The sequence below is a fragment of the Corylus avellana genome, chromosome 7 (genome assembly GCF_965113065.1).
Source record: "Corylus avellana chromosome 7, dhCorAvel1.hap1.2, whole genome shotgun sequence".
NCBI classification, from domain to species: Eukaryota; Viridiplantae; Streptophyta; class Magnoliopsida; order Fagales; family Betulaceae; genus Corylus; species Corylus avellana.
In genome coordinates, this window is record NC_142496.1 from 4879445 (window position 1) to 5023623 (window position 144179).

The 144179-nt window shown below is 35.0% G+C and overlaps 7 protein-coding genes across 7 annotated transcripts; 3 read left to right on the forward strand and 4 right to left on the reverse strand.

Annotated features, from left to right (window-relative positions):
- Window positions 1-1425: 1425 nt before the first annotated feature.
- On the reverse strand, window positions 1426-18888 carry LOC132185413 (potassium channel SKOR). The gene is made up of 13 exons (XM_059599190.2): window positions 18683-18888; window positions 15322-15546; window positions 15166-15229; window positions 14271-14610; window positions 13567-13862; window positions 11567-11647; window positions 8695-8793; window positions 7710-7934; window positions 7341-7529; window positions 4766-4841; window positions 3610-3904; window positions 2720-2841; window positions 1426-1783 (listed from the first exon to the last, which is right to left on the reverse strand). Exons 1-13 carry the CDS (start codon window positions 18886-18888, stop codon window positions 1536-1538), a joined length of 2466 nt encoding a protein of 821 aa, XP_059455173.2. The 3' UTR covers window positions 1426-1535.
- A 6016-nt stretch (window positions 18889-24904) lies between these two features.
- Window positions 24905-42380, reverse strand: LOC132185412 (potassium channel SKOR-like). Its single transcript, XM_088518679.1, has 13 exons — window positions 42181-42380; window positions 39275-39499; window positions 39119-39182; window positions 38260-38599; window positions 37587-37882; window positions 35586-35666; window positions 32433-32531; window positions 31471-31695; window positions 31100-31288; window positions 28387-28462; window positions 27077-27371; window positions 26229-26350; window positions 24905-25295 (listed from the first exon to the last, which is right to left on the reverse strand). Exons 1-13 carry the CDS (start codon window positions 42378-42380, stop codon window positions 25048-25050), a joined length of 2460 nt encoding a protein of 819 aa, XP_088374805.1. The 3' UTR covers window positions 24905-25047.
- A 9154-nt stretch (window positions 42381-51534) lies between these two features.
- Window positions 51535-68060, reverse strand: LOC132185785 (potassium channel SKOR). Its single transcript, XM_059599572.2, has 13 exons — window positions 67460-68060; window positions 65209-65433; window positions 65053-65116; window positions 64140-64479; window positions 63486-63781; window positions 62471-62551; window positions 59139-59237; window positions 58123-58347; window positions 57751-57939; window positions 54854-54929; window positions 53763-54057; window positions 52913-53034; window positions 51535-51949 (listed from the first exon to the last, which is right to left on the reverse strand). The coding sequence occupies exons 1-13, from the start codon at window positions 67687-67689 to the stop codon at window positions 51702-51704; spliced, it is 2490 nt and encodes an 829-aa protein (XP_059455555.2). The 5' UTR covers window positions 67690-68060; the 3' UTR covers window positions 51535-51701.
- An 8553-nt stretch (window positions 68061-76613) lies between these two features.
- Window positions 76614-77752, forward strand: MKK9 (MAP kinase kinase 9). The gene has a single exon (XM_059598031.2). It carries the CDS (start codon window positions 76748-76750, stop codon window positions 77705-77707), a length of 960 nt encoding a protein of 319 aa, XP_059454014.1. The 5' UTR covers window positions 76614-76747; the 3' UTR covers window positions 77708-77752.
- Window positions 77753-100893: 23141 nt separating this feature from the next.
- On the forward strand, window positions 100894-108090 carry PYD1 (pyrimidine 1). The gene is made up of 7 exons (XM_059597632.2): window positions 100894-101358; window positions 104160-104423; window positions 104518-104688; window positions 106154-106266; window positions 106359-106545; window positions 107506-107615; window positions 107718-108090. The coding sequence occupies exons 1-7, from the start codon at window positions 101086-101088 to the stop codon at window positions 107872-107874; spliced, it is 1275 nt and encodes a 424-aa protein (XP_059453615.2). The 5' UTR covers window positions 100894-101085; the 3' UTR covers window positions 107875-108090.
- A 2188-nt stretch (window positions 108091-110278) lies between these two features.
- Window positions 110279-114057, reverse strand: KNATM (KNOX meinox protein). The gene is made up of 4 exons (XM_059599435.2): window positions 113993-114057; window positions 113690-113867; window positions 113255-113368; window positions 110279-110794 (listed from the first exon to the last, which is right to left on the reverse strand). Exons 1-4 carry the CDS (start codon window positions 114049-114051, stop codon window positions 110633-110635), a joined length of 513 nt encoding a protein of 170 aa, XP_059455418.2. The 5' UTR covers window positions 114052-114057; the 3' UTR covers window positions 110279-110632.
- Window positions 114058-141882: 27825 nt separating this feature from the next.
- On the forward strand, window positions 141883-142970 carry LOC148584367 (uncharacterized). The gene is made up of 5 exons (XM_088518415.1): window positions 141883-141999; window positions 142100-142333; window positions 142429-142521; window positions 142585-142686; window positions 142773-142970. Exons 1-5 carry the CDS (start codon window positions 141883-141885, stop codon window positions 142968-142970), a joined length of 744 nt encoding a protein of 247 aa, XP_088374541.1.
- The last annotated feature ends 1209 nt before the right edge of the window (window positions 142971-144179 follow it).

The window sequence follows — 144179 nt, forward strand, 5'->3', positions numbered from 1 at the left end:
AATTAATTGCTCATTTTCCATGTTTATTATATATTAGCATTATTGATCTTTTTATTTATTTCTCTCTTATTTTTTTGTTCGATTATATATGTATATATAATGATTATGCTTCACAAGATACGTACATATACATTGATAGCTACCTGAGTCCCCAGTTGAAGCCATTTATGTGAAGGTCGGCTGCAGTTAAACTTTGTAGGATTCAAATCCAACATTAATGTACAACTCCATCATTCTACTCTCAATTATTATGAACTCCATTATTAGACTCTACATAATCCAATCGGGATTCTCACTCTCTTCAATCATATTGAATGACCTCGGACAAAAAATAAAATTCAATATTGACAGTGGAATGCTATTAGCAAAGTTAGTTGTAACGGCCCATAGTGAACGTTGTGAGTATCAATAAAAAAAAGTCATTTTAACTTAACTTAGTAGTTGTACAGTGGTAGATGAGACACCATTATGGGACAGTGGGGTAGAGAACCATCAAGATCGGATATTGTTGTTGAGGTTCAGATTTGAATCTAAAATTTTTGCTTAACCAAAATAACTCTACAGAAGGAAAGCAAAAGGTGAAGTGATGAATCTGCTACAAGAGAACAAAAGGAGCGGCGGTACATGTAGCCTACGCGTGTCATAACGGTGCGTGGGGTACACGCGTGAGGGAGGGGGCCAATGGATTGTTGAGTGGTGGCCGATGATGGAGGAGGAGGTGCACGTGAATAGTGGAAGTTGCAACATGACAAACTAGCCAATCACTTGTAAGGTGACAATTAGGGAAAAATTCTTTTACATTGTCATAAATAAAAATTAGGAGGGAATTAAATTTTGTCTTAAAGTAGAATTTTATCTAGTAAGAATTATTAGTTATCAATTAGAATTAAGATTAGTTTTATTTTAAGATTAGATTTATCATTAGTTTGAACATTACTTCCCTTATTAGTTTATACAAAGACTACTTAATGTTAATAAAAATAATCAAATAAGTTTATGTCTTTTTTTCTGTTGATCCTTTTAAAAAAAAAAAAATTATGTGATGCAGGGGTATTATTGTCATTTTCAGTCAAGTGTATCAAATGTGACCCGTGACCCATTTTCCATCAGATTCAACCAAAAAAATCCTAACAAAGGACAGAGGACCAAAAGAAACCAAAAGAAAGCAATCTATTTTATAAAAATTATAGGGCAGAATTATTAGGGAAACCAAAAGAAAGTAAGCATATTTAGAGTTTTTTTTTTTTTTTTTGACATGTCTACACAAGGGAAGGAGAAGGGAGATTCGAACTAGTAACCTCAACTTCATGATGCGTGGTTCACAGCCAATTGAGCTACCCTTGGGGATATTTAGAGTGTTTCTTATAATAATGTGCTTACATACATGTGTTTGTTTGAGTGTGTAAACTATAGACATGCTTAGCATTTAGAAAGGGGGAAAATTGCTTAGTGGTACATATAACTAACGTGTAGGTCCCCCTGTAGGATAATTATTCCCAGTTTTGCTAAACATTAAATCACTCTAGGCACCCTAGTTACCTGCTTTGTGCTTCACCAACCAGATATAACTTCTGATTATTGGTAACCATGTTTATGTCAAAAATTTTACCCCCATTTTCTGACAAGATACAAGTGCCACTTGAACATTTCAACTGCTCCTTTGCTGCTTTGATGAGCTCTTGAATGCTTTGTGGAACCCACAACACAACTCCCTCTATTCTCTCCTCCTGGGGATCCCATGGATGAAAGGGGAACACTGTGCATGTCTTCTCACGCGTTTCATCTGTAGTTGCCAATAGAAATGTTGTAAACACACTGAGAGTAGTAGGGTAAACCTCTGACAAATCACTTGATGCAAGAAATTACTCAGGCCAAGGAAAAGGGCAAAACAAACAAAAAGAGATAACACAAAAACGATTCCCTCATTGGGTAAAATATGATCATGATGACTGTAGAGTTAAGTTATGTAGGAAATAAATTAACAGTTCTTCAATTTTAATGAATCAACAAAATGCAACGGATAAGAAAGATTTGATTTTTCGCCACGATATTATATTTGATTGGTATCCAACTTCCTTGATTGCCTCCCTTGACGAGCTCCTTTCCCATATGTGCTTGACATTCTAAGAATTTCCATATTTTCTTATTCTCAACAAGTGTATGGATCTATTTCCTCAATAAAAGTGATTGCTAATTGCCTCCAGTTGTTTGCAATTATATCCTCCTTAGCTCCCTCTTTCTGAGAAACTAGCTCTTCCTCTGGATTTTCTTCATATCACTCGCTGCCTTCATCACCCTATAGATCCATTCTTTGGTATGTTCAATTGTTGTTTTCCATAAAATCCTATTTTACAATAATGCTTGGGAAGTTTGTGACAAGGAATTGTATGTGTCACTGGTAGTGTACATAAGCTTGAATCACATTGTTCGGCCCATCTCCTAAAAGATTAAGCTTTTTGGGATAATCAGTTCTTCAACATAGTATCAAATCCTTATTTTTGGGCAGGCCTTTCGTTCAAAGAAAAACAATATAATAATTTCTATTATATTGTCAGTAAGCCAAAGAAAAACTATTTTCAAATTTAATCAAGTAACAAGTATTTTTTTCAGCAACAAATTTTTTGTACAGTAAAATCCCATCAAGAAATTGACAGCTTATTGCTAACCAGATAATTGAGGATGGTAATGCTATATGTAAGAACTACAATTTTGTTCGTACCTCGAATTCCTTGAGAGCAATCAGATAACTCAGACAACTGAGAAGTTCTCGCCACTTCTAGCAGCTTCATCAAATTCTTATGTCCACCTATACACGCATCATCAAGTGGAGTATTTCCCCATCTGCATGTAGAATACAGGCTGAAAGGTTACTCTAGCTCGCAAAGTTCTAACAGCAAAAAGCACATAAAGGTTTGCCTAGGTCATTGAGCATTATTGATTTCCTACGTGCTTTTTTTCGTTCACCCTACTGGCAGTGCAGACTAGTTGTCTCCTTTCGTCCTCTTAATGTCTTCTAACTACAATAGAAATTTGACGACACCGACTGGCAGTGCAGACTAGTTGTCTCCTTTCGTCTTTTTAATGTCTTCTAACTATGATAGAAATTTGATGACCGAGAGACTGAAATTTCTTTCAAAGTAATTTTTTTGAAGCTTAATGAAATATCAACCAGAATTTTATTTCATCATGAGGGAAAAGTATACACCATGCTAGCCCTTTTCCTAGTTTATATCTACATCTTCAAAGAACAGAAAGTAAAGAATGAAACAATTACTGAGCCACATTCTTTCTTTACAAGACCATCTAAACCATTTAGGTCAAACTAACATATCTAGTTGAATGTTATGTAACATGTATATTACTCATCGAAAGATCAATAGTGTAAACAACCATGAAACCCATATCTTGTTGAACATGATGATAAAATCTGGATGATGCACACGCAAAAACATATTTAACCCATACATCAAGCAGAGCATAACATGTAATCGGTCAAAACAACTTCCTCACTGTACAATCTTATATTCTGCACTTGCAAAGCTGCTAGAGGCTCAAAAAGGATCATGCTTCATCCTTGTCTTAAAAAGCATATAATTATTCAACTTATACCTGTCCTTTGACAAAACACTTGCTCCTGCTTCTAGAAGTAATTCTGCCACTGTATATAACCCCTCTGAGGCAGCTAGGTGAAGTGGTGTTCGGAGATCATAATTTTTGGCATTTGGATGAATGCCATTAGCCAAAATTCTTTTTAGTAGATCCAAATCCCTCCTTGCAATAGTCATACAAAGAAAATCACCAGCATTATCAATATTAAGTGCTGCCCCTGCCTTAACAAGCGAAGAAGCTACTTGATCGTGCCCATTCTTGATGGCTTCAAGCAAAGGAGTGTTTCCAAACTTATCTGGTACACATGGTTAAACAACAGTTATTACTAGATTTCTTTTGATATTCTGTTAAATATATACTAAAAACTGTTGATTTATTCCCTTGATTTAGGCCCAGTATTATTTTGATTTTATGTGATTTGATTTGAAAGTAATATTCAATTATTTCTTTCCATATTAGGTTCTAGGTTTTTTCTATTTAAACCTATGTAACCAACCGTATGGAGAAATATATCGAATACAAGAATTCTTCTTCTCCCTTACTTTCTCTTTTTTCAACTTAGTATCAGAGCCAAAGGTCTTAAGTTCGAACCCTAATTCCGTCAATTCACCCTCCATTTAAATTAAATATTCTATATGTTGGATCTCACCTATTAAAATGGAGTTTAAGCCCACAAGTGAAGGGGACTGTAAAGTATTGATTAAATAATTAAATTTACCCATTCTTACCAGCTTAAGGTTTTAGGATATCGAAAAGTAATTTTAGAAGCCTTTTATACATTTTATGGTGAATAGATCTTTAATTAGATAAAATCCATTTCATCCAAACCGCTTTTATTTCTGTCAGACCACCATTATAACTTCAATTTTTCCATGATTTACATTTTAGTCAAATACTCTAATTTGTAGTTTTCAAAATATAGCAATATCCTGTTTTTTCCTTAAGTTTGTTGAATTTGTTTGCTATTACTTTTATGCTGGCAAACAAAGGCGAAACTTAGACAAGGGAAAACATTTCAGAGTTTTGATAGTGTTGGACTGAAGGGGCAATGTGTTGGGGAGCCCACCAAACCATGGACAGGATGACAAAATGCAGGAAGTGGGCACATCTGACCACCCTTGATGATAATCAAAGTACAGGTAGTTGAAAAGCCTACCTGAAATGTTGATGCCCACTCCTAGCCCAATAAGGAAAAGAGCAATATCTTCATATCCTTTGGATGCAGCAATATGCTGTTAACCAAAAAAAAAAAAAAAAAAAAAAACAACAACTAAATATGAGTATAGGCCATGCCAGACTTTGTTGAATTTGTTTCATTTGTAGTAATTGAGAGGGGGGGGGGGGGGGGGGGGGACCATAATTAAGATGGCAAACTTCATAATCTTAAACAAAAACATATCATGTTTAAATCCCTTTATACATGGATAGTGGTGTTTAATAGTTTATAGTTTGCAATGTTCTAGCTTTACTGATTTTTTGGACTTTTGTTCTTTTTTCTCTCTTCTACTTGCTGTCTTTTTTTTTTTTCCTCAAGCAGTTTCTCTTGTACTTCCAGTCTATTAGGGTTGCACCACTCTACGCCTTTCTAATGAAATTGAATTACTAACTAAAAATAAATAAATGACAGAATAGACATGGGGCACAAAATCAGTACCAGCTTACACTAAAGTAGACTTCATAGTTAAAAGCTCATTACAGAAAAGTCTATAAGCCCTAGTTTTGTCATAATACCATAATTTTAAAAAATGGAGTTTAAAATTATCACATATTAAATATCATTTTAGAGTGAACATGTTAACACAACTGGCAAAGCCATATAAATGCATCAATTAAAATTCACCATCACACTAAGGTTCTTGGAACGAATAAGTACAAGTCACCAATTGCAAGAGAACATAAACCACATGCCTACATAAGAGATATTGACTTGATGCTCCACTTTCATAACTAGGGTTTAAAAGAGTGATGTGTGAGAATGACAACTGCCCAAAATGACATGTAAGCCTGATCTATTCAAAAAAGGCTGTAGAGAAGTTGTATCTCCAAATGAATGCGTAACTCGTCCACTGTGTTACCCTCAACCTTAGGTAGTAAGTCAAGACCTTCAAACATGCCCAATGTGGCTTGACAAGCTCGTAGGATTTAGGGAAGTGAAGAAGGTCCTATACATCCTCGTAAACAGTTAACCAACCTCCTCACAACCCCATACCACAAGTGATCCCTAAGTTCAACTACCGAGTGAAAGAGACAGAAAGTATGCCAAGCATTAATATAACATTTAAAGAACTCGCATACAGATTTACCAACGCAACTCGAATCACCAGGAACTCATGCTACAACGTTTTTTCTTGTTCCCCTATCAAATCCCATTATCCTTACTCTTCGGTCATGCTACTCGCATGTCAACGCAATGCACTCCCCACACCGACTCCTTTGCATTCCACTCTAAACCTCAGTCCACAACACTTCTCAAAATCCTCCAAGATTTGCATCTCTAAGCGAAAATGATGGCATTATGTGTGTGTGATTCCTATATCAACATCTAGAAGGATTATTTAAAGAATCAAGATGTCAGTGGCCAGAAATAGTCTCAAAGACGAAAGGTCTATTGCTCTCTCAAAAGCTCTCTCCTTTTGTGTCGTCTACTCTCTAGTTGCACCCACATCTATAGGCCCGAATGAAGTTGTACAGATTGTCCGCCTCCAACACATCCTTGATATCCAACATCAAGGAGCTGAACGGTTTGGCATACTCCCGCACTGAGGTTGTATGCTTCAGCTTCTTTAGTGCATCTGTAGCAACTCCACCCATGTCTCGATTGTTGGCCTTCCTGGATTGGCACCATAATCCAACAGGGTCTGCCACCACAACTTAGCATCACCTGTGAGGTACATTGAAATTACTAGGTTTTACAAGAGTGATGTGTGAGAGTAGCAATTGACCAAAATGACATGTAAGCCTGATCTCCTCAAAAAAGGCTGTAGAGAGGTTGTACCTCCCAAGGAACAGGTAAGTCATCCACTGTGTTACCCTCAATCTTTGCTAGTAAGTCAAGACCTTCAAACATGCCTAATGTGGTTTGACAAGCCTATAGAACTTAGGGAAACGAAGAAGGTCCAATGCATCCTTGTAGAGAGTTAGCAACCTCCTCAAAAACTCATACCTCAAATGATCCCTAGGTTTTACTACCGAGTGAATGAGACAGAAAGTGTGCCAGGCATTAATACAACATTAAAAGAACTTGCTTACAGATTTACTAACACAACTCAAATCACCACGAACTCATGCTACAATGTTCTTTCATGTTCCCCTATTGAATCCCATTATCCTTGCTCTTCAGCCATGCTACTCACATATCAACACAATGTGATCCCACACTAACTCCTCGGCACTCCACTCTAAACCTCAGTCCACAACACTTCTCGAAATCCTCCAAGATTCACATCTCTAAGTGGAAATGATGTCATTATGTGTGTGATTCCTATATCAACATCTAGAAGGATTATTCTGAAGAATCAAGATGTCAGTGGCATTTAAAAATTTAGATAGATTAGATGATTCACAAAACTCTCCCTCATTTAAAAATTTTGTAGAACCAAAGTTGTCAAATTTTGTCATATAGTGAGGAGAAATAGTACTACATTGTTAAAAGTAATTAAAAAGGTCAGTAAGGTATTCTAGTGCACTGTTATCAAAAAATTAAAATGTAGCTTAGACTTTATATTCCATACCAAAGGTGATCTTCCATTATAATCCGTATTATTGGGATCAACTCCTGCTCTAATCAAACGTTTCACTCGATAAGAATCTCCATCATAAGCAGCACAATTAATTTTCATAGCCAGCTCTGATTCACGATGTTCAATATACAATGTAATATCTGATTCCAAAATCTTGCCCCGAACATTGGAGTCCTTTCCCTGTCAATGACAAAAATTGTTAGAATACTAATAACTGACTCATGAATTCAAATTCCTAACTAGATAAAACTAGAGTTCTGTCTTTTATGTAAATAGAGAGCAATTTTCCGCAACTGACACAACTAATCTCAATTCAAATGGAAGGAGGAAAAAGAATTTGATATTTCCAAGCTCAGTTACCTCAAGGAGGTTGTTCACAATTATCCGTCCATCAGAAAAACATATCTCTAAGACTTCTTTAAAACATTGTTTATCAAGTCGCAAGACTCTAGATAGTTCACGAACTTGAACTGTATAAGTCTGAGGAGTGTTACAAAGAAAAGAAACCTCGCCAAATGAGCTATGTGCTTGCAAACGCATAACATATTCTTCTGTTTCATCATCTTCCACCTTTCCTATCTCATCCTGTAGATAATATCATATCCATCAAGCCTACAATTCAAGAATATATAGATACAAATACCCACAAAGACAGACACATACGTCTAGATATACTAATACTTAAAACTTAAACATGCAAATAAGAAAAAAAAAAATCCAATATATAAATATATTTTTAGATATTCTTAAGATTAATGGTCAAGTATATATTTTTTTGGTTTTACATTCTAGGTTTCTTAAAATTGATAATCGATTATACTTAGAGATATTTCTGCTTGGTTATATGCAGAAGTAAATATGTAGATTCTTGAGATAAATATGTAATAAAAATGTAAAATATAATCAACACCCGCAGCGCTTAAACGTATTTCTGTTCACACTTCCAACGGTATTCATCCCACCCCAAGGCCACTAATTCTTCTTCCCTTGGAAAAAGCTTTGTTCTTCCTTTGGAAAAAGCTTTGGGATCCCTAGGGAGAATAGGGAGAGAGATAGGTGTTAAGGGTTATCAAAAAACTTGAATTAATGGCCAGTATGGATATGCCAGACATTATTCTTCAATCTTGTTACTCTATAAATAGGCTTCAGTCAAGTTGAGATCTCTTTACTTTTAAAAAGGAATACCGTTTATAGAATAAAAATTGCTAAATTATTTTGCGGTGGTCATATCATCTAATACCATATATAGAAAATAAAAATGCTGCGTTGCAAGTACACAAACAAATAAAAAGATAGACATATTGGTGTTTGAAGTCATTTTAAAAACAAAAGGAAAAAGTCATACCACTTCGCCATGACATATGATATAAAGTTGATCTATTATGTTTCCCTGTTCTATAATCACTTCCCCTGGGAGGAAAAACTCTTCTTGGACTTTGATTGCCTGATAAACCATGGAATGAATAAGAGCCATTTACACTAAAAGAAGCTAAGCTTCTAATGATATCACTTCTGTTTTATATGATTGAAAATTATGAAGAGATATCAGATAATGACATTATAGAGAGAGCAAACAAAATAAGGAAAAAATATAAGAGGGGGTCACATAATAGAAACCATTTATTCATAAAATCAGATCCAAACACTAAACAAGGCAATCTAACAGTCTACCTCAACACATTCAGCTTAAACTAAAAGGTGCCCCAAGTAAAATAAATGCATTGAACAAAATTCCTAGACGCTGATGCTATCATAGCCACCAGAAAGCATGGAGAATGCAACCTCATTTAACGTACCTGCCATTTGGGTATGTACCCACAGTTTTATAATGCAATACTATCCCTTTTAAGTATAAACATAATAAATAAATAAGCCATATAGAGTGCCCATTACAGCAAATTAATTGATTATTGCTCAACTCTTGGAATTTAGATGTTGATGGACATTTTACAGTGCCATTTTATTTTAAGAGCAGTATACTTGTTGCCAACATTCAGATCTTCACTGGCTAGCAAATTTTTCTTTTGGTAACCAGTCTTATGAAACTCTATTGAGCTTTGATCTGTAATGCGATGCTAATGCAATGGAAATATGAATCTTTGAACAGTAAACTATAAAATAATTTATAATTTCAATGATATATGGTGTGTGAGTGAGAAAGACACATTGTTAAGGAATAATTTCAATTAAATTTGATGTGTGAGTGAGAAATACACTTTCTACTATCTTTTTTTTTTTTTCAATCTTTTGCAACTAAATTCAGCTTACCATTAGATTCAAATTCCTCTTATGCCCTTTCTTTTCAGTAAGTAATTTATAAAGGAAAACATTGAAAAAGGGGGTACCTCTATAGCACAGAGTAAGCATACAAGAGAAGCACCCAAAAAAAAACAGATCAAGGTCTAAAACTTATATCGTCCAAAAAAAAAACCACCAGTGAAGAAGGAAGAGGAGATAGAATACCAAGAGGACAGTGTCCTCAGCAAACTTATCTCCTGCGTCCAAGCTCAACAAGTTGAAAGACCCAACTACTCGTCTCCCTCCATATGGACCGCATCTAGACTTTTCCTGCTTCTGTCAGTGGCTTCCAAACCACAACATCTCTAAAAATGTCTCTGGCTCAATTCATCTACACCCAAAAGAAGAAGACAACATCCAAAGAGACCTACTAATCAAACAATTTAAAAGAAAATATCAAATGTCTCTCCCCATCCCATTCGCACTAGCATAGACAAAAGAACACTTCCATTGGGGTGCAAGCTCGGTAAGTGCTCTTCCACGAGAATTTCATGCTTCTAATGCCTGTAATTTTACTAATCGCCAGCTATAGCATCCTCAACAGTACCAAAAGCATGACCACCATGTAACAGTTGAAACAATGCATCCATAGATTTCAATTCTAGGTCTTGCACTGGTGAAGCTAACCTCATTCTCAGAGTAGCTTACTAACCATAGTCGCTCTTCTATCCACAGGAATAGAGAATGTGTCAGCAGATACAACCTTCAAAAATACATCCCCACACCAAACATCCTGCCACAAAAGTACTCGCCTCCTATACCCTTCCATTAAACATCTGATCTGCATATAATCCACTTGTTTTTATAAAGAAACTCTGTTGATCTCCGACCATTACAAGAAAACCCTCTCCATCCTTCCCTATGTTTCAAACCCACTCGCTTTTTATAATATTTCTCTGTTTATATATATATATATATTTCAAACCCTCTACTCTTCGTCAAAGGCTAGCCACCTCAGTCCTCCGACAATTAACTTTTAAGATCCTCAGCTTCCTCACTCCCACACTGCCAACTTGTAACTAAAATGTTATCCCATTGAAACAAATGATATTTAAACTCATCATGTTTCAAGCTATAAAGACCTTCTTCAAGTCGCTCAGCCACCTATACCAGTATATGGAACCACATAAAGTAGGTACGAAAACCTTCTTTCTTTCTTTTTTCTTTTTTTTTTTTTTTTTTTTTCTAAATAAGTAAAAAAGCGGGTTGGAAGCCTCTACAAAGTACTCTTAATCAGTGTGATCTTCCCTCTGCTTTTCACAATTACTGCCTTCTAAACTCAGAAACCTCTTCTCACAGCTCAATAATAAAATCAGGTACTGGAATAGTCCGAAAAGAAGAATCCGGTGGGAGCCCTAGGTAAGGCATAGGCATGGCACCATCACATGTAAATAGACTATCGACATTTTAAAACCAAATGCAGCATGCCTTTCTATACTAAAAATTGTGTTGACCAATTGGAGATAACAATGGATAGCATTCCTCTGAAATAAATCCACCTAACCATTGAAAACAAAAGCAGCATATGATTCAAGACAAATTTGTGCATATAGCTAATCATGCAGGAAAACCATTAATGTTCAAGTTCCAAAATTTAAATCTTAAGTAAGAAATCAAAAACTAATCTAGAAGAATAGACTGAGTTGTTATGGTAATGCTTGCAATGAATAAACAATTCCTAATAATAGTAACAATGAATTTTGCAAGTAAAGAGTCAAACTAGGGCTGTCAGTTGTCTGCCGTTGAAATGGAATCCTTGGCAGTAAGGAAAACTGAGACTTCTAAAGTCAATGGATGTGATCAAGTTCGTACATATCATGTGACTTTCAACTTTTGAAACAGAAAAAGTAAACTGAATTTATAGGTGCTCAAACTTTGGAATTCACATTCTACTTTACATATAGAACAAGATGGCTTACAATCTGCTTGATGAATCCCAAAGAGCACCCCTTGAATATAGAAGCTTCTCTAATATATGGCTCATATAAGTTCTGTGAAATCTGCACAGAAGAAAAGACAAATTGTAGTACAGACATAATATTCAAAAACTTCCACAACTTCATAAAGCATCAAAAGAAAACAGGTACATGCGATGGACAATATAAAATCAACATCTAAAAAGTTGCAGCATGAATTCTACCCTAACTATTGGGTCAGGAACTCTTCTTCTAACTTATCCACTCACAAATCTAGGTAATTGCAGTGATTCTGAGAAACATCTTACACAATTATTGCAATCAGTTTGTACTTTCCCAATTCTGAATTATTTCCTTAAAGAAAACCGATACATTTAGTAAAACTTATAAGATCACACTGATGAGGATAAGTGATACTTCTATAAAGACACAATTGTGAAAGATTAAATTTCATTAATAAAGTAAGTTGAGGGAGGAGTCATCCAATGGGGAAAAGAGGAAGACAGAGCGGGAGAAATGGTCCCTCAAAGTGTAATTAATATGCGGAGAATTCGGATATCAGCATTCAACTCTAGTCTTCACACCAAATTGGATTTAAAGTAATGCTTCCATTCAAAAAAGAGGTGGGATTTTGCATTCAAATTCAGGGGTCTACAGTTTTAGTCCAACATATTGTGAAACTGAAAGAAAATGTCATCATTTAGATGGAAAAATAGGCAATATTCAATGCTGAACCTTTTACACAAGATGGTGGCAATTTTATATTAATGGAAGAAACAAACTTATCCCTTTTTATTATTGTAAATTACACAACACACACAACAAATTGGTCTCGAGCCGATGACCTTACTCTCGACCATATTTTCATAAGGAGAGGAGATGCCATATGCGCTAGAGGTAATGATATGCCATTTGCACTAGGGATAATTCGCACTTTCTCAGTTATTTATAAGTAATAATGAGCTAAAACTTTATAAACAGGAAACTAATTTTCCTATTCAACCCAAAGTCACTAGTATTCTAACAAATTCCTCCAAAGTTAAGATTATTGCATGTTTCAATAGCTTCCATAGTCCATATATTTGAATTTCAATTGAACTCTAAGAAAATAAAAGCTTGACAATTCACTCGCACCCCCACTTCCTAAGATTAGAAATTGATAGAATCTCAAATATTCAAAAAACACTTGCATATGAAGAATAGAGACCTTTCTGCATGATAGCTTTTCATTCTAATGAAATTACAGGAAATCTCAGACCATCATCACCACTCAGAAACTTTTATCTCCTTATTTCATTGTCAGAGACGTTCAATCTCTTAGTTGGTCTAATCCTTCTCACCACCCGCCATTCAAAAAATTGCAACTGAAGGTATGGGTGAAAAAGAAAATCATTCAAAATCAGTGGGAATCATTGATGTATGTGTTCCTTCTACATCTACATGGGGAAAAAACTGATATAACCACTCAGTGATAAGAATACACAAATGCATATTTCTGTAAGTGGGCATATCAAACCGAAATAAGATCTCAGGTTGACATCTTGATACACTGAGTTACCATAATAATTGACAGATGAATAAAACAATTTTTAAAACCATACTTATCGAGTAAAGCAATATGGAATTTTGAGGGAACTATCTGTCACAAAAGCTTATAATATCAAGCAAGGAATTGTTAGGAAGTTGGCCAACAATTTATATCATGTATGCCACAAGCTATCCCCACCCCTCCCCACCCCTTTCTTTTTGCAGGCTCCAATAATTATGCACTAAATATGGACCCTGCACATGCAGAACAGAAGAATTACCAGAAACGGGGGATAACAAGACTTGACTCAAAACCACATAGACAAAAGCCAGCCTCTTATATCATGTTGGAAAAACATCAATCCCAAAATCTTAAGCTAATAGGTAGTGAGCCAAAGATTTCTATCAAGCATACAACATGCTAAGAATAATGAGCTAAACCGATGGTGTATAGGCAAATGAAAAATTTTCAACACCTTAGTCCGAATAGAGGCCGGAACATCCTGAAGTAAAGCAACTTCGGTGTTGCTACGCTCATATTGTAATCGTAGATGGCCTTTGATCTCCTTAGTTGTCTGTCTATCAAGCTTGTGCTTATTCATATATTTGATAAGGTCGGCCATTTTATCCCTAAACTTTTCTGTCTTTGATCCTTTTACTATCAATGCTGCCATGTTACCAAGCAGATAAGCACCAAGAATCATGTCACTTGATACATAAATCATAATGAATATCATTTCCCTGACATTGACTGCATGTATTTCTCCATAACCTGCAAATAGAGCATAGTATCAGCACATACAGTGAAGCATCCCAAATCTGATATGAGAAACTCAGAATGAAAAAAGCACTAATTCATACGGTAATGAGAATGGACCATTGTCAAATTTTTTAAAATACATGTACTGTGTTAGACTTAATCAGAGAAAACCTTTACAACATAGCACTGCTTCATATAAAAATGATAAGGAGTCATTATCAACACTTTTTGAAAATAGACGTATTATTTTAGATGTTCATGAGGAACAACCATTATGGCGTACGTCAGAAGAGATGAGCTCTAAAATAGAGCATTAATTCGCACACACGCATAGAAATCTTGAGTGTCACTTGTACAAATAATCAATAACTTATTAGTTATATCTGTTTTTCTTCAAGAGAGAATCATAGACAAGCATACCAAGAGTCGCCATGGTAACAATGGCAAAATAGAGAGATGTTACATAACGCTTCCAAAGATCAATCTCTCTGAAGTGTGAATAGCTGTAGTCACCCATCTTCAAACTTCCTATCCATGTGTAACCTTCCTCAGAGGGAGGCAAAGTGGTAGCAAGATAGTAAAAGATGCAGGCAGCCGTATGTGTGCAATAGAGTTCAACAACAAAAAGTTTCACAATTCTTGTTGCGAGATAATTTAGCCGGATATCTTTCTCCAACTTCTCAAAAAACTCAGTTACTCTGAGTGCTCGACTTAGCCTAATCCACAATAGGTACCTGACTGGCTCTTTTCTACCCGAAGCCTGATCAGAGCAGTTGTGTTCAAATCATCATATATAGAGTTACTGAGCTAAGTTCGCTGTATCAAACTCACAATAATGCAATCAAATATGAAGCAACAATGTAATAACAATAAATTTTTTTTAAAAAAAAAAATTAAAAAAAAAAAAAGATGAATAGAGACACCCAATAAGCACCTTGCGTAGTCACTCCAGAATAAAACAACTTGTGACACAGTAATTGATCACAAATGGTAAGGAAAAATATAATGTTGTTGATGATAAAAGAAAGAGTCCTGAATTGACCATATTATTTGTAACATATCATCCAACAAACCTTTTCACTTTTTCATTTTCCTTTCCTTTTTTCACTTTTATGGGTTTAGGAATTGTAAGCACTAAATGCCTCCCTTCAAGATAATGCATGCCAGAGCTCTTACTGTGGAATAAACTTATAATGTATGCAAATGCCATAGATAATCCCAGAAAGTGTCTGTCCTTATTGGAGCTCATTAGAACTCCAGATAGAATAAAAGAAACGGAAAACCAAACCAAAAGGTGAAAATCAGTGTACGGTACCTTGTAGATAGCATCCCAGGGGAAACAACCCAGTAAATCAACAAAGAACCGAGACTTCAAGTACCTATAGTCAAGAAAATCACGAAGCATGAAAAACCCAATTGTGTTTTGCAAAGTTACAACAGATTAAAAGCAGGAAAAGAAGAAAACAGGTACCGAATGGCGATGAGATTGCGGTCGTAGACCATGCGGTAGGAGTGGGTGTCGCGATAGGCGACGAAGAAGCGGACAACGATGTCGATGAGGAATGCAAACTGGCCGGCGACGTCGAGGAGGAAGAGGTTCTCCGGGAGTCCCCGGAAGAATCCGAACTCCAGGGGCGTGAAGAAGGAGGAGTACACCGCCCATAGCAGAATGAGGTGCGTCCACGCCACGTACCACCTGCGTTGCTCCCCCCATCGTATTCAAATCAATTTGCATTCTCGATATATATTTGTTTTTCCTTAACTCTTTTATAATTTTCTTACAATTTATTATTTATATGATACGAGAATATTAAAAATAAAAAATAAAAATCTTAGGGATTGGTGTGCCTTTAATCTTGTCAGCAAATTATTATTAAATAAAAATAAAAAAAGTTATAGTTATACGCCATTACTATACAAAAATCTATTAATCTATTAATATATCCAAAAGTATACACAAAAATCTATATATATATATATATATATATAAACAATAAAATTAACGAAAGTATTGCAAATGAGGATTCTGGCTTCTATGCTGTAGTTAAAACTATAGCATCTATGCTGTTAAAAAATTGAAGGGTGAGAATTTAACTAAAGTAATTAAAGGGCACAGATTTGTCATAATAAAGACTAATTTTCTCTTTCATCAATCACTTCATCTATTTATTGGTATTTATTATGAGAGATCTGAACTCTTCAATTACTTTAATTAAATCATCACCCTTCAATTTTTTAACAGCTTGTATGCTGTGATTAAAAAACTACAACATACAAGCCGAATTCTTAGTTTAGTACAACTTAAAAAAAGGAAACAAGTACATTTTATGTCACAAACTCACATATGTAAGGTGAGCTTTTTTAATTTTTAGTAGATTTGGATATGATCTAATGTGTTTGTCTTTTAAAAAAAAAAAAAAAAAAAAAAAAAAAAAAAAACTGTACTAAATTGAGGTGTCAATTTCTCATTGGAAGGCACAAAAAAATAAATTTGTGCCACAATCACATAAAAGTTATTCTCATTTAGAAGATAATGATTGTGTAGTGGATAGTTAAGATTTATTCAAATATTTTATATCTAACATGTTGACTTGGTAACACTAAAAATTATATTTTGATCTCACAATTATCATAAAGAAATGCTATGGGTCAATATTTTCCTTATATATGGCATATCTCATTTTACAAATTAACCATTAGATTTGTGAACTTAGGTGGATTCCACATAAGTCAATGGTAGACCCTACAAATTTAATGGTTGATCTATTGAATTTGTAAATAAAATATGGGTTAAATATGAAAAATTTATTGACCTTTAACATTTCTCATTATTCTACAATGTTAACTTTGATCGTATTCACCAACCTTTGAATTTTCTTTTTTAACATCTAATAATTGATTATGTCTATCACTTTAACATTGTCTAATAATTAGTCTCCGAAGAGTAGTTCAATCAGCTAGAAACCATACCTCATGAAACGGAGGTTATTGATTCGAATCTCAACTCCCCCTCATGTCAAAATATATAATAATAATAATAATAATTATTATTATTATTATTATAAGGTAAAAAAATGTGATATATAATTAATTTACTGCTATCTCAAATACATGATTTCATCAGGATTAATTTACCTTAGAATTTTTCCTCAAGATAGACAAAAAAAAATGGCTAGTCCACATGGGTGGGGTGTAGTGAATGTCCCACCTCCTAGAACCCAACTTATCATTGCCATGTGGTAGGTTGATTTATTGGTACTAGATTCTATTTGGTCGGTTGATTTTTTGATGCACTCAATACTGTTTTTTTTTTTTTGGGGGGAGGGGGGGAACATAATATATATATATATATATATTTTCGAAGAATTGATGCATCAAATCAATCATTCTGTCACTTTTTCCGTCTAAATTTTTAATAAAAATATAAAATTAGTTCATAAGATTTCAGAATCAAATAATTCCTTAGGGTATTAGATGCAAATAATTGGTTAGGGTATAAAAAGTAACCCAAAAGGTGACCAATATATATATATATATATATATATATATATATATATATAGGTTTTTGAATGCGTATTGTATTTAAAATTTGACGAAATTCGTCGTCAACACCAATAATATTGTGCCATGTGTCCCTATAATAATAATTATAATATAAGAACAAAAACAAACATAATTTAAAAAATAATAATAAGGAGTGGCCAAATCACTCTCCAATTAGGAAAATTAGTCCAAGGCTATAAAATATAATGGGTAAAGTCAACATACCCTCATCAAACTACCATCCAATTGACAATGTTCTCCACAAACTTTTAATTGTGATAATATCCCCCCAAACTACCAAAATATTGTCAATTTACCCTTCAAGACTAGCAAAAAGATAAAAATATCCTTATAAATTTCTTAATAAGACAAAAATATACCTATAAATAAAAAAATTAAAAAATTAAAAAAATTTAAAAAAAAAGAATTTTTTTTTAAAAAACGAAAATTTTTAATTTAAAAATAATATATGTTTTTATTTTTTCTAAAACGAAACTTTTAATTTTTTTTTATTTAAACAGAAATTTTTATTTCAAAAAATGATTTTTTTTTTTTAATTTTGTTTTGAAGAAACGAAAATTTTTATATTTTTTAAACGAAAATTTTATTTTTTTTAGAAGGAAATTTTTATTTAAAAAAATATATAAAACAAAAAATTAAAAAAAAAAAAAAAAACGAAAAATTTCAATTTTTATAAAAAAAAAATCGAATTTTTTAAATATTTTTTCTTATAAAAATGATTTTTAAAATTAAAAAAAAATAAATAAAAAAATCTACCACTTAGATTTTTTTTTTTTTTTTATTAGCTTTAAGTTTTTTCTAGAAGTTTTATTATTATTATTTTTTTAGTTTTACTAAGGGTAATTTAGTCATAAAGAGGACCATTGACAATTTTTTATAGTTTGAAAGGGAACATTGTCACAATTGAAAATTTGAAGAAATATTGTCAATTAAGTGGTAGTTTGACGGGAGTATGTAGATTTTTTCCAAATATAATTTAGCAATTTTAGCCAATTTAAAAGTGGCCTGACCACCTTTATATATATATATATATATATATATATATATATATATATAATAATAATAATAAAAAGCATGTATTTTAATATTAGTGATGTTGATACTCATGATTAATAAGTTGACTGGCTTTTTTATTAATCTATTTGTATTCTTTCCCCCCCACCCCCCCCCCAAAAAAAAAAAAAAAAAAAATCTATTTGTATTTTTTATTTATTTCAAAAAAAAAAAAAAAAAAATCAGAGGCCGGAGAGAAGATGGTCCATACGCACCAGTTATCGGGATGAATGATTAATCTTTCCCATCTATTTCCGGCGGGAGCGGCGTCTCTTCCAAGTCCACCTCCAAAACTCAACTCTCTTCCCAACACCGCCGCCAAATTCCTCTTCCACGACCCCTTGCCGGCGTCTTCTTCAACCTCACATCCTTCATCTTCCGACTCATCTCCTCCTCCTCCTCTCCTTCCTCCGCTACTCATGATTGCTCGATCTATTTCTTGTTTTCTTGACAGAGTGAAGATATAAAGGATTGAAAACTACGTTTATATAGTATTGTTATCTTCTATTATTCCACTAACTTTGTTAGGTGCATGCATTATATGTCGGAATTTACAGCAGTAAGATTACGACGACCAAGAGAATCAGTGGACTTCAACGTCAAATCAGTAAAAGCCTCTCGAATAGGATGCTGCTTTCCATTTGTAGTAAAATACAGATAAAAACTATTTTTTTTATGCATCCTCGGATAGTGTAAAATCTAATTTAGACATCTCTTTGTTTGATTAATGAAGATGATCTTGTCTTGTTTTGTTTTTACTGTTACAGTTACTAGTAAATCACTGGAATAAAGAGAAATGCACAAGAATATTTTGCAATAGTTTCTATCATCTAGTCAAATTAATTATCCAATTTTCTCATCAACCAAACATTGGACAATCCTCCAATTTCTCTCTCTCTCCGTTAATTTACCATCTAAAACGTAAATGAAAATTTAGTTCCATGTATAAAAAAAGTCATATAAGATAATAAAATATTATCACTTGTGCACATAAAAAAATTTAAAGGAAAAAACTCATAAAAGATGGTCGAGGGGTGGCTCTCCCCTCTCCGCCACCAAAGAATGGCTAGACTACTCCTTCACTTGGGGGTGGGGAGTCCAGCCGCCCCTAAATGAGGTTTTGGGGTAGTTGGACTATCTTTAGCATAAAAGAGTGGTCCGACCTTCCCTTTGAAGGGTTTTCGGAGTGGCTCGGGCTACCTTTTCACCTAATGGTCGATTTGAATATCCTTGAAAGAGAATTCAGAGGTCACTAAATCACTCTCTAACTTGGAGGCGACCGGGAGTACTCCTCAAGGTTGTCTGACCACCCCCTAAAGGGTTTTTTAGGGGAGCCTAATGTAACGCCAATAAACTAATTAGCTAATAATTAACTAAGAGTGTTACTACTAATACCTTAAACTTAAAATAAGTAGTGAAAGTTGGGTATAGATATATTTGTAAAACTACCAACATAATTAGTTACCACTACCAAAGCATCTACTAAGTAACCATCACATAATACCGTAATCATTACATAATGTTCATCACCATTATAATTTAAGTTTGATTCATAACTCTATTCACAAGCACCACATAGTAATTAAGTCTAATACATCCCCGAAAGGAATACTAGGTACCGAAAATCGTTTAGAAAACTATATAGTATGTCCTCAAAAAAATATGAACGATGAAATCAAGCTGAGACAACTGCATCTACCTTCGAATCTTCTTGCTCGACTCTTAGGGTCTGTAATTGTTTTACAAGTGAAAATAAATACAAGTCTACGACTTAGTGAATGAAAGATACATGATAACATGCTCACGAAGTAAACCCCCTTTTATAAACATGCAAGTAAAGTGTTACATGCATAATGCAATGATGTTTTGAAAGTAGTAAGTTTATATATATATATATCTCAATTGATACTTTATAACTTGAGCACTAGTAGTCTTCCCTATAACCTCTTCTCTTCTCTAAAGATAGGGAAAATCTAAAAAAATTACAAAAAGTCACATGTAACAGCTTCCTTATTGCTTCCATAAACATTGGAAATGCTACCGTGCTAGCAGCTTCGGAGCTTCCCTATAATTTCTCTATCCATTAAAGTGCTTGTATTTAGAGCACTAGCAACAATTTCTCTTTAATTTTCCTTAAATTATTTTGAAAGTAGTATAAAGAAAAGGCTCGTATCCACAATTTATGATAAAATATCAATATTGTTATAGGTAAGCAAATTATGGGAAACTTCACACCAACCCCCCTGAACTTATACGTGTATAGAAATTACTCTCTTAAAGTTCAAAAACTCTCAATTTTGAGTATTGAACTTTCAATTTTTTGCAATGTCCCTCATCCAGTAAAATTTTATGTTAAATCCTAACAAAAGCCTTGGAAATTATCAAAATACCCTTAATTTTTTTTTTTTTTTTTTTTAAGATTGGTGGGTTTGCTAACCCGTGGGTGACAAGAGGTGACCTAGCCGTGGGTCACCTTTTGACCCACTGTAATGGGTCTAGTCATGACCCTGTGTGGGTCACTCGAGACCCACAGCCGGTCACAAGGTGATGACCCAACCGTGGGTCACCTATTGACCCACTAACCCAATGTGGGTCACTTTTTTTTTTTTTTGGTTACTAATGGTAAATTTGGAATTTTATAAAATTTTCAAGGATATAAAGGTCATGTCACCCCCTTTTGTAGTCTAAATTAACACCAAAACTTAACAAATGGGGGACATTGCAAAAAATTAGAAGTTTAATAGCCTAAATTGAGAGAATTTTTTTTTAACTTTTAGGTGTAATTTCAAAACGCTTGAAAGCTAAAGGGGGATTTTGTGAAGTTTTTCCACAATCTTACTTACAATGCATATAAAAATACATTTAACATTTCATTAGGTAAGAAGATTTACTTACCAATACATCATAAAATATTTCATGTAAAACATACGCAATATCACTACAATTAAATAGATTTACTTATTATGTATATAAAAATAATCCATTTGATAATCATATTTACTTACTATGCATGCAAAAGTATCATTATTGGTAAAGATATTTACTTACAATATATATACAAATATTAAATTCATTAAATATTGAAATGATTTACAAATTGGTTGTGCTTAAATCATTGCAAACATTTATACCGTATTGCGTGCCCGTCTGCAATACATTAAACTCATTAGTTAAATAGGATTCTCCTTCTTTAAAAACCCTAACACTTCATTTAGGCTTTAAACATCTTTTATCCAAAATAAGGTTAATTTATTGGCTTTCGCTTCTCAAAGTTTTAAATGGGTCCAAAATAATGGACTCAAAAAAAAAAAAAAGATTATCTCCGGGGATCTGGTTTACATGCTGTTATTAAAATAATAGCATGTATTATGTAGTTTAATCAATGGTCAAGATTAAATTTCAAAGTTGACTTAATTTTATAAGCTTTTAATAAGAGAGAAAATGAAGAGAAATTTTGAAAGATTCAATCTTGACCATTAATAAACTACAACATAAAATAACAGCATGTAAGCTGGATCCATCCCCTGGTAGGCAAAAAACAGAAACGCATACCAAATGGGGCTATACTGCAAACAACTAATAGTTTTGAGAGCTTTTTTATATTTTTCCCAAAAAGAAGCCACATTGTTTTGACCACCAAAAATTCAATAAATGGTAATAAGATAAACTATTTAGAAGTTTTTAGAATGATTGAAAAAGAGAAATTTTAAAAGTGGTTCCATTATTTTTGAACACATATAGAAGAAGTTATGATTTTTATAAGGCGCAAAGGTCAAAACAAACTTTTCAGCCAAGAAAGAAAAATAGAAATTTCAAGGGATATTTTAGGTATCAAACATTTTCTTTTAGATGAAATTTTTTGTAATGTTGTGCGTCTTTGAATGAAGACAAATTTCATGTCAATTAGAGTTAAATTGAGGGAGGTATAATTTTTATAAGCTCAATATGTCAAACTACCAAAATAGTTTAGTAAATCCGAAATTCAAGGAATTTTCTTATAGGGTGTTAATGAACTTATTTTGTAATGAATTTTGGATATGTTATAGCTATGTATTAGAATTAGGATGGTATAGCCTTGCATGAGAAGATCTTGCATTAAAAACCCCAAGAAACATAGTAATTGTACGAGCTGTTTTTTTTTTTTTAAACAAAAAAAAAAAGAAAAAGAAAAAGAAAAAATTGAAGAGAATTGGTTTTGAGCTTTAAAGAATCGTTTAGGGCCCAATGAATTGAAGACTTGTTTTTGGATTTAAAAAATGATTAAATGGTTAGTATTTAGGCTGGGGTATGATGAATCTTGGGCTGATTGATTTATAATAAGCATTGGAAAATTAATTTTTGAAGCAATAGGCTAGAGAAACTAGTTTTTGGCCCAAAAGGGTTACTTTTTTTAGTTCAATTGGTTTGGAAGTTTAAATCTGGAGCTAAAATGTGTTGAAATATAATTATGGGCCAAATGATTTATGGTTTAAAGAGATTAGGTCAAAAGGCATAGTAATTGGCTTATTTTGGCAAATGAGTGAAATTGGACCCTATAGGCGCAATTAAGGTTCATAAGCCCAATGATAATTTTAGATGCTTGAAGAGTCTTTAGAGAAGGTGATATGACTGTATAGGATTGGACCAACATAGCAACCAATAGGAAGGAAACAAGTGGACTAAAACCATGGGTGCCACCGATTTATTGGTTTTGGAGCCAATATGACAAACTAAGTTTGACAGAAATCCCTAAAGGGTAATTCAATCGGCTGTAAACCACGCCTCATGAAGCGAAGATCACTAGTTTGAATCACTCTCCCCCTTCCCTTGTGTGGAAATGTTAAAAAAAAAAAAAAAAAAAAAAAAAAAAGTTTGACAGAAAATGGGACTCATTTATGTGAAAATACAATTATGTATATATATATATATATATATATATATATAAACCTTCCTGGCCATGGAAATCGACAGTTGTAGGTCTTTGGGCCTGAAGAAGACCCACTGCCAGGCCATGGGTCTCTGGTTGTGGAGAGCCACAACCAAACTGTGGGTCTCTAGTTCTAGGATTGTGTGTCTCTTTCAACAATAGTTTTTATTTTTGCATCTTTTTCTTGAATTTTTTATCCGATGTCGGGGTATTATTGTCATTTTAAGTCATGTATCGCGGGTGATTCATTTTTCATTAGATTTAACTAAAAATTCTAATGGATAGGGTAAGTAAAATGGTTAAATATTTTAAGGATCAATTGTAAGTTTCTAAAGTTTGATGGGATATTGCATATTGAGTTCATGATGATTCAAAACATTTTCTTGTTTTGTCAAATAGTAGATAACTGTTTCACTTAAGGGAAAATTACAATTTATCCCCCAAAGTTGATAGCGTTTTTCAATTCAAACATCAAAGTTTTAATTTTTACAATCCACTCTCACAAAGTTTCAATTTTTTTTTCAATTCGACCAATATTATCCCAAAATTTCCATATTGCCCTTGATTTTTATTAAAATTTATTTGGGGTGCAAAAATAACCAGATGGCCAAAGTAGCCACCCTTAATTTTTTTTTAAAAAAAAATTTTTTATAAAAAAAATTAAAAAAATAAAAATTATGGGCAATATAGGAAGTTTTGAATACAATTGGTCAAATTACAAAAAATTGGAATTTTAGGGGGGTTGGATTGCAAAAATTGAAACTTTGATGTTCGAATGGAAAAACGCAGTCAACTTTGAGGGGGTAAACTGTAATTCTCCCTTCACTTAATAACTCCGACGCTCAAGACAACTATTACCTAGAAATTTGCTCCAAAGGAAGAGATTTACCATGAGTTTAAATATGTTTTAAATATATAACAATGTACATGTATATATGAATTATGATTCCCTACAATTTCAAATTACAGAATTTAGGTAATTTCTAAATATTAAAATGCTTGAAAAATGTCGCAATTAAAAAGTTCGCATGTTATAGCTGATAATTTAGTATATTTTCGTTAAGTTCTTACTTTTTATGTTATAAAAAAGCTTTAAGTCAAAAGTTGTCTTTTGAATTTTCAAAGTATTTCTATAAAAGTGAAGAAAGCCTTTTGGGAGAGAAATATTTTCTGGCTACTTCAATAAAATGCCACATTTTTAAATTTAATAGGTGGCATTTTCCAAATGTTTTAATACCTAAAGGCAACCTAAATTGTGTAATTTAAGATTTTACAATTTCTTTGAAATTTTAAGGGATCCTAATCTAAGAAGAATAAATGCCCGTTTGGTTTGCAGAATAAACCCCTAGAATGAAATGACTATTCCTATAAAATAGTCATTCTTTTGTTTGGTAAGAGTCTATTACTATGAATAATTATTCTCGTAAGAATCACTACTGCCTTACACATAGGACTCTTCCACTAAAAAATGAGAGAAATAGCTATTCCTTAAGAAATTGAATACATTTTACACAAACACACTTTTTTTTTTTTTTTTTAACTTGAAAAAAAAAAGTAAAGTATGAAAATTAAATTATAGACATGCTTAGCGTTTATATAGGGGGAAAATTACTTACTGGTACATATAGGTTATTCCCAGTTTTGCTAAACATCAAATCACTCTAGGCACTCTAGTTACCTGCTTTGTGCATCACAAACCAGATATAACTTCTGATCATTGGAGACCATGTTTATGTCAAGAATTTTATCCCCATTTTCTGACAAGATACAAGTGCCACTTGAACATTTCAACTGCTCCTTTGCTGCTTTGATGAGCTCTTGAATGCTTTGCGGAACCCACAACACCACTCCCTCTCTTCTCTCCTCCTGGGGATCCCATGGATGAAAGGGGAACACTGTGCATGTCTTCTCATGCATTTCATCTGTTGTTGCCAATAGAAATGTTGTCAACTCACTGAAGTAGTAGGGTAAACCTCTGACAAATCACTTGATGCAAGAAATTACTCAGGCCAAGGAAAAGGGCAAAAGAAACAAAAAGAGACGACACAAAAACGATTCCCTTATTGGGTAAAATATGATCATGATGACTGTAGAGTTAAGTTATGTAGGAAATAAATTCACAGTTCAATTTTAATGAATCAACAAAATGCAACGGATAAGAAAGATTTGATTTTTCGCCACGATATTTTATTTGATTGGTATCGAACTTCCTTGATTGCCTCCCTTGACGAGCTCCTTTCCCATAATGTGCTTGACATTCTAAGAATGTCCATATTTTCTTATTCTCAACAAGTGTACGGATCTATTTCCTCAATAAAAGTGATTGCTAATTGCCACCAGTTGTTTGCAATTATATCCTCCTTAGCTCCCTCTTTCTGAGAAACTAGCTCTTCCTCTGGATTTTCTTCATATCACTCAGTTGCCTTCATCACCCTTTGGATCCATTCTTTAGTATGTTCAATTGTAGTTTTCCATAAAATCCTATTTTACAGTAATGCTTGGAGTTTGTGACAAGGAATTGTACGCATCACTGGTAGTGTACATAAGCTTGAATCACATTGTTCGGGCCATCTCCTAAAAGACTAAGCTTTTTGGGACAATCAGTTCTTCAACATAGTATCAAATCCTTATTTTTGGGCAGGCCTTTCGTTCAAAGAAAAACAATATAATAATTTCTATTATATTGTCAGTAAGCCAAAGAAAAACAAGTTTCAAATTTAATGAAGTAACAAGTATTTTTTTTCAGCAACAAATTTTTTGTGCAGTAAAATCCCATCCAGAAATTGACAGTTTATTGCTAACCAGTTAATTGAGGATGGTAATGCTATATGTAAGAACTACAATTTTGTTCGTACCTCGAATTCCTTGAGAGCAATTCGATAACTCAGACAATTGAGAAGTTCTCGCCACTTCTAGCAGCTTCATCAAATTCTTATTTCCACCTATACAGGCATCATCAAGTGGAGTATTTCCCCATCTGCATGTAGAATACAGGCTGACAAAGGTTAGTCAAGCTGGCAAAGTTCTAACAGCAAAAAGCACTTAAAGGTTTGCCAAGGTCATTGTTCATTATTGATTTCCTACGTGTTTTTTTCGTTCACCCTACTGGCAGTGCAGACTAGTTGTCTCCTTTCGTCCTCTTAATGTCTTCTAACTACAATAGAAATTTGATGACACCTACTGGCAGTGCAGACTAGTTGTCTCCTTTCGTCTTTTTAATGTTTTCTAACTACAATAGAAATTTGATGACTGCGAGACTGAAATTTCTTTCAAAGTAATTTTTTGAAGCTTAATGAAATATCAACCAGAATTTTATTTCATCAAGAGGGAAAAGTATACACCATGCTAGCCCTTTTCCTAGTTTATATCTACATCTTCAAAGAACAGGAAGTGAAGAATGAAACAATTACTGAGCCACATTCTTTCTTTACAAGACCATCTAAACCATTTAGATCAAACTAACATGCCTAGTTAAATGTTAAGTAACATGTATATTACTCATCCAAAGATCAATAGCGTAAACAACCATGAAACCAATATCTCGTTGAACATGATGATAAAATCTGGATGATGCACACGCAAAAACATATTTAACCCATAACACAGTACAATCTTATATTCTGCACTTGCAAAGCTGCTAGAGGCTCAAAAAGGATCATGCTTCATCCTCGTCTTAAAAAGCACATAATTATTCAACTTATACCTGTCCTTTGACAAAACACTTGCTCCTGCTTCTAGAAGTAATTCTACCACTGTATATAACCCTTCCGAGGCAGCTAGGTGAAGTGGTGTTCGGAGATCATAATTTTTGGCATTTGGATGAATGCCATTAGCCAAAATCCTTTTTAGAAGATCCAAATCCCTCCTTGCAATAGTCATACAAAGAAAATCACCAGCATTATCAATATTAAGTGCTGCCCCTGCCTTAACAAGCGAAGAAGCTACTTGATCGTGCCCATTCTTGATGGCTTCAAGCAAAGGAGTGTTTCCAAACTTATCTAGTACACATGGTTAAACAACAGTTATTACTAGATTTATTTTGATATTCTGTTAAATATATACTAAAAACTGTTGATTTGATTCCCTTGATTTAGGCCCAGTATTATTCCGATTTTATGTGATTTGATTTGAAAGTAAAATTCCATTGTTTCTTTCCATATTAGGTTCTAGGTTTTTTCTATTTAAACCTATGTAACCAACCGTATGGAGAAATATATCGAATACAAGAATTCTTCTTCTCTCTTGCTTTCTCTCTTTTCTACTTGGTATCAAAGCCAAAGGTCTTAAGTTCGAACATTAACTCCGTCAACTCACCCTCCATTTAAATTAAGTATTCCATATGTTGGACCTCACCTATTAAAATGGAGTTTAAGCCCACATATAAATGAGACTGTAAAGTATTAATTAAATGATTAAATTTACCCATTCTTATCAGCTTAAGCTTTTAAAATATTGAAAAGTAATTTTAAAAGCCTTTTATACATTTTATGGTGAATAGATCTTTAATTAGATAATATCTATTTCATCCAAACCCCTTTTATTTCTGTCAGACCACCATTATAACTTCAATTTTTCCATGATTTACATTTTAGTCAAATACTCTAATTTGTAGTTTTCAAAATATAGCAATGTCTTGTAATTTCCTTAAGTTTGTTGAATTTGTTTGCTATTACCTTTATGCTGGCAAACAAAGGCGAAACTTAGACAAGGGAAAATATTTCAGAGTTTTGACAGTTTTGGACTTTGAATTGGAACTAATTAAACTAAATCCAGTTATTCACCATGAACAGTGTGTGACTCATACAGGTGTCAATTTTGAAGGGATATATAATCTAGTAAAAATTTAGCCCCAAGGATTTCAACGCCATGTGCCCTTGAAATTATGTTTTATCTTGGAAGGGGCAATGTGTTGGGGAGCCCACCAAACTATGGACAGAATGACAAAGTACAGGAGGTTGGGCACACCTGACTACCCTCGATGATAATCAAAGTACAGGTAGTCGAAAAGCCTACCTGAAATGTTGATGCCCACTCCTTGCCCAATAAGGAAAAGAGCAATATCTTCATATCCTTTGGATGCAGCAATATGCTGTTAACAAAAAAGACAACTAAATATGAGTATCGGCCATACCAGAATTTGTTTCATTCGTAGTAATTGAGAAGGGGGGGGGGGGGGGGGGGGGTGGGGCGGACACCATAATTAAGATGGTTCAGCACAAACTTCATAATCTTAAACAAAAATATATCATGTTTAAATCCCTTTATACAAGGATAGTGGTGTTTAATAGTTTGCAATGTTCTAGCTTTACTGATTTTTTGGACTTTTGTTCTTTTTTTCTCTTGTACTTGCTGTCTTTTTTTTTTTTTTTTCCCAAAAGGAGTTTCTCTTGTACTTCCAGTCTACCTAGGGTTGCACCACTCTACGCCTTTCTAATGAAATTGAATTACTTACTAAAAAAAATAAATGACAGAATAGACATGGGGCACAAAATCAGTACCAGCTTACACTAAAGTAGACTTCATAGTTAAAAGCTCATTACAGAAAAGTCTATAAGCCCTAGTTTTGTCATAATACCATAATTTAAAAAAATGGAGTTTAAAATTTTTTTTTTGATAAGTAAAGATATATAGAAAAAGCGCAGAGGGGCGCAACCCTAGTACACCGGGAGTATACAAGAGAGCGACTAAGAGGAAGAGAAAGAAGAAGAGAACATCAAAAGAAAATCTTGGAAGCTGTTAACATATTAAGTTATCACATAATATGTTAACACATATTAAGTATCATTTTAGAGCGAACATGTTAACACAACTCGCAAAGCCATATAAATGCATCAATTAAAATTCACCATCACAGTAATGTTCTTGGAATGAATAAGTACAAGTCACCAATTGCAAGAGAACATAAACCACATGCCTACATAAGAGATATTGACTTGATGCTCCACTTTCATAACTAGGGTTTAAAAGAGTGATGTGTGAGAGTGACAACTGCCCAAAATGACATGTAAGCCTGATCTACTCAAAAAAGGCTGTAGGGAGGTTGTATCTCCAAAGGAATGCATAACTCGTTCACTGTGTTACCCTCAACCTTAGCTAGTAAGTCAAGACCTTTAAACATGCCCAATGTGGATTGACAAGCTCGTAGGATTTAGGGAAGTGAAGAAGGTCCTATACATCGTCGTAAACAATTACCAACCTCCTCACAACCACATACCACAAATGATCCCTAAGTTTAACTACCGAGTGAAAGAGACAAAAAGTCTGCCAGGCATTAATATAACATTTAAAGAACTCGCATACAGATTTACTAACGCAACTCGAATCACCAGGAACTCATGCTACAACGTTTTTTCTTGTTCCCCTATCGAATCCCATTATTGTTACTCTTGGTCATGCTACTCACATGTCAACACAATGCACTCCCCACACTGACTCCTTTGCATTCCACTCTAAACCTCAATCCACAACACTTCTCAAAATCCTCCAAGATTCGCATCTCTAAGCGAAAATGATGTCATTATGTGTGTGTGATTCCTATATCAACTTCTAGAAGGATTATTTAAAGAATCAAGATGTTAGTGGCCAGAAACAGTCTCAAAGACCAAAGGTCTATTGCTCTCTCAAAAGCTCTCCCCTTTTGTGTCGTCTACTCTCTAGTTGCACCCACATATGTAGGCCTGAATGAAGTTGTACAGCTTGTCCGCCTCCGACACATCATTGATATCCAAGATCAAGGAGCTGAACTGTTTGGCATTCTCCCGCACTGAGGTTGTATGCTTCAGCTTCTTGAGTGCATCTCTAGCAACTCCACCCATGTCTCGATTGTTGGTCTTCCTGCATTGGCACCATAATCCAACCGGGTCCGCCACCACAGCTTAGCATCACCCATGAGGTACATTGAAATTACTAGGTTTTACAAGAGTGATGTGTGAGAGTAGCAATTGCCCAGAATGACATGTAAGCCTGATCTCCTCAAAAAAGGCTATAGAGAGGAAGGAATAGGTAAGTCATCCATTGTGTTACCCTCAACCTTAGCTAGTAAGTCAAGACCTTCAAGCATGCCCAATGTGGCTTGACAAGCTTGTAGAACTTAGGGAAACGAAGAAGGTCCAATGCATCCTTGTAGAGAGTTAGCAACCTCCTCAAAAACCCATACCTCAAATGATCCCTAGGTTTTACTATCGAGTGAAAGAGACAAAAAGTGTGCCAGGCATTAATACAACATTAAAAGAACTTGCTTACAGATTTACTAACACAACTCAAATCACCACGAACTCATGCTACAATGTTCTTTCTTCTTTCCCTATTGAATCCCATTATCCTTACTCTTCAGCCATGCTACTCACATATCAACACAATGTGATCCCCACACTAACTCCTCGGCACTCCACTGTAAACCTCAGTCCACAACACTTCTCGAAATCCTCCAAGATTCACATCTCTAAGCGGAAATGATGTCATTGTGTGTGTGATTCCTATATCAACATCTAGAAGGATTATTCTGAAGAATCAAGATGTCAGTGGCATTTAAAAATTTAGATAGATTAGATGATTCACAAAACTCTCCCTCATTTTAAAATTTTGAAGAACCAAACTTGTCAAATTTTGTCATAAAGTGAGGAGAAATAGTACTACATTGTTAAAAGTAATTAAAAAGGTCAGTATGGTATTCCAGTGCATAGTTATCAAAAAAGTAAAATGTAGCTTAGACTTCTATATTCCATACCAAAGGTGATCGTCCATTATAATCCGTATTATTGGGATCAACTCCTGCTCTAATCAAACGTTTCACTCGATAAGAATCTCCATCATAAGCAGCACAATTAATTTTCATAGCCTGCTCTGATTCACGATGTTCAATATACAATGTAATATCTGATTCCAAAATCTTGCCCTGAACATTGGAGTCCTTTCCCTGTCAATGCTAAAATTGTTAGAATACTAATAACTGACTCATGAATTCAAATTCCTAACTAGATAAAACTAGAGTTCTGAGTCTTTTATGTAAATAGAGAGCAATTTTCCGCAACTGACACAACTAATCTCAATTCAAATGGAAGGAGGAAAAAGAATATTGATATTTCCAAGCTCAGTTACCTCAAGGAGGTTGTTCACAATTATCCGTCCATCAAAAAAACATATCTCTAAGACTTCTTTAAAACATTGTTTATCAAGTCGCAAGACTCTAGATAGCTCACGAACTTGAACTGTATAAGTCTGAGGAGTGTTACAAAGAAAAGAAACCTCGCCAAATGAGCTATGTGCTTGCAGACGCATAACATATTCTTCTGTTTCATCATCTTCCACCTTTCCTATCTCATCCTGTAGATAATATCATATCCATCAAGCCTACAATTCAAGAATATATAGATACAAATACCCACAAAAACAGACACATACGTCTAGATATACTAATACTTAAAACTTAAACATGCAAATAAGAAAAAAAAGATATCCAATATATAAATATATTTTTAGATATTCTTAAGATTAATGGTCAAGTATATATTTTTTTGGTTTTACATTCTAGGTTTCTTAAAATTGATAATTGATTATACTTAGAGATATTTCTGCTCGGTTATATGCAGAAGTAACTATGTAGATTCTTGAGATAAATATGTAATAAAAAAGTAAAATATAATCAACACCCCCGCACTTAAACATACTTCTGTTCACACTTCCTATGGTATTCATCCCATCCCAACGCCACTAATTCTTCTTCCTTTGGAAAAAGCTTTGGGATCTCTAGGGAGAATAGGGAGAGAGATAGGTGTTAAGGGTTATCAAAAAACTTGAATTAATGGCCAGTATGGATATTCAAGACATTATTCTTCCATCTTGTTACTCTATAAATAGGCTTCAGTCAAGTTGAGATCTCTTTACTTTTAAAAAGTAATACTGTTTATAGAATAAAAATTGCTAAATTATTTTGCGGTGGTCATATCATCTAATACCATATATAGAAAATAAAGATGCTGCATTGCAAGTACACAAACAAATAAAAAGATAGACATATTGGAGTTTGAAGTCATTTTGAAAACAAAAAGAAAAAGTCATACCACTTCGCCATGACATATGATATAAAGTTGATCTATTACGTTTCCCTGTTCTATAATCACTTCCCCTGGGAGGAAAAACTCTTCTTGGACTTTGATTGCCTGATAAACAATGGAATGAATAAGAGCCATTTACACTGAAAGAAGCTAAGCTTCTAATGTTATCACTTCTGTTTTATATGATTGAACATTATGAAGAGATATCAGATAATGACATTATAGAGAGAGAAAACAAAATAAGGAAAAAATATGAGAGGGGGTCACATAATAGAAACCATTTATTCATAAAATCAGATCCAAACACTAAACAAGGCAATTAGCATGCTTTCAACTAACAGTCTACCTCAACGACATTCAGCTTAAACTAAAAGGCGCCTGAAGTAAAATAAATGCATTGAACAAAATTCCTATATGCTAGCCACTAGAAAGCATGGAGAATGCAACCTCATTTAACGTACCTGCCATTTGGGTACCCACAGTTTTATAATGCGATACTATCCCTTTTAAGTACAAACATTATAAATAAACAAGGCATATAGAGTGCCCATTACAGCAAATTAATTGATTATTGCTCAACTCTTGGAATTTAGATGTTGATGGACATTTTAGAGTGCAATTTTATTTTAAGAGCAGTAGACTTGTTGCCAACATTCAGATCTTCACTGGTTAGCAATTTTTCTTTTGGTAACCAGTCTTATGAAACTCTATTGAGCTTTGATCTGAAATGTGATGCTAATGCAATGGAAATATGAATCTTTGAACAGTAAACTATAAAATAATTTATAATTTCAATGATATATGGTGTGTGAGTGAGAAAGACGCATTGTTAAAGAATAATTTCAATTAAATTTGATGTGTGAGTGAGAAATACATTTTCTATTATCTTTTTTTTTTTTTTTTAATCTTTTGCAACTAAATTCAGCTTACCATTGGATTCAAATTCCTCTTATGCCCTTTCTTTTCACTAAGTAATTTATAAAGGAAAACATTGAAAAAGGGGGTACCTCTATAGCACGGAGTAAGCATACAAGAGAAGCTCCAAAAAAAAATTAAAAAAAAAAAAAAAAGATCAAGGTGTAAAACATCGTCCAAAACAAAAACACCAGTGAAGAAGGAAGAGGAGATAGAATACCAAGAGGGCAGTGTCCTCAGCAAACTTATCTCCTGCGTCCAAGCTCAACAGGTTGAAAGACCCAACTACTCGTCTCCCTCCATATGACCGCATCTAGGGGGTGTTTGGCAAATGGGATGGCCGAAACACTGTAGTTGATGTAGATTGATGTGAAAAAAAAGTAAGAATGTTTGGTATAAAAAAAATGAAAAAGTGGTATGAAAAAGTGAAAAGGTTTTGTTTTGTAGTGATTTTTTTATTTGAATAATAATAAAAAGTGAATGATTTGATATTAAAAGTGAAAAAGTTAGAATGTTTTGATGTTGATTTTTTTGGGAAATGGTGATGAACAGTGTTTGGGCCAACCCCATCCCCATTACCAAACAAAGCCCTAGACTATTCCTGCTTTTGTCAGTGGCTTCCAAACCACAACATCTCTACAAATGTCTCTGGCTCAATTCATTTACACCCAAAAGAAGAAGACAACATCCAAAGAGACCAACCGATCAAACAATTTAAAAGTAAATATCAAATGTCTCTCCCCATCCCATTCGCACTAGCATAGACAAAAGCCATTGGTGTGCAAGCTTAGTAAGTACTCTTCCACGAGAATTTCATGCTTCAAATGTCTGTAATTTTACTAATCGCCAGCTATAGCATCCTCAACAATACCAAAAGCATGACCACCATGTAACAGTTGAAACAATGCATCCATAGATTTCAATTTCGGGTCTTGCACTGGTGAAGCTAACCTCATTCTCAGAGTAGCTTACTAACTAGTCGCTCTTCTATCCACAGGAATAGAGAATGTGTCGGCAGATACAACCTTCTAAAATGCATCCCCACACCAAACATCCTAACACAAACGTACTCGCCTCCTATACCCTTCCGTTAAACATCTGATCTGCATATAATCCACTTGTTTTCATAAAGAAACTCTGTTGATCTCCTACCATTACAAGATAACCCTCTCCATCCTTCCCCATGTTTCAAACCCACTCGCTTTTTATAATATTTATCTGTTTACCTATAATAATATATATATATATATATATATATATATATTTCAAACCCTCTACTCTCCGTCAAAGGCTAGCCATCTCAGTCCTCCGACAATTACCTTTTAAGATCCTCAACTTCCTCACTCCCAAACTGCCAACTTGTAACTAAAATGTTATCCCATTGAAGCAAATGATATTTAAACTCATCATGTTTCAAGCTATTAAGATCTCCTTCTTCAAGTCGCTCAGTCACCCATACCAGTATATGGAACCACATAAAGTAGGTCCGAAAACCTTCTTCTTCTTTTTTCTAAATAAGTAAAAAAGCGGGTTGGAAGCCTCAACTAGGTACTCTTAATCGGTGTGATCTTCCCTATGCTTTTTACAATTACTGCCTTCTAAACTCAGAAACCTCTTCTCACAGCTCAATAATAAAATCAGGTACTGGAATAGTCCTAAAAGAAGAATCCGGTGGAAGCCCTAGGTAAGGCATAGGCATGGCACCATCACATGTAAATAGACTATCTACATTTTAAAACCAAATGCAGCATGCCTTTCTATACTAAAAATTGTGTTGACCAACTGGATATAACAATGGATAGCATTCCTCTGAAATAAATCCACCTAACCATTGAAAACAGAAGCAGCATATGATTCAAGACAAATTTGTGCATATAGCTAATCATGCAGGAAAACCATTAATGTTCAAGTTCCAAAATTTAAATCTTAAGTAAGAAATCAAAAACTAATCTAAAAGAATAGACTGAGTGGTTATGGTAATGCTTGCAATGAATAAACAATTCCTAATAACAGTTCCAATGAATTTTGCATGTAGAGAGTCAAACTGGGGCTGTCAGCTGTCTGCCGTTGAAATGGAATCCTTGGCAGTAAGGAAAACTGAGACTTCCAGAGTCAATGGATGTGATCAAGTTCATACATAGCATGTGACTTTCAACTTTTGAAACAGAAAAAGTAAACTGAATTTATAGGTGATCAAACTTTGGAATTCACATTCTACTTTACATATAGAACAAGATGGCTTACAATCTGCTTGATGAATCCCGAAGAGCACCCCTTGAATATAGAAGCTTCTCTAATATATGGCTCATATAAGTTCTGTGAAATCTGCATAGAAGAAAAGACAAATTGTAGTACAGACATAATATTCGAAAACTTCCACAACTTCATAAAGCATCAAAATAAAACAGGTACATGCAATGAACAATATAAAATCAACATCTAAAAAGTTGCTGCATGAATTCTACCCTAACTATTGGGTCAGGAACTCTTCTTCTAACTTATCCCAACTCACAAATCTAGGTAATTGCAGTGGTTCTGAGAAACATCTTGCACAATTATTGCAATCAGTTTGTACTTTCCCAATTCTGAATTATTTCCATAAAGGAAACCGATACATTTAGTAAAACTAATAAGATCACACTGATGAGGACAAGTGATACTTCTATAAAGACACAATTGTGAAAGATTAAATTTCATTAACAAAGTAAGTTGAGGGAGGAGTCATCCAATGGGGGAAAAAGGAAGACAGAGCAGGAGAAATGGTCCCTCAAAGTGTAATTCATATGCGGAGAATTTGGATATCAGCATTCAACTCTAGTCTTCACACCAAATTGGATTTAAAGTAATGCTTCCATTCAAAAAAGAGGTGGGATTTTGCATTCAAATTCAGGGGTCTACAGTTTTAGTCCTACATATTGTGAAACTGAAAGAAAATATCATCATTTAGATGGAAAAATAGGCAATATTCAATGCCGAAGCTTTTACACAAGATGGTGGCAATTTTATATTAATGGAAGAAACAAACTTATCCCTTTTTTATTATTGTAAATTACACAACACACAACAAATTGGTCTCGAGCCCATGACCTTACCCTCGACCATATTTTCATAAGGAGAGGAGATGCCATATGAGCTAGAGGTAATGATATGCCATTTGCGCTAGAGATAATTAGCACTTTCTCAGTTATTTATAAGCAATAATGAGCTAAGACTTTATAAACAGGAAACAAATTTTCCTATTCAACCCAAAGTCACTAGTATTCTAACAAATTCCTCCAAAGTTAAGATTATTGCATGTTTCAATAGCTTCCATAGTCCATATATTTGAATTACAATTGAACTCTAAGAAAATAAAAGCTTGGCAATTCACTCGCACCCCCACTTCCTAAGATTAGAAATTGATGGAATCTCAAATATTCGAAAAACACTTGCATATGAAGAACAGAGACCTTTCTGCATGATAACTTTTCATTCTAAGGAAATTACAGGAAATCTCAGACCATCATCGCCACTCAGAAACTTTTATCTCCTTATTTCACTGTTAGAGACGTTCAATCTCTTAGCTGGTCTAATCCTTCTCACCACCCGCCATTCAAAAATTGCAACTGAAGGTATGGGTCAAAAAGAAAATCATTCAAAATCAGTGGGAATCATTGATGTATGTGTTCCTTCTACATCTACACAGGGAAAACAACTGATATAACCACTCAGTGATACGAATACACAAATGCATATTTCTGTAGGTGGGCATATCGAACCGAAATAAGATCTCAGATTGACATCTTGATACATTGAGTTACCATAATAATTGACAGATGAATAAAACAATTTTGAAAACCATACTTATCGAGTAAAGCAATATGGAATTTTGAGGTAATTATCTGTCACAAAAGCTTATAATATCAAGCAAGGAATTGTTAGGAAGTTGGCCAACAATTTATATCATGTATGCCACAAGCTATCCCCACCCCTTCCCACCACTTTCTTTTTGCAGGCTCCAATAACTATGCACTAAATATGGACCCTGCACATGCAGAACAGAAGAATTACCAGAAACGGGGGATAACAAGACTTGACTCAAAACCACATAGACAAAAGCCAGCCTCTTATATCATGTTGGAAAAACATCAATCCCAAAATCTTAAGCTAATAGGTAGTGAGCCAAAGATCTCTATCAAGCATACAACATGCTAAGAATAATGAGCTAAACCGATGGTGTATAGGCAAATGAAAATTTTTCAACACCTTAGTCCGAATAGAGGCTGGAACATCCTGAAGTAAAGCAACTTCGGTGTTGCTACGCTCATATTGTAATCGTAGATGACCTTTGATCTCCTTGGTTGTCTGTCTATCAAGCTTGTGCTTATTCATATATTTGATAAGGTCAGCCATTTTATCCCTAAACTTTTCTGTCTTTGATCCTTTTACTATCAATGCTGCCATGTTACCAAGCAGATAAGCACCAAGAATCATGTCAAATGATACATAAATCATAATGAATATCATTTCCCTGACATTGACAGCATGTATTTCTCCATAACCTGCAAATAGAGCATATTATCAGCACGTACAGTAAAGCATCCCATATCTGATATGAGAAACTCAGAGTGGAAAAAGCACTAATTCATAAAGTAATGAGAAGAGACCATTGCCAAAGTTTTGAAAATACATGTACTGTGTTAGATCTAATCAGAGAATACCTTCACGACATAGCACTGCTTCATATAAAAATGATAAGGAGTAATTATCAACAATTTTTTAAAATAGACGTACTGTTTTTGATGTTCACGAGGAACAACAACCATTATGACGTGCATTAGAAGAGATGAGCTCTAAAATAAAGCATGAACTCGCACACACATGCATAGAAATCTTGAGTGTCACTTGTACAAATAATCAATAACTTAGACAAGCATACCAACAGTCGCCATGGTAACAATGGCATAATAGAGAGATGTTACATAACGCTTCCAAAGATCAATCTCTCTGAAGTGTGAATAGCTGTAGTCACCCATCTTCAAACTTCCTATCCATGTGTAACCTTCCTCGGAGGGAGGCACAGTGGTAGCAAGATAGTAAAAGAAGCAGGCAGCCGTATGTGTGCAATAGAGTTCAACAACAAAAAGTTTCACAATTCTCGTTGCGAGATAATTTAGCCGGATATCTTTCTCCAACTTCTCAAAAAACTCAGTTACTCTGAGTGCTCGACTTAGCCTAATCCACAATAGGTACCTGACTGGCTCTTTTCTACCCGAAGCCTGATCAGAGCATGTGTTCAAATCATCATATATAGAGTTACTGAGCTAAGTTCGCTGTATCCAACTCACAATAATGCAATCAAATATGAAGCAACAATGAAATAACAATAAATCTTTTTTTTAAAAAAAAAAAAAAAGATGAATAGAGACACCCAATAAGCATCTTGCGTAGTCACTCCAGAATAAAACAACTTGTGACACAGTAATTGATCACAAAAGGAAAAGTATAATGTTGTTGATGATAAAAGAAATAGTCCTGAATTGACCATATTATTCGTAACATATCATCCAACAAACCCTTTCCACTTTTTCATTTTTCTTTCCTTTTTTTCACTTTTATGGGTTTCGGAATTGTAAGAACTAAATGCCTCCCTTCAAGATACTGCATGCCAGAGCTCTTATTGTGGAATAAACTCATATTGTATGCTAATGCCATAGATAATCCCAGAAGGTGTCTGTCCTTATTGAAATAAAAGAAACGGAAAACCAAACCAAAAGGTGAAAATCAATGTGCGGTACCTTGTAGATAGCATCCCAGGGGAAACAACCCAGTAAATCAACAAAGAACCGAGACTTCAAGTACCTATAGCCAAGAAAATCACGAAGCATGAAAAACCCAATTGTGTTTTGCAAAGTTACAACAGATTAAAAGCAGGAAAAGAAGAAAACAGGTACCGAATGGCGATGAGATTGCGGTCGTGGACCATGCGGTAGGAGTGGGTGTCGCGATAGGAGACGAAGAAGCGGACGACGATGTCGATGAGGAATGCAAACTGGCCGGCGACGTCGAGGAGGAAGAGGTTCTCCGGGAGTCCCCGGAAGAATCCGAACTCCAGGGGCGTGAAGAAGGAGGAGTACACCGCCCATAGCAGAATGAGGTGCGTCCACGCCACGTACCACCTGCGTTGCTCCCCCCATCGTATTCAAATCAATTTGCATTCTCGCTATATATTTGTTTTTCCTTAACTCTTTTATAATTTTCTTACAATTTGTTATTTATATGATACGAGAATATTAAAAAATAAAAATAAAAATCTTAGGGATTGGTGTGCATTTAATCTTGTCAGCAAATTAGTATTATTAAAAAAAAAAAAAAAAGAGTTATAATTATACGCCATTACCCGTATACAAAAATCTATTTATATATATATATATATATATACAAAAACAATAAAATTAACGCAAGTATTTCAAATTCGGATATGGTACAGCCGTTCAATTACTTTAATTAAATCATCATTTTCAATTTTTTAACAGCATATATGATTTTTTTTTTTTTTGACATATTCGCACAAGAGGGGGAGGGAGATTTGTACTAATGACCTCCACTTCATTAAGTGTGGTCTCAGTCGATTGAGCTACCTCTTGGGGACTAGAAGCCGGGTTCTGATCTAGTGTGTTTGTCTTCTTTTCTTTTTTTTAAGTTGTACTAAATTGAGGTGTCAATTTCTCATTGGGGGGCACAAAAAAAAAAAAAAAATTGTGCCACATTCACGTAAAAGTTATTCTTTTTTTCTTTTTTTTTTTAAAGAAATACATTCCAATTTCATTGATAATAATCATGAGCATAAAGCTCTTATATCGCAGAAGCACAAAGCCCTGAAAATGCAAATTATAGCCGAAGCTATAAGGATACAACATCACCTAAGACTTCCGCTAACCTATGATTAGTTTTTAGTTGAAATAACAGATCTGCACAAAACAGACACAATCCAATGCATAGGTAGCGCAAATTCCTCCTCGACCCAAAAGCCAAGATAAAGTTCACGTCCATAACTCGAAGATTTGGACTAAAAATCATATCTACGACCCAAAAATCTGGACCAAAGCTCAGTTCACATCCAAACAGGCAGATCGAGGTGCCAAAGCCTCATTACAAACAGAAGCAAAAAAACCGAAATAAAACATGGGCGAACTAAAGAGGCAGGGCCTTATTACAAGCAAATAACAAGAATGAAATGCATACAGGGAAAAAAAATGAACAAAGACAATACAAGGAAAATAAAACAAACAGGAACGGGCACACGTAGCTTGGATGCCGATTGTGTACTCACGCGGAAATTGACATCGGAAGGGAACAATGGAAGCTCAACGTGGTGGGGACGCAGAAAAAGGCCCAAAACAGTGGATGGAGGGTGGCAAAGTCGGTGGCCAACTAGCCGAAAAACCATCGCAGCAGGGGACGTTAAAGCTCATCGCTAGAGCGGGCGGACGGAGGAGATTGGCGGCAAACATAAAACAAAATAGAGAGCCTCGCTAGGGACAAAAGCGGAACAAAGAGGAAGGGGTGGCAAAGAAAGGGTAGGGATGAGGCACCCCAGGCCAAGGACATCAAGTAAACTACTGGCACCCGGTGCAAGGACAGGCGAGGGGGAAGAGGGAGGCAGCAAACAACCATCCCTCCTCCCCTCACCATGGGGGAGGGGGCTTACCTGAGGCTGCGACGCTACGTAAAAGTTATTCTCATTTCGAATATAATGACTGTGTAGCGAATAGTTAAGATTTATTCAAATATTTCATATCTAACATGTTGACTTGGTAACACTAAAAATTACATTTTTATCTCACAATTATCATAAAGAAATGTTATGAGTTAATATTTTCCTCATATTTGGCCCATCTCCTTATTATTAACCATTAATAATAAGGAGCCGCCAAATCACTCTCCAATTAGCAAAATTAATCCAAGGTTACAAAATACCCTCATCAAACTACCATCTAATTGACAATGTTCCTCCCAAACTCTCAATTGTGATAATGTCCTCCCCAAATTACCAAAACATTGTCAATGTACCCTCCAAGACTAGCAAAAAGATAAAAATGACCCTATAAATTTCTCAATAAGACAAAAATACCCCTATAAATTAAAAAAAATACCCCTATAAATTAAAAAAAATTAATTAATTTTTTTAAGAAACGAAAAAATTTTAATTTAAAAATAATAAATTTTTTTATTTTTTCTAAAACGAAATTTTTTTTAAACGAAACTCTTTGATTTTTTTTAAATCCGAAAATTTTATTTCAAAAAAAAAGATTTTTTTTTTAATTTTTTTTTAAAACAAAAATTAAAAAAAAAAACCGAAAATTTTCAATTTTTATAAAAAATTCAAAAAAAATCGAATTTTTTTTATTTTTTTTCTTATAAAAAGGATTTTTTTTTTTTTTTTTTAATTTGGCCACCACTTGGATTTGTTTTTTTTTTTTGTTAGTTTTAAGTTTTTTCTAAAAGTTTTATTATTTTTGTTTTTATTTTACTAAGGGTAATTTCGTCATTAGGAGGACTAATGGCAATTTATATATATATATATATGTTCGCACAAGAGGGGGAAGGGGATTAGAACTAGTGACCTCCACTTCATTAAGTATGGTCCTAACCAATTGAAGTACCTCTTGGGAACTAATATATATATATATATATAATAAAAAGCATGTATTTTAATATTATTGATGTTGATACGACTTATTACCCCCCAAAATTAAAAAAAATATATAAAATTAAATAAAATAAAAAATCTATTTGTATTTATTTATTTTTTTAAAAAAAAAAATTCAGATGCCGGAGAGAAGATGTCCGTACGTACCAGTTATCGGGATGAATGATAAATCGTTCCCATCTGTTTCCGGCGGGAGCGGCGTCTCTTACAAGTCCACCTTCAAAACTCAACTCTCTTCCCAACATGACCGCCGCCAAATGCCTCTTCCACGACCCCTTGCCGGAGTCTTCAACCTCACATCCTTCATCTTCCGACTCATCTCCTCCTCTCCTTCCTCCGCTACTCATGATCTTCCAAAACTAAACAGAGCTCGCTCGATCTATTTCTTGTTTTCTTGACAGAGTGAAGATATAAAGGATTGAAAACTACGTTTATATAGTATTGTTATCTTCTATTATTCCGCTAACTTTGGTGGGTGCGTGCATTATATGTCAGAATTTACAGCAGTAAGATTACGGCGACCAAGAGAATCAGTGGACTTTAACGTCAAATCAGTAAAAGCCCTCTCGAATAGGATGCTGCTTTCCATTTGTAGTAAAATACAGATAAAAACTATTTTTTTATGCATCCTCGGATAGTGTAAAATCTAATTTAGACATCTCTTTGTTTGATTAATGAAGAGGATCTTGTCTTCTTTTGTTTTTACTGTTACTAGTAAATCACTGGAATAAAAGAGAAATGCACAAGAATATTTTGCAATACTTTCTATCATCTAGTCAAATTCTTCAATTTTCTCATCAGCCAAACATGGGACAATCCTCCAATTTCTATCTCTCTCTCCCCGTTAATTTCGTATATACCTCCAATTTCTAAACCCTAAACCCTAGATTAAAAGTAGGAAAAGAAGAAAACAGGTACCGAATGGCGATGAGATTGCGGTCGTAGACCATGCGGTAGGAGTGGGTGTTGCGATAGGCGACGAAGAAGCGGACGACGATGTCGATGAGGAATGAAAACTGGCCGGCGACGTCGAGGAGGAAGAGGTTCTCCGGGGGTCCCCGGAAGAATCCGAACTCCAGGAGCGTGAAGAAGGAGTACACCGCCCATAGCAGAATGAGATGCGTCCACGCCACGTACCACCTGCTTTGCTCCCCCCATCGTATTCAAATCAATTTGCATTCGCGCTATATATTTGTTTTTCCTTAACTCTTTTATAATTTTCTTACAATTTATTATTTATATGATACGAGAATATTAAGAAAATAAAAATAAAAATAAAAATCTTGGGGATTGGTGTGCTTTAATCTTGTCAGCAAATTATTATTAAAAAATAAATAAAAAGAGTTACCCACATCCAAAAGTATATACAAAAATCTATAAATAAATAAATAAAAGTATATACAAAAACAAAAAAATTAACGAAAGTATTTCAAATTAGAGTGGCTTTTATGTGATTGTGGCATAAATTTATTTTTTTTGTGTCATCCAATAAGAGATTAACACTTCAGTTTAGTACAACTTAAAAAAAGGAAACAAGTACATTAGGAGCATCTCCAGCAGTATAGCTAAAAAAAAGATATTAGCTACATTTAGTTATTTTTGCCATTTTTTTGCTCCAACAGAATAGCTTCATATTAACTATTATTCCTTAACTGCTACAGTGAATATCTTCATATTGCTATTCACTGTAGCACACTAAATTATTGAATATAATATTATTTCCACATTATTTCTCTCTTCTCTCTCTTCTCTCTTCTCTCCCTCCCTAAACGTTTCTCTCTCTTCTCTCTTCATGAATTTATAATACAAATTCAAGTCTTTTGAATTACTAAAAACTCCAAAAAAAAAAAAAAAAATTGAATAGCAAAGCGAGAGTGAGAGAGAGAGAGAGTTAATTGCAAAGCTGGTCATGGGGGGTTTGGGTTAAGAGGAAATAGCTGGTCATGGGAGGTTTGGGTTTGGGTTGACAGGAAAGAGGCAAAGCGAGAGAGAGAGAGAAAGAGAGAGAGAGAGCTAATTGCAAAGCTGGCTATGGAGAGTTTGGGTTGAGAGGGAATAGCTGGTCATGGGAGGTTTCGGTTTGGGTCGAGAGGGAAGAGTGAGAGAGAGAGAGAGAAAAAAAAAAGTGAAAAAATAAAGAAAGATTAAAAAATAATATTTTAAAAAAATAGAGAATGAAATAAAGAATCTGTTAGAATTGGTATTAAAAAATGAGTAGCTAAAATAGAGAATTGTGCTTTTTGACTAAATAGAATACCTCTTACTGCTGGAGATGCTAAGTTACAAACTCACATATGTAAGGTGAGCTTTTTTTAATTTTTAATAGATTTGGATGTGATCTAGTGTGTTTGTCTTTTTTTTTTTTTTTTTTTTTTTTTTTTTTTTTTCAAGTTGTACTAAATTGAGGTGTCAATTTCTCATTGGATGGCACAAAAAAATAAATTTGTGCCACAATCACGTAAAAGTTATTCTCATTTCGAATATAATGATTGTGTAGTGGATAGTTAAGATTTATTCAAATATTTTATATCTAACATGTGGACTTGGTAACACTAAAGATTACATCTTTATTTCACAATTATCATAAAGAAATGGTCAATATTTTTTGAGTGTAATTTAGTTTTTAAAATCACCAATAGATCTAAATTCAATAAATCACATCTCAAATTCAACGGTGATTTTAAAAGTCACATCACATTTGGGATGACTCTGAGGATTTTAAGAAGACTTATAGCATTACTCATATTTTCCTCATATTTGGCTCATCTCATCTTACAAATTGACCATTAGATTTGTGGACTTAGGTGAATCCCACATAAATTGATTCATCTATTGATTTGTAATAAAATATGGGTCAAATATGAAGAATTTATTGACCCATAACATTTCTCATTATATATCCTGCAATGTTAACTTTGACCACCAACCTTTGAATTTTCTTTTTTAACATCTAATAATTGATTATGTCTATCACTTTAACATTGTATAATAATTATAAGATAAAAAATGGTTAAATACAAAATACCTCATTGGAGTTTTGTTGCTTTATTTTTTCCTTCCTAAGATTTGATTTTTTTATCACAGGAGGTTTTTGTGGTTTTGATAATAGACTAAATTAGTCATTCTGTCAGTTGACCGTTAGTTAACTTAACGAAAGTCCAAATTGACCAATCAAATGTTGACACGTGATACCTACTTAATTTTTTTTTTTAAAAAAAAAAAATTGGGGGTGACCCATCTGGCTGGATGGGCCACCCCCATGGCTCCAAGGGGGTGGCTCCTTTGATGCCCAAGGGGGTGGCCGAAACCACCCCCAATGGTGGTTGGGGGAGGTTTCGGCCACCCCGTTGGTGCCCAAGGGGTGGCTCAGCCACCCCCATCCGGCCATATGGGGGTGGCCACCCCCATGGCCAAAGGGGCCCCAAATGGCCAAGAGCCACCCCCATTTTTTTTATAAAAATAAAATAAAATAATTTTAAGTAGGTGCCACGTGTCAACATTTGATTAGTCCACGTGGACTTTCGTTAAGTCAACTAAGGATTAATTTGGTCTATTATCAAAACCACAAGGACCTTCTCTGATTAAAATCAAACCTTAAAGGAGAAAAAATAAAGCAACGAAACTCCAGAGAGGTATGGAGTATTTAACCCTAAAAAAAAAGTGATATATAACATATAATTTCCTTATAATCAATTTACTGCTATCTCAAATACATGATATCATCATGATTAATCTACCTTAGAATTTTTCCTCAAGATAGACAAAAAATGGCTAGTCCACATGGGTGGGGGTGTAGTGAATGTCCCACCTCCTAGACCCAACTTATGATTGCCATGTGGTAGGTTGATTTATTGGGTACTAGCTTCTATTTGGTCGGTTGATTTTTTATGTACTCAATAGTGTTATTTCTTTTTTTTGGGGCGGGGGGGAACAAAATTCCGAAGAACTGATGCCTCAAATCAATCATTCTGTCACTTTTTCCGTCTAAATTTTTAATAAAAATGTAAAATTAGTTCCTAAGATTTCAGAATCAAATAATTCCTTAGGGTATTAGATGCAAATAATTGGTTAGGGTATAAAAAGTAACCCAAAAGGTGACAAATATATATATATATATATATATATATATATATATATATAGGTTTCTAAACGCGTATTGTATTTAAAATTTGACGAAATTCGTCATCAACACCAATAATGTTGTGCCATGTGTCCCTATAATAATAATTAGGATAATTATAATATAAGAACAAAAATAAACATGATTTAAAAAATCATAATAAGGAGCGGCCAAATCACTCTCCAATTCGCAAAATTAGTCCAAGGCTATAAAATATAATGGGTAAAGTCCACAGAGTCTCCTCAAACTACCATCCAATTGACAATATTCTTCATACACTTTTAATTGTGATAATGTCCCCCAAATTGCCAAAACATTGTCAATGTACCCTCAAAGACTAGCAAAAAGATAAAAATGGTCGGTTTGAATATCCTTGAAAAAGAATTCAGAGGTCACTAAACCACTCTCTAATTTGGAGGTGACCGGGAGTTCTCGAGGTTGTCTAACCACCCCCATAACGGTTTTTTAGGAGAGCCTAATGTAACGCCAATAAACTAATTAGCTAATAATTAACTAAGAGTGTTACTACTAATACCTTAAACTTAAAATAAGTAGTGAAAGTTGGGTATAGATATATTTGTAAAGAGAAATGCTAAAGGCCCAACTTTTTTGCCCAACAAAAGTCCAATTTTTACCTTCTTTTTTTTTTTTCTAAAAAAAACAAAATGGAAAATGGAAAAAATGTCTAAAGCAACCCTATCTATTTTTGGCCTTTCTTTTATTTCGTTTTTTTTGAAAAATAAAAAATGGTATTTTTCTTCATAATAATGACATTTTCTAAAAAAAAATGACATTATTATGAAAAAAATACCATTTTTCATTTTTAAAAAAATACCAAATAAAAGAAAGACAAAAAATAGATAGGGTTGCTTCAAACATTTTTTCTATTTTTTATCTTATTTTATTTTTTAAAAATAAATAAGATAAAAGTTGGACTTTTGTTAGGCAAAAGAGTTTGGTCCCAATCATTCCTCATTTGTAAAACTACCGACATAATTAGTTACCACTACCCAAGCATCTACTAAGTAACCATCACATAATACCATAATCATTACATAATGTTCATCACCATTGTAATTTAAGTTTGAGTCATAACTCTATTCACAAGCACCACATAGTAATTAAGTCTAATACATCCCCAAAAGGAATACTAGGTACCGAAAATTGTTTAGAAAACTGTATAGTATGTCCTCAAAAAAATATGAACGATGAAATCAAGCTGGAACAACCGCATCTACCTACGAATCTTCTTGTTCAACTCTTAGGGTTTGTAATTGTTTTACAAGTGAAAATAAATACAAGTCTACGACTTAGTGAATAAAACATACATGATAGCATGCTCACGAAGTAAACCCCTTTTATAAACGTGTAAGTAAAGTGTTACATGCATAATGCATTGATGTTTTGAAAGTAATAAGTTCACAAATATATATATATATATATATATATATATATATATATATATATATATATATATATATCAATTGATACTTTATAACTTGAGCACTAATAGTAGCTTCCCTATAACCTCTTCTCTTCTCTAAAGATAGGAAAAATCTTAAAAAAAAAATTACAAAAAGTTACATGCAACAGCTACCCTATTGCTTCCATAAACATTGGAAATGTTACAGTGCTTGCACTTTAGCTTCCCTATAGTTTCTCTATCCATTAGTTTAACAATAAATATTTCTCTCACCTCTTTCGCCTCTCCTCTTTTGTCTTTCATTGAAGATTGTGTTGGAATTTTATAAAAAATGTGAAAGGTAAGTAGGGAACTTATATTTTATAAACAATTAATATTTTAATGGCATAGGAAAAAATAAAATAAAATAAGCTATTGTGGAGTGTATTTGGATAGGAAAATCAAAGTAGTTTTGTTTCCTAAACTTAGGAAAAATCAAAGGGAAGTTGCAGACACCCTATAACCCATTCCCTTTCCTATATATAGGGAAAAATTAAAAAAAAAAAAAAAAAAAACCACAAAGAGTCGCATGCAGCAACTTCCATAAACATTGATACAGTGCTACCCAATGTGTAGGGAACCAAAAGAGTTTCCCTATACTTTATTTTAATATTAATATTTTTATTTCTTCTCTCATCTTTCATCTTTTTGCCTTTTATTGGGGATTGTGTTGGGATTTTGTAAAAAAATTTAGGGTAAGTATGAAACTTGTATTTTGTAAAGAAATAATATTTTAATGGTATAAGAGCATTCACAGTAGCTCCCCCATATGTGGTTCCTTTCCCTAAGTTTAGAGAATTTTGCAAAAAAGTCACAAAAAGCCACCCAAGCATAGTCCCTATATCACCTCTCAACATGAGGATCGCTACAGTGCAACCCAGTGTATAGGGTTGCATTATAGCGATCCTTGTGCTTATTAAAATAAAAAGAAAGAAAAAAAAAAATTCATTCTCTCTCCTGAATCATTAAAAAAGTAAAGAAATAAAGAATTAAAAAAATAAAGAAAAGTAAAGAAATGATATTTAATTAGTATAGGAAATAATAAGGGAAAGTTATTGGGGAGTGTATGTAGATAGGGAAGTAAAAAGAAGTTTTAATCCTTAAATTTAGGGAAAATGACAAGGAAGCGGCTAGGAATGCTCTAAGGAAAGATAAAGGAAGCTATTGTAAAGTATATTTGGATATTGAAGCAAAAAGTAGTTTTGTTCCCTAAACTTAGGAAAAATCAAAGGGAAGCTGCACTAGTGCTCTAAGTGCTTGTATTTAGAGCACCAGCAACAATTTCCCTTTGATTTTCCCTAAATTATATTGAAAGTAGTATCAAGACTAGGCTCATATCCACAATTTATGATAAAATATCAATATTGTTATAGGTAAGTAAATTATGGGAAACTTCACACAAATCCCCTTGAACTTGGAACAAGATCCTCTCCAGTCCATTTTGGACTGGAGAATTTCTAGTTAATGGTCAAGATTTTTTTAAATAGATCCTGAGGCCATAAATAGAACATCTGTCTCATTAATACAAATATATATTTAAAAAAATTATAAAAAGTTAAAGGGTGGCTGGCCACCCATTGGGGTTTGGGGGTGGCCGGAGCACCCATAGCTGGCCACCCCCAAGGCTACCAAAAAAAAGAAATCATTTGGCCATTGGGGGTGGCCGAACCACCCCCAAGGGCCAGATCTAAAAAAAAAAAAAAAAAAAAAATTCATTTGGCCCTTGGGGGTGGTCCGGCCACCCCCAAGGGCCAAACGATATATATATATATTAGTTTGGGTTTAGGGGGTGGCTGGACCACCCCAAGTACCATGGGGTGATCCGGCCACCCCTGGCCGACATTGGGGTGGCTTGAGAGCCACCCCCAGCTAAAACAGAGTGGTCCGGCCACCCCCTATGGCCAAGATGGGGTGGCTAGCCACCCTTTTTTTTTATTATTTTTTTTTAATCTGAAATATTATTATTTTTATTATTTTTTTGTAGTGGGACAGGTGTCCTATTTGTGGCGGTAGGATTTCTAAAAATAAATCACAGCCATGAATTGAATATTCTTCAGTCCATTATGGACTGGAGATGATCCTATTCCCCTGAACTTACATGTGTATTGAAATTACTCCCTTAACATTCAAAAACTTTCAATTTTGAGTATTGAACTTTCAATTTTTTGCAATGTCCTCCATCCGGTAGAATTTTATGTTAAATCCTAACGGAAGCCTTGGAAATGATCAAAATACCCTTAATTTAATTTAATTTATTTTTTAAAGATTGGTGGGTCTACTGACCTAAATGGTTTGTACTTAGGCTAGGGGATGAATCTTGGGCTGATTGATTTATAATAAGCATTGGAAAATTAATTTTTGAAGCAATAAGCTAGAAAGACTAGTTTTTGGCCCAAATGGGTTACTTGTTTTAGTTCAATTGGTTTGGCTGGAGCTAAAATGTGTTGAAATATAATTATGGGCCAAATGATTTATGGTTTAAAGAGATTAGGTCAAAAGGCATAGTAATTGGCTTATTTTTGCAAATGAGTGAAATTGGACCCTATAGGCGCAATTAAGGTCCATAAGCCCAATGATAATTTTAGATGCTTGAAGAGTCTTTAGAAGGTGATATGGCTCAATTCAAAGAAAAAAAAAAAGAAAAAGAAAAGAAGGTGATATGGCTGTGTAGGATTGGACCAACATAGCAACCAAAAGGAAGGAAACAAGTGGTCTAAAACCATGGGTGCCTCCGATTTATTAGTTTTGGAGCGAATATGACAAACTAAGTTCCACAGAAAATGTCCCTAAGGGATAGCTCAATCGGCTAAGGACCACGCCTCATGAAGTGAATATCACTAGTTCGAATTCCTCCTCCCTCTCTTGTATAGACATGTAAAAAAAGAAAAAAAAAAAATTGACAAAAAATGGGACTCATTTATGTGAGAATACAATTATGTCATTATATATTAAATTTTTTATCCGATGTCGGGGTATTATTGTCATTTTAAGTCATGTATCGCACGTGATTCATTTTCCATTAGATTTAACTAAAAATTCTAACAGAGTGAGGGTAAGTAAAATGGATAAATAGTTTAGGGATCAATTGTCAGTTCTAAAGTTTGATGGGATATTGCATATTGAGTGCATGATGATTCAAACATTTTCTTGTTTTGTCAAATAGTAGATGACTGTTTCACTTAATAACTCCCACGCTCAAAACAACTATAACCTAGAAATCCGCTCCAAAGGAAGAGATTTACCATAAGTTAAAATATGTTTTAATCATTATTGTAGTATATATAACAATGTATAAGTTAAAATATGTTTTAATCATTATTGTAGTATATATAACAATGTATATGTATGAATGGATTATGATTTCCTACAATTTCAAATTACAGAATTTAGGCCATTTCTAAGCATTAAAACGCTTGAAAAATGTCACAATTAAAAAGATCGTATATTACAGTTGAGAATTTAGTATGTTTTCATTAAGTTTTTACTCTCTATGTTGTAAAAAAACTTTAAGTCAAAAATTGTCTTCTGGATTTTCAAAGAAGTATTTCTACATAAGTGAAGAAAAAACCTTTTGGAAGAGAATATTTTCTGACTACTCCCATAACATGCCACATCTTAAATAGGTGGCATTTTCCAAACGTTTTAATACCTAACGGCAACCAAAATTTTGAAATTTAAGAATCTACAATTTCTTTGAAATTTTAAAGGATCCTAATCCAAGAATAAATGCCCGTTTGGTTTGTGAAATAAACCCCTAGAAGGAAATAGCTATTCCTATAGAATAGTCAATTCTTTTGTTTAGTAATGGTCTATTCCTATGAATAGTTATTCTCATGAGAATTACTAATCCCTTACACATAAGAATAGTTATTCTTCTAAAAAATGAGAAGAATAGCTATTCCTTAAAAAATGGAATACATTTTACACAAACACCCATATTTTTTTTTAAACTTATATATATGGAAATTAAAGTGTAGACATGCTTAGCGTTTATAAAGGGGGAAAATTACTTATTGGTACATAACTAACGTGTACGATAAGTTATTCCCAGTTTTGCTAAACATCAAATCACTCTAGGCACCCTGTTTACCTGCTTTGTGCATCACAAACCAGATATAACTTCTGATCATTGGTGACCATGTTTATGTCAAGAATTTTACCCCCATTTTCTGACAAGATACAAGTGCCACTTGAACATTTCAACTGCTCCTTTGCTGCTTTGATAAGCTCTTGAATGCTTTGCGGAACCCACATCACAGCTCCCTCTCTTCTCTCTTCCTTGGGATCCCATGGGTGAAAGGGAAACACTGTGCATGTCTTCTTGCGCATTTCATCTGTCGTTGCCAATAGAAATGTTGTCAAGTAGAGGGGTAAACATCTGAGAAAACACTTGATGCAAGAAAGTACTCAGGCTAAGGAGAAGGGCAAAATAAACAAAAAGAGATGACACGAACGATTCTCTCATTGGGTAAGATATGATCACGATGACTGTAGAGTAAAGTTAAGTAGGAAATAAATTAATAGTTCATTTTTTAAGAATCAACAAAATATTACGGATAAGAATAAAAAGATGTTTGATTTTTCTCCGTGATACTGATATCCAACTTCCTTCATTGCCTGCCTTGACGAGCTCCTTTCCCATAATGTGCTTGAGCTTCTAAGAATATCCATATTTTCTCATTCTTAACGTGTATGGATCTCTACTTCCTCAATAAAAGTGATTACTAATTGCCTCCAGTTCTTTTTTTTTTTTTTCCCAAAGCTACTAATTGCCTCCACTTGTTTGCAATTATATCCTCCTTAGCTCCCTCTTTCGGAGAAACTAGCTCTTCTTCTTGATTTTCTTCAAATCACTCGCTGCCTTCATCACCCTATGGATCCATTCTTTAGTATGTTCAATTGTAGATTTCAAAAAAATCCTATTGATACAATAATGCTTGGGAAGTATTCTGACAAGGAATAGTATGTATCACTGATAGAATGCATAAGCTTGAATCACATTGTTCAGCCCATCTCCTAAAAGATTAAGCTTTTTGGGACAATCAGTTCTCCAACATAGTATCAAACCCTTATTTTTTGTCAGGCCTTTGGTTCAAAGAAAAAGAATTTAATAATTTCTATTATATTGTCTGTAAGGCAAGGAAAAACAATATTTTCAAATTTAATGAAGTACCAAGTATATTTTTCAGTAACAAATTTTTGTATAGTAAAATTCCATCCAGAAATTGACAGTTTATTGCTAACCAGATAATTGAGGATGGCGATGCTATATGTAAGAACTACAATTTTGTTTGTACCTCGAATTCCTTGAGAGCAATCAGATAACTCAGACAACTGAGAAGTTCTCGCCACTTCTAGCAGCTTGATCAAATTCTTATTTCCACCTATACAGGCATCATCAAGTGGAGTATTTCCCCATCTGCATGCAGAAGACAGGCTGACAAAGGTTACTCCAGCTGGCAAAGTTCTAATAGTAAAAGGCCCATAAAGGTATGCTTTCAAACGTGCATTATTGTATGTGTTTTTTTTCAATTACCCTACTGGTAGTGCAGACTATACTATTGTCCCCTTTCGTCCTTTTAATGTCTTCTAACTACAATAGAAATTTGATGATTGAGAAATTCAAATTTCTTTCAAAGTAATTTTTTGAAGGTTACTGAAATGTAAACCAGAATTTTATTTCATCATGAGGGAAAAGTATACACCATGATAGCCCTTTTCCTAGTCTATATCTACATCTTCAAAGAACAGGAAGTGAAGAATGAAACAATGACTGAGATTGACAAGACCATCTAAACCATTTAGATAAAACTAACATGTCTAGTTTTTTTTTTTTCCTATTCAAACTAAAATGTCTAGTTAAATGTTGAGTAACATGTATATTACTATTTTTATTACTCATCCAAAGATCAATATTGTAAACAACCATAAAACCCATATCTTATTGAACATGATGCTAAAATCTGGATGATGCACATGTAAAAACATATTTAATTCATACATCAAGCAAAGCATAACCTGTAATCAGTCAAAACAACTTCCTCATACTGTACAATCTTATATTATGCACTTTCAAAACTGCTAGAGGCTCAAAACGGATCATGCTTCACCCTTGTCTTAAAAACCACATAGTTATTCAACTTATACCTGTCCTTTGACAAAACACTTGCTCCTGCTGCTAGAAGTAATTCTGTTACTGAATAAAACCCTTCCGAGGCAGCTAAGTGAAGTGGTGTTCGGAGATCATAATTTTTGGCATTCGGATTAATTCCATTAGCCAAAATCCTTTTTAGAAGATCCAAATCCCTCCTCGCAATAGTCATACAAAGAAAATCACCAGCATTATCAATATTAAGCGCTGCGCCTGCCTTGACAAGTAAAGAAGCTACTTGATCGTGCCCATTTTTGATGGCTTCAAGCAAGGGAGTGTTTCCAAGCATATCTAGTACACATGGTTAAACAGGACTTACTACTAGATTCTTCTGATATCCAGTTAAATAAATACTAAAAACTTGCAAGGAGAATGGCAATTACAATGAACCCTTGCATATCTTCTAGTAAAAATAATGAATAGCTGCAAAAATTAAGACATCACATCAAACTTTTAAATCTTGAAATATTTTTAATTTTTTAAATTAATGGACAAAGAAAAAAAGAAAAAATTTTATCGACAAAGTGATTTTAGAAGCCTCTTTATACATTTGATGGTGGATAGATCTTTAATAAGATAATATCCATTTCATCCAAACCCCTTTTTTTTTCTGTTGCACCACCATTATAACTTCAATTTTTCCATGATTTAAAATTTAGTCAAATGCTCTAATCTGTAGCCTTAATTTTCAAAATATAGCAATATCCTTTTTTTTTTTCCCCTTAAGTTTGTTGAATTTGTTTGCTATTACGTTTGTGCTGGCAAACAAAGGCAAAAGTTAGACAAGGGAAAACATTTCAGAGTTTTGATAGTGTTGGACTTTGAATTGGAACTAATTAAACTAAATACAGTTATTCACCACAGACAGTGTACTCATAAAGCCATAAAGGTGTTAATTTTTATGGGATAATAAACATTTAGCTCCAAGGATTTCGACCCCACGTGCCCTTGAAATTATTTTTTATCTTGGAAGGGGCAATGTGTTGGGGAGCCCACCAAACTATGGACAGAATGACAAAGTACTGGGGGTTGGGCTCACCTGACCACCCTTGATGGTAATCAAAGCACAGGTAGTTGAAAAGCCTACCTGAAATGTTGATGCTCACTCCTTGCTCAATAAGGAAAAGGGCAATATCTTCATATCCTTTGCATGCAGCAATATGCTGTGTTAAAAAAAATAAAATAAAATAAAAAGTTATAAGAGTATAAGCCATACCAGAATTTGTTTCATTCCTAATAATTGAGAAAGGGGAAAAAACAAACACCATAATTAAGATGGTTCAGGACAAACTTCATAATCTTAAACAAAATATTATGTTTAAATCCCTTTATACATGGATGGCGGCATTTAATAGTCTGCAATGTTCTAGCTTTTCTAATTTTTTGGGCTTTTGTTCTTCCTTTTTTCCCTAATAGGAAATTTCTCTTGTATACTTACTGTGTATAAGGGTTGCACCCTTCTGCGCTTTTCTAATGATATCAAATTACTTGTAAAAAATTTCAATGATAAAATAGACACATGACACAAAATCAGTACCAGTTTTTACTAAATTAGACTTCATAGTTAAAGCTCATTACAGAAAAGTCTATAAACCCTAGTTTTCTCATAATACCTTGATTAAAAAAAAATTGAGTTTAAAATTATCACTTATGAAATATCATTTCAGAACAAACATGTTAACACGACTGGGATAGCCATATAAATGCATCAATTAAAATTCACCATCACACTAATGTTCTTGGAATGAATAAATACAAGTGACCAATTGCAAAAGAACATAAATCACAGGCATACATAAGTCATATTGACATGAGGCTCGACTTTAATAAGTAGGGTTTACAAGAGTGACGTGTGAGAGTGACAACTGCCCAGAATGACATGTACGCCTGATCTCCTCAAAAAAAGGCTGTAGAGAGGTTGTACCTCCCAAGGAATGGGTAAAACGCCCCTAGTGTTACCCTCAACCTTGGCTAGTAAGCCAAGACCTTCAAAAATGCCCAATTGGGCTTGACAATTTTGCATGATTTAGGGAAGTAAAGCAGGTCCTATGCATCCTTGTAGAGAATTAGCAACCTCCTCAGCAACCCCATACCTCAAATGATCCCTAGGTTGTTAAGTGAAAAAACAAAGTGTGCCAGGCATTAATACAACATTTAAAGAACTCGATTACAGATTTACTAACACAACTCGAATCACCACGAACTCATGCTACACCGTTCTTTCTTGTTCCCCTTTTGAATCCCATTATCCTTACTCTTCGTCCATGCTACTCACATGTCAACTCAATGCGCTCCCCACACTGACTCCTCAGCACTCCACTCTAAACCTCAGTCCACAACACTTCTCGAAATCCCCCAAGGTTCGTATCTCAAAGCCGATATGATGTCATTATGTGTGTGTGATTCCTATATCAACATTTAGAAGGATTATTCTAAAGAATCAAGATGTCAGTGGCTAGAAACAGTCTGAAAGATCTAAGGCCTATTGCTCTCTCAAAAGTGTTTTCCTTCTGTGTTGTCTAGTCTCATGGAAGCCCTAAAAATGAGATGTCTATAATAGGTACAAAAAAACACCTAAACTCAGTTTGGAAAACTTCATTCAAAATAGGATACAGAATATTTGGAATATATACTCGTGTTCAAGCGGGAAACAGCGTGTTCGAACACCATTAGTTATAAAACAAGACTTTTAGCTCTCGCATTCAAACGGCTATCTAGCGTGCTTTGAATAAAAATAATCAAACATCTGTTTGATTCAAACAAGACTTTGAACGCACTTTGAACAAAACCAATATGAGATCTGTTTGGTTCATATGAAGCTTCGATCACACTTCAAACGCTATAATTTGTCTAATCATATTAAAATGTGGGTTCAGATGTGCTTTAAACATTGGTCCTTGGTTGATATTTTATATTCACATTCAAACGAGATAATGAGCGAATTTCAAATGAAACTCTCAGTCTCTCATCCCAAGTCCACCATTCAAACAAGACTTGTACATTTCGAATGCTAGTGAACAATCTTGTTAAGTATCAAGCATTTTATTTCAAATACTTAACCCTTCAACTTTTTCACACGACAACTTAACCCTAAGTAATGTGTAGTCATGTCTAACTTCCTAAAAGTCAAGTTTTAGGTTTCTAGTCCACTATCATTAATATATGAGAACCATTAATAGGTCGTGGTGGTCTCTTCATGAGTATGTGAAATATGGCTTTAATTAATGAAAGACACGACTCACTAAACTTGGAGTTTCACACAACATGTATTCATCTACAAAATTTACTAACACAACTATGAACTTAACAATCTAGTCAAATTCTAACTGTTTGAAATTGCCAAAGTACCCCTAAATTAATACAAAAAAAAAGTACTTCAAATTCGATACCAAAAGAACAGCAAATCAGCCCCTTGGTAGCTTTCCTTTCCTCCCCAAAGTATGCTACTCAATTTTGTTAGTAACGCCATAACATAAACCTATGAAGCTAAGGAGGTAAACAAATGGAAGAAAAAGGTGACAATTTCTGCTGTATGTGTGGAGCTCCCTTCATCATTATAAATCATGAAAACCAGCCTGAGAATTTGTGCATGCTTTTCTTTCTAGTGATGTTAGAACAAAAGGGAAATTCAAACACAAATCATCTTCTTTCTCAAAAGATAGGCTTATCAAGACATAAAAGGTCCAGTTTAGCTTGTTAGTTTTAGATCTTCTATTATACCAAAAAGCAAAATGCATTTTTCCATTTTTCTTCATATAACTTAAATTTAGATAGATTAGATGATTCACTAAACTCTCCCTTATTTAAAGTTTGGAGAACCAAACTTGCCAAATTTTGTCATTGAGATAAAGTGAGGAGGAGGAGGAGGAGGAGGAGTACTAAGTTGTTAAAATTAATTAAAAAGGTCAGTATGGTATTCCAGTGCTCTATAATAATAATAATTAAAAAAATTAAAATGTAGCCTTAGCCTTCTAAATTCCATACCAAAGGTGATCTTCCATTATAATCCGTCTTATTGGGATCAGCTCCTGCTGTAATCAAACGTTTCACTCGATAAGAATCTCCATCATAAGCAGCACAATTAACCTTCATAGCCAGCTCTGATTCACGCTTTTCAATATACAATGTAATATCTGATTCCAAAATCTTTCTTCGAAGATTGGATTCCTTACCCTGTCAATTGCTAAAATTGTTAGAATATTTTTTACTGACTCATGATTTCAAATTTCTAAACTAGATAAAACTAGAGTTCAAAGTCTTTTATGTAAATAGAGAGCATTTCCACAACTTAAACAACTAATCTGTATTCAAATGAAAGGAGGAGAAAGAAAATTTATATTTCCAAACTCAGTTTACCTCAAGGAGGTTGTTCATTATTATCCGTCCATCAGAAAAACATATCTCCAAGATTTCTTTAAAACATTGTATATCAAGTCGCAAGACTCTAGATAGTTCACAAACTCGAACTGTGGAAGTCTGGGGAGAATTACAAAGAAAAGAAACCTCGCCAAATGAGCTATGAGCTTGTAAACGCATAGGAGAATCTTTTGTTTCATCATCTTCAACCTTTCCTATCTCCTCCTGTAGATAATGTCATATCCATCAAGCCTATAATTCAAGAATACATAGATACAAATACCCACAAAAACAGAGACATATGTCTAGATATACTAATATTTAATACTTAAACATGCAAATAAGAATAAAAGATATCCAATATATAGATATATTTTTAGATATTCTTAAGATCAACAGTTGAGTATATTTATTTGGTTTCACATTCTAGGTTTCTTCAAATTGATAATAGATTATACTGGGAGATATTTCTGCTTGGTGGTTATATGCAGAAGTAAATATGTAGATTCTTGAGATAAATATGTAATAAAAAAGTAAAATATAATCAACACACCCTGCACTTAGACACGTTTCTGTTCACACTTCCTACATTATTCATCCCACCCCAACGCCAGTAATTCTTCTTCCTTTGGAAAAAGCTTTGGGATCTCTAGGGAGAAAGAAGGGAATAGCGCTAACTAGAGAGAGAGAGTGGTGTTAAGGGTCATCAAAAAACTCGAATTAGTAACCAGTATGGATATTCAAGGCATTATTCTTCCATCATAACCTACTGTGATTGGCTTCTTGGTAACATCTTGTTACTCTATAAATAGGCTTCAGTCAAGTTGAGATATCTTTACTTATAAAAAAGTTAATACTTTTTATAGAATAAAAATTGTTAAATTATATTGAGGTGGCCATATCATCTAGATACCATATATAGAAAATAAAGATGCTGCATTGCAAGTACACAAACAAATAAAAAGATAAACATATTGGAGTTTGAAAGCATTTAAAAAAGAAAGAAAAACTCATACCACTTGGCCATGACATATGATATAAAGTTGATCTATTACATTTCCCTGTTCTATAATCACTTCCCCTGGGAGGAAAAACTCTTCATGAACTTTGATTGCCTGATAAACCATGGAATAAATAAGAGCCATTTCCACTGAAAGAAGCTAAGCTTCAAATGTTGTCACTTCTGTTTTATATGATTGAACATTATGAAGAGATATCAAATAATGACATTATAGAGAGAGCAAACAAAATAAGGAAAAAATATGAGAGAGGTCATATAATAGAAAGTATTTATTCATAAAATCATATACCCAGACACTAAACTAGGTAATTACATGCTTTCAACTAACAATCTACTTCAACTACATTCAGCTTAAACTAAAAGGTGCCTCAAGTAAAATAAATACATTGAACAAAATTTCTAGACACTGATGCCCTCAAAGCCACCAGAAAGCATGGAGAATGCAGGCTCATTTAATGTACCTGCCATTTGGGTACCCACAGTTTTATAATGCAATACTAACTCTTTTAAGTACAAACATAATAAATAAATAAGGCATATAGAATGCACAGTACAATGAAATAATTGATTATAGCTCAATTCCTGGAATTTAGATGTTGATGGACATTTTAGAGTGCCATTTTATTTTAAGAGCAATTAACTTGTTGCCAACACTCAGATCTTCACTGCTTAGAAAATTTTTCTTTTCGTAACCAGTCTTATGAAACTCTATTCAGCTTTGATCTGAAATGTGATGCTAATGCAATGGAGATATGAATTGAACAGTGAACCCTAAAATAATTTATAATTTCAATTAGATTTGATGTGTGAGCGAGAAAGACACATCGTTAAAGAATAATTTCAATTAAAGTTGATGTATGAGTGAGAAATACACTTTCTATTTTTGTTTTTGCAAGTAAATTCAGCTTGCCATAAGATTCAGACTTCTCTTATGCCCTTTCTTTTCACTAAGTAATTTATAAAGGAAAACATCGAAAAAGGGGGCACCTCTATAGCACACAGGAAGCATACAAGAGAAGCTCCAAAAAATGCAAAATAAATAGATCAAGGTCTAAAACTTATAATGTCCCAAAAAAACCTTTAAAATTGAGCCACCAGTGAAGAAGGAATAGGAGGTAGAATATGAAGAGGACAATGTTCTCAGCAAATTTATCTCTAGCGTCCAAGCTCAACATGTTGAAATACTCTACTACTCTCCCTCCATATGGACAACATCTAGACTTTTCCTGCTTCTGACAGTGGCTTCTGAACCACAACATCTCTACAACTGTCTCTGGTTCAATTGATCACCATAACATCACCACAAGATCCATCTAATTATTGAGGAAGTTGACATGTGTGTGGCTTATTTCACGAATAACATGTTACACTGAAGCCTAAATTCAGGTTTAGCAATGGTAAGAAAATAGAAAAGGAAGAAAACAACAAGTAACACAACATATAATCTCACCAAATAAACTATTACTTATCAAAAAAAAATAATCTCACCAAATAAACAGGCTATTCATGTTCATGTGAAAAGAGAAACAAGTTTCTTACTCATAAACAGCTGTGAGATACCAACAATAGAGACAGAACCTGATTAGGGTTAGGGTTGGTTGATGTTTATTATATCCTTATAATTAAAGAGTCCGTGAGAATACTAGGAGTTCCAACCTGCTTACTGTAAACTACATGACATGATAAACTACTAAAAATATAGTACTCCTATGACACTACCCCCTTCAAGGTTATGAGGTGAGTATCTGAAACTACACCATAATGTTTGCCAATTGACTTTAGTACACGTAACGAATGCAAACATGACTGTCTCTGGCTCAATTCATCACTACAACATCACCAACCCCGAAAGAAGAAGACAACATCCAAAGACCTACCGATCAAACACTTTTAAATAACATGATCAAAAGTCTCTCCCCATCCCATTCACACTAGTATAGACAAAAAAACACTTCCATTGGGGTGCAAGCTCATCAAGTGCTCTTCCACGAAAATTTCATGCATCTAATGCCTGTAATTTTACTTTTTTTTTTTGATAAGTAATGCCTGTAATTTTACTAATTGCCAGCCATAGCATCCTCAACAGTACCAAAACCATGACCACCATGTAACAATTGAAACAATGCATCTGTAGATTTCGATTCCAAGTCTTGCACCAGTCAAGCTAACCTCATTCTCAGAGCAGCAGTCCATCAGTTCATAACTAACTACTGTTGCTCTTCTATCCACAAGAACAGAGAATACGTCAGCAGAAACGCCATTCAAAAATGCATCCCCACACAAAACATCCTGCCACAAAAGTACTCACCACTTATACCCTTCCATTGAACATCTGTTCTGCATATAATCCACTTGTTTTCACAAAGAAATTCTGTTGATCTCCTACCATTACAATTACCTTTTAAGATCCTCAGCTTCCTCACTCCCAAACTGCCAACTTGTAATTAAAACCATATTCCAATGAAACCAATGATATTTAAACTCATCATGTCTCAAGCTGTAAAGAGCTCCTTCTTCAAGTTGCTCAGCCACCTATAACAGTATATGGAAAAACCACATACAGTAGGTCACAAAACCTTTTTTTTCTTTTCTAAATAAGTAAAAAAGCAGGTTGGAAACCTCAACAAGGTACTCTTAATCAGTGTGATCTTCTCCCTGCTTTATACAATTACAACCTTTTAAACTCAGAAAACACCTTCTCACAGCTCAATAATAGAATCAGGTACTGGAATAGCCTTAAAAGAAGAATCCAGTGGGAGCACTAGGTAAGACACAGGCATGGAACTACCACAAGTAAATAGGCTATCTACATTTTAAAACCATACATGGCATGCATTTCTATACTAACAATTGTGCTGACTAACAGGAGATAATAATGGATAGCATTCCTCTTAAATAAATTCCACCTAACCATTGAAAACAGGAGCAGCATATGATTCAAGACGAATTTGTGCAGAGAGCAAATTGTGCAGGAAAACCAATAATGCTCAAGTTCCAAAATGTGAATCTTAAGTATGAAATCAAAAACTAATCTAGAAGAACAAGATTGAGTTGTTACAGTGATGCTTGCAATGAATAAACAATCCCTAATAACAGTTCTAATGAATTTTGCATGTAGAAAATCAAACTGGAACTGTCAGCTGTCTGCCGCTAAAATGGAATCCTTGGCAGTAAGGAAAGCTGATACTTCTAAAGTCAATGGATGTGATCAAGATCATAGATACCATGTGACTTTAAACTTTAGAAACAGAAAAAGTAAACTGAATTTATAGGTGCTCAACAATTGGAATTCACATTCTACTTTACATATAGAGCATGATGGCTTACAGTCTGCTTGATGAATCCCAAAGAGCACCCCTTGAATATAGAAGCTTCTCTAATATATGGCTCATATAAGTTCTGTGAAATCTGCATAAAAGAAAAGACAAATTGTCGTACAAACATAAAATTCAAGCACTTCCATAAATTCATAAAGCATCAAAAGAAAAACAGGTACATGCAATGAACAATATCAAATCAACGTCTAAAAAGTTGCAGCATGAATTCTAACCAAATTATTGGGACAAACACTCTTTTTCTAACTTATCCCAACTCACAAAACTAGGTAATTGCAGTGATTCTGAGAAACATCCTCCACAATTATTGTAATCAGTTTGTGATTTCCCAATTCTAAATTACTTACATAAAGGAAACCGATACATTTAGTAAACCTTACTAAACCATCTGATGAGGCCAAGTGATACTTCTATAAAAACACAACTGTGAAAGATTAAATTTCATTAAAGTAAGAGACATTCAATTTCTTAATTGGTCTAATCCTTCTCACCACCTGCAATTCTAAAAATTGAAACTTAAGGTATGGGTGAAAGAGAAAATCATTCAAAATCAGTGGGAAGCATTGATGTATGTGTTCATTCTACATCTAAACGGTGGAAAACAACTGATATAACTTCTATTGGTATAAGGATCGAACAAATGCATATTTGCAAATTGTGAAGTGAATAAAAAAGTTTTGAAAACCAAACTTATTGAGTAAAGCAATATGGAAGTTTGAGGGAATTATCTGTCACAAAAGCTTATTATATCAAGCATGGAATTGTTAGGAAGTTGGCCAACAATTTAAATCACGTATGCCACATGCTATCCCCACCCCCTTTCTGTTTGCAGGCTCCAATAACTATGCATTAAATATGGGCCCTAAACATGCAGAACAGAAGAATTACCAGAAACCCCAAAATCTTAAGCCAACAGGTAGTGGGCCAAATATTTATATCAAGCATACCACATGCCAAAAGAATGAGCTAAACTGATGGTGTATAGGCAAATTAAAAATTTTCAACACCTTCGTCCGAATAGAGGCTGGAACATCCTGAAGTAAAGCAAATTCTGTGTTGCTACGCTCATATTGTAATCGTAGATGACTTTTGATCTCCTTACTTGTATGTCTATCAAGCTTGTGTTTATTCATATATTTGATAAGGTCGGCCATTTTATCCCTAAACTTTTCTGTCTTTGATCCTTTTACTATCAATGCTGCAATGTTACCAAGCAGATAAGCACCAAGAATCATGTCAAATGATACATAAATCATAATGAATATCATTTCCCTGACATTGACAGCATGTATTTCTCCATAACCTGCAAATAGAGCATATTATCAGCACGTACAGTAAAGCATCCCAAATCCGATATGAGAAACTCAAGAGTGAAAAAAGCACTAATTCATAAAGTAATGAGAAGGGACCATTGCCAAAGTTTTGAAAATTCATGTACTGTGTTAGATCTAATCAGAGAATACCTTCAGGACATAGCACTGCTTCATATAAAAATGATAAGGAGTCATTATCAACAATTTTTGAAAATAGACATACTGTTTTTGATAAAGCGTGAACTCGCACACACATGCATAGTAATCTTGAGTGTCACTTGTACAAATAATCAATAACTTATTAGTTATATCTGTTTTTCTTCAAGAGAGAATCATAGACAAGCATACCAACGGTTGCCATGGTAACAATGGCAAAATAGAGAGATGTTACATAACGCTTCCAAAGATCAATCTCTCTAAAGTGTGAATAGCTGTAGTCACCCATCTTCAAACTTCCTATCCATGTGTAACCTTCATTGGAGGGAGGCAAAGTGGTAGCAAGATAGTAAAAGAAGCAGGCAGCCGTATGTGTGCAATAGAGTTCAACAACAAAAAGTTTCGCAATTCTCGTGGTGAGGTAATTTAGCCGGATATCCTTCTCCAACTTGTCAAAAAACTCAGTTACTCTGAGTGCTCGACTTAGCCTAATCCACAATAGGTACCTGACTGGCTCTTTTCTACCAGAAGCCTGATCAGAGCAGTTGTGTTCAAATCATCATATAAAGAGTTACAGCGCCAAGTTCGCTGTATCAAACTCACAATAATGCAATCAAATATGAAGCAAAGATGTAATAAGAATAAATCTTAAGAATTTTATTTTGTTTTTGAATAGAGATACCTTATAAACATCTTGGGGAGTCACTCCAGAATAAAAACAACTTGTGACAGAGTAATTGACCACAAATGGTAAGGAACAATATAATGTTGTTGATGATAAAAGAAAAGGTTCCGAATTGATCATCTTATTTGTAACATATCATCCTAACATACCCTTTTCAGTTTTCATTTTTCTTTTTCTTTTACTTTTTTTTTTTTTTTTACTTTTTTGTTTTTGTTTTTTTTCACTTTTTTGGGTTTCGGAATTGCAAGCACTAAATGCCTCCCTTCAAGATAATAATGCATGCCAGAGCTCTTATTGTGGAATAAACTTGTATTGTATAATCCCAGAAAGTGTTTCTCCTGATTGGAGCTCATTAGAACTCCGGATGGAATAAAAGAAGCGGAAAACCAAAACCAAAGAGTGAAAATCAGTGTACAGTACCTTGTAGATAGCATCCCAGGGGAAACAACCCAGTAAATCAACAAAGAACCGAGATTTCAAGTACCTATAGCCAAGCAAATCAAGAAGCATGAAAAACCCAATTGTGTTTTGCATGGCTACAACAGATTAAAAGTAGGAAAAGAAGAAAACAGGTACCGAATGGCGATGAGCTTGCGGTCGTAGATCATGCGGTAGGAGTGGGTGTCACGATAGGCGACGAAGAAGCGGACGACGATGTCGATGAGGAATGCGAACTGGCCGGCGATGTCGAGGAGGAAGAGGTTCTCCGGGAGTCCCCGGAAGAATCCGAACTCCAGGGGCGTGAAGAAGGAGGAGTACACCGCCCATAGCAGAATGAAATACGTCCACGCCACGTACCACCTGCGTTGCTCCCCCCATCATATTCAAATCAATTTCCATTCTCTCATTTCAAAATCCCCGAGACAAACAGCAAAAGAGTAGAGCCACTCCATTGGTGTTTGCATTGCTTCATGCGTACTTTGTGAAAACTACCACTATTTTATAATTTAATTTATTTATATTTATTTGAGAATATTAGAAATATGGATAAATGCAAATTAGTCAATGGAGTTGGCTCAAATTACAAATCACTCTCTATGATATAAAAAATAATTTATAGGTCCTTGTAGTTGGCTTAAATTACAAATTACTCTATGTAGTATAAAAAATTGTTTATAGGTCCTCAAGGTAGACTAAAATAACAGTTTACTCTTTGAAATCAATTTCCGTTAAGTAACTTAACAGATTCCATAATTTTGACACGTCATACCCAATAAAAGTGCGACACATATTATTATTAATTTCTAACTTAAAAAAATGACAACTATAATTCACAACATTTTAGGACACCAGCTAAGATCACACATTAGTCTTCACTCTAAATCATACTGCTATAATAAATTAACATAATCTCTTATACGTCAAAATTTTACAACCCTCTTTCATTTTCATCTTCCTCGTCATGATTTGGGTACATTTTGCGATAATTTATTAGCCACATCTTATAACCATTGAAAATTAAATAAAAACAACATTCAAGTTAATAAATTGTGACAAAATTGTCCTGCAAATTAAGTTGGTGAAAATTTGGTTACTCCTTTTATTAAACTGACATTTGCCTTTAAAGCATGAAAATTAATTTTAGAGAGTAGACTGTTATTTTGGCCTACCCTAAAGACCCATAATTATTTTTTATACTACAGAGAGTGATTTGTGATTTAGGCCAAATACATGGACCTATAAATTATTTTTTTATATCTTAAATAATGATTTATAATTTAGGTCAACCACAAGAACCAATTTTACATTTATCTCTAAAAAATAATTCTTCAATAACTTTATCCATATATGCCTCTTTCCTTTCACTTTTTTTTGTTTTTTGTTTTTTTGTTTTCCCTATTTTCCTATTTCTTTTTATACATAATATTTTTATACAAATTGAACTTAATGTAATATTTGACAAAGCCTTTAACCGAAATAAATTAGAAAGGTTTTTTACTTTTTAACCTTTATAAAGTTAAAGTAAGTCTGACATGACTGGTTATCCATTTACTCATGATCACATCCTACTAAAAATTAAGACAGGTAAAATGATGGAAAATTTTATTTGAAAATGGGATAAATTCCATACAATTACTTTACGAAATTACAAAATTATACATTAAATTAAATTCGCGTGAAACCATAATAAGCAAACTGTTCCAAGTTTTTTATTTTTATTTTTTATTTTTTATTTTTTATTTTTTATGGTTAGTCATATTAAACACGATTCGCAAACTTAACACAAAATTAATAAATAAAGACAGAAGGGTTCTGTCCATTTAATTAAATGACTGTGTTTGGATGGACCTACATAGTCTTATACTTAAGTTTTGCCAGTACCACTCAAACTTAATACGCAACATTTAAATATAACTATTTTTTAATAATATGCGAACTCGTCTCGAACCTAATATAAAATTTAACTAGTTAAGGTTGACAGGTAGAATTAAAGTTGACTTACATAATCTTATACTTATGTATCAATATGATCCAAACCCGACATGAGACCATGAATTATTCCTCTTAAGAGAACAAAATTTTGTTACAAACTAGTTTGGAGCTAATTCATACCAACTCATTTAATAAAATGATATGTGTTTCTTAACATGTGAACATGTGTCACTTTATTCGATAGGTTTGTATGTATGAATTAGTTACAACCTAATTTGTAACAAATTTTTGTCAAATTTTTTAATAATTATGGGACAAGTGTTCAACTTATTAGATAAGTTTGTATAAATTAGCTAAAACTTATCTCCCTTTAAAGATGAGGCAAGAGAGAACCACACACACACATAGAGAGAGAGAGAGAGAGAGAGAGAGGGGAGACTAGTACTGTACGTACCAGTAATCAGGATGAATGATAAGGCGCTGCCATCTGGTTCCGGGCTGAGAGCCGTCCCTGAGAAGTTTACTCCCAGTACTCAACTCTCTTTTCAACGACCCCAAATGGCTCTTCCACGAGCAGCACTTGCCGGAGTAGTCTCCAACCTCCCCAACCACATATCCTTCATCTTCCGACGACGACTCATCACCACCACCTTCTCCTCCTCCTCTCCTTCCTCTACTATTCATCTTCCAAAATTAAGCTGATTGGAGGCGCAGACAGATCGAGTAGTTCTTGTTTTATTGAGAGAGCAACATATATATAAAGGATCGAAAACTACGATTATATAGTATTGGTGTGAAATGAAAGCAGCTTTTGTTATATATTCTGATAACTTTGTTGGGTGGGTGCATTATGTTGGAATTTACAGCAGTAGTGCGATTATGGCGGCCAACCAACAGAATCAGCGGACTTTAAACTCAAGATCAGTATACTGGAATATGTATGATGTGTCGGAACATGTTAGATTGTGATAATGTGAAATGCATAATATATATATGACGTCGAATATAACAACCGACAAGAGTTCTTGTCATTAGACTCTTGTCATTAGTCATTTTCATATATCATGATATTTGGTGATATATATATAAAGTACTAAGATTCTTTTCTTATGAATTAGGCATTCTTTTATTTGGTTGCACTTTTTTGTTTGGTTGCACTACATAGGGGTGAGCAAATTAATCATCTATTGATTATCAACTGCCTATTGACTGACTGAATTAAAATTAATCGTCAACTGACTTATGCGAGTTAAAAATTAATATGAATTTTTTATACCGACAAAGGTTCGGTTCGGTTAATCGATATAAAATTTTTGTTATCGGTTAACCGAATCAAACCGAAATATGCATAACTGACTGAACCACTAAAATTTGACACGGATTAAGGCTTTGACGGATGGACTTTGCAAAGTGATGTTTTGTTGAAAATATTTAGTAAGTTTTTTGCATCTTATATTCTTATTGTTTGCATCTTATGTTCAATAAGTTATTTTAGCAAAAAAAAAAAAAATTAAGCCTCCAAAATAACTAATTTTTGGCTCATTTAAAAATAGCATTTGCCCAATTAAAAAAGCCGGTTAACCGACCGAAATTAATCAAAAATTTCGAAATAATTTGTTATCGAAATAAAATCGATAAATTAACCAACAATTGCAGTTAACCAACCGATAATTGTTTTACCGAACCGAACCGAACTAATATCCACCCGCTTGCGCACTATGTCTTAGAATAGCCGTCTACTATTTCCCATTTAGGACTTGATTAAGGTAAACAAGGAATGAGATCCTTGGAATTTTTAAGAATTTCAGGATGCTGCAATTCTATGGGTTTCAATTGTTCTTTTCAATGAATGACTCGAAAGGAGTCACATCAAGGATATAAAAAAGTGTAAAGAAGCCCCAAAAAAAAAAAAAAAAAAAGGTCCCACAATCCCAACTATTTTAGGGTGATCGGCCATCCTAACCTGAACTACTCAATGCAAATTGTAGGCCTTTGCAATTTTTAAAATTGCAGGAAATCTCAATTTGATCGGTATACAAAAGGCAAGTGAGATTAGTAATATCCGCCTTTCTCCACTCTCTGCTGCTCCCGCTACGAGCATCCCCTTCTTACGGTGTGCTCCACGCGCCTCCTTTGGAATTTTGATTTGGTATTCTCAAATTCATATCTAGTAATAATAATCAATTTTAAATTGTTGATTATAGATAGAGGATAACTTTTATAATCTGCCCACTAATGAGCATTTGACAACTAGGATTATTACACCAACTAAAATAAGATGCAAAATACTTGATTATCCTCTTATAGATATTTGAACAAAAGGATTGAGCTGAGGGCTTTTGCAAAACAAGAAAGAGAATTACCAAAGTGACACCAACTAAGGGTGCATTCATATTACAATTTCGCAAGAATAATCTGCGTTTTTAAAAGATATAGCAAAACATAAAGTGTTTGGTATTGCAATTTAAAAAACACTTAATTTATAATAGAAAAAAAAAATCTGCGATTTTTATAAATAGGTTAAAGGGTGTATATTTGAAAAAGCGCGAATTTAAACTAAAATCAAGATTTCGCGTAACAAATATTTGATAAAAAAAAAAAAAAAAAAAAAAAAAAAAAAAAACCTTTTTAACATATTTTACCAAAGGCCTTTACGATTTTAAAAAATAGCGATTTCAAAAACGCAATTTTTAAAACCGCACTTATTGAAATTGCAATTCCAAACAATCCTAAAAGCTGGTGAGATAGATAGAGCCCGATGCCTAGAGTGCTCTTGGAATGTGAGAGATCAATAAGAATGAATGATAGTGGTGTGAGAGAGAGAGAGAGAGAGGGGAATGACATACCTCTTCTCTTGTATACCTCATTTCTAACATAAGGCCCTTTGGGAAGTGATAGATAGAGCCCGATGCCTAGAGTGCTCTTGGAATGTGAGAGATCAATAAGAATGAATGATAGTGGTGAGAGAGAGACAGAGAGAGGGGAATGACATACCTCTTCTCTTGTATACCTCATTTCTAACATAAGGCCCTTTGGGAAGTGGGCTCTTGGACTTTTGGGCTTTTTATGGAGTGGGCCTCCTTAGTTATAAATTTCCATATCATCAATTTTATAATCAATTTTAGCTATTAAATCTATTAATCAATCTTAGATCTAATATTAATTGAATCAAATTGAATCAAATATGACCCCATTTTCTCTATTACTTTTTTTTTTTTTTTTTTTTAAGTAAAACAGGTGAACTTTTGTATAACATCAACTCAAATACAACTAAAATACAACGCTCAGCAAATATAATATCATAAATACATTAAGGAGCTTCCTCGATAAGAACATATATATATATATATATATATATACTTCTCCTTAATGGTTAACGCTTCCTTTGCAAGCCGGTGGGCTGCACCATTTAGATTCAGTTTAATATTCTTTTAATTTCATCAATTAGATGTCCATACCGACTTCAATTGTTTCAATACTCCTCTATTTCAAAGAACTAAAGAGGATTAATTTTATGGTTCTGATTAAATATTCAAGATTTAACTATATATAAGTTATCAAGTCCATTAAAATCTAAACCGTTAAATGGAGGGTAGCTTGTTGATTGTTCCATCAGGCATGGTGTTTGCCAATAATTGTCTTTGGTGATATCACAATTTAGGAAAACTTATAGACTTTATTGATAAAGACGTCGACAGCGGTGATTTTTCAAAGTTCCATCTCTATACATTTGCCGTGCATGATGGGTCACACGCAACTCTCCGGAGAAAAATAAGAACATGAATTATGGTGACAATTTTTTATATTATTTGCGAATTTAATATGAAATTGACAGATTAAAGTTAGGAAAAACTTCACTAAAGACCTCTGAGCTTCTACCCAATTTGACAAACCCTCCATAAACTTTAAAATCTCTCAATTTAGTCCACTGAACTTTCAATTGCTCACAATTTGGACCATCCGTCGGATTTTAAATGTTACATGACGTTTATACCCTCAACTTTTGTATAAAATTCTAACTTTCAAAAGTTTTTTATTTTTTAAAAAACAAAAATCAAAGATATTTTGGTCTTTTTTTGTATTTTTAACAGCTAAAATTGACGGAGGGGTCCAAATTGAGAGCAATTAAAAGTTCAGAAAACTAAATTGAGAGATTTTGAAGTTTAGAAGGTATTTCAAAATATGTGAAAATTTGGAGGTCTTTAGTGAAATTTTCCCTTAAAATTATAAAGTTTGATCTATTTAATTGAATGGGTCGAGTTAAGACTGACCTATATAGTCTTGTATACTAATATTTTGATACGATTTGAACCCGACACGTAAAATAAAAGACTGATAATTTTTAACATGACTCACAAACTTGATTCAAATTTAAAGCGAAATTAGTGACACGAGATGGTGACATGGCATGTTGAGGGAGTAGGTGGACCAAAGATTGTGTCACAAGTCCACTATGGGAATTGGGAAGCCATGCACGCATCCTTAATCAAATACCATTTGAAATAGAATTAGGAAGCCACTGCGAAACATACAATAAATACATATTTTCATGCATCATTGCTAACGCTAATTAAGGACTATGAGCTTTGTTGCTTTCACTTATATTATATTCTATCTGATTTAATCTTAAATCCTAACGGTAGTGGTGATATTGTAAACATTTTAAAGTTGTATATACTAAAGGCCTGTTTGAGATTGCGTTTAATAGGCCTAAAAGTGCTTTTAACACTCAAAAAGTCTGTTTGAAAAAAAAAAAAAAAAAAAAAAAAACTCGTTTGGTAAAAAAAATTGAAAGTGCTTTTATGCGTAAAAGCCTAAAAATGACCAAAACGCACTTTTAGAAAAAAACTTAAAAATAAAGCTTTTGCCCAAAAGTGTTTTTTGACTTAAAAGATATATTTCTCAAACGTAATTCCAAACAAGCTCTAAATTGAGAATTTTTAAAGTTTTAAAAAATGGTTGTAAAAGCGTTGAAAGTTCTAAAGGATTAAGTGAAGTTTCCCTTAAATATTTTGAATGTATTCTAATGCAATGGATTAAGTTTTAGGGATTGTTTGGGTGTGCGTTTAAAAGGCTTAAAAATACATTTAACACTCAAAAAATTTGTTTGAAAAAAAAAAGTATCCATTTGGTAAAAAAAAAATTGGCAGCGCTTTTAAGAGTTTAAAAAGTTTAAAAATGGCCAAAACGCACTTTTGGCAAAAACTTATGTCAAAAAAACACATTTTGAATTAAAATCTCTATTTCTCAAACGCAATCCCAAACATACTCTTAGAGATTTTTCTTATGTAAACTATCTACAAGTAACATTTTCTATGGTTAAAACTATTTTTCAACAAGTAAAGCTAAATGAGTAAAGTATTTAATTAAAACAAAATGTTAACAGTAAAGTAAAGAACTTGTGATTATTGTGTTAAATCCCCAATGGGTAAATGCAAACAGCACGCGGCGTGCATGACACGCCGCGTGCAAAAATTTTCAATTATGTCTCAAAAGTATAAGTTAATGAAAAAAAGATGAATTTAATAAATTAAATATAATTTATTCTCTTCCAACTTAAATCTGCAAAATAAATAAATAAAGAACGTTTACAATTCTCTTATCGACACGTGTTGCATGCGTCATCTCCTACCTTTATCAAAACAGAACATGCATCTACCAAAAAATAAAAAACAGAACATGCATCACATGTTTAATGTTAATAACTGTCGTATTAGGCGTGGATAAAGAGCGATCCAATTATACAGATAATTTCTATGATTTCAAGTCCAATAATTTAATATAAAACTTTGATATTTTTATATATAATATATATTTGTGAGTATATGTAAAAGAAACGTGACCTACACATACACAGACTCCAAGTGTAAGTAGTTGAGTTTTTGGTTTTTCTATCGTCTGAAAAAAAAAAAAAAAAAAAATACTATATCAATTTAGATTAATGGCTCGTTTGGCTTGCGGAATAGACCCCTGGAATGAAATGGCTATTTCCATGGAGTAGTCATTATTTTGTTTGGTAGGGGTCTATTCTTAAAAATAATTATTCCCATAGAAATGATTAATCTCATCCACACAGAAATAACTATTTCCCTTAAATGGAAAGAATAAGGTTTTCTAATTTTTATTTTTATTTTTCCCTCAAACTTAAAATAATAAAAAAATAAAAAAATTGGGTAAACGTGTGATGGCCGACTTGCCACCACATAATGCACTGGGGTGGCTGCACCACCCCCGGTGAGGCGGTGAGAATCCGTGGTGGTCTAGCCACCTCGATTCACATCGGCAGTGGTCTTGGCCACCCCCGATGGATCTGGGGGTGGCGCGATGGATCTGGGGGTGGCCGCGCCACCCCTAGAGGACCTCGCCGCCACCCCAGAATCTCATCGGGGGTGGCGTGGCCACCCCCACTGCGTTCTGTGGTGGCCGACCACCTCAATCGGTGGTCGGCCACCACACGTTTAACCTTTTTTTTGAAAAAAAAAATTTTTTTTTTAGATTTGGAAAAATTAGTAATCAAATGGGTGTTTTAGTATTTTAATTCAATTCCAATTATGAAATATGTGTTGCTACCAAACTAGAGAATTGGAATAATTATTTCATTCCAACATCTTCCATTCCCAGTAATAACTATTCCCTTTCCCAATAGAATACGCATTTTACGAACCAAACAAGCCCTAAAGAAAAAAAAAAAAAAAATTAGGGAAATAATAAATCCACCAACGGACAGTCTTAATAGATCCAAGGAAAAAATCTTGATCCAGTTAAGCACATAGGACCATTATTGTCCTAAATGCTATCTTCTTCGCTGTCTAGCAAAGACATCAATCAAGGTCTTAGGGCCCCATATTTATGTGTTCATTGTATTTATGTGCTCATTGTATTTATGTGCCTTATCCGGTTTCAACAAAAGCGATCGAATTAATTACGATAATCACACAATATTATTCGTTTTTAACTCCCATGAACTAAATTTTTCAGGATATTATTCACCCTGATACTATTCTCTCATAAACACGCTTAAATGCAGAGGTCTGATAAGTTCGTAACTATCACGACTTTAAAATGCGTTGTTGTCAATAATGGTACGAGTATACATATAAGCACATTTTCATATTCTCATATCCAAGCGATGTGGGAGGCCACAAATCTAAAGATTAATTAAAACTGTCACATCAACATTTTAATATAATTATAAAATAAAAATTGGGTATATAATTTCATTCCAATCCAAGCTTACGTCAATTTCCAACAATCAATGGTGGTGGTTTAGTATCTTCGTGATAATCGTCATGTGGTTGGGTAAGTAAGAGGGCAACAGTTTGACTCCCGCAATAAAAATCCTAAACTGATTAATATTAGTCGCTTTAAGTCCTACTTGTATTCAACATATAGGTAGTACTAAATATAATAATCACTCTAATCGCTCCTTCCGGCATTTTTCCTAGAAGAAAAAAAAAAGTCTCACGTCAATTTCCAACATGTCCAACTTGAAGAGCTAAATTAATTCAATTGCCCCTCCACCTTGGGTTCCCACTTCCCACAAGTTGCATGTCCCATTCTAGGCCAACTAACTATTCTGTTAGTACTATTTTGTTTTTGTTTTGAACTCTTGCTAATTGTCCTTTTCCTTTTCTTTTTTTCTTTTTTAATATATATATTAAAAAAGAAAAAAAGAAAAGGAAAAGGACAATTAGCAAGAGTTCAAAACAAAAACAAAATAGTACTAACAGAATAGTTATATATTAAAAAAGAAAAAAAGAAAAGGAAAAGGACAATTAGCAAGAGTTCAAAACAAAAACAAAAATAGTACTAATTGTCCTTTTCCTTATATATATATATATATATATATATATATATTATGTTACTATGTTACTGCTATTTTAATTTTAAAAAATGATAGAATTCATTCATTTTTCAACAATTATTTAATCATCTTCAAATGAATGGTTGAATCCACATTTCAATTTGTGTGGAGTCCACAAATTTAATGGTTGATTGACTAAATTTGTACGATGAGATAAGGATTAAAGATTGAAAAAATATTGACGTGAATTATTTTTCATTAATTTTTATAATTATTTACTTTATTTAGTTATTGTTAAGATAAATCCTTTTTCTTCTGATCCTAAAGTATAAATAGACATTTAGTTCTATGGAAGGAGTCTTTTAGATTCATAGTTTGGTTTTGGATTTCCTAACCCACGGCTAGGTTATTGGTCTCTAGTCCGGGACACTCATGACCGGCCACAAGATGATTCAGCTATTCTTAACAATTCATTTTGAGAGTGACATGAGTATTATGTAGGCGGACGAAAATTTGCTACAAATTGATTAATTTGTAGTAAATTTATACAAACTCATATAATAAAGTGACACGTATTATATAACTATTAAAAAAATATGTGAGAAACACATGTTAACCAGTTTGTAGCAATTTTTTGTCCCATATAAGCAGCTATGCGATCAATTTAGTAGACGATACGTCAATACAATAAGTGCTATGTGAATTGCCAAAAATATCATAAAATTTGTAGTGCCCGTAACAACATTGTTTTATTTTTAAAATAATAAAAAGTTCTCTTTTATTTTTATTTTTTGTAAGGATTCAATTTTCAAACCTAAATAAGTGTTCACCAATAACTGAATTATTTATTTATTTATTTATTATTATTATATGGCTCTCAATCCTCGGCAACGATTATGATTTCTCGTCAGCTTCCTCTGACGTCGTGGAGTCTTGTTTCGTTAGAAACTTAAGATGGCTCCCACGTACGTACCCAACTTGCTCACAATTTTGACAAGGAAACGGAAAGCATAGAAAATAATAATAATAATAATAATACCATAAAACAGTAAAGGCGTGCTTGGCATTTTGCTTTCATATTTCTCCCTCCACTCTCTAGTTAGTTAACTAAACCATCATGAACACCAAATAATTTTAGCAAAAAAAAAAAACATGATCAATCTTCTAATGACTAAGAATCATTAGCTAATGCATAGATCAATTGCACCAAAATTCATTCCTAAAAGCAATCATCACCCATATATAACTTAATATGGCAACCCCACTTTGCTAGACTAAGTGGATATATTGTAAAATCCACTCCGACCATGATGTGATACTATTAACAGTCGTGTATTGCATGCAATACAAGCGGTTTATGGAAGACGGAATAAAACTTTTATTATTTGAAGTGAAATGGTTAAAGAAAACTTTTAATAGTGTAATTTTAAATGAAGTAACATTATATATACTGTTAAACAAAATATAAATTGTACAATATGAGTCGTTAAATCAATAATACAAGATATCTCATATAAGATCTACCCGCTCGAATAAATTTTAAATTGTTAGAATACGGATTTGCCCGGTCCCATAATTAATTGTCCCCATTCAAATCTAACCCGCTCATCCATGGACAAGTTGCATAGATTTTGTTTATATAATATAATAAAGTGGCGGCCGGCACTCAATTTAGGCACATGGAGATAACAAAAACTTGCCCAAAATGTTGCACGCCACACCCACTCTCTTCCTTTCCTACAATGAATCTTCTATAGAAAGTGGGCCCCACTCCCTCATCCTCCCACCTTCCTTTTTTCTCTACTCACTTCCACCAGCCTCCCACCTCTATGGGCCAATGGCGCTTCTTCTTCTCTCTCCACGTGCTTTTCACCTCCCACTTATATAAACTCTCTTTCCCCCGACTACCCAAATCCCCAAATCTCCAGAGCAAAATCCATGGCTCTTGTTCGAGACCGCCGCCCTCTCAACCTGCGTCTCCCCATCTCCGAGCTCTCCGACCGCCGCCCACGCTTTCCCTTACCCCTACCTCCTAATACTACCACTACCACTGCCAACGCCTCCTCCGCCGCCATCTCCGCCTGTGACCTCGAAAAGCTTCAGGTTCTCGGGCACGGCAATGGCGGCACGGTCTACAAGGTCCGCCATAAGCGCACCGGCGCTTTCTATGCGCTCAAGGTCGTCCACGGCGAATCCGACTCCGACACCGCCGTCCGCCGCCAGGTCTTCCGGGAGATGGAGATCCTCCGCCGGACCGACTCCCCCCACGTGGTCAGCTGCCACTGCATCTTCGAGAAACCGTCCGGAGACATCGCGATTCTGATGGAGTACATGAATCTCGGCACCCTGGAGTCGCTGCTCAAGACCCACGGGACCTTCCCCGAGCCCTGGCTCGCCGACGTGGCGCGCCAGGTTCTTAACGGTCTTAACTACCTCCACGGTCACAAGATCATTCACCGTGACCTTAAACCCTCGAATCTGTTGGTCAACGAGAAGATGGAGGTGAAGATCGCTGACTTCGGAGTCAGCAAGATCATGGGCCGAACGTTGGACGCGTGTAACTCCTACGTGGGCACGTGCGCGTACATGAGCCCCGAGCGGTTCGACCCGGACACGTACGGCGGGAACTACAACGGGTATGCCGGAGATATATGGAGCTTGGGGCTGACCCTGTTGGAGCTGTACTTGGGTCATTTCCCGTTTCTGCCGCCGGGTCAGAGACCCGACTGGGCGACCCTGATGTGCGCGATTTGCTTCGGCGACCCGCCGAGCCTGCCGGAAGATGCGTCGGAGGGGTTTCGGAGCTTCATCGAGTGTTGCTTGCAGAAGGAGTCGAGTAAGAGGTGGTCGGTGGATAAGCTGTTGACCCACCCTTTTGTGTGTAAAGATCCGAGATGAGTTTCGGGTTAACGGATCTAACAATTTTGGGCACTGCTTCTTGAAGGTTTTTGTGTATGAGGGGCTGGAATCTGGATCCGAATTTTGTTTTTTCTGTACCGTCTCTGTACATTCCTTCAAATCTTCTTGTTTCGGTAACTATTAGCAGTAAAAAATCTGCTTTTGAAATAGAAGAAATTACATTTATTAACTTTACACCCTTTTTTATTACTTGGAAAAACTTCACTATAGATTTCTGAACTATCATGTGATTAGACATAACTTCGAACTTTGAAACTTTTTAATTTGGACTCTTGAACTTTCAATTGTAATCAATTTGAATTTCTCTGTCAATTTTTGTCGTTAAAACTACTAAAAAGACAAAATTACTCTTCAATTTTCCTTTTATTAAAAAAAATTTGAAAAAAATGGAAATTTTTTTTTGAAAAAAAGAGTCACAAGGTGGCCAACCATGGGTCACCTTGTGATTTTTTTTTTAATATATTTTTTTAAAATTTTTAATTTAAAATTAAGGATAAATTTGAAATTTTATAAAAAAGTCAAGAGTATAAACGTCATTGTATCACTTTTAACATTTTAAATTTAACGAAAGGGTTTAAATTGATTTTAATTGAAAGTTTAAGGGTCCAAATTGAGAGGTTGTAAAGTTCGAGAGAATATGTTAAATCACGTAGTGGTTAAGGAATCTAAAGTGAAGTTTCCCATTATTATTATTATTATTATTAAGATTTAGTGAGTTGCAAGAGTCACTTGCTTCCGCGGATGGCTTAAGATATACGACTTATATTCTCGTCTTTCTTAAAAATATTCAAAATTTACAAAAACAAATTGAAGCAATCAACTCACCAACAAAAATCTTTCTCATTTCAAGTAAAATAAAAAAAAATAAAAAAAAAATTTATAATTAAAATTTTATTTTATTTAACAAAATAAAATTATTCACTCCAACACCAATCCGAGGTGAAGTCTAATTCGTGCAAGCAACTAAAGCATATAATTTCATTGATCCGTATCTCAAGAACACGACAACATTTAGCACTAAAAAGTCCATTGGTTACCAATGTCTCACATGGGTTCTTCAATGAAAATATGGGGCTACCACATTTCGTGGGTTTGCAGATATGTTTCGAAAAGTATTGGAGGCTTTTCATTTTTTATGTTGCGAGCTGCCGTACACAAGTAATATGCTCTTGTTCAATTGGTATGTTTTTGTTTTGTTTTGTTTTTTTTTTTTTGGTGAAAATAAAATAGAAGATTGTATTATAGATTTAAAAATAATGATGCTACGAGATTTTGAAAGAGAAGTAGTATTTGGAGTGTGCCCAGGAACTCTTTGCAAAGTACAAACACTTGACGCTTCCTAATCAATATATAAAAGTGAACCACAGACGGAGGCTGAAAAACTGTAGTACAAATTAGAGCAAGCAACGAATTAAGCTTTAGAAAACTATTGTGCGTTAGAACAGGCAACAGACGAATGTGCTAGCATGAAAGCCGTTGCACTTTAGCAAGAGCACATAAGGCTAGTTCACTCCTTGAAAAATCCTAGCATTTTAAATTAGCAGACATGGCCTTAGCATCTCTCCTTTAAAGATCCTAGCACTTTCAATTAGAAGACAAAAGCTTTTTTATTCGTGATTTGTTGTTAATTGAGAGAGTGCGAGGGACTAAGGTACTAAATAGTAATCATCCCATGGTCCATTAACCTAGAACGAAGGGAATCGGGTTAAAATTCTTGAATCGGTACGTGACGGTTGACGGCAACGTTAGGTAGTTTGAAGATGTTGGCAAGGGCCTCGAGAAGAGTTATATTTTATTGTTTAACAGCATACCTACCCTAGAAACGGCTCAGTCGAAGGTAGGGTCCAGCGGCTCGAAGAACATTGCACTTCGCATGGTATCCGATGCACAATTTTTTGGAAGGCTGGACCAATGGTAGAGTTTTTGCAAAATAGAAAAATAGAGAGAAAATAATCACAGAAAAATGTGGGTTTTGCCACCACTACTTCAATCAATAGGGTATTTTAGGAAGAAAACATAATAGAAAGAGTGGAAAAAGAGTACATATATAGTAACATTGGTGTCAATTGTGCCTAATTTTTGTTGTCGGTTGCATTAATGGCATTGATAAGGATGAATGATTTTCATGTAGATAATATTCTGAGAGTTGTTGAGTGAGTTGCCTTGTGAGAATGATCGTGTAATTTAGTGATGAGCTATAGATTGCTTATTATCCTAAATGCTTGCCATGTAGCCGCCGACTAAAGTTGCTTAGTTTTTCTTTTATTTATTTAATTTTTTGAAGTAAAAGCTATTTGGGTGGACCTAGGATAATGATTTATATCCACACCACCAGCTATTAGGATAAAAATTCATTGGTTATACATGCCCCACCTGCCTTTTTTTTTGCAAAAATAGTGGGCATAGCTATTACATTGAGGGACATGCATGTCCTTGTTTTGCTTTCGCAAAACCATATTAAGTTCTTAGATTTTGTATCTTCCTCAAGGATTTCGATCGTTTTGTTTAATCACTTTTCAGTTGATTCCAGGTTTGCCTCCACTTGCAAGTTGGAAGTTGAAACACATAAATGCAAGCTCCATTTATGAGCACTAAGCAAATAGAACTCACACCATAAAATACAGGTAGTGCCATGTTAATAGTGCATTTGAAATTGAGATTTCGTAAGAATAATTTGCGTTTTTAAAAGATGTTGCAAAACATAAAGCATTTGGCATTGTGATTTAAAAAACACTTAGAGCCTGTTTGAGATTGCGTTTGAGAAATAGAGCTTTTAAGTAAAAAATAGCTTTTGAGTAAAAGCTTCATTTTTAAGCTTTTGCCAAAAGTACTTTTTTGGCTATTTTTAGGCTTTTTAAACCCTTAAAAGCGCTTTTAATTTTTTTACCAAATGAATACTTTTTTCTTCAAATGAGCTTTTTGAGTGTTAAAAGCACTTCTAGACTCCTCAAACGCAATCCCAAACAGACCCTTAATATAAAATAGAAAAAAAATCTACGATTTCCATAAGTAGGGTAGGGAATGCTTATTTGAAAAAGTGCGAATTTAAACCAAAATTATGATTTCCATAACAAATATTTGATATAAAAGTGTTTTTTAACATGTTTTACCAAACGCCTTTATGATTTTAAAAATTACGTTTTTAAAAATTGAGCTTTTAAAATCGCACTTATTAAAACTGCAATCCCAAACGGATCCTAAGAAGATGAGACTATTACCCATTAATTTATACTCATTAACTTCTTATTACTTATGTTTAAGCCCTTTTTGATTGGCGTAAAGCAGATAAGGTGTTATTATGGCTACGCTCAACTAGGGGGAAATTTGGGTTGACAGGTTGATGTGCAAAACCGGTTAAATGTGAACCCAAACACGACATATTTGACTCGTTTGGATCCAAACACAACATGTTTAACCCGTTTTAACATGTATTTATTATACATATATAATTTTATAAATGGGTCAAACCGTTTATGACCAAAATCAATTTATGCCAAACTTAAACCCTATAATTTTGTGTCAAATTTACAAATTGTGTGAAAAAATTGTCAGCCCTACGTTTAAGCAAAGAGTTTTAGACTTTTTTAGCTCGAAAAACTAAAGAGTCCCTAAGTACACTTAGAAGATTCTCATCATTAAGTGAAATTCATAACTTTTTTGAAAAATAAATATTATACACGTTCCCACTCTCATACTATCTAACATGAATTTTAAAAGCACAGCATTAACAATTGTGAGAGCGGGAGCGTGTAACATTACCTTTCTTGAATCAAATTGATGGAGTGGATTACAAGTGGATCAACGGTCACAAATTCATGTTGATTGAAAATTTGAAATAATGGTACAAGTGTGATATAAGGAAGAATATAGATATAAGAGTAATGATGCAAGAGTGGATGTTTCGGAAAAGCTTCGATACATTAAAAAGTGGGACCACAGATGAGTCAGCAAATATCCATTCAGAAAAAGGCAAATGTGTCAAAATCAGGGTGCCGGTGTGGTGGATGCATGCACCTTGAATCTGTCCCACATCGCTCGCAGTCGCTGAGAATGCATCCAAGTTGGGGGCAATCATGCATTACATCATTCGTCATTTTCTTACATTTAAAATTACCATGCATGGTATCTTTCTTTCGTATCCTTTTCTTTTTGTTTCCTTTTGTTTGTGTTTTTCTTAGTTTTTTGTTATTCGGATGATTTTTTTGTTCGTTTGTAAATATGTGGGAAAACTTTTATTTTTTTTTTTAACTATTGTGCGTTTTGAAAAGATTCTTAAATTTTAAAAATTCTCAATTTAACCATCTGAACTTTCAATTTGATTCAATTGACCCTCCTACGCTAGATTCAGCCGTTGATCCCTACAGAAATGTCTAAAAAGACGAAAATACCTTTCATTTTTCATTTAAAAAAAGGAGAAAAAAATGGGTCAGGCCAAACTCAGCATGGGTCACGACTTGACCCACGACTGGGTTGAGTTGCAACCCGGCTGTGGGTCTCTGGCCAAGACCTGCCTATGTCACCAGGTAACCTAGAGTGGGTCAATTTTTATTTTTTTATAATTTTATAATTTTTTTTAAAAAATTTTTAATTTGAAATTAAGGGTAAATTTAGAATTTTATAAAAAAAATTTATGGGTATAAAATGTAATTTTATCAGTTTTAACGTTTAAAATCTGATAGAATGAAGTCAATTGAATCAAATTGAAAGTTTACGAGATTGAATTGAGAATTTTTAAAATTTGAGAAGTCTTCTCAAAATATGCAATAATGTAGGAGTCTAAAGTAAAGTTTTCTTAGATGATTTCATCTTGTTAAATATAAATAATAATAAAAAAAAAACTTATTTTCCTCTTTTATAATGCAAAGGCATCTTCTTCTTTGGCTCATGACATGTCTGGATAATTTCCTGTCTACGTTTGATTGAAGTAAACAACAATATGAAATCTTCCTTTCCCCTTTCTCCCTTCGAATAGAAAAAAGGAAGAGACAAATATGACATACGTAAATTTTTTTTTTTATGCAATGTAAAATAGGAGAAAATAACGGAAGCAAAGAGAAAATAAACACAAAAGTTGATGTGGTCTTTTTGTGTCAAAAAATATCAATAATAAAATTAACCACTCGCAATATAACGAATCTCTATGAGATAGGGCTATATTGAGGGTGTCGAACCTTAAGGACTGCGTGGGTGTTGTTATCAAGCTTTTCAAGATTAAAAATAACTTAATCAAAAGAAGTTTTTTATTTATTTTTATTTTTTTTTTAATTTTAATTTTAACTTTTTTTTTATTTTTCTTTTTTGTAAAGTAAATGCATAAAAGTAAAGATAAAGATAAATAGTAATGAGATAAAAAATAGGGGGTTGGTTTCACCACTAATCGCATAACAATGACCAATCATAAATCAATAAGGAAAATTCATATTATAAATGATATAGGGCTTGTCTCACTCAAGTAGTCAAGAAATTACCATCATTAAGAAATAAGTATAATCCATCTTTGATTGGCACGGACCGTCTACCTAACCACTAAGAAGCGGTACGATCCACCTTCCCTAGGTATAGATTATCTAATTCCTTATTAGGCTACACACAATCAAGGGAATTTATAACCCATCTTCAGTTGGCATGAACTGTTTACCTAAATTACTCTAAGTTAGGGTGTAGTACAATCCATATTTCTTAGGCATGACCTATCTAACCTTCTTGATCATGTATCAGTTAAAACCGTTGTATAACAATTATTCATATAATCAAAGAAAATATGAAGGATTTAGTTCAATTAAGATAAACGACTTTCTAAGACAAGAGAAGAATTTCATAATGATTGAATATAAACATTAAAATCAATTCTCACAGCTATACAACTATTATGCATATGGAAAATTTCAAATTAAAATATAATTAAACCATTGTTATTTAGAAATGGCTACATCAACACCCTATTATGAAATTAGCCGCTCATGTTGGTGCTAGAATAACCTCTTGCTATGTTCCTTTTCTCTTCAACTCTTTAAGCTCCCAAGAAGATATTTTTTTGTCTAAAATTAAGCACTCCCCTTTTCAAGGCTTAGATGCCTATTTATAGGGTGTAAAACAAACCTAGAAGCCCTAGGAATTCCAGAAAAACCGTAATTCAGTCTCCTAGTCAGATTGAGAGACCTAAAAAGGCTTTCCTTATCAATTTCAATATTTTCTGGACTTTTAAGCACGAGTGCGCTTGAGCAAACTTTTGGTGTGCTTGAGCCCACCTACGCATGTAGGCAGGGGTGTGCTCAAGAGCACCTACGCACATGGGTTGATTTACGTTCTTATCTTCTGGGACGATTTTGGCACAGTAAACATCCGAATTAGGAAATGTGTAATTCACAATGAATTATATTATTTTGAGTTAGCTTTCCACTACCACTAGTTTCACTTTAATCCGATACGCAAGCAAAAAGTTATGGTCAAAATATGGAGACGTGTGCTAGGTCTTCTCAAAGTGTGCTTTAAGCCCAAAATCAATGGTATTTCTTGTATCTTTATTAAAAACCTAAAAACACTAAAACAACACAAAATCAAACAAATAAAAATGTTAAGGAATTAATATATGCGAGTTAAGGGGCTTGAATGTGCAACATTCGGCGCTCATCAAAAGTTTCTAAGTTTTATTTCTAGAACGGATAAAAGATCATGAAGTTTTAATTGTAACAATTAAAACCCTCACATGCTAGCATTTTTCTCTCTTTCCCCTCCAACCAAGGGCGGACTTGTGTACATGCTTGGGGCCTTGGCAACCTCAAAGCCATGTAAAAATTGATTTTTAGGCTAATAAAAAAAATTAACTTTATAAGTATGGCACCCCAAAACATCAATTTCTTCCTCTTTCATTGACAAATTGGCCTTCACACATAGGCTCAACTCAAATCTTCTCCTCAAGCTAGCTGTATTTTTTTTGGGGAGCAAAAATTGACTTATGTATGGTATTGGGCATGTAAAGATGAATTTGTCCCTATTCTTCCAAATCTAATGTTAACAAGAGTAGACCTACATACGTAATTTTCTTGGATTTTTATTGTTTTATACTGTACAATTTCATACTGCAACAGGTAGTTCAGTCTCAATTGTCAAACCTCTTTACCCAATCTTCAATCTAGGCCCCAACCCCTGATTTATAGATTGATGGGAGCCGGTGGGGCTCACTTCATGCCATGGCATAGCAAAGGAGATGCCAAAGTTTTTAAATTTTAGTTTTTAAAACTATAGCAAACTATACAACTTTTATACTTGAAAGTCAATTTATTTTTAAAGATGATTTTATAGACATATAAATTTTGTATCATCTTATGACTTAGTATGAAATTAAGTCTAAAACTTGTTTGCTTTTATTTTAGGGAAAACTACCTTTTGCCCCCATGAAGTACAACACCTTGGCATTTTTCTCTCATAAACTGCCAATTGTACTACTTTGCTCCTATGAACTACCATTTTGTACCCAAAACCCCATTCTATCAGTCAAAGCCGTTAACTTAGACGGTCAAAGTGACAATACGTTGTAGTTCATGGGGGCAAAGTGACGCAAAGTGACGGGTTGACAGTTTGAGTTAACGGCTTTGACTGACGGAAGGGGATTTTGGGCAGAAAATAGTAGTTTATGGGGGCAAAGTAGTACAGTTGGCAGTTCATGGGAGAAAACTGCCAAGGCGTTATAGTTCATGGGAGCAAAATGTAGTTTCCCCTTTATTTTACATAAATACATGCGTGCGCATTTTGTTCAGGGTAAACTTTATAAAGGACCCCTAAATTACCATGCGTTTTGAAAAAAACTTCCCAAATTTTAAAAATTCTCAATTTCACCAATCGAACTTTCAATTTGATGCAATCTACCCCCCTTCGTCAAAATGATTAAAAAGACCAAATTACCATGCAATTTTTTTTTTTTTTTTTTTTTTTTAAAAAGGGTCACGTGGGTCAAGCCGTGTCCTACGTTAGATCACAGCCAGACCCGTGTGGGTCTGCTACGGTTGGGTCGCAGCCAGACCCTACCATGGGTCACCTTGTGACCCATGACCCACACTAGGTCACAATCAAACCCGCGTGGTTTGGCCTGCATGGGTCTGTTGCAGTTGAGTCACGACCAAACCCAACCATGGGTTTGCTAACACATGGCGAGTCTCTAGCCGAGAACTGACATGGTCACTAGGTGACCCAACGTGGGTCACTTTTTTTTTTTTTTTAATAACTTTATTTGTTTTTTAATTTTTAATTTGAAATTAATGGTAAATTTAAAATTTTATAAAAATGTGAGGGGTATAAAGGTCATTTTATCACTTTTAACGTTCATAAACTATAACGCCCCCAAAATTGGCCTTGACCAGCCTAACAGGATTACTGGCAACTACCCCAGTTTAACCAATTGGTGGCTAAATGGGGAATTGCCCCTATAAGCATCATCAGAGTACATATGAAGGTGAAATAAATCTGAGAAGTCTAGAATCATTATAGGTGCAAATATAATCCTCGAATCAAAGACATGGAGCAACTAACAATATATAAAGCAAACCTGATAACAGCGTGAAGATCTTAAAACAAAGTCTGTAGTGGCAACCGTATCACTCTTGGGTGCTAGAAGCAGGCTTCCTATAAGATTAATAACCGCGTAAGTCTAACGACTTAGTAAGTAAACCCCACAATCAGGTATGACATGAGCTCATTATTATTAAGTAGAAGTAAACGTGCAGTTTTAGTAAATATTGAAAAAATGTGTTGTCTCCGCTAATACACTAATAAGTATTTTAATGCAACAAGGTCATAACTATCATATATGGTCTACTCGAGATATTATCCATTCTCAGCAAGGTTGGCGCTGTCCCGAGGGACTTGTAATACAATGTCGGTGTCTCGACTATTGTACGCTACCATTCATAACACTAGCAGCCCGACCGAGTCCGACCTCGGGTGACCAACGCTACTAATGATGTACGTCATGTAGTGACCAACCATTAGGCAATGACTGCGCTGGTCATAATTAACCATTGGATCCAGGGCTTATATAACACACACACATTTGACCATAAATCAAGCCTATATAGTAAACTCTTGACCATTATACCGCATGTACTAGTGTACCATGTCATACAATGCATTTTATCAATCAGTTATAAAGCAGTTACCAAGTTATTATAAAAAATAGACACACACTCATATCATACACGTGGTTAGTGAGCTCACATATCCCACATTTCTAAGTGTTTGTAACTGTTTACTTACCTTGCACACTCGCTTGAGTCCTTTGACATCACAAATCCTTGCTATAACGAAATATGACACATCATTATGCGCCGTACTTAGAGAACTCCTATAAGTATGGTACTAATCCTTATCTAACAAGAGGGTAGCTGGACCCTAATATTGCACATTTGGAGCCAAGGGATAGATGCCATGCTTCATTGTTGAACATTCGGCCTTGAGAGCCCACGTTCTGCCAGTGAGTTAGGTATCTAGGATAAATGCTCCAAACTGTGCTTTGAGCCTTCTATCTAATCTAAGGGTTGATAAGTCTCATCCTAGGCTACTACGCAAACACCTACAAGGCACATATCATGCAACTCAACGAATCAAAGAGACGCTTTAAAGTCTTTTGAAAGCGTTTCTTGGTTTTGTAAGAAATTGGGTACAAGGGCTTGTCATAGTATCTTTAAAACTTTATAGCATTAAGAAAGCAGAAAGAACAATATGAAAGTTATGGAAAAAGGCAAGGAGTTACCTTAGAAGATGGCCAACCCCTCCAATCTTCTTCTTCCTTCACAAAATCACTCCTTACACTAAGTTTTAAGGTTTTTTTGAGTTCAGGGGAGGTTGATGGTCGAATGAGGGCCTTATATAGGGGTCTGGGGCGTGATAATGTCTGGAAAGTAGATAATGGGTTAAAAATGCTTTTCAAGGTGTCAGCGAATGTTTGGGTACTATTGAGATAATGTTCAGGTACTATTACACGTTGGATAAAAGAGTTTAGGCGTACGTTATGAGGTATTGCCCATTGGGTCAAAGATTGGTCAACGTAGGTTTGGGTGGTCCCTCGGCGTACGTTCGGGTGGTCCCTGATGTACGTTTGGTCAGAGAAGGGTGGGATTTGGGTTTTGCCTCAAAAGACTTAAGGAGTTGGGCTACACATAAGGGCTTAGGCCTCTTTATTTTAAAACTGTGTTTTATGAAATTATTAATCGTGTTTGTAGTGAGTCATTAGTCTTTTAAAACAGATTTTTTTTTTTTTTTATTGCGGTATTACACAAACTGACGAAGAGAGGTAGATTGCATCGAATTGAAAGTTCAGGGATGAAATTGAGAGGTTTTGAAATTTGGGGGTCTTTCAAATTGTGTGCTACTTCAATGGTCATTTGTGAAGTTTCCCATTTTTTTTTTTTTTATAAGTATCTATGTATTTATTTATTTATATAAGTTTGGACCCTATATAAAAATTCCTAGTTCTACCCATGCCTCCAACAATGAGTATTGCTTTTTAGGTGCTACTAGCTCCGGTGACCATGGCAGAAGGAAGCCTCTAATGTTCCATGGTCCTTATTGGGATATGCTGTCTATATATTTCTGATGAGGGACTGTAAAAAATAGGTACTCGTTTGGAGCTAAGACCTCCATTTCCAAAGGAGTAGCAAAGCTCCATACAACTGTTAGCATTGAATGACCTAGTTGGGTATGGAGAGGTTTTAGAGATAACGCTTTACCCATAAAAGAAAAAGCATCTTGGTTAGCTTGAGCATCTACCAAGGCATGCGGCTGGTTTGGTTTGTCCCAGTCAAAAGCTTCGGTCTCATTGATGAGAGCTTGAAGATCTACTTGAGAGGACAAAGGGTCATCCATGAGAAAGAGAACAGGAGATTGATTTAGTCTAGAGAGGAAAAAGAAAGCAAAACGGTAAGAAGAAGTAGGGGTGAGGCAAGTAAGAAAGAGAATGAGAAGGCAATAGAGAAAATGAACTCTCAAGAGTTTTTGTCTGTGAGGAGAGAAAGATGAAGCTCAAACTAAAAAGTTGGGTCAGAAAAAGTCTCGAATATATTTTATTATTTGATATATATATATATGGGGTCCCAAAATTCAATAAGTGTTGAGTATGATTGAAAAGTAAAAACCAATAAGGTTTTGCCTTTTTAAATTATCTTTTACCCCTTTACCATGGTATGCTCTTTCTTTTTCTTTTTCTTTTTTTTTTCTTTTTTTTTTAATTTAAAAAAAAAAAAAAAAAGAGGAACAAAGCAAACCAAAAACAACTAAGAAACTAAACAAGCCTAAAATTAACAAACTAAGACCAAATAGGGTGGATCCTTTCCACTAACAATCCGAACAGAGGGAGGTGAAAGAGGAGCAATGGGAATGCAGTCAGATGAAAATTTGGCTGCGGCCCAATATGCCACTTAGTGGGCACAAAAATTTGCACTTCTATTAACTTTCCGAGCTCTCCAAGTGGAATAAGTAAAGATAGAGTCAAGCATCTCTAATATAATGGGAGAGATACGCCAATCTTGAGAGAAATTAGAATTGAGTAGAGCTAAAGTGACAACCAAAGAGTCTCCTTCCAGGATAAAATTTTTATTGTTGAGAGAAGATGCCAGAGACACAACAAGGATTGCCATAGCTTCACTAGTGTTGGGCAAACATTTAGAGCTAAAATGAGATGTCATTATGATAATGTTACCTGGATTATTATCATAAACTACAACTTGCATTGAGAATGTATCCTGAATAGCAGTGTCATAATTGATCTTAAACCAACCTGGTAGAGGAGGAATCCGCTTTTCCACTAGTGATATACTATACTTATGCCAAGCTTCAAAATGCTCAAGTGTTATTTTACTAACATCCCTAGAAACTTGTAGAGCATCGGAAGTGGTTCCATGGTGATAGGCTTTGTTATAGCAAGACCATAATATATCACATGCTACCGAAGCAAAGATTTGAAACCGATGATGATCTTCTATTGGAATGCCAAGCATAGCCCAGGGTAAAGGATAAGATTTATCCATTCCCACATATTAGAGAAATTAAGAGCCTTTGAGTCAAGAGGCCAAAATGTGTTATGCCAAATAATATTGGCAAAGCTACAATTGAAGAACAAATGTTGGAGAGAATCTTCTTATGCTTTGCATAGAGGGCAAGCTTCAAGATTAAATGGAAAAATATAATTTAGCCGCACTTTTGTTGGAATGATGTTCCAAGCTATTTTCCATAAGAAAAGCCTAAGCCTATCATTACAATTGAGTTTCCATATGAACTTCCAAAAATTTGAAGAGAATGGAATAGCATCTATGGAATGTCTGGAACCAATAGCAAAAAGATAGGCTGAGCTAGCGGACAAGCGCCCTGAACAAGATGGAGTCCAAATATATTGTATCTTGGGATCTTTCGAAACATGAATTTTTGAAATTTCCCTTACATCATCTTCATCAAATAAAGCTTGAAGTGTATCAGTCTTCCATTTCAAAGTCTCATGGGGAAATAAGTTAGAGATAAGCAATGAAGGTTGATGACGATTATTCAGGAATCTTGGAGAAGGCTTAAATAATGGAATTGTGGGAATCCAGGGAGTCATCCAGATTGGATAGTTTGAATTTATGGAGACTTGTAAGCATGCTCCAGAAATAAGTTTGCTTTTTTGAATTCCATTCCATAACCAAGAGATATTAGAAGGAGAAGAAGTGGTTAGGAAATCTCCATACCTAACATACTTCTCACGAGGATGATGGACCTAGATATTATTAACATTAGTAAGCATTTTCCAACCAAGCTTTGCCACTAAGTCTAAGTTTGCCAAGGACATGTTTCGGAACCCTAGTTCACCTTGGTTACAAGTATACACATTGATCCCCAAGACTTGAGTGATAGGTTTCTCGATTTGCCTTTAGGAAAACCCTACCAAAAATCCTTGAATAATTTTTCAAGAGCTTTACAGATGGAATTCGTAAGAAGGAACGTGCTCATTGAGTATGATGGAAGAGGATGCTGTGGCTTTAATGAGAACTGTCCTTCTAGCCTGAGAGAGTTTTAGCTCTCCATCCATTCATCATCGGTAAATCAAAAAAAGAAGCCTTCCAATCAATATTGGACAAGCCTCCCAATCTCCAATTAAATGCATTACACGGTACCCTATGACTTGTAACTAGCTCAAAGGTGTTTGACTAAAGACTCGAAAGAGATAAAATTAAAGAGACCAAACTTTTCTTTTCACCCTATATAACGAGCCACTCGTCCTCTTTAAACTCCTTCACCTCTACCAACTTAAGCTTAATTCAACCATATCTCTTATTCCCTTACCTCCCGCTTCCATTACCCTTTAAATATTCTCCTAATCTCCCTTGGGTTTTGTCTTCCATTCTCGAGAAAATTGTGAAGTCTGTCTCAAGTAACAAATTCCTTTTCTTTATCTCCATACCCTCAAGAAAAAAAGAGAAACAGGAAAAAAAAAAAAAATTCCAGAACTATAAACTAAAATCATAATTTCAGTTTCAATATCATATCAACAATTGACAACCTCGCCATATTTTAAGGAATTTCCAAGGTTAGAATTCATTTCTTGGACCAGTCTTTCAGTAAGAGAGAGAGAGAAGGTCAAGACTACAATTAAAAAGAAATAACTTGTTCACAACCAAAGCTGATTCTTGGGGCTATTAAGTACTTTTGGAGGGTCCATTAGCCAATCAAGTCTAAATCTCTCTCATACAAAGATATATGATTAATTTTTTTTTTCTTTTAAGCTTGAGTAAGAGCCACGACCCCTACTAGTCTCCATGTTGTTTTGTCATTTCTTGCAATATAGGAAGATGTAAGCAAAAGAGCTACCAAAGATAACTCTGATGCTTAAGTCAATAATGTGTTATCAAATAAGAGAAGACGTAAAAAGCGTAAAGCATATTGTTCTTGTGGAAGAGAAAAAGTCTCTTATTTATGGTAAGAGCTCCCCTCAAATAGTTCTTTGAGCTCAACAGTTGGAGTTGTATTTGACTTAGGTATCATAGTTGCAATCGACTCTTATATATGGTGAGATTCTTCATTAGGTGCAGATAATGTTGTGTAACACCCACAAAAATGGCCTCGACCATTTTAGTAGGGTTACTGGAAATTTCTTCAATCTAGTTAACTAGTAACTAACGGAAGGGATCGCCCATCAAGCATAATCATAGTAATTGTAATGGAATGTGAAATGACAGATCTGAGATATCTAAAATCACAAGGTAAGCATGTATTATCATTAATCATAGATTGTGAGCTACTAATCGAAATACAATCATTCTAATCAAATTTGGTATAAGTACAATTGTCTCCATGCTTCTTTTCTTTAGAAGTCATCTTAAAACATATAACATGACAAGTCGCAAATACTATTTAAGTATATGACTTAGTAAGTAAACATTACAGTTGAATATGATATGAGCTCTTGTTATGTAACGCCCCATGAAAATCAATTAACTAATAATTGACTCCATGGTTCGCCTCACAGCCTTATCCTTCACAGAACAAGACTAAGGGATCGTAACCTTTCTTAAGAGAGAGAATGCAGTGGAAGAATTTCAACCATAGGAATAAGAAAGCAATAACTAAATATCACAATCATAACAATCGGAGTAACGATAACATATCATAGCATAATAGATTCTCAAATTGTACTGGTCAAAGACCGATCATAAAAATAGATTACAAATCACAAGATAATTGTCTAAAAATAAGATAACAAAATCAACGCCTAAGTTTAAGTAATGCCAACATGATGACAATCTCAATCATCTCTGCTCGTGTGGTTTGATGTACAAATTTAATTGTACTCGCAAGCGCACGAGTCGTGTGCAATATAGTGTGTGTGCAAGTGCGAGGTCGATCCACAGGGAATTGTGTTTGTGAAATTTAATTTCTATCTAAATCAATTATATCTTAACCTAGTTCCGAATGATTTTGATTTTGAAAATAAACTAACATAAACTAAATAAAATAAAAATAATCAAAAGATAAACGACTAAGGTTTTAGAATTCACCTCACCAAATCAAAGCATACATTCTTATGTTTTCATTCATGCATCCGACAAACAATTAAACCCTATATATATGTTCTATTGTTTTTTTATAAACCAATTGAATCATTCGATGAATCCATCTCTATTACAAATCACAACGAATATCCAATTGAGATCAAATCATCCATTGTATCCGTAAATCACAATGGATATAAGTCTTAATCAAATCATTCGATGTATCCGTTGGATGAAACACAACGAATATCCAACATTTTCATGATTTATCAACAACAATCAATCACAATTTTGTCACACAATTGAACTGAAACGAATATACATTACATTAAACGACGGATTTGTACGAACGAAACATAAAAATATAAAACTAATCAATGGTGAGGCTTCATCTTCAACCTTAGTTGAAGAATTAGCCTTGACAAAAGAAATCATAAAGAAACTAAATTACTTCATTAAAATTAAAAACTTACAAAAGAATTCGAGTTCCAAGCTACAAAAACTCAGAAAACACGGAAAGCGACCAAGAACGGCGCCCCCGGCGCGTCTTCGTCTGATCCCCCTCAATTGTGAGGCTTAGAGGTCTATTTATAGGGTTTAGGAGAGTCCTAGAAGCCCTAGTAATCGTAGGAATTTCGGAGATTTAAGTCCAAGCCCAATTAGGTTAAAGAAAACCTAAGCCCAAATCGGAATAGGATTCGCCCAGAATTGTGGTCCTATCTTGCGGCATGATTTTGGCTTTGCGGCGCTCCGAATTGGGAAAATGCTATTTCACAATGAATTGTATAAGTTTGAGTTATCTTTCCAATGCCGCTTGAGTCACCTCAATCGGATATCTGAGCTGAAAGTTATGGCCAAAATACCGAGACGTATTCAGAATCCAATTTTGCATCCCATCCGATTTGACTTCAAATTGAGAAATTCCGAATTAATCATTTCCTTTATTTGATTAAACTTTAACCATGATTGGTTAAGCTTAACCATATCTTCTAGATCTTCCCAATTTGCCCTTTAAGCTTGGAATTTTTCCAGAAACTCTTTATTTTCTTCCAAAAGCCTATAAAACAAAGAAAATACAAAAAGGAAGTAAAATTGCCTAATTAACCAAAACTAAAGGATTAAAACATGCAAGTTAAGGGCTGAAAATATGAATATTCTAGCACTTATCATGGTTCCTCCATCGTCCCACATGGACTTGAGCCAAACCGGGTCCTTGTCCTAAAAAATGACCTGAATTAGGTCCTTGGCCACCACCAGCTGGCTGTCCGTATGTAGGGGTGGTTATCGATTAAAACGGTTCAGTTTTTTCCATTTCGGGTTACCGACTGAAATTTATCGGTTAATCGGTTTCCTAATTGATTACTGACCGATAGTATTTTATTCAGAAAATTTCGGTTAAATTGGAAATTGGTTAAAACGGTTCGGTTAAACTGATTTTTGTGGGCTTTTTATTGGGTAATACTATAATATACTCACGAACTCACGTCGTCACGGCAACCCACAGCCACGAAGTTCCGACATTGCACCACGCTGTCTTGCAAGAGAGTGAAAGGAGCGTGTGACTGTGTGAGAGAGTCAGAGAGGAGAAAGCTGAGAGTGGGGCAAAGAGCTGAGAGTGAGGCAAGAGTTTTGAGAGAGCAGGGGGCAGTGGAGGGTTTGACTTGGGGCTAGGGGAAAATGAGAAAGAGAGGTATATATATCCCCCAAAACTACGTCGTTTTGTATACTAGGAAAAATTGAAAATTACAGTTATACCCCCATTATTGGTTTCTTATTGGGTATATCGAAAACTGATATCCAAGTTTTAACTGACCTATTACCAACCGATAAGATAATCAGTATAAAATTTTTAATTGATTATTGACTGATAACTATCGGTTGTGGTTAATATCGGTTCGGTCAAATTCGGTAGGCTGTCGGTAATCTGTAATCGGTTAATTTGCCCACTCCTATCTGTATGCATCCTCCTCTATGCTAGCTAAACTGTACAATTATTCATAATGGAGGGGGAAAAATAAAGGGGTAAGTCTAAAGAATAAGTGAGTAAAAATGCACATAGTATTTATGCCATTTAGTGATGAACTCTGTTTGATAAAATATGCAACATTTTAAGTATGACAGTTATCCATGAATGTAGTATAGGTATAATAGATGTTATAATCATGTGAATCAATGACAGTTCAACTGTATGGTCTACCCGAAATATTACTTATTCTCAATAGGGTTGGCGCTGTTCCTAGGGACCTGTAATACAATACCGGTGCCCCGACCATTGTACGCTAATGTCCATAATATTAGCAGCCCGACCAAGTCCAACCTCGGGTGGCCCACGCTACTAATGACGTACGTCCTGTAATGACTTGCCCGTTAAGGCTGCGCCGGTCACAAAACAACCATTGGATCCAAGGCCCATGTATCACATCCACATACACATTTGACTATAGAGTTAATTTGTATAGTAAGCCTATGACCGTTATCCCACAGGTACCAGCGTACTATGTCATATGATGCAATTAATCTTATCCGTATTTTACATGCATGTTATTACAAGTCTCATCGTCTCATTATTTTGTTAAGTAGCACATTTTCACAAATGGTAGAGTTCATAATGCAACAAAATGTATTTCATGATAGTTGTAAAATACATGTTTAGTACTCAAAATAGTCGTGCAATGCGAAAAAGGAAATAGCTAGTATTATGTGAGTTCATACCCACCTGGGTCGTATAAGTCCTCCGAAAACTCCTCCAAAGGGTATGGGTTCTCCAAATTTGTGGAAAGTCTACTATTAGTCCTAAGTCCAAACTAAAATGAACCTAGAACATAAAAGCAGGGGCTATAGAAAGTCAGGCCAAAATGGCATTCCCCTGAAGTGCTTCTAGGCGAGTGCTCAGACCTTAGGTTGAGCATTCAACGAGAGAGTTTAGGTAGAATCTCATTTGGTCCAACGTTCCTCCTAAGCAGTTCTAAACAGGTTCTAAGGCTACAAAAGGTCCTCTAACACTTTCTAACCCGAATCAACATGTTCATGTAACAAGAACAAGTATAATGGAAAGGAAAAGCTTATAATAAGACTAAGACCTATACTATTAGATTGCTAACAACTAAGCTACTGTAAAACATAAGGCTAGCATAACATCTAAAAGAAAACACTAGGGAAAGATGATAGTTACCTTCCCGCAGCAAAATCCTCAAGTGGTTCCCCCTTCCTCTCCAAAAACACAAAGAAAATCACTCAAGGCTCACAACAACATTTAAGTAAGGTTTCTCTAGGGTGCAAATGGCAGAATGGGTTGGTATGGGTGTACTTGTAAAACATAAGGCTAGCATAACATCTAAAGGAAAACACTAAGGAAAGATGATAGTTACCTTCCTGCAGCACAATCCTCAAGTGGTTCCTCCTTCCTCTCCAAAAACACAAAGGAAATCACTCAAGGCTCAGAATAACATTTAAGCAGGGTTTCTCTAGGGCTCAAATGGCAGAATGGGTTGGTAAGGGCGTGGGAGGGGGGTATTTATAGGGTGAAAAAGCTATGGGCACTACATGAGCAGACTTGCAGTGCAGCGAGCGCTCGGTACTACAATGCCGAGCGTTTGCGTACTATTTACCCAACGATTTTAGGGTTGCACTCGTACGCTCAGACAATATCCAGTGGTCAACTAAAAGTCAATGTACGCTTTGGCTTGTCGCTACACGAGCGTTCGTGTAGTATTTGCAGGCAAGCTTTCGCGTGGTCCTCACACAAGTGTTCAGCCAGAGACTTCCAAAATTTCCAAAATGACTCTTCAACCGTTCCTAGTGACCCAAAAGTCCAGTTAACCCTCTAACCAAGCTATCTTAGCCTAGTTAATTATTTGAGTAACTACATGTTATAGGCATAAGTACACATGTATGTTGTTGTAGTAAGCAAATGAAGTATTTCCTCTATTATTATACAACAAAATATAGTTTTGGTTTCTGAAATGTATATGTGTAATCCTAACAAAAATCGCCTATAAATTTTAATGTAGAAAACTAATGTGTCAATAGGTCACAACTATTATACTTAGTCTATTCGAGATATTACCCATTCTTAGCATGATTGGTTTTGTTACGAGGAACCTGTAATACAATGTTGGTGCCTCGACTACTGTACGCTACTGTCTATAACACTAGCAACCCGACCAAGTTTGGCCTCAAGTGGCCAATGGTACTAATGATGTATGTTCTATAGTGATCCGCCAATCAAACATGGTTGGATTGGTCACGAAACAACCATTGGTTCCAGGTCTTATATAATACACACACATTTAACTATAGAATGAAGTTTATATACTAAGCCTATGGTCATTATACTGCTCGTACTGGGGTACCATGTTATACGATCCATCTTTATCAATCAGTTATTAAGGCATTTGTTGTGTCAAATTATAATACTCGTAAGTGCATGAATCAATTGTAATTAATGGATTGCAAGTGCGAGGTCGATCCCATAGGAAATTGCGTTCTTGAAAGCAATTTTAAATCTAAATCAATTGAATCCTAACCTAGTTCCAAATTTTGAGAGATTATTGTTTGAATGAAAAATCAAAGGCATAAGCAATTTAAAATGAATGTAATCTAATGACGAAGCACTAGGGTTTCAGAATCCGTACTCATAAATTCATAGCAACATAGTTCCATGATCTATAATATTCCCCAAAGTTCTCACATGTAAATCTTAGGTTTGTTTTAACAAATTAATCAAAACATCCCATGTATCCATTCATAACCCAAATCACAAAAGAAATCCAATATTTAATCAAATCATTAACTGTATCCGTAAATCACAAGAAAATATCCAATTTTATCAAAACATCAACTGTATCCAGAGAATAAATCATAGGGGAAATCTAATTTTTTAACAAAGAAAACCAAACAATCAATTGTATTGAATCATCTTGAATCATCAAGTGTATCCTTGAATCACAAAAGATATCCAAGAATTATTCAATCCAATTGATTAGAAGTAAAACAATTGGGAAATTAAACCAATAAATTGGGAAACACTACATACATGAAACAAAGTTGCTAATCATAAGTGAGGCTTCATCTTTAACCTCGGTTGAAGGTTTAGCCTCTCATGGTATTGAAAAACAAAACACAATTCATTGAATTCATCATGGAAAATTGAGTACTTACAAATATGGAATCACAAAGTTGAGATACAAAAGCTAGAAAACCCTAAAACTCTCTTCTTTCTCATCTAAAATCGCGAAATTCGCAGCCTCCCTAAACTAATCTTAGAATTATCTATTTATAGGCCTAAAACTAGGGTTTACAAGTTGAATTAGAATAAAACTCCCTGCCAGATCGGACAAGTGCGCTGGATCGCACTCTTGGTACACTCGAGCATCAATTCCTCTCTACGGCGCAAGTATGCGTGAGCGATGGGCTTTGGATTGGGCGTGTCTGCGCTCGATCGTGGGGCGTTGGGCACAAGCGAAGGTGCACTCGAACGTAGTATCCTTCGCTCGATTGTAGGTCCGTTGGCAGCTTCTCCCAAAGCGTGCAACTTTTGCATAAATCCCGCAGTTTTCCAATAGCAAGCTACAAAACACTAAAGACACAAAACTAACTCAGAAATCAAATAATAACACAGCTAAAGGATTAACAAAAGTAATTTAAGGGGTCCAAATATACAATATTTGGCACACATCAACATTTGCCAAGTTGCTTGAAAAGTAATTATCTTTACACATTCGTGTGCTTAGAAAGTTGACTTATTGCATTTTTTTTAAGTAAAGTAGTCGTAAGTATTTACTTACCTTGTACGTTTCCTCAAATACTCTGATATCCTCAGTTCCTGCTATAACGAACATAGTTTATCGTCATTCGCAGTACCAGAGAACCTAATTAAGCAGGTAGAGACCTAATCGAGAAACAACTAGCTAGAAAGTCATAATAGCCTAATTTTACTCATTCTTGACACAGGTCGGACGTTCTATCACATGATCAAACGTTTAGGCTTGAGGTCGAATGTTCAGATTCGAGGTCGAACATTCGGCTAAAGAGCATGGAATGTTTGGTCAGAATGCCAAGGTTCAAGCAACGCTCCTATTTTCAACCCATCACGTAGCAAATCTCATCCTAGGCCTTTTAAAAGGTTTTTACAAACATACTAAGGCACATCATCATGCAAGTTCATGACATCATGGAGCGATTTAAAGCATTTAAAAACCTTTTGCTTGTTAAGGGAAAATCATACACAAGCTTATTCATGGTACTGTAAAACTTGCAAGAAGTATAGAAAAACTGTTAGCAACATGAAAACCATTTTAATATAAAGGGCTTACCTCAAAGAGGGTAAGGTAAAGCTCAAATCTCCTTCTTTCTTCTCTAAGATTTCTTTTTCTAGGTTTAGGGGGGTGGTGCATGCGAGACAAGGTAGATAATGGGTTAAAACTGTTTTTTAGACTGTCATCGAACGTTCGATATTATGCTCGAACGTTTGGTGTACTATTGTACTGTTGTTTCTCGATTATTGTCATTCGAAAACCTTTAGTAGTTTGCAAGGGGTTAGTGAAAGCCTTTAATAGTTTAGGGAACATTGCAAATAGAGTGGCAGCCTCAAGGGATTAGTATAGTTTTCCTTTATATTTACTTTCAATTTTATGGGAAACTTTAGTTATCCCCTCTTAACCACCAAGCGATTTTTAATCTTCTTCATAAAATTTAAAAAATTTCAATGTGGAATCCTAGGGTCAGTTGGTAGCAACGCTAGCTATGGTTAACTTGGCACAACCTTGTGTTGCCACATGTCGGCCAACCCTGGGTTGCCAGCACTTGGTCGTTCTTGGGCTTTTCTTGTCGCTCAAACAGACTCTGATTGACCAGAAATTTTAAGGATAGATAGATGACTTTGGGATGATTGTTTTAATATTTGACACAAATCGTTTGAAGTTTGTATAACCCTGTTTTCACCTGCTCGAATTTCAAATTCGCATAATCATTTCGTCTCTTTTACGACCCTTAAACATATCCCAAATGATCTTATATTTTTATAGCATGTCTAAGACAAGTATAAAAACATAACAATAATTTCTTTTTATCATTAAACCAATGTTTCTCAATTATTCCATGAGATTGAATTCTCGAGCATTACATTTCCTTGGGTAGACGTTTGTCCGATACACTTCCTTATTTTACAAGAACTCGTCATCCAGTCCAATGGTGTGAAAATATGCTTCAACAATTATAATTAAATTTATCGGAACAAACTTGAATAACCTATGACTCCAATGAACTTATTTATTGTTTACAATCCTATTCAATCACATCTTTTAATTTCTTTTTGTCCTAATGTTATTGGTTGGATCATGGGAACAATAATTTTTACACCTCCAATAATTGTTCTTACACCTCTTCTCATACACATGAGATCCATCATATGAAAAAGAAAGCATGGAAGCAATTCTACCTCATCTCACATATATGACACTCATTTCACAAGATGTGATGTCTAATAAATTGTTTACACCCTTCATAAAAACCTTTATCTGGGTAATAGGTAGGAGCAGAAACCTTTTGTTTTTTTGTTTTTTTTTGTTTTGGACATGTCCATACAAGGGAAGGAGAATAGATGATTCAAATTAGTGATCTCCGTTTCATGAGGCATGGTTCACAGCCGATTGAACTACCCATTGAGGACGGTAGAAGCATAAACTGAAACATTATAGAACTACAAAGATAATTATTAAGTTGTTAGCGCCACATAAAAACATTCCTCCTAGATTAATTGTTAATATGAATAACAAAAACTCTGTTATAACCATTCGATTGTCTTCCATTAATCCTACAATAATTCATCCAAAAATACCACAACTCCTTCTCCTTGAATCAAATGCGGGTCACTTGCTCCTCCATTTTTTAATGAAGCCCCAGTTAAATCATTAGCTATTTTAAAATTTTAAAATAATAAAAAATAATTATTTATTTAATCAATATTTCAACACTAATAACCAAAACATAACACTTAAAAAATTTAATAAATTAAGTGTAAAGTATAAAGGTCATACCTTTGTCCTCGGAACTAACTGAAATCTCCTATAATTGGAGTTTAATTATTAAATATTAAATTAATATTTTAATAATTCCATTTCAACAAATAAATATCCACATGCAACATGATCTTCCATTCGAGTAAAATATTCAAACATTTCAGCTCTGATTAATCAAACCCAAATGTAAACGATTTCAATAATTCCACGTTCTCTCAGATCCCAAAGAATATATTACAACTCAGATTCAACTGCCACCTCCTTTTTCTTCTTCATCTTTATAATTCTTCTTGCTTCAGCCCAAGATTTCTCAGAGAGCTTTTGATCCATGGCGTCTCTTAGTTTGACTCAGCTCAGGGGCAAGAACTCTGTGCCCGAGTTCGCCAGGACTCGGCCGAGGACGAGCTGGGCTCGCCCCGGTAGAGTTGGGTTCAAGGTGTTTGCGTCGTCGGAGGCTCAGGCTGAACCCGATCTTGGCGTGACTGTCAATGGGTTGCGTATGCCTAACCCGTTCGTTATTGGGTCGGGTCCGCCGGGGACTAACTACACCGTCATGAAGAGGGCATTTGATGAGGGCTGGGGTGCTGTGATTGCCAAAACTGTAAGTCCTGTTTGCTCTGCTCTGTTTGGTGTCAGCTCTGTGCTGTGTGTGGTTGCCTAGAATATGTAAGAAAAAAAAAAAGAGAATAAATTTCGACTTTTGATTTGTAGTGATGTATATGTCTCGGAAGAATATATGAAATGAAGTATAAAGTACTTGAATTTCGGATAATTTTAGGGGAATTCTCAAATTAGTTAATAATAGCATTGTCAAGAGCTGCTGTGAACATGTTGGCAAATTATAGTAGGTATATTATATTATCTTCATAGCCCACTGAATTTTTTGAGTGCAAAGTTGGAAGTTCAGCCGATTGTTATCCAATATCTTTGTTGCCAACTTTTTTCAAAACTCACACAGCCCGAGGCCGTGTAATCAACCTTGTAAGAAGTTCTTGTTCACCTTGAAATGAGTTCTCTTAGACCAGTGATGTGACATTTGCAAATTGCAAAGCTGAATCATGACAATTTGATTAGTTACCTATTTGTTGAAATTTCTTCTCTTCCTAATTTCAATTACTCAATGCTATGACTGGAAGTATGTTCTGTATTCAGTTTCTTGATAAGGGTTCTGCACCAAATTTATTTCAAAATGAACACGATGATCCATTTTCAAAATGCTCTTTGCATTCTTCAATTGCTGGCTTGATATGAAACCTGAATCAGGAGATTACCTGCCTGGTCTTTATCACTCTTATTGACAACATGGGTTGCAGCTGGGTGTATTCTAATTCCTACTTATTTGACTATCTTCTTAAGTACAATTTTGATACTGTGCTGATTAGGAATTAAAAGGGCCAAAGGGTTTCCCATAAGATGTTGTAGGTGGAGTTGCAAACAAGCTTAATTTTATTTATTGGGTGCGTAAGTGATGATTGCAGTGGTGACCCCATATTGTTATTAATCCAATTTACCAACAAAAAAAAGTTATTAATTTAATCACCACATATATTGACACCACAATCAAGATATGTAAAAAATAAATTAACACACAAATTTGGTGGCAAAGTGGAAACGTTTTGAAGATCTCTTCAAAAGTAAAACCACTCTGGGGGCCAGCCAAGCCCAAAGACATCCACTATAGACTTATGTTACAAATTGTTCTTGCTTACAAAATCTTTATAACTCCGAAGACCCAATCTTACAACCCCGACAAACGACACGTTCTGCTCCCACTGTAGTGGCTCTAGAACCTTGCCTTCTTCTATATGGACCACCTTCACAAGCAAATGCCATCTGCTTCAACTAAGAACTCTGGTGGCTGTAGGCTTTTCTGTGATTTGAATGAGAAGAATTAAACTAGCAGTAGTTTTTGATCTGTATAGGCTCAATATTAAATCTCTCCAAAACAATTGAGATACTGCCTCCCTAGGTCTATGGAATTCATGGTGTGAGATGCTTATATAGAGAGGGGAACAATCAAGGTTTTAAGTAAAAGTTGGTTTAACTTAATAAGCTTAGCGGCAGGTCTCAGTTGACCAAGGCTCAAGTTCGGTTGATTGAGCCATTACGGTTTTGAGGTTTAATTGCAAATTGCTCTACCTCAGTCGACCGACCCTCTCGGGTCTTACTATTGGACTGTTGTGCATCATCTTTGACGGAGCCCCTTGGATTTTAGTATTGAACTTGTTGCACATGCTTGGTCAGTTGAGCATAGGCTGAGGGATCGACCAAGCTCTTCTCAACTTCAATTTTCAATGTCTCTTCAACTGCATTTTGATCCCAACTCAAATCTAAACCTAAGGCTTACATCAAACCATGTTTTGACATTGAATTTATCAAGACTAAAAACCTGACATTCACTTTATGCTTATCTGATACCACTTTACTAAGACTCATTCGCATAAGGTGTTCTGAATTCAGAACCATAAATTTGGAATTTAAGGTTTTCGTATGAAGTAGAGGGGGTGGTTTGGCTTGGTGGAAAAGGTTTTTGTTGTTTCATAATAGTCTAAAGGTTTTTTTTTTTTTTTTTTTTTCAATTTTTTAATATGGTTTATTTGAGTGTTCTAAGGCCTGGTTTGCTGCAAGAACTGAATCAGATCTGTAATTGTACAAAGAAGATAAAATGTCTTGGTAATAAAACCCAGGTTTCTTAAGCAATCACATCTAAGAAAGAAGGCAATCAGAAGAAGCTTAAGGGGTGCTGTAAATTCTTTTTATTCAACTCTGAATTGTTCACCAATTACAGAGTATAAAAGTTCGTAAAAAATTAATATAGATTTAAAAAACCCTTGCAAAGCACGGGATACAAGCTAGTAGCTGTCCTGTAAAATCATCTACATGGTCTACCCTGCTTTAAGGTTTTGGGTCATGCCCTCTTCAATATTCCCCAGTTTAAGGATGTTTAACCCAATATAATGAATATCTAAAAGATAGCAAACTTTTTAGTTTGATGATGTGAACCTAATCCTAGGCAAGTCTTGGAAGGCTGATTGATTGCACCAATAAGTAATATGGCCCTAAGTTGAGTAGAACTTTAAAGTGTGATACTTGTGGCAACTTCCAAATAGTTCAGATCTGTGCAACTGATACAAATTAAAGGAGGACGATGAAAGTGTATGGTTGAGCAATATATGCTTGAATTTTTTTATCTCCTAAGGGATATTTTGTAACTTGATGCTTGGAAATCTAAGTTCGTATTACCATTGTCATCCCCAATGTGAAGTGGTGATGTCTAATCTTTACTTTTTTTTTTTTTTTTTTTTTTAATTTTTTTTTTTTTTCTTTCAATGAATCTGAACTGTGATGTTGATTTTTTCTTTTGAAAATGTAGCTCTAGATCTTAATTTATTTGTTTGCTAGGTGTCACTAGATGCTGCCAAAGTTATAAATGTGACCCCTCGGTATGCCCGTCTACGAGCAGGAGGAAATGGCTCAGCCAAAGGACAAATTATTGGGTGGGAGAACATAGAACTTATAAGCGATCGGCCTCTTGAAATTATGTTGAAAGAATTCAAGCAATTAAAAGAAGAGTATCCGGATAGGATTCTCATTGCTTCAATTATGGAGGAGTATGACAAAGCTGCTTGGGAGGAACTTATTGACAGAGTTGAGCAAACTGGAATTGTAAGCTACAGTCATTGCCTAATTTTCTGCTGTGATAGATACTTCTTTCATGTAAAAGCTCTTGTCATCTAAAATTTCTGTCATATTTCTTTAGGATGCCTTAGAAATCAATTTCTCATGTCCCCATGGTATGCCAGAGCGCAAAATGGGTGCTGCAGTTGGGCAAGATTGCGCCCTTTTAGAAGAGGTTTGTGGATGGATAAATGCAAAAGCTACAGTTCCTGTTTGGGCAAAGATGACTCCTAACATCACTGATATAACACAGGTTGGGTTGCTATTTTGTTCCCATAGTTATCTCCTAAGGTGCACATGTGAAGAAGGTAGCACATATTTGATGCATGGGCATGTTGTTTGTACATCTCATCTTTTGAATGACATGCGAATTTGTGGCCAATATCTTTGGCCTTCGTAGCTCTCTGTCAATCATTTTGGGCTAATATTGTGACTAATCCATGCATTGTTACCACTGGTACAAGCATTTATGCCGTAGTTGCTGTTGGATATTGAAACATATATTGCATTCCTTCAGTGAAGCTGCAAATGCTTGGATCAGGAAACTGTCATTTTGGCTGATTTAATGATGAGACCTTTACTAAAAATGACCAGCACCTAGTATGGATCATGTCAAGTGGATAGAAATGATGCATTGGTTAGCAAATATAAAACTCTACCTTATCTAACTAATTACTAGCCTGCTTTCTTTTTTACATCTTTAATTAAATTGTATTCCTTCAATGAAGCTGCAAATGCTTGGATCAGGAAAGTGTCATTTTGGATGATTTAATTATGAGACCTTTACTAAAAATGATCAGCACCTAGTATGGATCATGTCTAGTGGATAGAAATGATGCATTGGTTAGCAAATATAAAACTCTTCCTTATCTAACTAATTACTAGCCTGCTTTCTGTTTTACATCTTTAATTAAATTGTAATATCTTTTGAAAGAACCATTCTCTAAAAGAACCATTCTCTAAAAGATCTTTTGCAAAATTCTGCCTGGTTGCACTAATGTATGAGTTTGTTGCTGGGAAAAAAAAAAAAAAGAATCAGTGCCGAAATTGAAAGTAGTTGTTACTTATATGAAATACAAAAGAGTATGAATCAGTGACAAAGAAGGATTAACTGTTGAAAACTGGTTTTTCTGATTATGTCTTAAACAATACTGTTTCTATAATTACAGAAGCAACTGCCGAATTAATTTGATGTTTCAAACAACAATTACATTATATGCATTAAAAAACAAAGAAATATTACCCTTGACTGGAACAGATTCTATGGTCTGAAATAAAATGAAAATCTGTTGTTCTAGTGAACATATTTTGAGCCAGGCACATCCTTTTGCTTATAGAGATGAAATTTGACCAGGCCATATTGTTAAGTCATCCTGTGTCCCCCACCCCCCACCCCAATTTTTCATGTGATTTAATTACTAGTGCAATCTCAAAACTTGAATGTTTTCTCCTTTTTTTCCCTAGGGATGGGGGATGAAGCATCATTCTGCATATTTTGTCTTGCTCTTTTCTTAATAGATGAAAATAAATGAACTGAATAAGATATGCTTCCAAAAAAAAAAAAAAAAAAATCCTCTTTTCCTTCTTCTTCATATTCTCTCTCCGTTTTCTTCTAGATGCATGTCACAAAAGTGTATTATTTATTTTCATTTACAGTGATGTTTTGATTGGTTTCTTACTCAGAGTGGCTTATTTATCAATCCTGCTTCTGTATACAGCCAGCTAGGGTGGCTCTTGCATCAGGATGCGAAGGGATAGCTGCTATTAACACAATCATGAGTGTAATGGGAATAAATCTCGACACCTTACATCCAGAGCCTTGTGTTGAGGGGTTTGCAATCTCAAATTGAGCAATATGACACTTTTTCATTGACTTATATCATTTGCCACAGGAAAATTCATATGCTTAAATTTTGTTAACAGATATTCAACTCCTGGGGGCTACTCTTCAAAGGCAGTTCATCCTATTGCTCTTGCAAAAGTGATGAGTATTGCAAAAATGATGAAGTCAGAATTTGGTGATAAGGACTTGTCGCTTTCTGGTATTGGAGGTGTTGAGACTGGTGGCGATGCTGCAGAATTCATTCTTCTTGGAGCAGATACTGTTCAGGTACGGGGAAATAACTCCATTGTTTCTTTGTATAAAAAATAAATTTCATTGCATCCAATAACCATGTGTTTGGAAATTCAAATTAACATACCAGTATACCATACTTGGTATAAAGTGCTCTCCCAATTTGTCATGATGCTCATAGTGTAATTTACTATGCGAATGGTTTTTTGTCCATACTTGTTTTAGACTCATACAGACGTAATGATTCCTTTTTTCTTTTGGAAATCACGGATCTACGCTTTAGGAACTTGAAAATTGGTATCTTTGAAATATGGGTTCTGCTCTAATCCAAACGTGTCATATAGGCGAGGTACATAAAATTCCCGACCTGCCTAGTAACCATCTTCTAAAAGGGTATTCTCAATTACGTTGTTCTTGATCAATGTTTAAGCATACTGACAGTGTTGAGACTTGAGAGGGCATGTCCATGCTAAACATTGTTTATAATTTATGCAAATATTAAAAAAACTACGTTGGAGTTGCTGTGATCATTGCTTTGACATAACTAACATTGAAGTAAGCTAAAATTTGAACTGTGATTATAACAATAATGAATAAATAAGATTTTTCACCTTTACAACAAACTTGTAAAAGAAAAATCATCATGCTGCTAGAGGAAGAACTGGCTTAAATGTTCTGAAATCATTGCAAATCTATTGGCAGTTTGGAGAGCTCAGTAAAAGCACTGAAGTTCCTTTTTCTTCCACAATAGTTTTATCTTAGACATCTAACATGTAATTTTAAACATATACTTGGTCACCAAATCCTAGTGCATGCAATAGGATTTGCTGCACTTCAAGTCATCAATCAATGGGCACTAGACATTTCTGTTTTGAAGAAGCTACTTTTTTTATGGGATTTCTTTTTTATCGTTATATTAGATCATGAAACAGATTCCTTAAAGAAAATCCTACACATTATTCGCAAGTGTATGAGACAATCAACTTTCGTTTGCAGGTATGTACTGGGGTTATGATGCATGGTTATGGCCTTGTGAAGAAGCTATGTGCTGAGCTGAAGGATTTTATGAAAGCACACAATTTCTCTTCCATTGAAGATTTCAGGGGGTATGCAGTTTAGTTCAGGGCAAATTTCATGATTAAAATAACTTCTGGCATATGGAAATTCACTCTTTTTTCATGTTTTCTTGTTTTTTGGTGGTTCCCCAGGGTTTCTCTTCAGTATTTTACAACTCACATGGATTTGGTACAAAGGCAACAAGCAGCTATTAAACAGAGAAAAGCTACAAGGAAAGGTTTACAGTCTGACAAAGATTGGACTGGAGATGGCTTTGTGAAAGAGAGTGAGAGCATGGTTTCTAACTGAGTTGTTGTATATAGCAGATCAAAACCCTTCTCCCCCTTGGATGATCAAAGAATAATTGGTGTCTTCTTTTCTTTAGATTTGAGAAAAGAACTGCCCTATATGAATAATTGACTTGCCCTATATGAATAATTGACTTGCTAATGTAGGAACTTTTCTCAGATGTGTTTACTGTTTATAGTTCAAAAGCATATGATGAATGAAGAATGGTGCAAGAGTCATAATACATACGACCAAGTACTTTTTTATATATGGATTCCACTAAAAAAAAAACACTTTATTTTTTTGTTTTATTTTTATTTTTAAAAAGAAACACTTTTCATTACCATTATGAAAAATACCCAAATTTAATGGGGAGATGCTTTTTCCATTTTTTGTTTGGTTGAAGCTTCGTCCTAGCCTTTCGACCTAACAATATATACCATGCACAAAGGCACTTGTTTTTCTTTGTGATTTCTTTTGACAAACCCATTTAGATAACTGATAGTTGAGAAGGGTTTTTTAGAATTTAAAATGCTCTGTTTTATTTGGATAATTTATCAAGTGCACTAAAAATTTGTGAGCTTAATATGTATTTGTGGTGCGTGATCCCTCATCCAGTTATTAACTCAGTTATGCAAAGGAACACAGATTAAGTACTGACTTTTGTTAACTCACCACTTATTTTAAAAGTTTAGACTCTTTGGATAATTGGTGATTACCATGATATTAGAGCAAATGTTTTAAGTTCAAACATTATCTACATCAATTTACCTTTTATTTTAATTAAATATTCCATGTGTTTCGTCTCACTTATTAGGAATGGAAGGAGGGGTTGTTTAAGCCCATACGTGAGGGAAGTCTTAAAATATTAATTAAATGGTTAAATTTTCATTTCTTATAATATTTTTGATATAAGTGGTACTTAATCTTTGTGTATTAATTAAGTTATTAAATTTATTAATAACTTAAGAGTATTTAAAGGAGAAAAATGCAAAAGTGTTTAATTTGACACATGATGGTAGTTGTGGGGCCTCAATATCACTTTTTAAAGTTTGGAAACTTAATTGCAAAATAAGTGATAGTTCGGGAGGTTAAAGTATATTTTCCTAACAAAAAAATAAAAAATAAAAAATAAAGCTTAAAAAATGACAGGACTATGAAGGTTTATAGAATCTTTTCTTTCATGGAAATTAAACCAAAGTTCTTCAAATTGTTTTCACAGGATATGTGCATCTGATCCATGTGATACATTGATATTGAGAATACAATTAATGGGTAGATTTAAAGACCTATTTTCGCACCAAGAGGACCTATTTTTGCACCAAAAGGATGGAGTTCAGATAGATTGTACGTTACACATGGATCTCACGTGATTTTTAAGTATGTCTTGTGATTAATTCAACACGTCTTGTTTTGATATCATGTTAAATTAACTGTTATTTCAAAAGCTTATGACGCAAGACAGAAGGAGAACAAAATAAAGATAAATTATTGGCATCTCACAAATCGGATAAATTTGACATCTCACCAGGAACGTAAAGTCTCACTACATGAAAGATCAATCACAACTCTTAAAGAAAACATTTTTTTTTTCAATATCATTGTCTCATTTCCATAAGAGTACAAAGACAATTTAAATAGACACTGTAAAATAAACCCTAACCCTAAATTGATTGACTTTTGGGCTAAGCCCGTTATTAAATAACAAAAACCCTAATTTAACAGACTTTGGGCCAAACCCATTACAATAACTCTTAAAATATAGGTAAAAGACTAATTGAAATGCAAATAATCTAATTAACTAATAAAATCCAAATAAAATTAATTGGGGAATGTTATGTGCTTTCCCATTGTTTTCCTTGTGTCCTCTTAATCGTAGGTGAGTATTATTTTCTTAAAAAACAAAAAAGAAAGTTGATTTTATTTCTCTTGCTTGGTTTTTAGAAAATAATATCCACATAAGACTAGGAAGACACCAGGATAATACTGGGAGATCACCTAACATTTTCCAAATTAAAAAGACTAACTTATTTATTTTTCCCTCCGCATCAGTTTAATCTAATAGAAAATAATGAATTTAATTAAGGTTTTAACAATGTCTTATTTGAACAGAAACAACATTCAAAGCTTGATAGCCTAATAAGTAATGTTACTCCAAAGGTCCTACATATATAATTGTAGAGCCTATAAGAAAGAAAGTAACAATCAACTTGCTACAAATTAACTATAACTGGATGGTTAAAAACTAATAGGAAAGTGTTAAATCACCATTTATCCCAAAACTTTAAGCTTCATGTGTGAGCTGAAATTCCTCTTTAATAAGTGAAGCCTAACACGTGCATTATTTAATTTAAATAAGAGGTGAATTATGGAGACAATGTTCGAACTAATCATCATGACCTATGTTCTGATACCATATTAAACCACCACTTATTACAAAAACTTAAACCTTAATCGTCTGATTTATATGTTTGCATCAAGACACATTAAAACCTGGCAACAGTACTCATCATTTATGAAACAGCTACTTGTTAGGTCAACAAGATTAGAAGTTCAAAGTCATATAATAGAACTAGCTAGAGTCATAAAAACAAAAACATCTTAAGGAAAATGGTATAGATTTCTAGTGATATTGCAGTTTGGTGCTCTGATGTGAATGCCCCAGCAGTTGAATAATATTGTCATCTTGATGCTAAGTCTTGTCTTAATACTAATTCATGTCACTGAAGCATCTAAAGCAACCAAAGAAGTGGCATTAGCTGCACAATTAGCTGCAGGTTTATTCTGCAGAACTGGTGGTAGGAAGGTCTGCAGGTCCTGGATGATGAGTCCCTGTGAGCTCCTGAAGTTGTGAATGCATGTTATTGATGAAAGCCATGGATTTTTGTTGAGGTTCCTCCATTGCTTCTTTCAGCTTGCGTAATGCTAAGCAATATGCTTCCTGCTCATTAATTTTAGTCGAAATCAGAAGTTAATTATCAGCAAACCCACTTATGAGAGATATGAGATAAAAGAAAATGAACTGATTCTATATGATGGTATATATACAGTTGACTAATTTAAAATGTTAGCCTCCCTGCAGAACTCTATCACCTTAAACTTAGAAGCTAATTAAGAGTGACAAATTATTAATGTTGGTATGAGATACCTAGATGACAGTAACAATGAGAATACCTAGATAATTAGGAATTAATGTCACCTCGCTGCCTAGGGATATTAATTGCAGGATTAGATTGTCGTTGCATTTTAAATATACTATGTTTTCTTTTTGGATTTCATATTATATTTGTTGTTTGCAAAATGTATATACCCTGGATTATGTTATTGTTTACATATTTTAGATTAAAATGTCTTCATTTTGCCCTCTTGCTACTATATTGAATCAGAATAAGCTGATTGGGCCAATTTCGTTGACTGGAAACGTAATTTGAACATTGTGCTCACGATTGAAGGGCACAATGTCTTAACCCTGTCCATAATTTCAAACTTTGGATGTCTCTCAAGAGGACAAGCAACGATATGATCACTGGCAAAAGTCCAATAAGAGAGTTAAGTGCTACATCTTGGCCTTTTGTGACAAATATAATCCAACATCAAATGCATGATCTTTGACTTGCTTCAGGCATACTGACTAGTGAAGATGTTTGATGAGCAAATTAAGTTGTGTTGCTTGGTCAGACACAATGAGAACTTTGCTTAATGTAAAGATGGCAAAAGGAACTCCAGTACGAGATCATTGTATGAACATAATCTCAATGCTGATTGTATTGGAGGTCTTGAGTGCAGAGATTGATGGTGAATAACATATGGATATGATCCTTCAATCCTACCTGAGTCATTTAACTAGTTTAGCCTTAATGTGTCTATGGGAAGAAAGGAATACACTTTGTCTGGACTAATGAATGTGCTCATCGCAGCGGAATGCATCCTGAAGGTTGAGGCTTGGGTGAATATGACACAAACTTCTTCTTCTAAGCTAAAAGGCTAGAAAAAGAAAAAGTACACCAAGCAAGCTGGTAAGGGAGTGAGTAAAGCTGGGGAGAGATCAAAGCTAGCGAAGCCAAGTGGAAAGTGTTTCCACTGTGGTGAAGCAGGGCACTAGAAAAGAAATTGCTCCAAGTTTCTAGCATCTCAACGTCTAGGTATACCATCTCCCTTCTTAGTTGAATCATGTTTGATGGTGCATCAATCACATTGGTTCCTGGTGTATGGATTTAAGGTAAACTAATCATGTCTTTTTGGGTATGAACTTGTTTTGCTGGAAGTTTGTAGCATCTCAACGTCTAGGTATACCATCTCCCTTCTTAGTTGAATCATGTTTGATGGTGAATCAATCAAATTGGTTCCTGGTGTATGGATTTAGGGTCCACTAATCATGTCTTTTTGGGTATGAACTTGTTTTGCTGGAAGGGATTGATTGAGCATCCCAAGAATCGAGGCAAAGGCTATCAGAATTCAAGGATGAATTCTCTCCGACCCGGGGAGGATGATGCATGACTAATGACAGTCATATCTCGTGATTCTAACATCAAATTACGGAAAGCTTGGTAGCATTGAAAATTTGATTCAAAGGCTTACAAAGTAATCATGTTTCATGAAGTTTTGCTAATTCTAAATTTTACTGACCGGGTGAAAACGGTTTGTAAAGAGACAACCGAAAAACTTAACATAATAGTTCATCCTAAGTTTAAGTTTGAACGAGTTGGTATAATATATCGTTCCAAAGCTTGTCCTAAGTCGGTTCAAACACGCCGCTTCAGAAAACCGTGAAATGCCTTGAAAAGATGTAAAACCCTAGTAAGATTTGAACGAATAATTAAGTACCGAACTGACCTGTTCCAACGAGCTAAATACTTTTAGGAATTTGATGAGTTTTTCTTATAATGTTTTTTCTCGTTTGGTGGTGGTGTATTGGGTGTCGTGCTTTTACATGGTTTAGGTTTCTTCCCCGAACAAGAAATTGTTTTTAAGTGAATGGCTTCTTGCTAGCTAGCTGACTTAAAAGGCCTACAAAACCCAAAATTATATGAGCATTTCGAGAGCAGCCGTCCAAAGTACACATCTATAAACGTAGGTGAATTAAACAATAGTTTTGTAACAAATTAAAGCCATCGCACTAGAGAGTTAAAGAAAAGATATTGCTAGCTACGCATGTTGTAATCCCCTTGGTCTTGTCCTTTTCTGAAAGATAATGCTTTCATCAACCATATATATATGAGTAATCTTATTAGGTTTGAAAACTTTACTCCCCATCCACGTCAAGGTATCTAATTCCATACCTTTCGCCTCAAGGAGCCCTCCTAGTGCCTCTTTGTGCCATGTTTCTTAGTGTAAATGTGTGCAAGAGAGAGAGAGAGAAAGAGAGAGAGAGAGAAAGAAAAGCAAATTAATTGGGATTTACCATGAAGTGATCTAGCTCAGATCGACTAGCCGTGCCTAAGCTGGGGATGTTTTCTTGTTGCTTCTCATCATCTCTAGCGTGATTATAACTCTCCAATTCCCCATTGTCACCAACCTGAAGAAAAAGAGAAAAAGAAAAAAAAGTAGACAAATAATGACAGGAAAATGTTATTTATACATACACCAGCATGCATGCTTCAAATGAATCCCTTCAACGATAGCAAGCACGTTATTGCATTAACATGAGCAAAGGATCAAATTCATGCAACAATAATACCCCAACAAAAAAGAAGAAACAAGAGAAACAAGAAAGTAATAATTCAAAGACAAAAAGTAGCAATATTAAGAGATCCCAAAGTTTAAGGCAGACCCACATGGAATTTTCACAATATGCAAAAGATTAATTTGAGAAAGAGAGAGAGAGAAATTAAAAGACCTTCAAACACCCCAAGTGAGCCTCAACCAACAAACCATAAGAAGGATGGGTGGAGATTCTTCTCTTGAGGATCTCATGATCAATAACCTCCTCTCCCCTCTCTACTTCTTCTTCTTCTTTCTCTTCTTCTTGTTGTTTCTCCCTAGAGTTACTCATCAAAACCTCCATTATTAATTTCCTACACACGTACACCAAAACTAAGGGCATACCAAATTAACTCACAAAAACAAAAACAAAAAAAGAAGGAAAAAAAAAAAAAAAAAAAAAAAAAGTGATGCAAAAATGAATGTATAGTAGAAGTACAGCAGGAGTGGGAAAGACAGACGCTCCCATTTTTGGAAGTGACCAGCGGATTGACCCATGCATGCAAAAAATAGTTGAATGAATGGTATCAGTCAAAACTATAATGGATGGACTTTTTACTTGCTCTTGTCTTTTTACATAACCCGAAAGCAACACTTCAAGGGGGTTTCTCGATTGAAGGGATGCTTTGTTAGTACAACACCCTCTTTCCCATTTTACTAGTCATTCTCTCTCACTTTTTTTCAGGCACAAGATCCAAATTCTAAACTGTTCATAATGGGGTAATTTTTATTCTATACCTGGGTTTTTTCACATGGTGGGACAGAATGTTTCTATAACTGTTCATTCTCATTAAAAATGACACTTCTACGCAAAATATGGGATTGTGTTTACGTGTTTACATCCATCCATCCATCTCATGCCTGCAACTTTGTGAAACCACTAACTATACTGTAGTCTTCGTACTTTCAAGTGTTAGTATTGAATTTGAGAAGACAAACTAGCTTAAATTATTACAATATATATATAATGCACAAGAGAAGAAAAAAACAAAACAAAACAATATTGTAATTAATAATCCATCAAAATATGACGTTATCCTAACAGTGTACTAGCGATCACTCATGATGTTCAGAACGGATTTTTTTTTTTTTTTTTTAAATGAAACTTTTGATTACCTTTATTTTACTCCAAAAAAACATAAAAAAAAAAAACAGACCAACTTACCGATTTAAGGCTGTCAATTGCTTTGCAACTAGCTAGCTAGCTAGATTTTGAAACGATCGAGTACGTAAGAGTACTTCTATTGAACTTTTCAAACAAAAATTAAGATTTAAGAGAAATTTACCTTTTTTTTTTTTTTTTTTTTAAATGGAGTGTCACTTTGGAAAGGAATCAAACATAAAAACTCTTTATATGATCTTTCTCTACTTTATTAAATATTCATTTAATTTAATTTAATTTTTTTTTTTGTTTCTTGGTAGATGAGAGAGAGAAAGAAGAGAAATGAATATATATATATATAAGCTTGAAAAATTCAACAGATTTCACTTTTTGGCTCTTAATATTTGAAGAGCTTTTCTAACAAAAGTTAAATTGGAAATAGATAAGTAAAGAAGAGCTTATTAAATGATTATTTTTTTCAAATTTGTAGAGAAAAGCTAAATTTGATGAAGAGCTAACCCTAATTAAAGCAGGAATGCTTTAATCCACCAATTTTTTTCACATTGGATGCTTTAAACTTTTCTTCAAATTTTGAAGAACAAGCCCTGCTTTTTCTATTTTAATGAATCACTTTTAAAATACATTTGAAATTTTATTCTTTATTTTGGAGGATAAATCACTTTTTATTCTTTATTTTAAAACTTACCAAAAAAAAAAAAAAATTAAAGAGAAAAGTAGATTTTAATTGAAAAGATAATTAAATTAACAAAATAAGATAGATAAAGGATCTACAACATGGCCGACTCTTCCATTAGGCAACTTTAAGGCCCTTAAATAGTAGCAATACAATTAAGAACCCTTTTCTAAAAAAACATGTAAGGCACCAATAATAATAATAATAATAATAATTATTATTATTATTATTATTAAGAGGGATAACATGAAAAGGGCCACCCCTTTTCGTGTTCATTTTTTTTTTCCTGCATGTTTAATTTTTTAATAATTTCATTTTTTTTAAATAGTTATTTTTAATTTTAAGGATATTTTGAAAAGAAAAATACAAAAAGTATATAATTTAACACGCGATAATAGTATGAAAAGCCTGGTACCACTTTTTAAAGTTTGGATGGATAAATAAAAATGTGGTGGTACGTACTACTTTAGGAAGTTAAATCATATTTTTCTCTAATATATATATATATATATATAACTCAATGGTAAGACACTCAAACTAAACTAGGGTCATAAGTACGGAAGGGAAAGTTTTTACAGGAAGTAACATTGGGAATTTCTTCACACCTTCCGTACTTGCAACGCATTACTTCATGGTAAATTATCCTTTTATCTTAATTACCTTTGAAACCATTTATGTCCTGGTAAGCCATGACGTAAACCGAATAACTTGCATTTCCTGTCCTTTGTTTCCATGTATTTTCAGTTGTTTCGTTTGGATTTTATGGGTTAATTTTAGTCTCCCTATGTATTCAGGATTTATTTTTGTAGTAGAGACTAGTGCTTCCAGAGACAGTATTCCCTTCTCATCGGTTTCAGATTCGAATCTTACCAGTACCTTTCTTGTTTCGGCTTCCTTCGGGTTGTTGATGTTGTGTTCATTGCTAGGGGGTGCAGATGGGTTTGGACCTTTTGAGGTTCTTACACTTGTAATTAGGGTTTGTGAACCTCTTGAGGTTTATGATTCTTCTTGTGCTCCGTTTGCTTTTAAAACCGCTTTATGCGGTCCCTTGGAGAGGATTGAGCCATTTATTTGGCCCATTTCCTACTTTGGTTCATTTACTTGTACTATTATTTTTCGTGTTTAGGTCTGTTATAGGGGAACCCACCCCTTTTTGGTATTTTGATTAAAAAAAAGAAAAAAAAAAAAAAGCTGAAGAACTTGCAGTTCTCATGTTATGAGCAAGCCTTCTAATTATGCTAAACCTAGGAGATAGACCAGCTAGGACGTAAATTGGGAAGTTAAAAATTTGCTGATTACGAGTTTAGAGTATAGTAGGATAAAGAGTCATTTGCATTTTTCTTTTCTAATCAATCAAGGAAAACAGTGACAAGGAAACTAAAAACAACACGGGAGCCCGAAACTAAAAACAACAGGGGTGAGTTCTCCAACATACCAGGTCTAAACAAAAAATACAAACAAATAATTATAAATGGACCAAAAATTAGCCCGATCCAATAGTTCTTGAATAAAAATGAAGAGATAAGAGCTGTTAAGGCAAACCATAGCTAGGTTTACACTGCACTATTTGAGTGTGTAATATCTTTATTTCACATCTGCATCCATACTTTGCATATAGTGAATTTTAGTAACGGCATCCACATTCGCATTTTGTGGAATCTACTCATAATCGCACATGTTCGAAATTTTTTTGGTACTAACCGCTTCTGCCACCGCTTTGCATTTTTACATTTTTTGGGGGGGGAGGGGGGGGGGGGGGGGGGGGGGTGGTAAAAAGCTTTTTAGATGATCTTAATCCAATTTTTGAACTAAATATACTTGCAAATTTTATTCTGAAAATACAAATTGAATTATAAACATTGGGCAACAAAAATATTTATAAAATGAATTCTGATATGAAAAAAATGCATTTTGTCTATAAAACTTACGGTTGCCCTACTCTTTTTCCCAAAACAATGTTGTTTTGGTTTAATAAAACAAAACTATTTTATATATATGCAGATGCGAAAAATATATTATCCACCTCCGCCTACCTATATTCCACTATCCGTCAACATGTAGTTAGGGGCTAAAAATTCGTCCGCAACCTATGTGGATAGGGGATGCGGAGCAGTTTTTAACCCCTGATTGCAGCAGGATGAAGAGCATTAATGTATAAATTAAACCAGATTTGGAGTCTCTGAAGAGGGCCTTCAACCTGATGTCCCACTTGAGAGGTGCATAAAGCTCAAAGGACATTTGTTATTTATGTATTCACAGCGAAACAAAGGGCTTGAACAGCAATGAAGACCATCGTAAAGGACACAAAACCAAATTAATCATTATAGATTTGCGTCTTAGATGAAGAGTGATGGAAGGGGAAACTAATTCCTGTGGATTCAAATGAGTAATTTGCATATAATTAGTAAGTACTAATGAGAGTTATACAATAGGATGGAATCTGGATTCTAATTTTATTTATTTTTTATTTTTTCAATTCCATTGAACGTTTGTTTTTTTAGGTTAGGTTTGGTATACTGGAAAGATGATTCCCTAACCAGGAATGTGAATGCGTATTACTAGGAATACAGGAAGTTGGAATAAAATTTCCATTCCTATTTGTTTGCTTGGTGACAACACAGAAATTACAATATTTTTTAACTGGGATTTAATTATACTTTACCCAAATTTCCGAAAATACTTTGCTCTAAAAATGATTTTCCAAAAGTCCATTTTTTGGGCAAAAAAAGCAAAAAAAGGAAATCAATCCATGGGTGGACGCAGAAGGGCTTTGGGGGTGGTTTCTGACGCACCATGAGGCATGGTTGCAATTGTTTAATCAACATTTATCCTAAAATTTTAAGCTGATAGGAAGAAGTACATTTAATCATTAATAAAAAACTTTGACACTCTCCCTCACGTGAAACAAGATCCTCTCTAGTTTATTTGAAGTGAAAAATATTGTAACGCCCCCAAGATTAGCCTTGGCTAACCTGGCAGGGTTACTGGCAATTACCCTAATTAAACAAACTTGTGGCTAAATTAGGAATTGCCCCTCTAAGCATTATCGGAGTTGATGCATAGGTAGGTGATATAAATCTAAGAATGCTATTAAATCATGAAATGGACATGTATGTTCCTCGAAATTAAGACATGGAGCAACTAATAGTAATACTAAACAAACCTGAAAACCCATAAAGCAAAGTCTGTAGTGGCAGCCGTGCCACCGTTGAGTTCTAGCAACAGATTTCCTAGAAAGGTAATAACAGCGTAAGTCTAACGACTTAATAAGTAAACCTCACAATTAGGTATAACATGAGATATTACCCCTTCTGGCGCTGTCCCGAGGGACCTGTAACACAACACTAGTGCCCCAGATATTGTACGCTACCGTCCATCCCATTAGCGGCACGACCGAGTCCGACCTCGGGTGGCCCACACCACTGATGGTGTATGTACTATATTGGAAACAAATCATTAGATCCAAAGCTCATATAACAACACACGCATTTGACCATAAAATGAAATCTATATAGTAAGCCCATGACTATTATACCGCACGTACCGGTGTACTATGTCATACAATGCACCTTAACATACAGTTAATAAAGCAGTTACTAAGTAGTTCGTAAATGTAGACATGCTCATATCATATTCATGGTCATTCAACTAACATATCCCACGTTTTTAAGGAAAGAGTTCGTATGTGTTTACTTACCTTGTACACTCACTTGGATTCTCCGACATAGCTAAATCCTGTTATAACGAAATACGACATGTCGTTATGCGCAGTTCTAGAGGACCCTTATGAGTAAGATACTAAGCCTTATCTATCAAAAGGATTGCTGACTCAACAATACATGAGAATGAGGCTTAAGGGCAGATGCCCGGCTTCCTGACCGTACGTCCGAGCTCGAGAGCGTAAGTCCGGTCAGTGAGTTAGGCAATCCGGGAAAAGCACCAAACAGTGTTTTCTAGTTTCTATAAAATCTATAGGCTACCATATCTCCTCTTTGGCTATTGAATAAACACATACATTGTAAAAAAACTCAGCATCATGCAATACAAGGAATCAAAGAAAATTTTAAAACTCTTTTGGAAACATTTCTTGATTTTGTAAGAAAGAATACATGAACTTTAACAAGGTGCCTTAAAAGTTTATAACAGTAGAGAAGCAATAAGAACAATATCAAAAGTATAAAAACGGGCAAGAGGTATCCTTGGAAAATGGTAAGAACAAAAGTTTTCTTCCTTCCCTCTCTTAAATCACAAAATTCTCAAAGAGCACTCACTTTGGTGGTTACAAAGGGCCTGGGAGCGAAGGAATAGGTTCAAGGAATGGTGGGGGTTTGTATTTATAGGCCAGAAAAGCTAAGGGCGCTACCAACTACTCTGAAAAGCATCGTACGTCCGGTATTATTGGGGCGTACATTCGGTATTGTTTATTTAAGGGTCCAAAGTACGTATAGTTATTAACCAATGGTCAACCAAAAAGTAGCATACGTCTGGTGGTCCCCCATCGTATGTCCTCGCTATAAGTTAGAGGCGTACGTACGGTGGTCCCTTGTCGTACGTCCACATTAGAGACAATGGCGTACGTCCGGCACTACTTGGTGTACGTAAGATCAAAAAGAACTGAGCTTGGGTTTTTGCCTCAAAACTATCTAGGAGTCTTGGTTATGTGTATGGACTTAGGTCTTTTTGTTATGAAACCTTGCTCTATGTAAAATCTTTTAATCGCTCTTTGTGGAAAACCTTTTAGTAAAGACGATTGTTTTATCGGGGTATTACACTCTCCCCTCCTTATAAAAATTTCGTTCTCGAAATTTGATTTTAGTAATAAACAAAATCCTCATGGTAAAGAGGATTTTCAAAAACAATTAAAAGCTTGGATAGAAGAAAACGGTTGAACAGAATCATATGTTTTTTGTAAAGATTAGTAAGATTTAGGCATGCATAATTAAATCCAAGGGAAGAAAGAAGAAACAGTCGCATACAAATTGCCATTACCAAGCATAGCAAAGCCAGTCATTCATCACACATCAAGGTGGGCTTATATTCTAGCCAAAACATACAAAATTGCCACAACCATGGTGGACTTACAAAAAAAGAATAGGCAAAGCAAGATCGCCCTAAGAGCGGGATCGTCTCCTGGAGCTAGGCTCTGCAAACCCTCGACCAGGTGTACCTCTCGCACTCGGGCTCCCTCTCCCCCAGTTGACGCTAGGACTGGATGTCGTAGTCCCTGACGTCTAGTGATCCCATCAAGTGGTCCCATAGCTGTACGAGTATGGCGTGATCCTCTGCTCGTGTTGCATGTAGCTCTTGGAGAGATTGCTGCACATATCGAAGTGTATCTTCCCTACGACTCACACGCTCATCTTGGCCTGCATATGAAGATGCCCTATCAGCTCGAGCTGCTCCCGGGGGCCGCGGTGGTCTCTGCTCTGGCTTAGCTTCTTGAAGGTGAGCATTGCTCGCGTTGAGGAATCGCGAGGTTATGGGCCCCTTGGATGGCAGTAGCTCCTTCAGACCCCTAATGGATACTCTAGCGTGCTCAGCGATCTGGGTGACCAAGGCTCCATACGGTAGGGTGGTGATCTGATCCACTAACCGTACTCCCATCATCATCGTTGTAACCAAGGAGCCAAAATTGATGGAGGTCTTGGTCAAAAGCGCATAAAGGCAGTGAGCTCGTTTGATGGTAATGGAGGTGAGGCTCACTACGGGGTAAATCTAGCTAACCATGATATAGTAGATGCACCAGTCGTCGTCGCTCTTGAGGTCGCTGATCTGGAAAACTCCTTCTCCCTCCATTTCCATCTGATGGGGACACCCGTCGACGAAACACTCAATCAACTAAGCACGGGTGGGAAAGCTGTCAACTGGCCATGGATATTTAGGGTCATGCACTCGTGGTGTGCCGGTGATGCTGCTAATGAGGGTGGGGGTCACTATGATCGGCGTGCCTCTGAGCCAAGTATGAAAAGAGTCACCGTAACTCATGTGGCTATTGGCGTAGAACTCGTGGACTAGCTCCTCGATTGCGGGACGGTGATCCACCATCATGTCCGTCCAACCCTCGGTGTATAGTATCATCTGTACCCGTGGAGCTCTTTTGGCTACGTCAGCCACGTTGATTCCTCTATCGACTATAATCTTTCACCCTTTGTAGAAGGCCTGATACCTACGTCGGGCTTTGTCAACCCTGAAGCGGGTGCAGTCATAAGTGCAATCGGCGTTGTCGCTATCAGTGCAGCTGCTAATCTCCCTCACTGGCCCCTCGGGCTCAGGACTACTAACTGGTGAGACGTCGGGGATGGCATCTTCCTTCTCGAAATCGGGATCGGACTCAAGACTTTGAGCGTCTTGCATCAAGGTCCTGATCTGGCGGGATCGTGGACGTGAAGAGGATGAAGCTGCTGCACTGGCTTTCGTCTATGCCATCGTCCTGCACCAAGAATTATTATTAACACTATACTCACACATGCCCATGCAATATCCCATCTCCAATATGTGCAAAGTGTCCTATTCCTGAAATGAAGTTTTCTAATTAAGGTGAAAATGCAGGAGATAGTGCAAGGCATGAAATGGTGTCTATTAGTGATTTCAAGGTTACGACCAAGCTAGGATTGGGATGTGGTAAATGGATCAGGGGATTTGGTGTTTTAGGTGAAAGCATCGGAAGATGTGGGGTATTTGGATCATTACTTGAATGCCCTTGGGTAATTAGTGATCTCAAGATATTTAGGGTTTCAGGGCTAGGGTATTTTGGTGCTTTCAATGTTATAACCGAAGATATTGAAAATTGAAATGGCTAAGGGTACAAGTGGGAACTCTCAAAGGTTCCAAGCTTAGTATGACAAATGGGACTGATCCGTTGACAAAATTGGGCCATTAGGACAAAAATACCATTTTTAGGAAGGAAGGGCGTTTTGGTCGTTTTATGGGTTTGGACAAAATATCAAACCCAGACAGTTAGGTTTATGGGTTAAGCTCCCAATCAAAGGGTCCAATGGGCAGGCTTAGTCATTCAACAAAATTGGGTCATCTCAAGGTTAGGCGAAAATACCCAATCTTAAGGATAAGGGGCATTTTAGTAATTTTTAGACTTGGGCAAAAACTTTCGAGTCCAACCAGTCAAAAATGTTAATCGAGTATCCAACTATGGAAATTGGGTTTCAATTGGTCCATAGGGCTCAATTGAGGTCACAAAATCAATGAAACTCGAGTTTAGGCATAAACTCCTAAATTCAAAGGCTAGGGTTTGGGCTGATCAAAATTGGTCAAAGGGGTGAGTGGGTCTCATTCCTAGGTCATCATAAGGATATTTGGGTCACAACCCATGCATCAATTGCATGGTGGGGTCAAGCAATCATATGGATTTCAGATTTTAGCGCAAAAACCCCCAAATCCGAATGGGTAACGATTTCAACGAAAATGATACAAAAATGCAAGCATTACTGCCATATAACATGATCCTAGTTCACAACCAACTAGCTAAGTGCCATGAAATATAAGAAAATTGAAAATCCAAAACCAAAACCCCAAGATTTCAAAACTAGAAATCTCAAGTTTAAAACGGTTAAAATCACGTACCTTTGTTAAAAAGATGAAATGGGCTTTGATTCTTGGGGAGACACGGCCAAAATTTACCTTGAAAGTGTTTGGCTTGAGAGAAAATGAGAGAAAATTGGAATGAATTGGGTTTAGGGTACGTTCGGCCATTTTTTAAGAAGAGGCATAAAAGAATTAGGGTTTCTAGCCGTACGTCCGGTCACAAGGGCGTACCTACGGTCAGAAACCAATTTTTATTTTTTATTTTTTTGAGAAGTTCCAAGTCAAAGCATCACTTTCAAGAAAAGGGAAGGTATCAAAGCGAGGCAGGTTGGGTTTTATCATGAACCAATTTTTTGTAACTTCGAGATACGAGTGGAATTTTTTTTTTTTTTTTTTTTTCTTAATTCACTTTTGAAAACACATGGATATAAAATGTACTTCTAAGTACGGTACATAATCTAGCTAACTAGTGCCCTACCTATTCAAAAGCTACACAACTCCTGAGTCTAGCACTCTCTGGTTGATTCTTCTGACGGGTCTTCTTTGTCATTGACTAGTGCCTTAAAATCCTTGTCGATGCTAGAGAGGAAAGCGGCTTTCTGTCGGTCAGACCCAACTAGCAGAGCTCCTGCCATCAGCAATCAAATCTCTTCTTGCTCCATCTAGGTGTGTTCGTCCACAATCTCAGTCAGTAGTGCGTGCATCTCCACTTTCCTTTTCGTGCTAAGGTAGCGGTTGTATCTTCCGAGAATAGGTGGAAAATCCCGTACTCCTGACACACTGCGACGCTTCCATTTTGCCTGATTGGGCTTGGGGTCTATCGGTGCTTGCCCTTCTTGAATCTGTTATGGGGATGGCTCTCGAAAAGGTTGAACGAAAACCTTGCACTTGGTGTGGCGGGGCTTATACTTGGGTGCATAAGGCTCGTACTCGGTTGGCCATTCTTGAACAGTTGCCCAATGTCGGCACCCATCGCGCAATTGAGTGTGAAGCAGGATCAAGTGCCTGTAGCGCAGAATAGGCGATCCCACTCAACTCTAAACTAAGCATTCAAGAAGGTTGTTACTATAGCCCATACCTCAATCAAACACAATCACCGCACCTAGGTCTATCATATGCTCAGGTCTTTAAAATTTATACCTAAGGTGTTGTAGCCTATTCTCAGATTATTTGTTACGGTCGGCAAGACCGTATGCTCTGATACTATAATGTAACGCCCACAAGATTAGCCTTGGCTAATCTGGTAGGGTTACTGGCAATTACCCTAATTAAACCAACATGTGACTAAATGAGGAATCGTCCCTCTAAGCATTATCAGAGTTAATACATAGGAAGGTGATATAAATTTGAGAATGCTATTAAATCATGAAATGGACAAGTATGTTCCTCGAAATTAAGACATGGAGCAACTAATAGTAATACTAAACAAACCTGATAACCCTTAAAGTAAAATCTGTAGTGGCAGCCATGCCACCCTTGGGTTCTAGCAACAGATTTCCTAGAAAGGTAATAATTGCATAAGTCTAACGACTTAGTAAGTAAACCTCACAATTAAGTATGACATGAGTTCATTTAACATAGAAATAAATGTACAGATTTAGTAAACATTTAAAAGAAGTGTTGTCTCCGTTAATACACCATAAAAGTATTATTTGGTTAATAAAAGAGTTGTGTACTCCCAACGGCAATCGCCTAAGAAAACTTAACATCATGCAATACAAGGAATCAAAGAAACTTTTAAAACTCTTTTCGAAACATTTTTTTGATTTTGTAAGAAAGAATACAAGAACTTTAACATGGTGCCTTAAAAGCTTATAACAGTAGAGAAGCAACAAGAACAACATCAAGAGTATAAAAAAAGGCAAGAGGATACCTTAGGAAATGGTAAGAACACAAGCTTTCTTCCTCCCCTCTCTTAAATCACAAAACTTTCAAAGAGCACTCACTTTGGTGGTTCAAGGGACGGTGGGGGTTGGTATTTATAGGCCAAAAAATCTGAGGGCACTATTAACTACTCTGAAAAGCAGCGTACGTCCGGTACTATTGGGGTGTACGTCTGGTCTTGTTTATTCAACGGTCCAAAGCGTGCATCGTACGTATAGTTATTAACCAATGGTCAACCAAAAAGTAGCGTACGTCCGGTGGTCTCCCATCGTACGTCCTCACTATAATTTAGAGGCGTACGTACGGTGGTCCCTTGTCGTATGTCCGCACTGGAGACAAAGGTATACATCCGGCACTACTGGGCGTACGTATGGTGAGAAATAAGTGAACTTGGGTTTTTGCCTCAAAACTATCTTGGAGTCTTGGTTATGTGTATGGACTTGGGTCTTTTTGTTATGAAACCTTGCTCTATATAAAATCTTTTAATCGCTCTTTGTGGAAAACCTTTTAGTAAAGACGATTGTTTTATCGGGGTATTACAAATATTCAGTTAGTTATAGTGGAGGGGTGTTTTTGTCTTTTCATTTTTTGAGGGGACAAAAATACCCATTTACTATAACTAACTGGATATTCTCCAGTTTAAATGAAATGGAAAGGATCCTAATCGTATGGGCTCAAACTTCATTTTAATAGTGGCGTCCAGTAAGGGGAATATTTAATTTAAATGGGGATGAATTATTGGAGTCAACTCAGTCAAAGTTCGAATTCAGAACCTCCGGTTGTGATACTATGTTAAACTACTTGTTCCAAAATCTTAAGCTGTTAGGAATAAAAAAATTTAATCATTTAATTAATACTTTAATAGCAACCACCTTAAATTGCTGGGGTCTACCTTGAGGTTCTCTGGGGTGGTTGCACCACCCCAGTGCTTTTGGTTGGGGTGAAGTTGTTTGGCCACTCATGGTAACAACATAATGGATTTTTTAGAAATAAATTTCACTATTCCATTACTAGGGGAATAACCATTCCTCTCTTTTTGGGAGCAATAACTATTTCTTAATGCATAATTGCTTTATTTTCAAGAATAATAAGAATACCAAATGACGAAATTAATATCCAATTCGTGGACCCATTCCTGTCTACCAACTTGACCTTTGTAGAGTTTTTTTCTTTACGAAGTGAAATGTTAATAGCTAAACTAATTGACATTCATCCAATATCCACTGATGCCCTAATTAATGAACTAGTCAAATTTTCGAATTATTACATTTCAGATGTTTTTCTTTTTCTCTTTTAGGGATGAACAGAAATCACCTAATTAAACAAAACCAAACAATACAAAGGTAGTGTTCGTGAAGGACCAACAAAGTTTTTTGTTTGGAAGGATTTTTCCTATAAGAGTGTAAATCCAAGAAGAGAGAAAACCAGAAGAAAATTCAAATGGATAATCCACTAGGCATATAGCTTATTTATGGGTTTGAATGACCAATTTGGGGGTGGTCAAACCACGGCTTGTGGCTAAGGGGTTCTGTCGGCCACCCCAAACTATCTTTGAAAACTCCAAATGCTAGCTACCCCCAAATTGGTCATTGGGTATGGCCGAATCAACCCTGTGGCTAAGAGGCTAGTTCGGCTACCCCCGAACCACCTCTTCGGGACTCCTATGGCCACACTTGCATGGTAAGCTGCCAATTTTTTTTTTTATTTTTATTATTTTTTTTTTTCCGTGACAATTTGGTCTGTTCATCAAAAAGAAGAGGTATTGCTCCCAATGTAATCTCAACCTTAAAATTTTAAACTATGTTGAACAGATGATGATTCTCTATAATTAGTTGTCCGAATTTCACGCTCTACCTCAAACTTCCCTTCTTCCAAAATCCAATTGAAAATCTTCATGTACTTCTAGTGGTCCATTTTATTATGCACCTTTATCTAGTCCTTATCTTGTGCAACCTGAATTCTGTGGAGCAAACTCCTTATCCGATTACTTGGCAAGTTATAGAGTTGCTTTTTGGACTCACCGCCTACTACCTAGGCAGCCAAATCATGTCTAGGACATGTACTTAGTAGGGCAACAAATACATGTGGGATGGGTTGGTACCATCGAAAAACCTCATATTTTGGGATTTTTAAGAAGCATTGACCAATGATTAATTCTATTCTGAACTACTCTACATTTTCCTTTCCTTGGATCAAATTTGCTCATCAAGAAAAAGGAAAAAGCTACAAGAAGAGACACGTGAAAATTACATCTCAATAAAATGAAGAGATGTAAGAGCATTTCCAGCTGATCTTTCAAATAGGTTACTCAAGTTATATTTAGTTATTATGTGCTACTTTAATGCTTTAGCAGATCCTCTAAAATAAAGGTTTTTCAAAAAGTTTGCTACAATTTTAACCATATTTTATTCTTTTCTTTCTCTCTCTCTCTCTCTCTCCATACAATAAAGAATTAATCAAAAAATAATATTTAAATAAAATAGAGAGACTAGATTAATAGAGAATCTATTGAAGTGTACATAGAACAAATAGTAGATAAAATAAGAATTTGTACTTTTTTCGGTAGTTATTTTAACTATTATTGCTAGAAATGCGTTAAGAAAACTACAATTTTTATAATTTGTGAGTGCCAGATGTATGCAATTTGCGCATTGCTCCGGCATGCATGCGATGCGTTAAAAAATATATTTTTAATATTAGATTGATATTAAAATATTCTCTATTTTATGATTGATTGTACTTATATTCCATCACCTAACACAATTTTTCTATAAATAAGAACCTTTGTATAGTAGACATATTCAAGTTAATAAGAGTATAAGATAGTCCTTAGCACAATTCAGACCGGTGAACATAAGCGTTAGGAACCAAATTAACCACCACAAAATTTCTTATATCGTTTCTCTTTCTTAGCTTCTGCTTTTTCTCTCTCCATATTTTATATTCCGTGAAAACAGTAATTTAACCATTATGAACCATTTAAAACATCTGCGAGAGAAATTTATGTGGTCATTTTGTTACATTTTGAAGCAGGCAAAGGTTAAAAAAAGGGTTAAATACTTAATAGCCCCCTGGGGTTTGGAAACTTTATTTTTATCCTCTTAGGGTTTCATTTTTATCACAGGACCCCCTTGGGGTTTCGATAAAAGACTAAGTTAGTCCATCCGTTAGTTGACCGTTAGGACTGACACGTGGACCAATCAGATGTTGACACGTGACGCCTATTTAATTTTTTTTAAAAGAAAAGGAAAAAAATTAGGGGTGGCTCGGCCACCCCCATCCAACCAGATGAGCCACCCCCAAATGGCCAAGAGCCACTCTCAATTTTTCTTTTCTTTTTCCTTTTTAAAAAAAAATACATTTTTTTTTTATTTTAAAAAAAATTAAATAAGTGTCACGTGTCAACATCTGATTGGTCCACGTGTCAGTCGTAACGGATGGACTAACTTAGTCCTTTATCAAAAACACAGGAGGGTCCTGTGATAAAAATGAAATCCCAGAAGAGTAAAAATAAAGTTTTCAAACCCTATAGGGCTATTAAGTATTTAATCCTAAAAAAAAAAAAAAAAAAAAAAAAGGCAAAGGTTTGCATGGACGTGGACCCTGTACTGAAAATTTAATCTTTCCTAATATGACGTTTTTTTTTTTTTTTTTTCTGAAAAAAGTTGCAAGCAGTTGTGTATATATATATATATATATATATATATGTTTCTATTGCACCTGACCTACCATTTTGTCTATAAATGCATGTGTATTGGGACAAAATTTAATACAAGTGATTTGATGGCTCACTGTTACACTCCCAGACTGCATAATTGGTCTCTGACCCTGAATATGTTTGTACGGATTTGTAGGCACTTTGATTTGATGGCTCCTTGTATATTTGTATCTTCCATTCCATTGGCCTCAAATGTTTCTGGCCCGGTTTGGTAACTTTTTCTTTTTTTTTAGAGCGAGAGAGAAATATTATTGTTTTTGTATTTTTCTGATTGTAGGTGAATATTATTTCTACAAAAAAATTTGTGAATTGTATGATCAGAAGAGCACCCGAAAAACATCTAGACGAACAAAGCCTTTTTTTTTTTTTTTCTTTTTCTTTTTTCCTTTGTTATTGTTCATCATAATTTTCCAAAAAAATAACATTAAAATATTTTAACTTTTTTAACTTTTTATATTATATCATTCACTTTTTTTTTTTTATTATTCAAATAAAAAAATTATTACAAAACAATTTTTTTTTTTTCACTTTTTTATACAATTTTTTCATTTTTTTATACCAAACATTCTTACATTTATTATTTTTATTTATTTATTTATTTTCACATCAATTTATATCAACTATGGTGTCTAAGAAATAGTTTTGCCAAACAAAACCTTTTTCTTTTCTTACTTTTTTTTAAAAAGTCAACTTCAAAATATTTTTAACTTTTTTATATTACAAAAGTAACTTTTTATTACTATTTAAATATAAAAATCGATACAATATATATATATATATATATATATATATATATATATATATTCACTTTTTTTATAATATATATATCACATTTATCACTTTCTACTACTACTAAAAAAAAACTACCTTCAAAACCTTTACCATGTAAGCCCTGCATTTGCAATAATGAATTGAGCATTTTCATCGCCAAAATAGTTAAAGAAAAAGTATAAAGTACCAGTAATAGCTAGCAATTCTCACCGCAAGATGTCAGATATGGTAATAGTAGCAGATTTGTTGTGCACAATATTCTCTGCAGGTTCTCTTCCCAGGAGATGAAATTAAAATAGAGGGTTTGGGTACGGTGGGAATGGGCTTAATTATCTTGGTGGCCATGTGGTTGTTGACAACAAGAGAGCAATTAAAGAGAGCATGTCAAGCTATATGCATCCACGATTAAATGATTAATTTTTTTTTTTCTTTTTTTATCATTTTAAAATTTTAAAATAATTGATTACTTAACATAATATTAGAACTAGAAGTCATGAATTTGAATCCCGATCCAATCAATTTACCCCTACATGAAAGTAAGTGTTGAAATATTGATTAAATTTGACAGCTAAAACAAGCAAAACAAGTATAATTTGTCGGCCTTTGCACCATCCCGGCCTACCGCGCGCTCTCGTCCACCATGTGTGTACCTTCCGCACCACCGTGGCACTCGCAGGCCACACGCACCACTGCTAAATTTTGGTTTTACACATGACATAGGCCTGTTTTCCCACATGGCTAGGAGTATCTCTACACTAGGACATGGATTGATTAGCCTTCAAGGACCATGTAGGAGTCACGCAACTTTCAGGCCAGGTTGGATAGATATGCCTATATAAGCAGCCTAGTACAAACATGTAGTACCCCACATGTCAAAGCACCAAGTCATCTAACTATCTATCTATATATAAGAGAATAAGATGAGGAGGCTGGAGATGTGGAGAAACACTTAGCCATCAAAACTATCTATATATCTATCTATATGGCTTTGGTTCCATACAAGCATGTTGCTCTGGTAGCATTTCTGCTGCTCTTCATGATCATCTTATTCACCATGGGGGGTAAACAATATTTGATGAATTTGTTGTTCTATATATAAATCAAAAGCAAAAATATCCAACTGATTTCATTAATTTGTTTTTGTCTCACTTCTTCTGATCATTGCAGCTCCGTTTACCAAGTGGCCCACCGGCAACGAATTCGAACAAGCTGGTGTTCATCCTTATGATTTTGAAACTGGTGATGGAAATTTGTTTAAAACAAATGAAGAGTATCCGATGGGAGCAGACTTACTTGTCATGGATTACACTCCAGCAAGAAAGAAGACACCGATTCATAACTAATATGGTTTACATTAATATTTAAGAAGTATATATATATATATATATATATATATATATATATATATAATGTGTATGGTCTAAATGTGGTCAAATATCTTCTTATTCAGCTCGTGTGTGTATGATTAAACGAGTGATGGGCATTTGCAAACCAAAGGGAAAGATAATTGGAGTGACCCTAGTGAGAAAGTCTTTGATATTTAAGTAAAATAATTTCTCTAAAGTAATCTCAATAGAGTTTTAAGGTTTTTTTTATGATTTTTTTTTTTTTGGAAATAATCTCTTAAAATGGTGACTTATTGGTTTGTTGTTATTCCTATTATAAAGATCCAGCAGCCTATATGACACACGACCAAAATATGGGGTTTCATATATACTATATGCTACGATTTCTTTCTCTGTCAAAAAGAAATATTTTATTTTCTTAATTTCAGCATCCATATATATCCATTGGTAAAACCGTGAGCACAAGCAATTCTATGAAATTTAAAATTTGTTACACCCCCCAATTAATTAATTTTGAGTGTTACTCGTAGTGCCTCTACACTAATTATTAGAGGGATAGAAATTTCGAAATATACTCAAACTCATTTAAAATAGTGACAAGTGTCTATAAACATTTAAAATGCATATTAAATTTAGTCTAAGTTAGTAAACTGCATTTAAAATGCACACTAATTTCTGTCCTTATTAGAGTAATTTATAGCAGAAATTTTTTTTTTTTTTGAGACAAACTATACTTATCTTCAAATGTAATTAATTATCATCAATATAAACTCTAAATTCCAAAGATAAATACTACAAAATTAACAACTTCTATCTAATGACGCAAACCTGACAATACGAGCCTTTCGCTAGGCATTTTCATCCTAGTGAAACGCTACACTCTATAGTTTGGCAAACCTGCTAATTTGCGAAACACCGGAGCTTCACATGTGAAAATTAACACCTACTTAAGTCCACAACTTAATTAGTATAAATAAATTATTATGGAACTTGCTATGCAATTAATGAGCCTTTGGTAACAATTCATAACCCTCAACTTTGGCAACTAGAGTATCATGGGTTTTTGCAAGTTAATAAGTATTGCCTTCGTCATGATGCCAAGAGAAATAAAAGATTGGTTTGCTTTTAAAGTAGAGTAGGCATAACCCCGGTAACAATTCGCTTTATATTTTAATGCACAAAATCATGCATAATAGGAAATTATATATTTAAAAGTCATTAACTTTCCTTCGTATGGTCTATCCGAGCCTTTAACCCCTTTTTGATTTAGGATTGCTACTATCCCGAGGGACATATAGTACAACATCGGTGCACCGAATATTGCCATATACCTTCCATAACTAATAGCCCGATTAGGTTCGACCCCAGATGGCTCATGCTACTAGAAATGTCTGTCTGTAGTAACCACCAATTAAAAATGGCTGCATCGGTCACGCTATAAAACTATTGGACTCAAGGCCAAACATAAATATAAACACCATCTATGAACCATAGGGTCAAGCCCATCTATATACATATGACCGCCATCCGCACATGGTGATCTACACCATATGTTTAATTATTATAAACCATTCAATAAAAAAATATCCATTTTGAAGCATTTATAAAGATTTGATAAAATCATTAGGCTCATGGCACAATCTCTTAATTGAAGCATAGAATTAACGTTACGCTTAGTTCATGAACATATCGCATAATCAAATAAAAATCATTTTGTAAGCATTTACTAACCTCGGGCAATCATCCTCATTTTCGGACATCTTAACATTTATGTCACTGCAACACATACCCTAATATTAGACATGCAGCACACGATGTGATGCCCTGAGTTTCCAATAGTAAACCATCCCAACAATAAACCATTCCTGCTTAAGCCTAGGAAGTTATTTTTAACCCCCTTGGGTATAGATTAGCCTAAAAACAAGCCTTCTCTTGAAATTAGCCCTAAATATTCTAAACCAGCTTTCTGGCTGAACGTTCAGTTGGGGACCACCAAACGTCTGCCCTTGTCTTTAGTGCTAACGTTCGAGAGGGGACCATGCCAAACATTCGTTGACCAAAATTTGATCTAATGGGTATTGACCAAATGTTCCACCTCCAATCCTAAAACCACTGTGCAATAATACACCGAACGTTCGGCTATAGTACGGTGACAGTCTGAAAATTATTTTTAACTTATTCTCCACCTCTGCAGCATTAGACACGCCCCTTAACCCTATAAATACCCCCATCTCACCCTTCAGCCACCCTTGACCCTAGAAACCCCAACCTAAAGTGAGAGAAGAGTTCTAGAGAGGAAGAAGGAGGCTTTGAGGGAGATTTTTTGTCATCTTCAAGGTAACCCTTGAACCTTTACTGTGTTTTCATGTTGTCTTGTCATTATATTTACATCCTTTACATTTTAAGAGATGTTATAGCATGTGAACAATTTTCCTTCGAAGAAAAGAGAGGTTTTCAAAAATGTTTTAGAAACACTCACTTTATTTATGGTTTTCTCATGTGTTATGCTTCACTTTATGTGCATGAACTTGTTTATAGCCTAGGATGTAGTTTTAGCATGGTAACCTTAGAATAGAAGCCCAAAACTCTGCATTTTCGATTTTGCCCGAACGTTCTCCAACTCTTGCCGAACGTTCTCATGTCCGAACGTTTGCTTCTTGAACAGAACATTCGCCGAGAACCCATAATGCATGAAAGTAGGGTTTGTTCAACCTTTTAGCTAAGATTGATCAACTAGGACCTTTTTGTGTCTTTAGTAATCTCTCTCGCATTGCGTATAACAATAGTCGTGTTTCTTTATAACATGGGTTTGAGATGTTGGATGACTCAAGCGAGTGTACAAGATAAGTAAACACTTACGACTGTTTTCCTTAAAAAAGCATGCGATATGTCAGTTGACTAAGCACGCATATGATATGAGCATCCCTAATTTTGTATAACTCGGTAATTGTCTTAATAATCGAGTGATAAGATGCATCGTATGACATGGTATACCGATATGTGCGGTATAATAGTCATGTGCTTACTATTTAAACTTGATTCTATAGTTAAATACTCAAATATTTGTAGATGTGATATGTGAGCCTTAGATTCAATGGTTATTTCGTGACCGACGCAACCTTAATTGGCAGGTCACTACAGGATGTACATTATTAGTAGCATGACCCACCCGAGGTTGGACTCAGCCAGTGTGCTAGTATATGGATGGTAGCGAACAATGGTCGGAGCACCGGCATTGTATTACAGGTCCCTCGGGACAACGCTAAACCAATTGGGAATGGGTAATATCCCAGGTAGAACAGGCATGATAGTTATGACCTAATAAAGCATTAGTTTTCTGCGTTAAAACTCTTAGGCGATTGTCGTTGGAAGTACATCTCTTATTTAAATAAAGGGTAAATATATCATAAGTTCCTGAGTTAACCCGCAAAAACTGAAAAATCCCTAGGTTTTTTTTTAGACTTTTTACTTCATGGGTTAATCAAAATGCCAAATAAATCACCGCTGTTAAATTTTTGTAACGCCTGTTAGTCCCAATCAAAATGCACTGTTTTGTCATGTCAGCATAATAAGTTTTTATTAATTTAATTTAAAAATTAAATCTAAAAAAAGAAGAAGAAAAAAGCAAGGGGTGGTTTGCCCACCCCATGGATGGTCTAGGGTATAGGGTGGCCTGTGGGCACCACCCCAAACACCCTGGTAGGGCCGCAACCCACCCCCACCCCAGGGGTGGGCAAACCATCCATTGCCCACCCTATAGGGGTTGGGGGGTGGCCAGGGGTGGCAGTCCCACCGTTGGGCAACCCTTCAAAATTTTAAATTAAATTAATAAAAAATTATCATGCTGTCGTAGCAAAACAGTGCATTTTGATTGGGACTAACGAGCGTTACAAAAATTTAATTGCAGTTTATTTGGCATTTTGATTAACCCAGGGAGTAAAAAGTCTAAAAATTAAAAAACAAAATATATAAAAACAAAAAAAACACCCTAGGGATATTTCAGTTTTAGCGAGTTGACTCAGAAACTTATGATATATTTACCCTTAAATAAAATAATATGTTTATTGTGTATTAATAGAGACAACACATTTTTTAAAACTTTTGTCAAACAGCACGTTTATTTCTGCTCAATAATAATTGGTTCATGTTGTACCCAACTATGAGGTTTACTTACTAAGTCTTTAGACTTATGCCGTTATTACAGAAAACCTCTTTCTAGGAAGAGGAGAGTGGCGAGGTTGCCACACCGGATTTATTTAAGACATAGATCTTCATGTTGTTATCAAGTTTGATCATGTTATTTATCTCTATTAGTTGCTCAATGTCTATATTCGAGGATAATGTATGATTCCTTACGGTTATTAGATTCACTACAAAAAACATGCAGTTTATTGACGTGGCAAACAGTAACTTATATTTGCCACGTCAATAAATTTTGATGTGTCAAAGTAGACACGTAAAAAAAAAAAAACATTTTTGACGTGTTAGATTTTCACACGTCAAAATTTTTTGAAAATTTACAATTAATTATAATTAGGTATTAACTCATAGGAAAAATATGTATTAAAAAAAAAATAATGTAGTGATTTAATTTATCATATTAGTATAAATTAATTGGTATATATGTATACATATATATCACATGCATGCCAATTAATATCACACACACACACACACACACACACACACACATATATATATATATATTGATATTAATTATCATATGCATGCATAATCATACTATTGTATACCAATTAATTAATATAATCAACTATTTCATTAATATTAATTTGAATATAATATTAATTATCATGCATAAATCAGTCTAGTAATATTAATATTTAGAATATTAAATTATTTATTCTCTAATTAGTTTTAAGTATATTGTATGGATAATGCATGTGTTATATAAGATGAAAAAATGATCATATAATAGAATACATAAATTATATATATTAAAATTTAAAACTTTAAAAATTTAAGTTGGTATTTTTTGACGTGTCACATGTCATTATTAGACACGTCAAAAACTTTAATTAACTATAATTAAAATTAATTAGGTTGTAAAAAATTAAGATTTGAATTGGTATGAAAAATTAATTTTATCATATTAGTATAAATTAATTGGTATATACGTATATATCACATGCATGCCAATTAGCTAGTATCATAATCATATGCTATTGTACAATTAATATTATTACATGCATATGAATCAAACATTTCATTCATATATGATATGAAATTATCATGCATAAATCATTCTAGCTAGTAATATTAATTAATTAATTAATTAAAGTCATAAACAAATGAATTTTATTATTTGTACATCTAGAATATTAATTTCTTTATTCTCTAATTATTTTTAAGTATATTGTATGGATAATGTGTTATAAAAGAGAAAAACAATTATATAATAAATTATAAAAATTAAGTAAATAAATGATATAAATTAAAATTTTAAAGTATTAAAAAAAGAAAAAATGCTCTTGACGTGCCACATGTGGACACGTCAAGAACTCTTGACGTGCCACGACGTGTCACATGTGGACACGTCAAGAAGTTTTGACGTGCCACATGGAGTCTCCTCGGGAAGGCACGTCTGCCAGCTGCCTTCCCTTTTTTTTTTTTTTTTTTTTTTTTGTTTCTTCCTTCTTCCCTCTCTTTCTTTCTCTCCCCCACGCAACTCAAGCTGCAGACCCAAATCATCCGCCATTTTTTTTTCTCGATCAGCCCTCTACAACATTTCTCTCACCCGTGTCCTCTCTCTCAGCCCGGCCGTTCTCAAGGCCTCCTTTTCACGTTCTCTCTCTCTCTCTCGATGGTTCTCTCTCTCTCCCTCGGAGGTTCTCTCTCTCACTGGCGCCCGTCACCGCCGCTGCTCCCTCCGGCGACCATGCGTTCTCCAATCGACTCTCGAAAATCAGGTATATATATACCTGATTTAATATATATATATATATATATATATATAAACTAATTTATTTATATAAATAAAAAAAATTATATAAATATGCAATTTACAGTGTATATTATTATATATTGTTGATGTAGTTATATTAGCAAATTCTTACTACATGTTAGCTAATTAATTTATTTGTTTAAGATATATGTTATGTATTACTTGTTTGACATATATGTTTTGTATATGGTAAAAATATTGTTTAATGTATTTGCATGCATGCATGCAAAATTACGTACCCTCATAGTTTGAAATTAGTTTTTTGTATAGGATTTTGCATTTAGATTTAGACCTATATTTTGTGTAGGTTTTGCTTTTGCACATTATCGTAACAAAAAAAAAAAAAAAAAAACACAAATATGAAATGCATATCTATTTTGGTCGTTAATTTATGTTTAGATTTTGTAAGTTTAGAATAAGTATGTAAATGCTAAGATTGAAAAAAGAAAGTAAAAAACAACTAATATAGGTGGCTGGATTTATTTTATCTACACTTCCCAGACAAATGCATAAATGTTATAATAAATGGAAAAAAAAAAAAACCAACATTTAACCTAGCTAGCTATATCTAATTTATTTAGGGTCCCCATATAAAAAAAAATTAATTTAGGTCTTACAAATTTAGAGTATGTAAATGTCATAAAAAATGAAAACAAAAAAATTGCAGCAAATAAGATAGCCACATATATTTTATCTAGGGTCCCCATATGGCACGTCAAATGTTTTTAAATTTGGACCTTAATTTTGTTTAGGTTTTGCAAATTTAGATTATGTAGATGTTATAATTAAAGCTCAATGTATGTGTTTATTTGTTAAAAATAAACAAAAAATTGAACCGATGTACTTGAAGAAATACACAAAAATAAAAAAAATAAAAAAATAACATCTAACTAACTAACTTAGATTTATTTTATTCAGTTAGGGTCCCAGTAACTAAAGCTATGGACAAGAATTGGATGACAAAGTCTAGGGGTACGAGGGAATACAGAGACGAGTGTAGATCATTTGTGGACATTGCAGTTAGGAACTGTACAATCCCTGATGAAAAAATTCACTACCCTTGTAAGGTGTGTCGTAATAAGCAGCGCCACCCACCGGGTTTGGTATTTGACCACTTGACAGGAGGTAAGGGAATAATGACTACATACAGAACCTGGTATTATCACGGGGAGAAGCCTGTCCGGTCTCCTGTTGCAGTCTCTACTTCGACTACCACGATCACAGATCAGGGTATAGGCACAGCACAAGGTGAAAACATGCATTCAATGTTGGGTGATCTATTCGGCATGCACGGTGTCATGGAAGACAATTGTGAGCCTGAAGTGGCAGTGCAGGAGAATGAAGAAATTGTGAATGAGGAAGCCGACGATGGTGACGTACTAAAGTACTATAACTTGCTTAATTAAGAAGGCAGAGAAGTCACTTCATGATGGGACCAAACATAGCAAGCTTAGTGCTACTGTACCTCTGTACAATTTGAAGTGTGTTGGCGGACTTAGTAACGCAATATTTTCATCTTTTCTTGAGTTCATCAATCAGTTGCTGCCTCCTAGTAATGAAGCTTTGCCGGTTAATACATATGAGGCGAAAAAGTTTCTAAGGGACATGGGCCTCAGGTATGAGAAGATCCCGGCGTGTCGTAATGATTGTATGTTATTCTAGAAGAACAATAAGGATTTGGATACATGTACTGTTTGTGGAGTATCTAAGTGGAATGATGAAATTTAGTTGGATGAGGATGGTCAACCCATATCATCGAGTAAGAAACGCCCGGTCAAGGTGTTGCGGTGGTTTCCACTCATACCACGACTACAGAGATTGTTTATGTCAGAGCATACTACTCCTTATATGAGGTGGCATGCAGAAGGCCGGACTAAGGACGGTGTATTGAGGCATCCAGCCGATGGTGAAGCGTGGAGGGCATTCAATAATTTGCATCCAGACTTTTCGACGGACAGCAGGAACGTCAGACTTGGACTAACCTCGGATGGATTTAATCCATTCGGGGGAACATGAGCACATCCCACAGCACTTGGCCTGTAATGCTTGTACCGTACAACTTGCCTCTTTGGACGTGCATGAAACAAACGTCATTTATACTATCCCTGATAATCCCGGGCCCAAAGTCACATGGAATGGATCTAGATATCTACCTACGACCCTTGATTAAGGAGTTACAGGAACTATGGACTGTAGGTGTACGCACATTTGACGTGTCCAAAAAAAAAGAACTTTGTGCTGCGGGCGCAGTTGGTGTGGACAATTAATGACTTCCCGGCATATACAGATTTGTCCGGGTGGCCTAACAGGGGTGAGAAGGCATGTCCCTGCTGTATGTACTCGACGAGGTACAGGAGGTTAAAACACGGCAGAAGATTTTGTTATATAGGGCACAGGCGATACTTGCCCATGGATCATCCTTGGAGGAGGAATAAAAGAACATTTGACGGCAAACAATAATTTGAATGTGCCCCCGATGTGCCAAGTGGAGATGAAATTCTTAGACAATTACAAGATATGGCATATGGGGATGAGAATGCAGGTAAGGCAAGGACGGATAATAAGAAAAAAGACAAGAAACGGAAGAAGAGTGGGCCAACAGAAAGAGAAGGCGAGACTGCTAATGTATTGTGGAAGAAGAAAAGTGTTTTCTTTAGGTTGCCGTATTGGAAAGATAATCTATTGCGGCAGAACTTTGATGTCATGCACATTGAGAAAAATGTGATGAACAACATTCTTGGCACAATACTAGACATTTCAAGAAAAACGAAGGACAACATCCAAGCCCGCACAGACTTACAAGAAATGGGGTTGAGACATACACTTCATTCGTACACGGGCGAGGATGGTCAAACATATATGCCCGCAGCTTGCCACACGATGTCTAAGGACAAGAAAACACATTTTTTTAAAGTACTTCGAAATGTAAGGGTGCCGGACGGATATACCTCGAATATTTTCCGATGTGTACGGCTTAGTAATCGTACAATATTCGGTTTGAAGAGCCATGACAATCACATAATTATGCAACAATTTCTCCCTATTGCATTGCGTGGATCATTGCCAGGAAACGTTGTTAGAGCACTTGTTAGGATGTCTGCATTCTTCAGTGGCCTATGTTCAACGTCATTGACACAAGATGATATGGACCGACTAGAGGGTGACATTTGTATTAGTTTGTGCCAGATGGAACGGGACTTCCCCCCAAGTTTTTTTATTGTGATGGTTCACTTGGTCGTGCATCTTGTTCGTGAATGCCGACTCAGTGGAGCGGTACAGTATAGGTGGATGTATCCGGCAAAGAGGTAAAATAACTTTACCAATATTCATCAACTTATTTTTTCTCCGATATAAAACCGTCACTAACTGTAATGAATGAATTATGATCATATGTAGAAGCCTTGGGTTGTTCAAATCTAATGTTCGCAATAAAGCGGCTCCTGAGGGCTGCATTGTGGAGGGATACATAGCAACATAGTTGGTGGCATTCTGCTCAAGGTATTTAGATCACGCACCAACATTTCACAATAGGGCTCTAAGAAACCCGGATGGGTCAAAGGGGGCAGGAACACGAGTCATCATCGACCGTGTCACATTGACACAAATTCACCGATACATTATGTTTAACTCGGACGAGTTCCTTCAACTACGGACGTAAGTCGTGTTAGTACTGTATGCAACTTCAATATCAGCTTGCACCCTTAGTTGTGAATTATAATAGAATTTAAACTTCGTATTGTAGGGTGCACATGGATACACTTAGGCGATCATGCGATAGGGAGCGAACGACGGAGGATCAGTTGGAAACCCAACATCATGTGCTGTTCTGCGATTGGTACCATGACTACGTAAGACTACCGTGATGTTTAACTGTTACAGTCCCATTATATTTAGTTATTGGTTCATAACAACAAACAAAACTAACTTTCTTACGGTCAATTGTACGTAATATACTCGTAGGTCGATCGATTAGACGATTGACGAAGGAAGGAAATAAGTGCCAAACTGGTAATGCATTGTAGAGGGCCGAAGGCCACAGCTACCAGATATAATAGATATGTGGTTAACGGGAAGCAATTTCGCACTATTGCATTTGATGCTGGAAAAAGGACGCAGAATAGCAGGGTGTGCGTGCCAACTGTTGATGATGAAACGTACTATGGGAAGTTGACGGAAATAATTGAGGTGGAGTACTTCGACAGGACTAAGTAGGTTTTGTTCGAGTCCGATTGGGCAGACAACACGAGGGACTGGGGGTACAAGGTAAACGAGTATGGCATGCTGCTTGTCAGCTTCAAAAACCTTGTCCACCGTAGCCAAAAAATTACTGATGAGCCGTATGTGCTAACGTCACAAGTTGACCAAGTCTTTTACGTCCAAGATGAAAGGGATCCTGATTGGGCTTGTGTTGTAAGGACTAAACCTAAAAACATATACGACGTTGGTCAAGGTGAAGGTCCTGATGATGAATGTGCCAACTACCACGAATGTGAGCCGCTCCTATTGACCAGCAATAATGAAGTGGATCCGCAGGATGACATTGACTACATCCAACAAGACTTAGATCCGTATGTCGTTAAAAAAAAATTTACTGTAATAATATATATAGTTCACATTATTTGACGTGTTTAATATTATTTCTTTCTACATTGATTGGTTATTGTGGTGCATATTTTATCTATTATATACATAATTAATTTGATATGTTATGTGTTTCACAGGTTGACATGAGTACGAGGAGGAAGAGTAGACGACGGGGGTCCGTACATATAGATGACCAGGGGTATAGACCATTACTTCCTGAGCATGGGGAAGGGTCTTAGCAGGTTCCGTATGACACGGAGCCCTCATATGATCTTGGTACTCCGCTGCCTACCATGAGCGAGATGGGGATATGTGCACATGGCGAGGTAGAGCGATTGTTCCCGCCTGAACTCAAGTATCCCATACAGTGAGCCATCGGAGCTGGATGACAGCGAGACATAATACTATGAAGAGCACGTGGATGATGGCTCAGGTGACTCGGAACCCGATGATCCTCCAGAAGTGTTGGGCATTCGCCAGCTCCAGACAATAAGTAAGTATATATGCTTAAAATACCCATATTGAATACGTATAAAATTTATGCTGTTACTATTGAATTTCAAATAATTAACATTTGCAATTATTAATATGTTAAGCATCGGGCGAGACGGGGGCACCCAATTTCAGGTGGTGAACATCCCACCATCGAACAAGACGTGAGAGGTCCCCCCCGGGCAAAAGGTCGTGTGCGAGTACAATAAGGCGTGGCAGCCCGTAGGATTTAGCGAGATGAAATTCAGAAGGTCGACTGGCAACATCATAAGGGTCGAAAATTATGTTAGGCTACGCGATGAATGGGCGGATGTACCTCCCCGTGCGAAGGAAGATGTATGGGACGCCTTGATGGTATGGTTAAATTCTTTCTCTTATTTTCGCACGTGTATTTCAATATTTTAAACGTTGTTAATGTGTGAAATTATACGCATAATTTTTTCAACTTATGCAGACTGAGTTCTACATGCTGCTTGAGTATGATCTTGAGGTGATTAAAAGGGATGCGTTCAGAAACATGGGCGTGAAGCTAAAGAGTTGGAGACACTCTGTAAAACGCACGTTAAAAATCATGCTGGGCAATACTCCAAATGCAGTGAAGTCGAGAATGGGTGAGGCTGCCGTTAGGGAATACAACACCGAAGACTTGAATGTCTTGTTGGCGAGATGGTGCGACCCGAAGAATCAGGTAGGTTCGGAGTGTTGTGGAATTAATTGTAATTGTTTAGTTTCATTAATTGTAATTGTGTTAGGCTTGACATTTTAAGAGTGGTATACATGTAGGAGTTTGCTGCCAAGATGAAGACATTGCGAGCAAAAAACAACACACCTTACTGCATCGGGTCGATGAACTTCGCTAGGGCGACACATCAAAAGGTATATATATATATAATCGGTTGTTTAGGTTTATGTTTTTCCTAATTTTTTTTTTCTATGCAGACCTTATCCTTGGGCACTACTCCAACTCGAGCGCAAAGTTACATCTCGACTCACACGAAGAAGGGTGGTGGCTATCCAAATGAAGTGGTCAGGGAGAGATGCGTAAGTACTTAAGCATATATATTTTGATAAATTATTTATGATTAATTTTTCTTATACGAGATACTAACTTGTTTTTTAATGTACAGGAGAGGATGAAGAAATTAATGCCCACTGACCCGGCAAATACTAAGACCGTGATAGAAGGGACGGTACGGTGGACACCTGATGACGCATATGCTCAAGCGCACGGAAATAAGCTTGAGTATGCTGGCAGGGTCCACCAAGTGGGTCCGAATGTGCTGCCTGTGCGGGGCAACATATACTCATACTATACACCATCCTAGACACAGTCTCAAAATTTTTTTAGCTCCTCGTTCTCACAGATGACGGATAGAATTAGAGAACTTGAAGAGGAATGAGCACAATAAAGACGTGTAATGGAAGAAGAGCGGACAGAACAAAGACGTGCAATGGATGAGATGGCGAGGCAGATTGAAGAACAAAAAGCCCAAATAGTAGAGAAAGATGCTATGATTGAGGCCTGTTTTCGCCATATCGAGGTCATGTTCGGGTCGACGTCTGGATCTGTGCCCCACAGAGGTAATGATATATTTTTTGTTGTTTTTGTAACAATTGTTAACTGCTAGAAACCCCTAGTTACAGCGATCCATTTTAGAACTAACGTATATTTGTATCGCTGTATAGACTAATTTTGAATTTTTGTATTGATTATTATTGGTTCACAACTCATTTGCAGGTAATGCAAATTAAGAGTTGGGGGATGACTATGTTGAGTTGGGCGCCACACGTCGTTTATCATCGCTGTTTGTTAAGTTTTATATACATCTATTGTTTATTGTTTTGTATATAGTTAGATCAAACTATATGTTTGTTAAGACTAATTGGAACTTATTTCTAGTAGATAGTCCAGAAGTGTTTTATTGTATATTTGTTTTGCCTTGTGTTGGAACGGTTAGGAGCACTAATGTGGGCAGTTGTTTGATATTGATGGTTGAGAGACCAATGCCTCAGGTGCTATGTAGATTTCAAAGGCTTTATTTTTCATTGGCAGCTATGAAGAATAGTTTTGTGGAAGGGTGTAGGCTTGTAGTAGGTCTTGATGCATGTTTTTTTAAAGGGTACGTATAAGGGGCAGATGATGGCTGCTGTGGGCAGAGATGTCAACAACAACATGTACTCTATTGCAATTGCTGTTGTTGAGGCTGAGACAAAAGACAGCTGGACATGGTTTATAGAGGCACTTGTTACAGATCTTGGCCCTACTCGTCATGGATGGACTTTTATTTCGGATCGACAGAAGGTAAAATAATAGTTATTTATTATTCATATAATTTAAATGTTTAGTGTAATGCAACTAATTATGTTTTCAACTATTGTGCATGGCCTCATTCTAAGCTTAGAACAAGTATGTCCGCAGTCCGAGCATCGTACATGTGTTAGACATTTGTACGTAAATTTCTGGAACTCAAGTCATAGGGGTGTGCTACTAAAGGATCTTCTTTAGTAAGCTGCGGCATCCTACACAAAGCAAT

Excerpts from the sequence above, each read along its gene's own strand:
- LOC132185413 (XM_059599190.2), bottom strand. The coding sequence starts at position 18,888 with ATGAGTAGCGGAGGAAGGAGAGGAGGAGGAGGAGATGAGTCGGAAGAT. Across the intron at positions 15,547-18,682 it reads ATCATTCATCCCGATAACTG|GTGGTACGTGGCGTGGACGC; the intron begins GTGCGTATGGAC and ends GGAGCAACGCAG. Across the intron at positions 8,794-11,566 it reads TGGGATTCATCAAGCAGATT|GCAATCAAAGTCCAAGAAGA; the intron begins GTAAGCCATCTT and ends ATGGTTTATCAG.
- LOC132185412 (XM_088518679.1), bottom strand. The coding sequence starts at position 42,380 with ATGAGTAGCGGAGGAAGGAGAGGAGGAGATGAGTCGGAAGATGAAGGA. Across the intron at positions 27,372-28,386 it reads AGTGGGCATCAACATTTCAG|ATAAGTTTGGAAACACTCCT; the intron begins GTAGGCTTTTCG and ends CATGTGTACTAG. Across the intron at positions 26,351-27,076 it reads AGTGTTTTGTCAAAGGACAG|ATGGGGAAATACTCCACTTG; the intron begins GTATAAGTTGAA and ends TTCTACATGCAG.
- LOC132185785 (XM_059599572.2), bottom strand. The coding sequence starts at position 67,689 with ATGAATAGTAGAGGAAGGAGAGGAGGAGGAGAAGGTGGTGGTGATGAG. Across the intron at positions 54,058-54,853 it reads AGTGAGCATCAACATTTCAG|ATATGCTTGGAAACACTCCC; the intron begins GTAGGCTTTTCA and ends CATGTGTACTAG. Across the intron at positions 51,950-52,912 it reads TTGCTCTCAAGGAATTCGAG|ATGAAATGCGCAAGAAGACA; the intron begins GTACAAACAAAA and ends TGGCAACGACAG.
- MKK9 (XM_059598031.2), top strand. The coding sequence starts at position 76,748 with ATGGCTCTTGTTCGAGACCGCCGCCCTCTCAACCTGCGTCTCCCCATC.
- PYD1 (XM_059597632.2), top strand. The coding sequence starts at position 101,086 with ATGGCGTCTCTTAGTTTGACTCAGCTCAGGGGCAAGAACTCTGTGCCC. Across the intron at positions 101,359-104,159 it reads GTGCTGTGATTGCCAAAACT|GTGTCACTAGATGCTGCCAA; the intron begins GTAAGTCCTGTT and ends TTTGTTTGCTAG. Across the intron at positions 106,546-107,505 it reads TTGGAGCAGATACTGTTCAG|GTATGTACTGGGGTTATGAT; the intron begins GTACGGGGAAAT and ends TTTCGTTTGCAG.
- KNATM (XM_059599435.2), bottom strand. The coding sequence starts at position 114,051 with ATGGGTCAATCCGCTGGTCACTTCCAAAAATGGGAGCGTCTGTCTTTC. Across the intron at positions 113,868-113,992 it reads CTGTCTTTCCCACTCCTGCT|GAAATTAATAATGGAGGTTT; the intron begins GTACTTCTACTA and ends GTACGTGTGTAG. Across the intron at positions 113,369-113,689 it reads CTCACTTGGGGTGTTTGAAG|GTTGGTGACAATGGGGAATT; the intron begins GTCTTTTAATTT and ends CTTTTTCTTCAG.
- LOC148584367 (XM_088518415.1), top strand. The coding sequence starts at position 141,883 with ATGAAATTCAGAAGGTCGACTGGCAACATCATAAGGGTCGAAAATTAT. Across the intron at positions 142,000-142,099 it reads ATGTATGGGACGCCTTGATG|ACTGAGTTCTACATGCTGCT; the intron begins GTATGGTTAAAT and ends CAACTTATGCAG. Across the intron at positions 142,687-142,772 it reads AAGTGGTCAGGGAGAGATGC|GAGAGGATGAAGAAATTAAT; the intron begins GTAAGTACTTAA and ends TTTAATGTACAG.